We start from the raw sequence: 138,023 nt of genomic DNA on the forward strand, positions 1-138,023 counted from the left end.
CTTCCTGGTCCTATATCATCCCTACAGTGTGATTTTTACATATTTTTGTTGTCGAATGTGTAGTGTGTGTAATATGTGCTGCTTTCACTAACCACCCTTTTTTTTCCCCCCTGCTTTAGAGAAAATTCATTAGACGAATGTGGCAAACATTCATTCAGCTGTTAAAAAATCTGGCTGTATTCTAATTACCACAGTGATTTCCTATAATCACCAGCTCCATCTAGTGGCCATATTACGGTATTTTTCCTGAAATACCTTCATCAGTAAAAAATAGTGCAATAAAGAATTATAGCCACTAGATGGCGCCAATGATCATATGAGATAAAATATTGCCAAAACTTGTCACAGCTGGGCGAACGTTGGTCACACTCATTCAACTAGTTTTGTATTTTTAAATAGACCACAAAATGTACTCAGCCAGTGAAAGGAGATTACTCTGTGACAGACCTAACCAGGACAGAGGCGCAAGCCTCTTACCCAATGACTATGGGCCTGGCATTTAAGGGAACACTACTCTTTGGAAGGTGTATGCCTGGGAGATCCATGGAGTGGTCTTGTTTCTGATTCAAATTTATGTCTCCCCAAAACACACAGACTCTGGGAACTGGAGATTCCATACCCATATTTTGAGCCTCTATTCCTCAAACCAGCAATGACTGTGGATGGTAATGTATTCTACTGAAACCACTGGGGCCTCCTGCTATAACGTGTTTATGTTCACCTGTTGCCGACCGCCCACCACCTATTTTCTGCGGCAGTGCGGCCCTCCTACGCAAACCGACGTAGACCTATGGCGGCACGCTCCCGACCACACTCGGCAGCGGGGACCCCGATGCATGTGGCAGGCGGCTCCGATTGCTGCCTGACACCCGCGATCGCTCCCCACTGATAGAGAACGGTCAGCTGTTGTAAACACATCTGACTGTTCTTCTCCATGGAATGATCACAGAGCCCATGTGATCCTTCTATGTAGGATCACAGGTCTCTATGGTCCTTTAACAACCCCCCCAGTTAGAATCACTCCCCTAGGCTCACATTTAACCCCTTGATCACCCACAGTGTTAACCCCTTCCCTGTCAGTGTCATTATTACAGGAACAGTGCATATTTTTAGCACTGATTACTGTAGTAATGTCACTGGTACCCCCAAAATTGTAAAAAAATGTCAGTCAGGGGTCCAATCTGTCTGCCGCAATGTCGCAGTCCCACTAAAAATCGCAGATCACCGGTATTACTAGTAAAAAAAAAAAAAAAAACAATAAAAATGGCATAAATCTTTCCCGTAGTTTGTAGTCGCGATAACCTTTGCGCAAACCAATCAAAATATGCTTATTGCGATTTTTTTTTTACCAAAATATTTGTAGCAGAAAACAAATTGGCCTAAAATGTTAAAAAATTTTGATTTTATTGAAAATGTTATATAGCAGAATGTGAAAAATATTGTTTTTTTTTTTCAGAATTGTCGCTCTTTTTTTGTTTATAACGCAAAAAATAAAAATCGCACAGGTGATCAAATATCACCAAAAGAAAGCTCTATTTGTGGGAAAAAAAGGACATCAATTGTATTTAGGTACAGCGTCGCATGACCGTGCACTTGTCCGTTAAAGTAATGCAGTGCCGAATTGCAAAAAATGGCCTGGTCATTAAGGGGGAAAATCTTCAGGTCCAGAAGTGGTTAAGTAGATCTCTCCCATTGTTCTATTGTCTCTGTCTGTCTGCTAGTATTGTTCCCTCCACCTAGAGGGGGAGTGGCATAGTTTATGTTGGCTGTTCCTTAGTTATGTTAATATTCTTGTTTACAGTTTGTATTGTTAGGGTAATATGATCAGGAGGGGATGTCCTCCTGTACAGTATAAAGTATGTGTCGGAGTATCAATAAAAAGTCATTCCTTTGGATTTTTACCCCACATCTTGTCTGTGTACAATGTTTGGGGTAAAAGGGGCTGGTATTAGCTCTCAGTCTGCTTGGAACAGTTTGGAGGGCAGGAAGCACCTAGTCGGGGTGCCAGGCGGTTCCGTCACAGACATTTTTATTTTTCGACTGCTATCAATGGCCAAAACGGTAAAACACTTCATCCATGTCTTTGGTAATCTCTGATCTCCTTATGAAGTGTTTCTTACATCATGAAGATCAGCCATGGAGTATGTGACAGTACTAACCGTCACTATGAGTGAAAGACAGATAAGTAATGGTTTGGATTGCTTCAATATTTGTCAGCAAAATCTTCATATAGAAATATGAAGATTTAATACCGCCTTACACAGTGTATTCCATGCTTGGCTGTGAGAGAGACACAAAGACTGTCATTCGCAGACTTCCCTATTGTTTGTGTATTGGGAGGGAATGTGTATTGTGTTAAAGTTTACCTGTCTGTTCCATTGTTAAATGTTAATGACCTCATATTGTTATGTCCAGATGGCTAGATAATTTGTTTAGTTCCTGTATACACTTTCATCTGCATATGCTACTGTAATCAGCCAGAGGGGAGGGATTGTGTACACTGTATGGGAGTGTAAAACTCTGTTCCTATTGGATTGTGAATGTCACGTCCAGTCATCAACAAGGTCCACCAGGGCGGTAACCTTGTGGGTGAAAACTGTATATAAGTCTGTTTCTTGTTCAATAAAGTGGTTCTAGAGTTACTTCACCCTCAATCTAGAGTCCTGTCTCTTATTGGGGGAATATGCTAGAAGGGATTGCTATGGTCTTCCATACTCCCTTAGATAACCACTAAGCTCTTGTAAGAGCTTGTGTAAGAGCTTGTTCTGCTGCACTCTCTGGGGAAAGAGAGGTTCACCAACGGGAACCTGGAGCCTTGTAGTAGGTCCAGGGTGGGTAGGAGACAGCGAAACCCTAACTAAGCTGCAGCGGTTCGTGGGGTCTGAAGTGGTTATGGTGTCTGGTGGAGTGCTTGGAACCCTCGGGAAGCACTAGGAGCATCTGTCAACGGAGGTACCCGGTCGGGGTGCTGGTTGATCCGTTACAGAGTATATCTGAGGTGTATATCAGGGTGTGCTTCTTCCCCACATGAGAGCTATGATGTCCACCAACAATCATATAGAAGACATTTCCCGCACTCAAGGCACTAATACACCTCGAGGGTTGTGTGGGATCCCTGATGTACAGGAAAACAGGACTTCAGTGAGGAACAATTCCCTCACTCAGGACAAGAAAGCAGCTTCTCTGTTGTGTGAGATCTCTGATGTTGGTAAAGATTGGACTTATCTGAAAAACACTTCCCACACTCAGGACAGGAATACGGCTTCTCCACCGTGTGAGATCTCTGATGTTTGCAAAGATGAGAGTGCTGTGAAAAACATTTTCCGCACTCAGGACAGGAATATGGCTTTTCCCCCGTGTGAGTTCTCTGATGCTTGGAAAGATCAGGCTTCTGTGAAAAACATTTCCCACACTCAGGACAGGAATATGGCTTCTCCCCCGTGTGAGATCTCTGATGTCTGGAAAGATCAGACTTTTGTAAAAAACATTTCCCACACCCAGGACAGGAATACGGCTTCTCGCCAGTGTGAGACCTCTGATGTGTAACAAGGTATGATTTTCTTTCAAAACATTTACCACACTCTGAACAGGAAAATGGCTTCTCCCCCGTGTGAGATCTCTGATGTCTAACAAGGCTTGATTTTTGTACAAAACATTTCCCACACTCTAAACAGGAAAATGGCTTCAGCCCTGTGTGCTGTTGCTGATGTATATCAAGATGGGACTTCTGTGAAAAGCATTTCCCACACTCAGGGCAGTTATATGGCTTCTCCCCTGTGTGACATCTCTGATGAATAACACAATTTCTTTTTGTTGGAAAACATTTCCCACACTCAGGACAGGAAAAAGTATTTTCATCCATGTGAGACTTCTGATGTCTGGCAAGACTGGACATCTGTGAAAAACATTTTCCACACTCAGAACAAGGAAGTCGCTCCAGCCCCGTGTGCGATTTCTGATGTTTGTAAAGAATGGACTTGGCTGAAAAACATTTTCCACACTCAGAACAGGAATATGGCTTCTCCCCCGTGTGAGATCTCTGATGCGTGATAAAATGGGACTTTCGTATAAAACACTTCCCACACTCATTACAGGAATACGGCTTCTCCCCTGTGTGTAATCTCCGATGTGGGTAAAGATTGGACTTGTCTGCAAAACATTTCCCACACTCAGGACAGGAATATGGCTTCTCACCTGTGCAAGATCTTTTGTGCACATTAAGATTGCATTTAAATTGGAAACACTTCCCGCACTCAGTACAGGAAAACCTCTTATCTGTTGGAAGGACGGCACCTTCCCTCACAGTCTGAAGTTCCTCAGGATAAGAGGAATACGATGGTCCATCGACACTGTGTGGTGCCGGATGGACATTTGAGGCAGCCGGGTTTTCTCCTGGACTATACTGTGTGATGTCCTCATCTTCTACTTTACAATCCTCTGAGGTTTTCCTCATCTCCCGTCCATGTTCTAAAATAGAAATAAAAATATTATTAATAGACATGAGCAGATTGGTTCCCCTAAACCAGGACTCCGCCCAAATCAGGCAGCTTTGTCTCTGAGGATCTTACAATTCCCCCCTCAAGGTAACTAGTAAATGGGTCCTCTGATCTCCTACCAGTTCATTTCTTTATTCATGGACCTTAGTCAGAGAGTGAGGAAACAACGAGAACCGTCTTTTATAGGAGTGACAGTGATGACGGGATTATAGGATGAGTGTCCTCACCCCTTCTATCACTCATTGCCATCTTCCCAACACAAGAAGTCCTGCACTTCCTTATTTAGTCCATGATTTAGTCATGAATAACAACGGGGCTGAGCCCCACCAGAGGTCAGAGAGTGAGGATGGGGGGAGAACGACCAAGATGAAAACTGGACTGATCCTGAAGACCACCATCATTGGGTTATTGACTCCTCCCTCATTATCACTATCTGTTTAAGGTTCCAAAGTTGGAGGATGTTATCACATTATTATCAACATGTAAAAGTCTGTCCTCCAATCAAATCATCAGATATAAAATGTCCAGCTGGTAGAAAATGGGTGCAAAAGAAGTAAGGCCCATGTAATATACAACTTATATAGGATACAAAAGTTAGGACTATACAGTATCAGAATGATGTAATGTACAACATAGAATATATTGCAGGGGTCAGGAGTATGTAATGTACAACATAGAGTATATAGTGCAGAGGTCAGGATTATGTAATGTACAACATAGAGTATATAGTGCAGGGGTCAGGAGTATGTAATGTACAACATAGAGTATATAGTGCAGGGGTCAGGAGTATGTAATGAACAACATAGAGTATATAGTGCAGGGTCGGGAGTATGTAATGTACAATATAGAGTATATAGTGCAGGGGTCAGGAGTATGTAATTTACAATAGAGAGAGAGAGCAGGAAAGAGGGTGGGAGAGAGTGAAAGTCTCAGGCAGATCATGTGTATATGTACAGTGAGGTCCCCTCAGCTCTGTGGTGTGTACAGAAGAATTCTGTACTGCACCCCCCTCCTATACACTCAGAAAATGGCCTGCTCTGCTCCCCCACACACCTGTCTATGGGTGGGGCTCCCACACCTGGCCAATAAAAGGTAAACTGTGCCCCCCAACTAATTGTAGGTGGTTCCCTTCTCTTAGTCACGGCAGGATGGGCTCAGTCTGCATTCCCACCTCCTCCAGGGGCTGAGGAAGCAGTGACACACAGGCAGGCTGGAGCAGTGGGAAGGGGAGCGGCTGACACATGAAATTCTGTGCAGAGCCAAGACCTGGTGCACCATTTCCCCGCCTCACACACCAATCACCGGGTGACCGCAACGAGGAGGGCTGACAGTAGCAGAAGTCAAGCAGTGCGTCCTATGGATGTGCTGAAAGTGGAGAAGAGTCAGCCGGTTCTGATTGGTCAGCTCCATCCAACTGACGGTGCTGACCAATTAAAATGCCTTGTCACAGGACACCGAGAATTATGGATAGGAGCTGCGGGGATTTCAAATCTCTGCAAGTCTGCATCACAGAGCGCGTCCCGATGCCTGACAGCAGATGGCTGAAATCCTAGGCGCCCGGACTCTAGCCGCTTTCTCTAGCCGGTTTCTAGTCGCCAATGCGACCTGGCGCCTGGGAATTGTGGAGCCCTGATGTAATGTACAATATAAATTATACAGTGTAAGGGTCAGGACTCAGAATATTGGTATTCAGTAATCAGTGGAAGCTTAAGCCCCGGTTCACACTTATGCGAGTGCGGGAAGGCTGCGAATCCGCAGCCTGTTCCCGCATCGCACACGCACCCCCAGCAGTTCACACTGCCATATGCGATACGCTGGGAGTGTCAATGTAATCTTAACGACACCCCCAATTTGATCGCATATCGCAGTGCGATCGTGCAGTTCGCACAGGATCGGATCGCACAAGTGTGAACCGCTGTGCGATCCGATCCTGATGCGGCTTCCAAAAAGGGTCCCTGTGCGTGTTTTGTACGGCTGCGGTGCGAATTTAGCCATACAAACTGTATGGCTAAACTCGCACCGCACAGCCGATCGCATGTAATGTCGGAGCAGTGCGCTCCGACATTACATGCGAACCCCGCACACGCACAAGTGTGAACCGGGGCTAAATGTTACTTGAGACAAGTTGCAGAGGTCCCACACCGCTGCCTCCCATCTCCTGAGACTGCACTCAGTGACTTGGGTCTGAGACCATACAGACATATGCCTCAACCCGGCACAGACAGCAAACATTAGAGCAAGTAAATCTGGGAAATCTGCTGTCAGATTTTGCTAGACCTAGGCACTCTGAACCAATCAGTGAGCTGTATGGGTGGATGAATATATTTAGTGGTAATGACCCACCTGTGCTGATCTCTGTAGGAGTGTCCTCCTCTATAAATGTCCCCATTATTCCATCCTCCTCCATAGACTGCTGATCATCCCTCACATATCTCTCTTCTTCTTCTGCCTCACCCTCAACTTTTAGATCTATCAGATCTTCACCCTAAAGAAAATTATAGTAAAATCATCTGTAAAATATGAGCTCACATAAAAAAAAAAAATCCACATATCATCTCCACAAGTCCATGTTCTAGATACTCCCACCAACCTTGTAACAGTGAGGGATGGTGTGATCTTCTGGTATAGAATCCTGAGAATACAGAGGACGGGGACCTCTCTCTGGTGGGTTCCCGGTATTAGGTGGCTCCATCATGTCCTTGTGTCCTTCTGAAAACTCCTCCATCACTCCATACTTCTCATCCTCCTCTTTATACTCTTCTTTGACAATATTATCATTCCCGAGGTTTCCACTCTAAATATAAAATAAAACATTCATTGTAACAAACATGCTGTGTATAAATTATAACTACTAATAATAGTCAATTAGCTACCTGAGTACACTGCCGGGGTATAAGATTAATACTTCTAAGATAGAGGCTCTTTCTATCAACATTCCTCCCACAACTCGGGCACCTTACAATCCGCTTACTCGTATCACTAGTGTACCTGTTCCCTAAAATCCCTCGTTATTCATGGGACACCTTCTCCTCACTATACTAAGCTAACCACCCTTCTTTATTTCAAGATATACATTTATCTATGAAACAATGGGATGCTTACTGTATAATATCTCCTGGCTAGGCACGGTAAATGTTCTCAAACTGTGGTTCCTCCCCAAACTGCTGTACCTATTTGAGACTCTCCTGGCCCAAGTCCCTCTTTCTCGGCTGAAATTGCTCCAAAGTACCTTTGTTAAGTTTATATGGCACTATAAATCCCATCGCTTAGCACAATCCACTTTGCTTTGGCTGAGATCAGGGGCCGGTCTGAGAGCACCTGACCTGTTAACCACTTCCCATCCGGGCCAATTCTGGCATTTCTCTCCTACATGTAAAAATGATCATTTATTTGCTAAAAAAAATTACTCAGACCCCCCAACCATTAAAAATATATATATATTTTCAGCATAGACCATGGAGAATTTTTCAAACACAATTTTTTTTGGAAAAAATACACTTTAACCTCCTTAGCGGTATTCCCGAGTGTGGCTCTGAGTTAATTTTCATTATCAAAAGTGGTAAACCTGAGCCACACTCAGGATTACTCCAGAATCACACTCACCTTCCCTGCAATCCCCCACAGTCCTCCAGCCTTCCTCCTGCTGTCCTCTCGCTCTGTGCTCGGCCGATGCCGGTGTAACGTGAGAATTACCTACCCCGTGAGAATTACCTACCCTCGTCACTTCCGGGCAGAAACAGCTGAGCAGCGCAGCAGTGCGCATGCTCAGAGCCCCGGATACCTAATGGAAGAACAGAGGAGCTTACTAGTGCGCATGCGCACTAGTATGAAACGATCACGGTGTACCGTGAAATAAACCTACCGACGCGGCGGTTACATAAAACAGCTGTGCAGAAATACGAGTCATCTCCGCTCCTGTGCCTGTCACTTCCCTGCTCTCGGCAAGTAAATATGAAAGCGGCTCTCGGCTCCGTGATTTATGTATTCATACAGCCGCCGCCGCTTTTATATTTACTATCCGAGATGAGGGAAGTGACAGGCACAGGAGCGGAGATGACTCGTATTTCAGCACAGTTGTTTTAATGTAACCGCTGCGTTACATACAGTGCCGAGCACCGGAAGTGACGAGGGGTAGGTTTTTCTCACGGGTAGGTAATTTTCACGGAACACCGGCACCTGTCTCCCGGTTCCCTTCCCTGTGAGCGTTGCGACGCAGGGGGGTGGAAGCAGCAGCAATTAAAAAAATGTAAATACACCAAATGAGATGATAGAAAGCTGTGATCCTAACGGATTACACTGTATCATCCCATTCCACCACAGGATTTCACCTGGTGACTTTTCCAGTGCCCTGCCTGTGCTTTTCCAGTTCTTTGTGCCTGGAAAATACAGAACGACCATGGTGTCCAAAAAGCGCAGGTACGTGAAACATGTAGTCACGGCAACGAGGAGAAGCTTGTGTTCCACGCTGGTTCCTGCTGTGGGCGTGGCTGACTGACAGTGGTGTGACGCTGTTCCCCGAAGTGACGCGGACTCCGGCGGCTGTGTGACACGGCCGACACACGCCGGCCATCTGGCTCTGCTCCTCTTCTCCATCGGGGTCTCCCATCTGCTCCCCAAGAGCTCTTTTCCAATGGGGCTATCCAACTCCATCTGACCCTCCCGGGATCCCTACAACGTGTTCATCTGATGCCCAAGATTAGACAACCAAGCATTGTTCCCTCATTTTATCTGTTAATATGAATAAATTCTTATTGTTTACCCCCACTGACTGTGTTTCAATCTTGGGGTGATTGTCCACTTATACCACCTCTATGCGCCACCCCTCCTTTTAGTTTCAGGGCAAATTTATGCTGCTGTCAATATACACTTTGGATAGTGCAAGATACAGGGATACACAAAAGACCACGTTAGGTGCCCCCAGTGGTCACTAGAAGGAGAATACGCTGCAGGAATGTGAAAACTACAGCCAGGTCTATTAAGTGTTAAAGTCTATTAACCAACAGTTTATTAACCACAATGTGGTGGAAAAGAACAGTCAAGTTAATGAAAAAGCCAACAATACCACTGCAAAAGGTCACTGGGCATTAATGGAAGGGACATCTAGCACTGCGGTGAGGGCTGATAGAGGGGCGCCAATCCAAAAGCCCTGGGAAGTGCGATACTGCCACTCGGGGAACCAGACTGAGCACAATAGCGTGCTCTGGTGACGTCTCTGTCAGCCAGGGGGCAGGAGCAGGAAGAACAAGAGGAATCCTCAGAGTCCCAGAATGGAACACAAGCTTGTAAAGTTGCCGTGATGACGTGTTTTGCGCGAATGCGCTTTATAAAGTTATGGGGATAAAGGCAACTGGAGTATTTAAGCTGTATGTGTCCCAATAGAGGGGCGATGAGTGGGCGGAGCTATGCAGATCTGGATGCCATTTAACCCATCAATGCTTATGGCTGCCATTGAGTCAGTTGCCACCAAATACAAACTCTACAGTATAATCACAAATGTACAAAATATTTTCATATCAATTAGAAAAAGAAAATAATAAAAAAGGGGAATATTTGCCTGTATACTATTATGCATATTCTAAGAACTAACTACTCTAATAATAAATAATAAAATATTACTATTAATGTTAATATGTCTGCCAGCGACAACAATTATGACACACAAAGTGGTAAAAAGAAGTTAATGGGATATGAGGATTAATATTAGACAATATTATGGATCTCTAAGTCCTCATTCAAGCCATATGGTGATAAGGAACTAAACTTATAAATCCAAAAGGTCTCCCTCCTACATAAGAGAGAACCATCCATTATCAGTAGGTGAACCTTTGTGGATGGTCTCAATTGCCATGACCTCCAGATAAGCCATGTGCTTGTGATGTGTCTGGAGAAAGTGGCGGGGAACAGGGACCTTTTGCAGTGGTATGGTTGACTTTTTAATTAACTTGACTATTCTTATCCACCACATTGTGGTCAATAAACTGTTGTGAGACTTTTCCTCTTAATAGACCTGGCTGTTGTTTTCACAGTCCTGCAGATAATTCTCCTTATGGTTGCATCATTTTGTCATGTCTCCCTCCCACCTGTCCCCCCATCCATCCTCCCATTGTGGAGACACTAAATTAGGAAGTGTTAGGACTGCAGGTAAAACAGGGTGCCGTGTAGTGGCCCTGCAGCCTACACATGCGTTTGCAAATGAGTGTCAACTAAACCCCTGTTCTTTATATTATGAGACCGGTCTACTTGGTTGGTGACAGACTGGAGGGTGAGTACATCGGACTGGGGGCTGGCTGACTTCCATGCACCTCTTTTAATCCTTCATTTTTTTCTGATATAGGGATAGAGACGCTGGGCGCTATCTGCTGGGGTCTCACTTAAAGTCCCACCTAGCCTACTGTGTTTATCTATATACCCTCTTCCTTGGTGTAATAGCTTTATACCCTCTTCATTACCTGTTTTGTGAAATACAACGGATGTAACTTCTTTATTTTTGGGAAATGCAATAATAATAAAATTAAAAAAAGAATTCCCAGCACCGCTCACCTCTCCTGTCAGCAGCTCCACCATCTTCTTGGTGACTTCTAGAATCTTCTGCATGTTGTGTCTCTCAGGTTTTAGGGAGTCACATGGAGGCACTGTGATGGTCATATGATCACCTGACTTCACAAGAGGAAATCTCTGTATTGAGGAACCAATAGGAACATCATGTTAGAATCCCAGAATCCCCCTCACCTCTACGATTAGGTCTTTGTTTTATTAATAGAGATAAGAGTGATGTCATGTGACCTCCCAGAATCCACCTCAACTCTCCGGTGAGGTCTGTGCTTTATTAATAGAGATAAGAGTGATGTCATATGACCTCCCAGAATCCTCCTCACCTCTCCGGTCAGGTCTGTGTTTTATTAATAGAGATAAGAGTGATGTCATGTGACCTCCCAGAATCCTCCTCACCTCTCCGGACAGCAGGTAGATGATCTCCAGGGTAAGGTTTAGTATCTTCTCAGTCATGTGACTCCGGTCTTCCTCCATCCTCATTTGATCTATACAGGTCTCCTTGTAGACGGATAACTTTGGGAAATGAAAGTAAGAATTATTTGGATGGTATTGGTCACACAATAATAGGATGTGGATGTGAGGGGGGTAATAGGAGGGTTGCTGTACAATCAAGAACTACTACCCCCATGGGAACACATTTAATATTTATTATTATTATAATACAGGATTTATAAAGCACCAACAATTTTCACAGCATTTTACAACATGAGGGCGGGCAGCACAATTACAATACAATTCAATACAGGAGGAATCGGAGGTCCCTGCTCCTTAGAGCTTACAATCTAGGAAGGAGGGTTACGTGATACAAAAGGTAACACCTGTAGGGGATGGGCTGATGGAGAAAATAAATGTACAGTTCTTATGTGGAGACAGGATAGGCCTCTCTGAAGAGGAGGATTTTCAGGGATCATCTAAAAGCAAACAGAGTAGGAGATAGTCAGACAGATTTGGGTAGGGAGTTCCATAGAATCGGAGAGGCTATGGAGAAATCCTAGAGGAGAGTATGGGAGGAGGTGACAAGGGAGCTAGAAAGCAGGAGGCCATGGGAGCAACGATGAGAACGATTTTATTGGTATTTTGAGACCAGGTTAGTGATGTAGCTGGGGGGCAGAGTTGTGGATGGCTTTGTAAGTTACTGTTAGTATTTAGAATTTTGTTTGTTGGGTAAGTGGCAGCCAATGGAGGGATTGGCAGAGAAGAGTAGCAGACACGGAGTGGTTTGTAAGATGGATAAGCCTGGCGGAGGCATTCATGATGGCCTGAAGGGGGGATAGCCTATGTAAGGGTAAGAAAATGAGGAGGGAGTTGCAGTAGTCGAGGCGAGAGATAACCAGGAAGTGAATTAGGCGCTTTGTGGAGTCATTGGTTAGAAAGGGATGTATTTTGGAGATGTTGCGGAGGTTGAGGCGGCACGATTTGGACAGTGATTTGATGTGTGGCCGAAAGGAGAGTTCGGAGTCCAGGATTACACCTAGCACCTTGGCATGGGGGATGGGCTGATGGTTGAGCAGTTGATTATAACAGAGAAGTCAGGGGAAGAGGCACGTGGGGGAGGAAATATCATGAGCTCGGTTTTAGATAGATTGAGTTTGAGGTAGTGGTGTGACATCCAGGCTGATATGTCTGTTAGTACATTAGTGATACGTTAGGAGACTGATGGAGTGAGCTGAGGGGTAGAGAGATAGATTTGGGTGTCGTCAGCATAGAAATGGTATTAGAAGCCATGGGAATCTATTAGCTGACCCAGGGAGGAGGTGTAGACTGAGAATAGGAGAGGTCCAAGAACAGAACTTTGGGGAACCCTGACAGAGAAATGAAGAGGAGAGAAGGAAGTAGAATTTTAAGTGACACTGAAGGTGCGATGGAATAGGTAGGATGAGAACCAGCAAAGAGTACAGTCATGGAGACCAAAGGAGTGAAGTTTTTTAAAGGAGGAGGGGATGGTCCACCATATCAAAAGCAGCAGAGAGGTCCAGGAGTAGGAGTACAGAATAGTGTCCATTGGTTTCAGCTATTCTCCGTTAAGAAGAACAGTTTTTGTGGAGTGTTGAGAGTGAAATCCAGTCAGAAGGGGATGAAGAAGTTTGTTCTCAGTCAGATTGTCACTCAGTTGGTTGTAGACAAGACGTTTAAAAAGAGTTTGGAGGAAAAGGAGAGTAAGGAGATGGGGCTTAGGTTGTTAAGATTGGTGGGGTCCAATGAGGGCTTTTTAAATATGGGGTGACTAATGCATGTTTTAGAGAGTTGGGGAAGATGCCAGAAAAGAGGGAGAGATTTAAGATGTGGGTTGGAGAGTGTAGAATGGAGCCAGAGGGTGAGCGTAGCATTTGCGAGGGAGCAGGGTTCAGGGGGATGGGTGGCTAGGTGGGCATTAGAAAGTTTAGCAACCTCGTCAATAATTGCAGGGTTTAATGAGGGAAGTAATGATTGTACCTGTGGACACGGGGTGTTAAGTGGAGGATGTATCTGTGCACTGGAGATTTCCTCACTATTTGAATCAATCTTTTTTCACTTGTAAGTGAATGCTGATTTCCTGGGCAATGAGTGAAGGCAGTGGAGGACAGTGCAGACAGAAAGATCTTCCCCATCATCAGATTTATTGAAACCCTGGACTCCTTGTGCAGACAGATTTTCCCCCATCCCTGGATTCCTCGTGCAAACGTCACCACTGACACCTTGAGCAGCCTCTGCACTGCTGGGGTGAAAACACAAGACACATGAGGGGTTGGGCTGCATCACAGGAGGTGGGCAAAGGGACAGGAAGGGGGCAGCGTCACAGGAGGGGGGCAATGTCACAGGAGGGGGTAAAGGGACAGATGGGGGGAAGCCTCAAAGGAGGAGGGCAGAGGTTCAGGTGGGGAGCAATATCACAGGAAAAGGGCAGTGGGACAGGAGGGGGGCCGGGAGACAGGTGGGGGTAGAGTCACAGGAGGTGGGCAGAAGCGTCACAGGAGGTGGATAGAGGGACAGGTGGGGAGCAGCGTCACAGGAGGTGGATAGAGGGACAGGTGGGGAGCAGCGTCACAGGAGGTGGGCAAAGGGACAGGAGGTGGGCAGAGGGACAGAACAGAGGAGAACCTCTCCAGCATCAGGTCATCAGGCAGCGGTGGGTGGTGGGGCTCGTGCAATCCCAGTTAGATAGATGAGCGTGGGGGGGATAAGAGGTGCTCATAGGCCAGGGGTGCGGTGGTCAGGAGGTGGAGCGTTTCAGGCAGTTGTCTAACTCTGACAGCTTTTGCGGTCCTCCTGTCTATCTTCTCTCAGCGAGAAAGCTGAGCCACCTGTGCCGCTTAAATGAATGAGCCCTGTGTCCTCTGCTTGCCTCCAATGCCAGCTCCCCCTCCTCCTCCATACTGCCTCCAGTCCTGTCTGACTCCCGCTCCTTCCAAGCGGCAGGGCGGGCACTCTGAATGCATCTTCTTCCAGCAATCCACCTGGGGGCTGGGTTCCCCACTGCTCAAGGAGCATTCTATTCCTATCTTCTCTCTGGGACCAGCCTCCTCGCTGATCGCTGTGCCGTTGGTCGGGTGTGCAGGGGATCCTGTACAAGCGACGGTGCATGTTACCGCTCCACTGCCCCATCTTGGCACCCTAAGGCATGGGTGCAGTGTGTTTCAAATGAAGAGCTGCCTCTGCCGCCCCTCTCAAGTTCTGCCTGTGTCCAATGGACCCAGTGGGACCCATGGTACAACCGGCGCTGTAGAGAGCGCATATTAAAGAGTGGAAGGAGAGGTGAATAGAGAGACAGGATCACCTGCAGCCTGTTTGGTGCTTTTCAGTGCAGTTTGTTATGTATGTTCACTTTGTGCAAACGCTGAAGTGCAGAGCTTGAAGTGCAAATCACTTGTATAAAGAATCACTAAAGGAAAGAACCCCAGCAACGTTCCCCCCAGCAACATGCTGTCCCCATAAGGGTGCTCTAGTTTTTATACTGTTAAGGGTGGGGGTGGTTGTTAATAATTATTTGTGAGTTAATATAAGGATTGGTAGCTAACAAAGCAAACCTTTCACATCTAAGTCAGACTAGCAAGAGAGTTGTACGGATAAGAACAGCACAAAACTTAGGTAAGACAATACAAAGCAAAAAAAAAAAAAAAGAAAACATCATAAAGATGCAGACAGGGCAACAGATGGTAAAGGTGACATAACAAAATACACACAGACACAGTGAAAGCAAAGTAAATTTTTAGCTATGGGTGGATGTGACTCAGCTGGGACATACCTGTGGAGGGACAGAGAAGAAATCTTCAGAGGAGACATTCAGATGAGGCAGAGCTTTGAAGTGCATATCACTTGTATAAAGAATTACTTATGCCCCATACACACGTGCAGATTATCTGCAGACTTTTGTCTGCAGACTTACCTTTTCTATGTAGTGCAAGGGCCTGCCGGATTGCATACAAATTGAAAGTGTTTAGGTTTGACCTCATATTATATGGTTTTGGTAAGTCTGCAGACAAAAGTCTGCAGATAATCTGCACGTGTGTATGGCCCATTAGAGAAAGAACCCCAGCAACGTTCTCCCCAGCAAAGATAAGATTGGTTAGCAGGAGGATGCTGCTGGTGAAGCAGACAGCTGTCCGCGATAGGGGATGAGTCTGTTCTCTTCCCTCCAATGGCAGTCCAGCGTGGGTAGGAGGAGGACAGCAGGGGGAGATGTTTGTTCTCTTCATTGCTAAGTATTCTGTACTATTCAAGAATTTTTAAAGAGTGGCAATGGGTTCCTGGGGTTCTGATTCCAGCATGGGCACTGCCAGAGTCTGTGTCATGGGAAGGTATTGGACTGTCACTTTTTAACCTCCCTGGCGGTCTGATTATGTCACGATTTCTGTGCTAAAAGCGGTACATTGTTTTGCATGGAAATCTGTTTTACATTTTAAAACTCACCTTCCCCTGCGATCCCCCGCCGACCTCCCGCTGTGTGCTCGGCCGATGCCGGCACCTGTCTTCCGATTCCCTTCCCTGAGAGTGTTGCGACGCAGGGGGGTGGAACTGGCAGCAATTTCAAAAATGCAAGTACACTAATGGCACTTTTCCACTGCAAATACCGACTCGGCTCCACTCGGCACTGCTTGGCCCAGCTTGGCTCAGTTTGCTTTTCCACTGCGTGGTACGAGTCGGCACGTTTCAGCACTGTATAGGCTCTACTCGGCTTGGTTTGCTTTTCCACTAAAGTAGTAAGTGGGTGGGATTACAACGATTCTCTGACCAATCAGTGGCTAGTAGTGACAAACAATCAAGGCTGCAATCAAGGATTGTGGGATATGGTATCGGTAGGGCCCGCTTGGAACCTCAACCGAGGTGGTACTGTTTAAGCGAGCCGTACCATGTAGTGGAAAAGCGCCGCTGTACCAAACCGTACCGAACCATTCTAACACGTACCATGCGGTACCATCCAGTGGAAAGGCACCAAACCGAGCCAAACCGATCCGTTCCATGCAGTGGAAAAGCGCCATAAATGAGATGATAGAAAGCTGTGATCCTAACGGATTACACTGTATCATCCCATTTCCCCACAGGATTTCACCTGGTGACTTTTCCAGTGCCCTGCCTGTGTTTTTCCAGTGCTTTGTGCCTGGAAAATAGAGAACGATGATTGCGTCCAAAATGCATTCTTTTTGCGCAAAAGCGCTTTTAGACGAACTGGAAAACAGCGACAGCGAAACGGAGTTACTTGAAGAACTGAGCGATAGCGCTTTGTGGGAAAATTGGTCATCAGGTACGGAAAATGAGGACAGCGATGATTCTGATGTCTCTTTCTGGCACATCGCTTGTGGAATTTGGGAAGTTTATCAAATGATTCTTCAGAATTTCCAACAGAGCGATGTGCCAGAAAGAGACCAGAAAGAGCCTCTTTGTCGTCACTTTCCGTACCTGATGACAAATTTTCCCACCAATCGCTATCGCTCAGTTCTTCAAGTAACTCAGTTTCGCTGTTTTCCAGTTCGTCTAAAAGCGCTTTTGCGCAAAAAGAACGCGTTTTGTACGCCATGGTCGTTGTCTATTTTCCAGGCACAAAGAACTGGAAAAGCACAGGCAGGGCACTGGAAAAGTCACCAAGTGAGATCCTGTGGTGAAATGGGATGATACAGTGTAATCCGTTAGGATCACAGCTTTCTTATCATCTCATTTGGTGTATTTACATTTTTTTAAATTGTCGCCGGTTCCACCCCCCTGCGTCGCAGGGATGGGAACCAGAAGACAGGTGACGGTGTTCCGTGAAAAAACCCTACCCATGAAAATTCCCTACCCTCGTCACTTCCTGTGCGGGTACATCATTCATCAGCTGAGCCTCTTCCCAGTGCGCATGCTCACAGCTGCGGAGGGTAGGAGATTTTCACGGGGTAGTGTTTTTTTACGTTACACTGCGTCATTCATCAGCTGTTGCCGCGCATCCCACTGTGCATGCCCAGCCACTAAATGAAATGATCTCGGCTCCAACCCATGAGACTTCCCTATTCTCGGCTCCAGGAAAATGTTAAAGGGGCGGTGGGTCTATGAAAATATCAATCACGGGTACAGTGTTTTTTGGCCTAACAGTCACTTTCACTGAGACTTCCCTGATCTTGACTCCAGGGAAACGTTAAAGTGGCGGCAGCTCTATGAAAACAAAAATCACGGCTAACAGCTGATGAATGACGAAGTGTAACATTAAAAAACACTACCCCATGAAAATTCCCTACCCTCCGCAACTGTGAGCATGCGCACTGGGAAGCGGCTCAGCTGATGAATGACGTACTCGCACCGGAAGTGACGAGGGTAGGGAATTTTCACGGGGTAGGGTTTTTTAACGTTACACCGGCATCTGCTGAGCACAGAGCGGGAGGACGGCGGGGGGGTCGCAGGGGAAGGGGAGTTTTAAAATGTAAAATAACAGATTTCCATGCAAAACAATGTACCGGCCGCTTTTAGCAAAGAAATCCTGACATAATCAGACCGCCAGGAAGGTTAAACGATACTCCTCAAACAGACTGGAGGTTGGAAAAGTAAGTGCAGGTGGGGTGGGACGACCATCAGAATCCAAAAGCCCCCTCTTACCTCAGAGCCATGCAGCCTGACTACCCCCTCAGAGGTCCCCACAGCCCTTCAGCCCCACTAACCTCTCAGAGTTATTCAGTTCTATTGCTTCCCAAAAGACCCCCAAAGTCCTTCAGTTACACTTCCTCTGAGTCCGTCAGATGCAGTACACCCTCAGAGGATCCCAGAGTCCTTTAGTCCCGCTACCTCCTCAGAGACCCCTCAGCTCCTCTACCTCCCTCAGAGCCCTCAGTATTTTCCTTCCTCTGACACCATAGATGTCAGAATGTTTTCTTCCTCCTGACCAGCAATGTAAGGGGCTCTATGCTCCATACTCCTGACCCCTGCACTCCATCATTGTGTTGGCTGCATATTGGAATGATTGCCGATTGGCTTCCTGTTTAGTGTAATAATTGCCCTTTTGTAGGTCAGGATGGTCATTGTCTTGTCTATTTATTGTCAGTGCTGTTTGTTTAGAGGACCAAATTACTAGAATTTATCTCCAAAACGAAGAGAATGTTCTGGCCCCGTAAGTGGGGAAATGTTCTGCCTCTGAAGGGGTTAATTTAGGTTTCCACACTATATATGTGTGTATAATCATCTGCTGGAGATAAAAGACATCACAGTGACTATGGAGGAAGAGGACGGACATGACGGGGGGGTTACTGGGTGTAAATAGAAAATAAGATCTTATTACCTCCTCTGCTGCCACTTCCAGTAATGTTTCCTTGCAACGTCATACTACGTAGAACTTCCTGTCTCCATTTCAGATCACTTCCTGTCTGTACTTGACATCACTTCCTGTCTGTATTCCATAGAGACTTCCTATCTGAGTATAAGTGAGATCACCACCTTGTGGAGTTCAGAGGAACTGCAGCCCTGAGAAACATCTCATAGTTTACAGGGTGTGACAGGATGAGACGCTGTCACTGTAAAATCGGTAAGTTAAAGGACACAGAGTGTGCACATTGGCTCCATGCAGGACTACAAAGTGTAGCTGTGGAGTGGAGAAGACTGCTTTTGCAGCTTTCTCCAGGTTTTGATATACCTGAATGGGGCTCTGTAGTTGGGAGATTCCACAGTGTCTTGGGTGGGATGGAATCTCCAACCCTGTGTCCGGGGTTTTGTGGAGGACCAGCAGGGTGTGTGCTCAGGTGCACACAGCTCTTATAATGAAGGTTTAGGAAGACATCAGTCCTCCCAGTTGGGAACGGCTTCATCCAACAGACAGGAGGTCTGTTTATGGGGAGTCAGGAGGACTCCAATATTCTCTGGGAGTCAGTGGCTGCAGGTGGCAGCTAGAGCACATGTGAGTGTCTGCAAGAGACAGGTGACGGCCAGAGGACTAAGGCCAGAGTGAAGCTGCCAGCTTTGTGGAGCTCGTGGTCTGGGGACCAGCGAAAAGAGCAGAGGTACTGCTACTGAAAAACTGAGTAAAAGCGAGACAGCCAGGTGGGCTAGCATTTTCAGCTTGTTATATATTGACTGGAGAAGAATCCCTGCGTGGGAAACCTATGTTATGGACTTTACTTATGCTGTTTTAATAAAAATGGGCTTCCATGCCCTAAAACCACAGTCCTGACTACAGTGAATCACTGAAAAAACGCATCTGCCACTGAGCTAATGGTTCCCCATGTTACAAAGGCAAAGTTAAAAACAATACCTAGGAAAACAGAGAACTCCTGAAATTGATCTCTTTGGTAAAGAAAATACAAAAACATATCATAAAGCATAAAAATATATATCAATCCACTCACTCCACTGCAGGAGTGCAGTGCATTATGGGGCGTTCATCGGCGACCGAACCTCCCGCAATGCTCCCCGTTTGTTCACTGAGCACACAAACAGCTGATGTTCGAGTCAAAATTAAGTTTGGCTCAAAAACACAGCCCATCCCTATTCACTACCCTGGGTTAGGTCCGGCATTTGGGGGCTGTTCTCCATCCTCTTCCGCATTATGATCCAACCGCTGCCACCAGTTTGTGACGGAGGTGCAGGTGGGACAGAACACAAGCAGAGAGCAGGAGTACACCCAAGATTTTTTTTTGAAAGATTGAGACTGGCAGAGAGAGGCAAGGGTCACAGCTCAAAACAAACTGGCACAGCAAAGGTTAAGTAAACAACACAGGGCAGTAGTCCAGGCACACAGTAAGGGTAGACAGTGATTGGATACAACACAGGGCATGGCAAGCGTTAGGTTCTCAGTGCAGGGAATGGCAAGGCGTTCATCCCTCAGAGCAGGGCACGGTAAGGGTTAAGTCCCCAGCACATAGCTGGGCACACAGCAAGGATAGCAGAACTCTGGTACAAGAAGGGTTAAATCTATAGCACAGGATGGGCACACAGCAAGAATGGAAGAACTCTGCCACACTGAGGGTTAGGTCCCTAGCATAGGCTGGGCACACAGCAAGAATGGCAGAACTCTGCCATATTAAGGGTTAGGTTCATAATATAGGCTGTGAACACAGCACAAATGGCATAACTCTGCCACACTAAGGATTAGGTCCATAGCACAGACTGGGCACACAGCAAGAATGGTAGAACTCTGCCACTTTAAGGGTTAGGTCCATAGCACAGGCTAGGCACACATAAAGAATGGTAAACCCTGCCACACTAAGGGTTATGTCCATAGCACAGGCTGGGCCAGGCCCGGATTGGCTAATCGGAAGCACCGGGACTTTTCCCGGTGGGCTGGTCGGTGCAAGGGCCGTTCCACTGGGTTGCCTTAGATTTAAAAATGGAGCCGCCCGGCGCCAACATGTCACCGTGCATGCACCGCCGCCACTCGGGAAAGGCCGTACACGTTCGGCTATTCCCGGGAATAGCCAAGCTTTCCCGAGCGGCGGCGCATGCGCAATGACGTGTTGGCGCCGGGCGGCGCCATGTTTAAATCTAAGGCAGCCCAGTGGAACAGCCCTCGCACCGACCATGGCGCCTCAGGAACAGGTCAGTGAGACTCCTCCACAGCTGCACTACCTGCCATTATGCGGGGCTGCAGGCATACTACAAGAGATGCAGTGCTGCGGGCATGGTACAGCTGCATCTCCTGTAGCATGCCCGCAGCCCCGCATTCTCCTGTACCATGCCCGCAGCCCCGCATTCTCCTGTACCATGTCCGCAGCCCTGCATTCTCCTGTACCATGCCCGCAGCACCGCATTCTCTTGTACCATGCCCACAGCCCTGCATTCTCCTGTACCGTGCCCGCAGCCCCGCATTCTCCTGTACCGTGCCCGCAGCCCCGCATTCTCTTGTACCATGCCCACAGCCCTGCATTCTCCTGTACCATGCCCGCAGCCCCGCATTCTCCTGTACCATGTCCGCAGCCCCGCATTCTCCTGTACCATGTCCTCAGCTCTGCATTCTCCTGTACCATGCCCGCAGCCCTGCATTCTCCTGTATCATGCCCGCAGCCCTGCATTCTCCTGTACCATGTCCGCAGCCCTGCATTCTCCTGTACCATGCCCACAGCCCTGCATTCTCCTGTACCTTGCCCGCAGCCCTGCATTCTCCTGTGCCATGCCCACAGCCCTGCATTCTCCTGTACCATGCCTGCAGCCCTGCATTCTCCTGTACCATGCCCGCAGCCATTGCAAACTTATATGCTGAGGTTTTAATTACATTATTTTAATATAGTCAGTCGTGAACTAAAGTGGGCCGGTCTAAGGCATGAAACTCCAGGGCTGAAAATGAGTCCCACTGCGGCCCTGGGATGGGCACACAGCAAGAATGGCGGAACTCTACCACACTAAGGGTAAGGTCCATAGCACAGACTGGGCACACACGAAGAAAGGCAGGACTCTGCCACACTAAGGCTTAGGTCCATAGCACAGGCTGGGCACACAAGAAGAATGGCAGAGCTCTGCCCTAGTAAGGGTTAGGTCCATAGCACAGGCTGGGAACACAAGAATGGCAGAACTCTGCCACAATAAGGGTTAGGTCCATAGCACAGGCTGGGCACACAGCAAGAATGGCAGAACTCTGGCACTGTGGGAGTAAAGTGACTCACCAGACAGCAGTGGAGAGCTTGGGGTGGAGAAAGCAAGGGGCCAGTAGCAAAGGCTGGCCAGGCAGGGGTCTTCCGTGGTTCTGGTAAGGGGGGCTGTGTCCACAGCACAGAACCTCTCACAGCATGGCAGCAGAATGAGGGAGAGAGCAAGCAGGAAGACTGAGGGTGCCTGGGGCCCACTCTGGTATTTATCTCTGGTGACATTGTACCATCTCCTGGCAACACAAGGCCTAGGGTCCGGTTGCCTTAGGAACCAGCGCCGCCCCCTCTGCTTTGACCACGCACAGTGAGTGTGGCCTTTGTCTTCAGTGGGGCTGTACCATGCCCACCGAGACAGGGGAGGGGGGCACGCGGCGGGGTGAGGAATGTAGCTTGCATGTGGTGAATCCACATGCAGGCTCAGTGGGGAAGGAGACTGCTTCGAGGAGGTGGTGAAGCCCTCAGTAGGAAGCAGCTACCTGATGCCTACACACAGACCACGTAACCTTAGTGCTGGGCGCCAGTGAGCTGCCTCCTACTGAGGGCTTCACCACCAGGGAATGCAATGGTGGAAGGCTTGAAAATGTGGGGAATGGTGGGCAGGTGGGGAGTTTGGGGGAGCCAGGTGGGAGACCTTGACACCTGAGAAAACTGAAAGTCAGTTTTTCCACATTTTAACAGATCACTCCAGAATCCCTCACCCTGTATGTGTGAGAATCCTGTGAATTTTTCCTTCTCTAGAATACTCGCTGGAGCTATCTAACGTGCCTATGGTGGTCTGAATAGCAATACCAGGGACCAAGAAGGATATGTGGTGACTATGGTTTATTACAACATGCCCTGGATGACCCCATGAGATCCAAGGGTCATCATTATGTGCTGAGAGGCCATCTGCATGAGAGTCCTGCACAGTGGCGTGTGTGATTGATGGCGAGAATTAGTGGCACATACGGCTAATTTTATAGTAATTTGGGTTATTGCAATTAACATTTATGTAAGCATAATTCTATACTCACCATTTTAATTGCCTAAAATACTACCCTATGAAATTTGGTTCTCTGTTTCTTATAATCTTTCTAAGGACACAGCAAAATCCGACTTACATATTTGGATGAGGGAGGGATACAACTGGAGGCCAATGTTCTGTATGACATCATGCTTGATATGACCCGTTCATTCATACCAGTCTGATCATTTGCCGACAGTCCGATTTATATTTGAGTTTATTTCATGGAGGTGTTGAGTGATTGGAAGAGATATTTGCACCAGGACAATGGATGATCTGGAGTGCACTATTATAAGGACACTCAGACTACTTGTTGGTGGATATATGGCAGCTAAAGGCGATTATTATTAGATAATTTATCATTGGAGGATCATAGTGCTGGGAATATATATTTTTGTTTAATGGCTCGTACACACGCAACAAATTTCCGCCGACCACTCGTCCGTCTTTTGTCCAGAGTGGTGTCTGTTGGTTGGAATGTGCTCTAGACTGTACGTGAATTTTCCCGCACGACAGAATTCTACTTCAGAAGTGATGTCATGTGTTGGATTGCTTTCTATGTGTTCTTTCACCTCTGAGCATGCCTAGTCTTGCTCATAAGATTTTTCCCCATCAAAATGTGTACTGACTGCACGAAAATCGGACGTTGTTTTGACGGAGGACAAAAATTTTATAGCCTGCACACCAGGATTTTTTCGGCCGAAAAGACGGAGTCGGTTGTCGAGAGCACCATACTAACAAGCCGAAAATCGGCAGATCGGTCGTCGGATGAAAATTCCCAGCCGAATTTCCACTCGTGTGTACTGTCCTTTAGGTTTCTTGTCCATGGGTATAAGTTGATCCATTGAGCACTGAATATATAAATTCACAATGGCCGGATTAATGCTTGTAACATTTTTCCCCAAAAAAAGACCTTTAACCACTTCTGGACCGGAAGATTTTCCCCCTTAATGACCAGGCTATATTTTGCGATTCATGACTGCGTTATTTTAACGGACAATTGCGCGGTTGTGCGATGCTGTACCCAAATAAATTTGATGTCCTATTTTTCCCAAAAACAGAGCTTTCTTTTGGTGGTATTTGATTACCAGTGCAACTTTTATTTTTTGCACTATAAACAAAAAAAGAGCGACAATTCTGAAAAGAAAACGAATATTTTTCACATTCTGCTATATGACATTCTCAAAAAAAAAAAATTAAAAATAAAATTTTTTTTTTAACATTTTAGGCCAATTTGTTTTCTGCTACATATTTTTGGTAAAAAAAAAAAGAAATCGCAATAAGCGTATTTTGATTGGTTTCCCGCAAAAGTTGTCGCGTCTACTAACTACGGGACAGATTTATGTCATTTTTATTGTTTTATTTATTTTTTACTAGTAATGGCGGCGAGCTGCGATTTTTTGCAGGACTGCGACATTGCAGTGGACAGGTCGGACCCCTAACTGACATTTTTGACACTTTTGGGGGGGACCAGTGACATTACTACAATAATCAGTGCTAAAAATATGCACTGTTACTGTAATAACGACACTGGCAGGGAAGGGGGTTAACAGTGTGGGTGATCAAGGGGTTAAATGTGTACCTAGGGGCGTGTTCCTAACTGTGGGGAGGGGGCGAGGCTTGTGGAATCACCATAGAGACATGTGATCCTATATAGATGGATCACAGGCACTCTGATCATTCCAGGGAGAAGAACGGTCAGCTGTGAACAGCTGACCGTTCTTTTCTCTCAGCGGGGAACGATCGCGGGTGTCAGGCGGCAATTGGAGCCACCTGCCTGCTGCATTGGCTTCTCCGCTGACAAGCGGGGGCGGGAGCGCGCCGGAGGCGGCACGCGCTCGCCCCCCTAACTGCAGGTCCGCGACCGATGTAGCCCTACGTCAGTTTGCCTGGGAGAGCCACCCTGCCGCAGTAAATATGCGGTAAGCGGTCGGCAACCGGCTATTCGATAATTTATCATTAGAGGATCATAGTGCTGGGAATATATATTTCTGTTTTATCTTACTTTTACATGGGTATAAGTTGATCCAGCTGCTGGGGGTTATTTGTGTAAATAATATTTTAGGAGAATTGATCGCTGAATATATAAATTCACAATTGCCGGATTAATGCTTGTAATATTTGTCCAAAAAAAAAAAAATAAAAATAGACCTTTAAATGGTTACAAAGACTTACACCACAAAATGTACTCAGCCAATGAAAGGTAAGGACTCCATTTTTATTTTTCTACTGCCATCAATGGCCAACACGGTACAACACTTCATCCATGTCTTTGGTGATCTCTGATCTCCTTATGAAGTGTTTCTTACATGATGAAGATCAGCCATGGAGTATATCTGAGGTGTGCTTCTTCCCCACATGTCCAGCAACATTCATATAGAAGACATTTCCCACACTCAAGGCACTCATACACCTCGAGGGTTGTGTGGGATCCCTGATGTACAGGAAGACAGGACTTCAGTGAGGAACAATTCCCTCACTCAGGACAAGTATATGGCTTCTCCCCCGTGTGAGATCTCTGATGCCTGTAAGGACTGCACTTTTGTGTAAAACATTTCCCTCATTCAGGACAGGAATGCGGCTTCTCCCCGGTGTGAGATCTCTGATGTCTGTAAAGATTGGACTTCACTGAAAAACATTTCCCACACTCAGGACAAGAATACGGCTTGTCTCTCGTATGAGATCTCTGATGTCTTAAAAGATCGGACTTCAATGAAAAACATTTCCCGCACTCGAGACAGGAATAAGGCCTCTCCCCTGTGTGAGATCTCTTATGTATGTATAGATGAGACTTCTGTGAAAAGCTTTTCCCACACTCAGGACAGGTATATGGCTTCTCCCCCGTGTGAGATCTCTGATGTCTGTAAAGACTGGACTTCTGTGAAAAACTTTTCCCACACTCAAGACAGCAATATGGCTTTTCTCCCGTGTGCAATCTCTGATGTGTGTAAAGACAGAATTTCTCTGAAAAACATTTGCCGCACTCAGGACAGCAATACAGCTTCTCCCCCATGTGAGATCTCTGATGTTTGTAAAACTGGGACTTGTCTGAAAAACATTTTCCACACTCACGACAGGAATACGGTTTTTCCCCCGTGTGCAATCTCTGATGTATGTAAAGATTGGCCTTCCGTGCAAAACATTTCCCACACTCTGGACAGGAATACAGCTTCTCCCCCGTGTGAGATTTCTGATGTTGGTAAAGAATTGATTTCTGTGAAAAACATTTCCCGCACTCAGGACAGGAATACGGCTTCTCTCCTGTGTGAGATCTTTTATGATCATTAAGTTTGTATTTAAAACGGAAACACTTTCCGCACTCAGGACAGGAAAACCTCTTATCTGTTGGAAAGACGTCACCGTCCCTCACAGTCTGAGGTTCCTCAGGATAAGAGGAATACGATGCTCCATCTACACTGTGTGGTGCCGGATGCATATTTGATGTAGCCGGGTTTTCTCCTGGACTATACTGTGTGATGTCCTCATCTTCTAGTTTACAGTCTGGAGACAAAGTGAGACAATCCTCTGAAGTTTTCCTCATCTCCCATCCATCTACTAAAATAGAAATAAAAAGATTATTACTGGACATGAGCAGATTGGTTCCCCTAAACCAAGACTCCGCCCACATCAGGCAGCTTTGTCTCTGCGGATCTTACAATTAAACTCTCAAGGTAACTAGTAAATGGGTCCTCTGCTCTCCTACCAGTTCATTTATTTATTCATGGACCTTAGTCAGAGAGTGAGGAAACAACGAGAAATGTCTTTTATAGGAGTGGTCCTCGGGCCCCACTAACAGGCCAGATTTTAAGTATTACCTTGGGGAGATGCAGACTAGAATACTGCAATCACTGAGCAGCAAATGAGATGACCTGTGATGTAATTTAGTTATCTTGCAAACCCTAGTTAGTGGGCCCCGAGGACCGGAGTTGAGGACCACTGTTTTATGGGAGTGACAGTGATGAGGGGATTATAGGATGAGTGTCCCCACCCCCTCTATCACTCATTACCATCTTCCCAACACAAGAAGTCCTGCACTTCCTTATGTAGTCCATGATTTAGTCATGAATAACAGCGGGGCTGAGCCCCACCAGAGGTCAGAGAGTGAGGATGGGGGGAGAACAACCAAGATGAAGACTGGACTGATCCTGAAGACCTCAATCATTGGGTTATTGACTCCTCCCTCATTATCACTTTCTGTTTGTGGTTACAAAATAACCCCTTCAATACCGGGCACTTTCACCTCCTTCCTGCCCAGGCCATTTTCAGCTTTTCAACTCTGTCACACTTTGAATGACAATTGTGCGGTCACTGCATCCATATAAACTTTTCACACAAATAGAGTTTTCTTTTGGTGGTATATAATCACCACTGGGGTTTTTTGCTAAACAAACAAAAAAACAAAAAAAAAAGAACATTTTGGAAAAAAAAAAAAAAAAAAGGTGTTTCTTAGTTTCTGTAAGAGCTGCGCAATTTATCATTAACCGCTTGCGACCACACACCGCCTATTTACTGCGGCAGTGTGGCTCCCCCAGGCAAACTGACGTAGACCTACGTCAGTCGTGAGCAGGGAGCTAGGGGGCGAGCGCGCACCGCTGGTGGCGCGCTCCCGCCCCCAGTCGACAGCGGGGAAGTCGATGCATGGGGCAGGTGGCTCCGATTGCCGTCTGACACCCGCGATCGTTCCCCGCTCAGAGAGAAGGACGGTCGGCTGTTGTTAACACATCTGACCGTTCTTCTCCCTGGGATGATCACAGAACCCCTGTGATCCTTCTATATAGGATCCCAGGTCTCTATGGTAATTTCACAAGCCACGCCCCCCACAGTTAGAATCACTCCCCCAGGCTCACATTTAACCCCTTGATCACCCACCCCTTCCCTGCCAGTGTCATCATTACAGTAACAGTGCATATTTTAAGCACTGATTACTGTAGTAATGTCACTGGTCCCCCCAAAAGTGTAAAAAATGTCACTTAGGGGTCCGATCTGTCCGCCGCAATGTCACAATCCCGCAAAAACAAAAAAATCGCAGATCGCCGCCATTACTAGTAAGACAAAAAAAACAATAAAAAGTGACATAAATCTTTCCCATAGTTTGTAGATGTGATAACTTTTGCGCAAACCAATCAAAATAGGCTTATTGCGGTTTTTGTTTTTACCAAAAATATATAGCAGAAAACAAATTGGCCTAAAATGTTACAAAAATGTTAGATTTTTACTTTTTGTTTGATAATGTTATATAGCAATTCTCAGTTAAAGTAACACAGTGCTAGAATCGCAAAATATGGCCTGGTCATTAAGGGCAAAAATCCTTCCAGGCCTACCTTAAAAAAAAAAGGTATATGTCTCTGAAAGGGGCAATATACCAGTTGGGAAATAGGAAAGAGAAGGAAGCTATTGGGCGCTGCCAAAGTAATGGAGTATAAATAAATAAATGTAAGGAAATTGATAAAAGGTGTAAATATCAGGGGAGTGATGTGAATAATATGATGCTAAAACGGAAGAATAAAAACGTGTCCTATAAGAAAATGTACAATAAATACATAGGTAAACAAATACACAATATCCCCCACAAACGATCGATAAAGTGCAAACGTGATAGGGTGCGAGTAATATAAAGTGACTGAGTGCTAAAAATTCCTCAAATGAGGTAGAAAACCAGTGACTAGGTGCTAAAGAACATAGCAAATGGGAGAAATGAAGTGACGGTGCTCCTAAACGGAGAAAAGGGAGTGAAGACGTTCCCAAAAATGCCAAAAAAAAGGGAGATAGTAGATTTGACAAATCACATAAAGTGATAAAGTGAGATAAATAAAAAAATAATAATATAAGTGAAATTTGTCCACAAAAGTGAACAAAAAGTGAATTATTATATTATTATTTTTTGATTTATCTCACTTTATCACTTTATGTGATTTGTCAAATCTACTATCTCCCTTTTTTTTGGCATTTTTGGGAACGTCTTCACTCCCTTTTCTCCGTTTAGGAGCACCGTCACTTCATTTCTCCCATTTGCTATGTTCTTTAGCACCTAGTCACTGGTTCTCTACCTCATTTGAGGAATTTTTAGCACTCAGTCACTTTATATTACTCGCACCCTATCACGTTTGCACTTTATCGATCGTTTTTGGGGGATATTGTGTATTTGTTTACCTATGTATTTATTGTACATTTTCTTATAGGACACGTTTTTATTCTTCAGTTTTAGCATCATATTATCACATCACTCCCCTGAGAGATATTTACACCTTTTATCAATTTCCTTACATTTATTTATTTATACTCCATTACTTTGGCAGTGCCCAGTACCTTCCTTCTCTTTCCAACAAACAATATATGATGCAGGGGTCAGGAGTATGTAATGTACAACAGAGTATATAGTGCAGGGGTCAGGAGTATGGAATGTACAACATAATAATTATAGTGCAGGGGTCAGGACTATGTAATGTACAACATAGAGTATATAATGCAGGGGTCAGGAGCATGTAATATACAACATAGAGTATATAGTGCAGGGGTCAGGAGTATGCAATGTACAACATAATATTTATAGTGCAGGGGTCAGGAGTATGTAATGTACAACATAGAATATATAATGCAGGGGTCAGGAGCATGTAATGTACAACATAGCCTATATAGTGCAGGGGTCAGGAGCATGTAATGTACAACATAGAGTATATAGTGCAGGGGTCAGGAGCATGTAATGTACAACATAGAGTATATAGTGCAGGGGTCAGGAGTATGCAATGTACAACATAATATTTATAGTGCAGGGGTCAGGACTATGTAATGTACAACATAGAATATATAATGCAGGGGTCAGGAGCATGTAATGTACAACATAGCCTATATAGTGCAGAGGTCAGGAGTATCTAATGTACAACATAGAGTATATAGTGCAGGGGTCAGGAGTATCTAATGTACAACATAGAGTATATAGTGCAGGGGTCAGGAGTATATAATATATAACACTGAGTATATAGTGCAGAAGTCAGGAGTATGTAATGTACAACATAGAGTATATAGTGCAGGGGTCAGGACTATGTGATGTACAACATATTGTATAGGATACAAAAAATAAAACTATATAGTATCAGAATGATGTAATGTACCATATAGAGCAGTGCCGGGATAAGGTTATCTGGTGCTAAGGGAAAAAATGGCAAAAAGTGCCCCCCTACACCCCCCTAGTTTATTATGAAAGAATCAGTGTATTTTCAAAACCAGTTAGAGATAATCACCCCCAGCATTGGTGTCAGTAGCAGCAATAATAACCCCAGCATCAGTGCCAGAGAGGAAAGAGCACTCCGACAACTGCTGGTAAAGCCTGAGTGGTGATGTCACCTATCGTCTTCCCAGACATTGCCAGAGCTCCCTCCTCTTCCTTGTATACACTGCTGGCTCACACAGGGGAGATCACATGTCCGCACTGGAGCAGCTAGAAAATAAGTTAGTCAGCATAGGTATTGGAAGGGAGGAGGGGGGGGGGGGCAGTTTTAGGGTTAGTTAGGTTTATGTTGAAATTCTAATTTAATCTCTCTGCAATGATCAGGGTGGCAATGCTATTTAGATATCCCTCCCCATTGATGGCCAGTGGCCAATGTCCCTCCCTATTGGTGGCCAGTGGCCACTGTCCCTCCCCATTGGTGGTCAGTGGCCACTGTCCCTCCCCATTGGTGGTCAGTGGCATTTAGATATCCATCCCCATTGGTGGTCAGTGGCATTTAGATATCCCTCCCCATTGGTGGTCAGCGGCATTTAGATATCGCTCCTCAATGGTGGTCAGCCGCATTTAGCTTTCCCTCCCCGTTGGTGGTCAGTGGCATTTAGATATCCCTCCCCATTGGAGGTCAGCAGCATTTATATATCCCTCCCAATTGGTGGTCAGTGGCATTTAGATATCCATCCCCATTGGTGGTCAGTGGCATTTAGATATCCCTCCCCATTGGTGGTCAGTGGCATTTAGATATCCCTCCCCATTGGTGGTCAGTGGCATTTAGATATTCCTCCCCATTGGTGGTCAGTGGCCACTGTCCCTCCCCATTGGTGGTCAGTGGCATTTAGATATCCATCCCCATTGGTGGTCAGTGGCATTTAGATATCCCTCCCCATTGGTGGTCAGCGGCATTTAGATATCGCTCCTCAATGGTGGTCAGCCGCATTTAGCTTTCCCTCCCCATTGGTGGTCAGTGGCATTTAGATATCCCTCCCCATTGGTGGTCAGTGGCATTTAGATATTCCTCCCCATTGGTGGTCAGTGGCATTTAGATATCCCTCCCCATTGGTGGTCAGCGGTATTTAGATATCCCTCCCCATTGGTGGTCAGTGGCATTTAGATATTCCTCCCTATTGGTGGTCAGTGGCATTTAGATATTCCTCCCCATTGGTGGTCAGTGGCATTTAGATATCACTCCCCATTGGTGGTCAGCGGTATTTAGATATCCCTCCCCATTGGTAGTCAGCGGTATTTAGATATCCCTCCCATTGCTGGGCAGTGGCATTTAGATATCCCTATCCCTCCCCATTGGTGGTCAACGGCATTTAGGTATCCCTCCCCATTGGTGGTAGGCGGCATTTAGATATTCCTCCCCATTGGTGGTCAACAGCATTTAGATATCTCTCTCCATTGGTGGTCAACGGCATTTAGAAATTCCTCCCCATTGGTGGTCAGTGACAGTGGTAATTATCCCCTTTGTGCGGCGACAATAAGGGGTTAACACTGGCCACTAATGCAGCACAAAGGGTTAATGGTCATAGCCACTGATTACTAATACATCAGTGACCGGTGGCAGTACATTAACCATTTGTGGCACATCTCAATGATGTCATATCACAGGTGGGGCTAGAAATCATGTGTTGGGTGGAGCTCAGTCCATCTGATAGAGTATGTATGTACAGTATCTCACAAAAGTAAGTACACCCCTCGAATTTTTGAAAATATTTTATTCTATCTTTTCATGTGACAACACTGAAGAAATGACACTTTGCTACAATGTAAAGTAGTGAGTGTACAGCTTGTATAACAGTGTAAATTTGCTGTCCCCTCAAAATAACTCAACACACAGCCATTAATGTCTAAACCGCTGGCAGCAAAAGTGAGTACACCCCTAAGTGACAATGTCCAAATTGGGCCCAAAGTGTCAATATTTTTGGTGGCCACCATTATTTTCCAGCACTGACTTAACCCTCTTGGGCATGGAGCTCACCAGAGCTTCACAGGTTGCCACTGGAGTCCTCTTCCACTCCTCCATGATGACATCACAGAGCTGGTGGATGTTAGAGACCTTGCACTCCTCCACCTTTCGTTTGAGGATGCCCCACAGATGCTCAATAGGGTTTAGGTCTGGAGACATGCTTGGCCAGTCCATCACCTTTACTCTCAGCTTCTTTAGCAATGCAGTGGTCATCTTGGAGGTGTGTTTGGGGTCGTTATCATGTTGGAATACTGCCCTGCGGCCCAGTGTCCGAAGGGAGGGGATCATGCTCTGCTTCAGTATGTCACAGTACATGTTGGCATTCATGGTTCCCTCAATGAACTGTAGCTCCCCAGTGCCGGCAGCCCCAGACCATAACACTCCCACCACCATGATTGACTGTAGGCATGAACACACACTTGTCTTTGTACTCCTCACCTGGTTGCTGCCACACACGCTTGACACCATCTGAACCAAATACGTTTATCTTGGTCTCATCAGACCACAGGAGATGGTTCCAGTAATCCATGTCCTTAGTCTGCTTGTCTTCAGCAAACTGTTTGTGGGCTTTCTTGTGTAACATCTTTAGAAGAAGCTTCCTTCTGGGACGACAGCCATGCAGACCAATTTGATGCAGTGTGCGGCGTATGGTCTGAGCACTGACAGGCTGACCCCCCACCCCTTCAACCTCTGCAGCAATGCTGGCAGCACTCGTACGTCTATTTCCCAAAGACAACCTCTGGATAGGATGCTGAGCACGTGCACTCAACTTCTTTGGTCGACCATGGTGAGGCCTGTTCTGAAGGGAACCTGTCCTGTTTTTTTTTTTATTTTTTTTATTTATTTTTTTAATGTCTTTATTGAGAGCAAAGTACCAGTTTACAGCGGTGCCACAATAGAGGCACAGAAATGTCAAATAGTAAGGCATAACAAATCATAAACCAGGAATATGCCATTATGATAACCAAATGATTGCAAAAACGGAATCGAATATTTAGGTATTGTGCAAGAATAATTACGCTTATTAGCATGGTGGGTGCACTCGGCAAGGTAGGGACATAACGTGAGTAGGAAATAGCTAACACTAACTAACACAGTACAGCCAAGAGCATCCAACTGAGCATCCTTAGAAGGACGTAACCTGATATACTAGGAAATATGCAGACTGAGCAGCCTCAACAAAAGAGGTGACTTCTGGATCAGAATAGCAGAAGAGAGAGCAAAGACGAGGGGAAGGAAAAAGGGAGGGAGAGACAGGAAGGAACAAAAGTAGGTAGGGGCAGTCAGAAAGAGAGCCAGTAAGGAACAGTGATGACCGGGGCAGAGCCACCCAGGCAGCCCGCTGGATGGGCAGAGCACAACTTGCGGCAGATCAAGCGAACCTCTTGCTGGTATGCATCGGTGCCGGTAAAGTGCACCCGTGGCATCCACCGGTCCCATGTCTACTCCTCCGTTTTTTTCAGTTGGCAGTCAACTCATCCATACGATGGATTTAGTTAATTTTAGAGAACCAAAGCTCGGGCGTACGAGGTTGAGTCTGTCTCCGAACCTGACCTGTTTAACCGCTGTATGGTCTTGGCCACCGTGCTGCAGCTCAGTTTCAGGATCTTGGCAATCTTCTTATAGCCTACGCCATCTTTATGTAGAGCAACAATTCTTTTTTTTTCAGATCCTCAGGGAGTTCTTTGCCATGAGGTGCCATGATGAACTTCCAGTGACCAGTATGAGAGAGTGAGAGCGATGACACCAAATTTAACACACCTGCTCCCCATTCATGCCTGAGACCTTGTAACACTAACGAGTCACATGACACTTGGGAGGGAGAATGGCTAATTGGGCCCAATTTGGACATTATCACTTAGGGGTGTACTCACTTTTGTTGCCAGCGGTTTAGACATTAATGGCTGTGTGTTGAGTTATTTTGAGGGGACAGCAAATTTACACTGTTATACAAGCTGTACACTCACTACTTTACATTGTAGCAAAGTGTCATTTCTTCAGTGTTGTCACATGAAAAGATAGAATAAAATATTTACAAAAATGTGAGGGGTGTACTCACTTTCGTGAGATACTGTATGTCTTCCAGTAGTGTCGGCCGGGTGCAGGAGGAGCGCAGGGATCGCTCCATCACTTGGCTCCCTGATGTGCCGGGCCTGGTCTGGGCCGCAGCCGTGATCACTAATAACCAACGATCGTCCTCCCTCAGGCTGACTTTTACAAGCACTGCAGTATTTGAACACTGCACTCCAACTGCGCCCCTCTCACGGGAATTGTTGTGCCCGGGGCACCTGCACCCCCCCCCCCCATTTGCCCCATCCCAGCCCTGACAGAGCAATATTGTGATGGTCTGGACTCAGAATATTGGTATTCAGTAATTAGTGGAAGCTTAAATGTTTCCGTGAGACAAGTTGCAGAGGTCCCACCCCGCTGCCTCCCATCTCCTGAGACTGAACTCAGTGACTTGGGTCTAAGACTATACAGACATATCCCTCCACCCGACACAGCCAGCAGACAACAGAACAAGTAACCCCGGGAGAATTGTTCTGTCAGAGATCTTACCAGACTCATGTATGGGGCAGAAGACTCAATGGTGCAAACCAACATTTTGCTGCCAGCTGAACCCCAGAATCTCCATAAATCCAGTCTAGATACATAAATTGTGTCTGCAGCACAGAGAAGGAAAATTATCCGAGAGAAATACAGGAATACAGGACAGCTCAGGAAAGTGACCAGGGTATTACAGGCTGATATCACCCAGTCCTTGCCCTACTCTGGACCAATCAGTGAGCAGTATGGGTAGAGGAATGTATTTAGTGTTAATGACCCACCTGTGCTGATCTTTGTAGGAGTGTCCTCCTCTATAAATGTCCCCGTTATTCCATCCTCCTCCATAGACTGCTGATCATCCCTCACATATCTCTCTTCCGCTTTACCCTCAACTTTTATATCTATCAGATCTTCACCCTAAAGAAAATGAGAGAAAAATCATCTGTAAAATATAAGCTCACATAAAAAAATCCACATATCATCAAGTCCATGTTCTACATACTCCATCCCACCAACCTTGTAACAGTGAGGGATGGTGTGATCTTCCTGTGTGGAATCCCGGGAATACAGAGGACGGGGACATCTCTCTGGTGGGTTCCTGGTATTAGGTGGCTCCATCATATCCTTGCGTCCTTCTGAAAACCCCTCCATCACTCCATACTTCTCATCCTCCTCTTTATACTCTTCTTCTGATTTAACCTCAAATTCTATATCGATTGGATCTCCACTCTAAATCAATAAAATATCATCTGTAAAATATAAGCCTTAATATTGTCTCCATGAGTCTGTGTTTTATAAGATCCGTCCCACCAACCTTGTAACAGTGAGGGATGGTGTGACCTTCCTTTGTGGAATCCCGGGAATACAGAGGACGGGGACATCTCTCTGGTGGGTTCCTGGTATTAGGTGGCTCCATCATAGCCTTTTGTCCTTTTGAAAACTCCTCCATCACTCCGTACTCCTCATCCTCCTCTTTATACTCTTCTTTAACATCAATATTATAATCCCCGAGGATTCCACTCTAAAAGATATAATAAAACATTCATTGTAACAGACATGCGGTGTATAAATTATAACTACCAATAATTGTCAATCATCTACCTGATGATGGTGGGGGATGGTGTGATCTTCCTGTGTGGAATCTCGGGGATACAGAGGACGGGGACATCTCTCTGGTGGGTTCCCATTTCTGGATCCATCTGTAGGAAACACACACACTGACTGAATACATTGTTTCTATGTGTTTATCAGATGATGGGGGATCTAGGTGGACCCTCCGTACTGCTCTCTCTATTACTCCTAGACTCCCTCCAGAGGTGGTTCTGGCCAGCTCAGTAGTTTGCTTTAAAAGATGGCCTGGATTCTTAGGTGTACATAATATAAATGGGTACTAATATTTATAGGTAAAGGTGATCCAGGGAATATCCGATTGCCTCTCGGGGGATCAGGAAGGAATTTCTTCGCCTGATGGAGCAAATTGGTAAAAAGCTTTGCTGGGGTTTTTTGCCTTCCTCTGGATCAACTGTGAGTATAAGATTGTATATATGGGATTGTATGATTTTTTTTCTCTTTTGTTGGTTGAACTAGATGGGTTTGTGTCTTTTTTCAACCTGAATAACTAAGTAACAATAAAGTCTTCTCTTACCCGGTGATGTGAGGGGCGGCTGATTGTCCATCATGGTGTCCTTGTAGAGATCCTTGTGTCCTTCTAAATACTCCCACTCCTCCATGGAGAAATAGACTGTGATATCCTATTGTCATATGATCTCCAGACTTCACAGAAACTCCAGATCTGAACACAAATATTAAAATCAAATGATATTCCCAGAATCCTCCTCACCTCACCATTCAGGCATTCATTTGATCAAAGCCCCACTTCAGACTGAGGTATAATTTACTCACACAGGACCCCCCACACTATGCAGGGTAAAACTTTGTTGCAGGAATTCTGATGTCATTACATACAACGCAGGACCGACAGACCCACTTTGCAAGTGAGGGTGCCAAGGGTCCACCCACATCCTAAGAGCATCAGAAAAAAAAAAAACAGATTGAGGGACATTGGGAGGAGGAGCTGTGAGGTCAGTGTGATGTCATAGAACCAGGGCTTTTTTTCAGCTAGAACTTGGTGGAACTCAGTTCCACCACCTCTGGCTCAGGCCCTCTGCTTCCTGCTCACCACTATCACTTATAAACACAGAAGTCCGGCTTCTGTGTTTACAAGTGACAGTTTGTCTCCCAACGGCTCCCACAGATCTGATCTCCTGAGTGGTACCCACTGAGTGCATGATTGGGACAATGGAGATGCAGCTGCTCGGGGTGCAGTAGAGATGCCAACTGGATGATTTCCCCACAAGGGAGAGAAGAGGAACTAACTACAGTGTGTGGGAAGGTACTAGAGCCGTCTGGGTGCTTCAGCTTAATACAGCAACAAAATTAAGACATGTGGAAGATGGTGGAGCTTTTAAGGAGATGGGAAAAAGATGGGGGCAGTGGAGGGGGAAGTGGGTTGCATGTAGAGGTCAGAGCTGAAGAGGTTTGAAAGTGAGATGTGGATGGGGGATGCAGAGGTAAGCAGCTGTGGAAACCGGCTGTGTGTGTAGCGCACCCCTGAACTCTGCACTCTGTATGCAGTGCACCGCTGAACTCTGCACTATGTATGCATGTATGTAGCGCACCCCTGAACTCTGCACTATGTATGTATGTAGCCCACCCCTGAACTCTGCACTCTGTATGCAGTGCAAAGCTGAACTCTGCACTATGTATGTATGTAGCGCACCCCTGAACTCTGCACTATGTATGTATGTAGTGCACCCCTGAACTCTGCACTATGTATGTATGTAACCCACCCCTGAACTCTGCACTCTGTATGCAGTGCAACGCTGAACTCTGCACTATGTATGTATGTAGTGCACCCCTGAACTCTGCACTATGTATGTATGTAGTGCACCCCTGAACTCTGCATTATGTATGTATGTAACCCACCCCTGAACTCTGCACTCTGTATGCAGTGCAACACTGAACTCTGCACTATGTATGTATGTAGCGCACCCCTGAACTCTGCACTATGTATGTATGCAGTGCACCGCTGAACTCTGCACTATGTATGCATGTATGTAGCCCACCCCTGAACTCTGCACTATGTATGCATGTATGTAGCGCACCCCTGAACTCTGCACTATGTATGCAGTGCACTCCTGAACTCTGCACTATGTATGTATGTAGCGCACCCCTGAACTATGTATGTATGTATGTAACGCACCCCTGAACTCTGCACTATGTATGTATGTATGTAGCGCACCCCTAAGCTCCGTGTGTAACCCCTCCCAAACCCTGCACTCCTGGTATTTAATGCCCCTTTAAGACCATTCCACTGTTAATTAAATTTGACCACACCTACTATTTGATACTGTTCGGAGTTGACAAAGTTTGGGGGGGGGGGGGTCGTGGTTGAGTTCCTGTACCTATTTTGCTGAGAGCGCATCCAAAAAGCCTTGCATAGAACATATAGACTCTGGATTAGGGGACAGTGGTATGAGGTTCTGTGAGGTCAGTGTGATGTCATAGGACATAAAGACTCCGGGGGTAGAGGGACATTTGAGTGAGGAGATTTGAGGGATTCTCTATATGAGGCTTTAATGCAAATCAAATCATTGTTCCTGGGCGCGTCCTACCTTTCCTAAGCTGAAGAGTGAACTTTGACCTTTACCATACAGAAATCTGTCAGGAATGTGTGAAAGTAAGCTCTCATGTGAGCAGGTGATGGGCGGAGGAACGGAGTGTAAATACCAGATCATTTTCTCCAGAGCTCCTAATGGTGGGGATGGATTTTGCTGCCAACAGTTTCCACCCCCCCAGGATCACTACAGGTGTGGAGAAAAGCTGTGTAAGAGGATATGGAGGAGAGATGAGGAGGAGATCCAGGAATCAGGATAAAGGTCAGGACAAGCAACAGACGAGCGCATCCAAGAGATGAAGCCGGGGTCACTACACAGAAAATCAATCCAAGGAAACAACAGGCAGGACGAGGAATAGGAAGAAGGAGCTCAGAGACAAATGAGAATATTGCTCAGCCAATGGGAGATGATCTCAGCATGACTTACATAATGAAGGAGATGTGGGGGAGGGGAGGAAGTCACTTAAGGTGACCAGACATGGAAATTCAGCTGGTTCAGCAGGGATCGGTCACATTTCCATCCATGTGTGGTCACTGACGGATAAAAGTCACTCGATCAGCGGCTGCAGCCAATAGCTTCATCACTGATCTGTGTATTCTGAGAGCGGAGGAGCGCCCCCCATTGTCAGAATACAGTAGTGCACCAATGTGTGGATGGGGGAATCAGTTCAGTTTCTTTCACTCATCCCGCTGGCTGAACGATAAAACGGAACCATGTATGGCCAGCTTTGGAAGAAAGATATATTATTCATCAACTAATCTCCATGAAGGGGTTAATCTAGGTTTCCACACTATATATGTGTGTATCATCATCTGCTGGAGATTCACAGTGACTATGGAGGAAGAGGACGGACATGACGGAGGGGGTTACTGGGTGTAAATAGAAAATAAAATCTTATTACCTCCTCTGCTGCCACTTCCAACAATGTCTCCTCTCTACTTCCTCCCGACTCACCTCTCACCCGGAACTTCCTGTGTGCCTGACATCACTTCCTGTCTGTACCTAACATCTTTTCCTGTCTGTATTCCATAGAGACTTCCTGTCTGGGTAGAAGTGAGATCACCACCTTGTGGAGCTCAGAGGAACTGCAGCCCTGAGAAACATCTGGTAGTGTAAACCCGATGTAACGTTAAAAAACCATACCCCGTGAAGAAACCATACCCTCGTCACTTCCTGTGAGAAACAGCTGAGCAGCGAAGGAGTGCGCATGCTCAGAGAGCCGGAAACATCATGGAAGAGCAGAGAAGATGACAAGTGCGCATGCTCAGAAGGTATGAAATAATTACGGTAGTGAAAGTAATGTTAAACTTGCGGCGGTTACATAAAACAGCGCGGCTGCACTATGAGGCATCTCCGCTCCTATCCTTGTAACTTTCCTGATGTGGGCTAATAAATATGAAAGCGGCGGCGGGTGTATGAGATGTAAATGTCGGCCCCGTGATCCGCTTTTATATTTATTACCCCAGATCAGGGAAGTGACAGGGAGAGGAGCGGAGATCACTCATAGTGCAGAGGAGCTGTTTTAATGTAACGGCGGCAAGTATAACGTTAAACACACTGCCGTGAGAAATCCATACCCTCCGGAAGTGACGAGGGTATGGTTTTCTCACGGGTATGGTTTTTTTCACGGAACACCCGGTGTAACGTGAGAATTACCTACCCCGTGAGAAAAACCTACTCTTGTCACTTCCGGGCAGGAACAGCTGAGCAGCGCAGCAGTGCGCATGCTCACTGCCCCGGATACCTAATGGAAAAGCTGAGGACCTGACTAGTGCGCATGCTCACTGCCCCGGATACCTAATGGAAAAGCTGAGGACCTGACTAGTGCGCATGCGCACTAGTAGGAAATTATCACGGTGTGCGTGAAAAAAACCTACCCACGCCACGCTTACATTAAAACAGCTGTGCTACAATATAAGTCATCTCCGCTCCTGTCCCTATCACTGCCCTGATCTTGGCTAGTAAATATAAAAGCGGGTCTCGGCTCCGTGATTTATTTTCTCATACACCCGCCGCCGCTTTTATATTTACTAGCCGAGATGAGGGAAGTGACAGGGATAGGAGTGGAGATGACTCGTATTGCAGCACAGCTGTTTTAATGTAAACGCCGCATTACATACAGTGCCGTGCAACCGGAAGTGACGAGGGTAGGTTTTTCTCACGGGTAGGTAATTCTCATGGAACACCGGTGTAACGTTAGAAAACCATACCCCGTGAGAAATCCATACCCACGTCACTTCCTTTCAGGAACAGCTGAGCAGCGTAGCAGTGCGCATGCTCACAGCCCCGGATACGTCATTGAACAGCTGAGGAGCTTACAAGTGCGCATGCACGGAGTGTATGGATTTTTCACGGTAGTGTGTGTAACGTTACACTTGCGGCGGGTACATTAAAACAGCTGGGCTGCAACATGAGTCATCTCCGCTCCTATCCCTGTCACTTCCCTGATCTCGGCTAGTAAATGTAAAAGCGGCGGGTGTATGAAATCTAAATGACGGAGATCTCGGCTCCGTGATCTGCTTTTATATTTATTAGCCGAGATCAGGGAAGTGACAGGGATAGGAGCGGAGATGACTCATGTTGCAGCCCAGCTGTTTTAATGTAACCGTTGCAAGTGTAACGTTACACACACTACCGTGATAACTCCATACCCTCCGAGCATGCGCACTTATCAGGCCCTCAGCTGTTCAATGACTTAGGTGCTGACATAGGTGCACCGGAAGTGATGAGGGTATGGATTTTTTACGGGTATGTTTTTTTCACGGAACACCGGTGTAACGCTAGAAAACCATACCTAATGAAAATTCCATACCCACGTCACTTCCTGGCAGAAACGTAATGGAACAGCTGAGCAGCGTAGCAGTGCGCATGCTCACAGCTCAGGATACGTCATTGAACAGCTGGAGGAGCTTAGCATTGCGCATGCTTGGAGGGTAGGGAATTGTCACGGTATTGTGTTCTAACCCTCCGCCGCTTTTACAGTTAGTAGCCAAGATCAGGGAAGTGTCAGGGTTAGGAGCGGAGATGATTCATGTTGCAGCCGCGATGTTATAATGTAACCGCCGCAACAGCTGAGGCGGTGTAACGTTAGAACACACTACAGTGACAATTCCCTACCCTCCAGGCATGCGCACTAGAAAGCTCCTAAGCTGTTCCATGACGTAGGTGCGACGTTGGTGCACCGGAAGTGACGAGGGTAGGGAATTTTCACGGGTATGGTTTTTTCACGGAACACCGGCCTTGTGCTGTGTGTGTATGTCCTGTATATCCTTCCCCTTTCTCTCCTCCCTGAGTGTGTATGAAGAGGCAGAGCTCCTGCTGGAACAGCGGTCTGAGGAGGAAGCCGAGTCTAGGGGGAAGCCATTGTTGCCTGTGTTCATTATGACAAGTTTTTATGTTCTTCAATTTGTTTCATTTGAACTGTTGATGATTGTCACCTTGTTTTTGAAAACTTAATAAAAATGATTGCAAATGAAAGCGCAGCATACTTGCAGGAGTGAGCGAGGAGGATCTGGTGAGTGGGGAAGCACTACTAAGGGGGCGCCCTCACCATCACGGGTGTAAGAGGTGGAAGAGGGCGTGGCTACACTACAGCTGGCACAGTTTGGAGCACGGAGCATTTTCACACCTTATCAACATTTCATTCATCGTTCTGTGTGTCTTCCCGACAATCGGTGGGTGCCGAAAGACATCCATTGGCAGGCACCCGCTGATCAGCTTCTGTGACAAATCACAGAAAAAAGGGCAAGCGTCCCCTTCCTGGAAGTGCAGAATCCTATATATGCAGTTTATATGTGATTCTGCACAGTGCGGCCACCCTGTAGCAATAAATCTGTTATAGGATGATTGGCAAGCGGATAATAAGAAAATAACATTCCTCTTTGCTTATATGCTAATGTTATGTTCTTTATATAACAGGCTAGCTTGCTAGAATGACTTTGCAAATTAACAAAAAAAGAAAAACTTTGTTTTTGGGATTCTTTAAATGTCTTGTTGTGGAAAATAGGGACAGTTGGTTTCCTTGTGAGGTCCTTGCGGGTCTGGAGGTCGGTCAAGGAATAAGAAGTTCCAAAATACCAGGAATGAATGTCTCTTGTAATGAATAATATGTTGCCTGTGCACATCGTTCAGTGAATTAATAAATACTGTGTGCAACATGTTTATGTTTAGGAGGAATTGGAACCCAAAGTGGATCTTTGCCCTTTTTACCCCAGCTTACCTGCTGGTCCATTGTGCTCACTCACCCAAAGGATCCAGCATGGGATCATCTTGTATTCTCCCACCTCTCTGTCCCACGCCGCCATGATGATTGTGATATCATCAAGAGGCCTGCAGGCTCTCCCAATGCCGATGATGCGGCACTAGGCATACCTCCCTCCTTTCTGAATGATGCGCCTATTTTTGTGTGGGGGTCTATTGTTGTTGGGGGGGAGGAGGATCAATTATTGTGTGAAAGGTATATTGTGGCGTGGAGGGGGGCAATTGTTGAGGGAGGGGGTCTATTGTTGGTGGCTGCTGGGGGGGGGGAGGGTCTATTGATGCTGACTGCTGGGGGGGCGGTCTATTGATGCTGGCTGCAGGGAAATTTGTTGTTGTTGCTGGGGTCTATTATTGCAGGGGTGGATCAATTGTTGCTGGGCTTGAACTATTGTCGCTAGGGTGGTATTTTGTAATGGGCGGGCCATTGTTGCTGGGAAGGGTATAATGTTGTGTGAGGGGTCTAATGTTGCTGGGGGGATCTATTGTTTCTGTGGTGGGCCTAGTGTTGCTGGGAGGATCTATTGTTGCTGGGAGGATCTATTGTTTCTGGGGTGGGTGTAGTGTTGCTGGGGGTATATATTATTGCTGGGGGATCTATTGTTGCTGGAGGTATCTATTATTGCTGGGGGATCTATTTTTGTTGGGTGACCTTTTGTTACTGGGGGTGGATCTATTGTTGCTGGGGATATCCTCTATTGCGGGGGGTGTGTATTGTTGCTGGGGGTATCTATTAATGCTTGGGCATCCATTATTGCTGGGGAGATCTATTGTTACTGGAGGGTCCGTTGTTGTGGGGGTGGGGTCTATTGTTGTTGGCTGCAGTGGATCTATGTTAGTGCCAAAAAGGGTAACCTCTACCTGTCCCAGATCCTAAAACAAAATATACAGAAAACATTTATTTTTTTGGAAGAACAATCTCACAACTGGTGGACGTTAGTGGCAGATTACACAAGATTATGGTCTCATGTAATGTGCCAGTAAAGTCCACCAGTTGCGAGACTAGTTCTAATAATAATAAATAATCACCAGGGTTAGGGGTTAGCTAACTCCCAACCCTAACCAAATAAATAATATAAAAAATTATAATATTATTAATAATAATAATAATAATAATAAAAATATAAACCAGGGTTAGGGATTAATTTATTTATTTTAGGGAAGTTTATTTATTTTTATTTTTTTAATATGTATTTATTTATTTTTTATTTACATATATATTCATTTTTTTTTTATTATTATTTTTTAGTTTTAGTTATTGCATTTGAGCACAATATCTACAATCACACCAATCTACCCAAATCGACCTACATAAGAAGCTCCAAAATGTTTTTGATCTTCAGGCCTTTGGCTTTCAGGGGACTTGGAGTAGGGATGTGAACCAGCTCCATAGAGATGCATTGAATTTCTCTCCTCCAGCTTTTTGGAGCTTCGAGCTACAAAACACTCAGGTGTGAATGGGGCTTAATCACCATTATGTAACTTATGCTTTGTTAAAATTCCCACCACCTAACAAAGTATAACATCATGTAAATCTTGTAAGCCGGCTGTGTTCAATATCCATGATTAACGTGGCCCTGTCATCAGAGATTTGTGTTTAGGATAAATCCATGCTGAGTAATGTCATTGTAACGCTTCCAGGTATTTATTACCTCTCAGAGATCACAGTGTAGTATCCTCCTCGGTGTGAAAAACAATACAAACACCAAATACAACTTGTGAGCATTCTCACAGGGTGACATAAAGCTACCTGCCCTGTAGAGGGCGCAGTGGTCAAGTAGTTAAGAGTTGGTCTCGTGAACCAAAGATCATGGGTTGTGCCTGATTCTGTAATCCCAACCTAATGTACTGAGTGCTATAAACATTTGTGATAATAGACGATTAGTGAACCACATTAACATGGAAGGAAATGCTGCTGTGCTTTAGCAGGGGTCATGTTCAAGAGGCAGCCTGTGATTGAAGGGGTGTGTGCCCGAGGCAGGCTGTGATTGGAGGGGTGTGTGCCCCAGGCAGGCGGTGATGGGGGGTGTGTGCCCGAGGCAGGCGGTGATTGGAGGGGTGTGTGCCAGAGGCAGGCTGTGATTGAGAGAGGGTGTGTACCCCAGGTAGACCGTGATTGGGAGGAGGTGTGTGCCAGAGGCAGACTGTGATTTAGGGGGGGGGGGGTGTGCCCAAGCAGGATGTGATTGGGAGGAGGTGTGTGTCAGAGGCAGACTGTGATTTAGAGGGGGGGGGGGGTGTCCAAGTAGGATTTGATTGGGAGGAGGTGTGTGCCAGAGGCAGACTGTGATTTAGAGGGGGGGGGGGTGTGCCCAAGCAGGATGTGATTGGGAGGAGGTGTGTGCCAGAGGGAGACTGTGTTTTAGAGGGGGGGGGGTGTGTCCAAGCAGGATGTGATTGGGAGGAGGTGTGTGTCAGAGACAGACTGTGATTTAGAGGGGGGGGGGGTGTGCCCAAGCAGGATGTGATTGGGAGGAGGTGTGCGGGGCCGGCGCTACCTGTAAGGTGACCTAGGGCGCAACTTAGCAGGGGTGCCGGCATCCTGGACCGCCCACCGGTGCTCCTCATGCTGTGCCACCTGAGCTCCAGCGTCGCCGAAATCCCCATAGGAAACCATTGAAAAAATGCTTTCCTATGGGGAGGTCTAAAGTGCATGCGCAGCCATTGCCGCGCACGCGAATTAGGTCTCCCCCGCCGACATCAGCCAGCGGGGGAGACCTAATGTGCGACAAAGGAGAGTAGGAGAGCCTGACTCAGCGCCGAGGTAAATCACTGAAGGTTTTTTAACCTTCAGCTACTTGGGATGGGGGTGGAAGGGAGAGGGGCACTGCAGGGTTCTGCTGTGCCAGGATAACTAATACGTTTTCCAGGGGGCATCAATTTTTATTTTGCCTAGGGCGGCAAAAATCCTTCCACCGGCCCTGGAGGTGGAGGAGTGTGCCCAAAGTAGATTGTGATTGGGAGGGGTGTGTGCATGTGAAAGGATGTGATTGAGATATGGTGTGCCCAAGGCAGGCTGTGATTATGAGAAGGGGTGTGTTCCAAGGGCAGGCTCTGAATGGGGGGGGGTGCCCGAGGTAAGGTGTGATAATTAGGGGGTGTACAGTATATCAAAGGCAGGCATTGAATGGAAGGGGGTATTTGATTGGGAGGGGGTGTGTGCTTGAGGCAAGGTGTGATTATTAGGGGTTCGTACCAAAGGCAGTCTGTGATTGGGAGGGGGTGTATGCCCAAGGCAGGCTTTGATTGGGAGGGGGCTTGTGCCTGAGACAAGGTGTGATTATGAGGGAGTGTATACCAAAGGCAGGCACTGAATGGAAGGGGGTGTGTGATTAGGAGGGGGTGTATGCTTGAGGCAAGGTGTGATGTTGAGGGGTGTGTACCAAAGGCTGTCTGTGATTGGGAGGGGGGGTATACCCAAGGCAGGCCCTGATTGGGAGGGGGTTTGTGCCCGAGACAAGGTGTGATTGGGAGGAGATATATCCCAGAAGAAGACTTTGATTGGAAGGGGTGTGTGCCTGAGGCAGGCTGTGATTGAGAGAGGGTGTGTGCCCAAGGTTGGCTGTGTTAGGGAGGGGTGTGTGCTCGACGTAAACTGTGATTGGGAAGGGGTGTATGCCTGAGGTAGGCTCTGATTGGGAGGGGGTTTGTGTCTGAGGCAAGGTTTGATTGGGAGGGGATGTGTATCTAAGGCAGGCCCCGAGGTAGACTGTGAATGTGATTGGGAGGGGGTGTGTGCCCGAGGTAGACTGTGACTGTGATTGGGAGGGGATGTGTGCCCGAGGTAGACTGTGATTGGGAGGGGGTGTGTGCCCGAGGTAGACTGTGACTGTGATTCGGAGGGGGTGTGTGCCCGAGGTAGACTGTGACTGTGATTGGGAGGGGGTGTGTGCCAGAGGTAGACTGTGATTGAGAGAGGGTGTGTGCCCGAGGCAAGGTGTGATTAGAAGGGGGGGGTGCCCAAAGGAAACTGTGATTGGGAGAATGTGTGTGCCAAAGACAGGCTGTGATTGGTCAGTGGACAGGGTGGCTGAATAAACTACCAAATATAGGCATGCTGTGTGTCTGCACAGTGTCCTGTACATCTGAATGGCAGCCAAAGGATGAAAACTGACCACATTACCACAGATCAGCTAATTTGCTTTGTGTGGTCAGTCTACAGCTAGAAAGAAAGGTGACTGGCAGGATCAAACAGGTATCATAAAAATAATTTATAAAATACACATTCTGTATGTAAGCACACACAAAAATATTGTAACATGCACTTTTAGAGGACGGGTTTCAGCCTTCTGCAGTCTTTTCCAAAAACCTCTGATCTTCTGATCCCACTCAGCCTTGTCTATACCTTTATAGGTATGCCTAGAGTCAGGCCACTCTTACAGCACTCCCAGGAACCTCAGTCTGGTTCTCTCTGCCCTACAAAATGATACTTTGAACACATGAAGGAAATCCCCTTGAATGCGGAATTTATACAGCCCTGGCAGGCTTTAATGTCAAAATTCCAGACTGTTCGTTAATGTTTAACTCCCCCCCACACACACCCTTGATAGTGATATTGCATATTTCATATTCCTTATTAAGGTTGGCTTCACAAATATCAGAAAAAGCCTCTAATATCCTGGTTATTCTGGTTACCTTGAATGGACAAACCAGTTCCTCTCCAGGAATTTGCCATCTTGTTTAGATGGTCATTTTACTCTGAAGGTGGGCTTTACAATTTCCTAAATACAAGACCTATCTACCTTAGCTAGAACTTGTAGGGTTAGTCTCACCCAGAACAGTCACGAGGCAAGTGTCTGGTCCTGATTACCTGTGCCATGTTGCGTAACAGTGAATGGGACTCCATGGTGAGAAACAGCATCTTTAGTTAGGTATTCTTGTTATATCTTCTTTATCTTTATCTGTATCTCTCATTACTTTTAACCACTTCTGGACTGGAAGGATTTTCTCCCTTAATGACCAGGCCATTTTTTTGCGATTCTGCACTGCATTATTTTAACGGACAATTGCGCGGTCGTGCAACGCTGTAGGCAGTCTGTGATTGGGAGGGGGTGTATGCCCAAAGCAGGCTTTGATTGGGAGGGGGTTTGTGCCTGAGACAAGGTGTGATTATGAGGGAGTGTATACCAAAGGCAGGCACTGAATGGGAGGGGGTGTGTGATTGGGAGGGGGTGTGTGCTTGAGGCAAGGTGTGATGTTGAGAGGTGTGTACCAAAGGCAGTCTGTGATTGGGAGGGGGGTATACCCAAGGCAGGCCCTGATTGGGAGGGGGTTTGTGCCTGAGACAAGGTGTGATTGGGAGGAGATATATCCCAGAAGAAGACTTTGATTGGAAGGGATGTGTGCCTGAGGCAGGCTGTGATTGAGAGAGGGTGTGTGCCCAAGGTAGGCTGTGTTAGGGAGGGGTGTGTGCTCGACGTAAACTGTGATTGGGAAGGGGTGTATGCCTGAGGTAGGCTCTGATTGGGAGGGGGTTTGTGTCTGAGGCAAGGTGTGATTGGGAGGGGATGTGTATCTAAGGCAGGCCCCGAGGTAGACTGTGAATGTGATTGGGAGGGGGTGTGTGCCCAAGGTAGACTGTGACTGTGATTGGGAGGGGATGTGTGCCCGATGTAGACTGTGATTGGGAGGGGGTGTGTGCCCGAGGTAGACTGTGACTGTGATTCGGAGGGGGTGTGTGCCCGAGGTAGACTGTGACTGTGATTGGGAGGGGGTGTGTGCCAGAGGTAGACTGTGATTGAGAGAGGGTGTGTGCCCGAGGCAAGGTGTGATTAGAAGGGGGGGGGGGTGCCCAAAGGAAACTGTGATTGGGAGAATGTGTGTGCCAAAGACAGGCTGTGATTGGTCAGTGGACAGGGTGGCTGAATAAACTACCAAATACAGGCATGCTGTGTGTCTGCACAGTGTCCTGTACATCTGAATGGCAGCCAAAGGATGAAAACTTACCACATTACCACAGATCAGCTAATTTGCTTTGTGTGGTCAGTCTACAGCTAGAAAGAAAGGTGACTGGCAGGATCAAACAGGTATCATAAAAATAATTTATAAAATACACATTCTGTATGTAAGCACACACAAAAATATTGTAACATGCACTTTTAGAGGATGGGTTTCAGCCTTCTGCAGTCTTTTCCAAAAACCTCTGATCTTCTGATCCCACTCAGCCTTGTCTATACCTTTATAGGTATACCTAGAGTCAGGCCACTCTTACAGCACTCCCAGGAACCTCAGTCTGGTTCTCTCTGCCCTACAAAATGATACTTTGAACACATGAAGGAAATCCCCTTGAATGTGGAATTTATACAGCCCTGGCAGGCTTTAATGTCAAAATTCCAGACTGTTCGTTAATGTTTAACTCCCCCCCACACACACCCTTGATAGTGATATTGCATATTTCATATTCCTTATTAAGGTTGGCTTCACAATTATCAGAAAAAGCCTCTAATATCCTGGTTATTCTGGTTACCTTGAATGGACAAACCAGTTCCTCTCCAGGAATTTGCCATCTTGTTTAGATGGTCATTTTACTCTGAAGGTGGGCTTTACAATTTCCTAAATACAAGACCTATCTACCTTAGCTAGAACTTGTAGGGTTAGTCTCACCCAGAACAGTCACGAGGCAAGTGTCTGGTCCTGATTACCTGTGCCATGTTGCGTAACAGTGAATGGGACTCCATGGTGAGAAACAGCATCTTTAGTTAGGTATTCTTGTTATATCTTCTTTATCTTTATCTGTATCTCTCATTACTTTTAACCACTTCTGGACTGGAAGGATTTTCTCCCTTAATGACCAGGCCATTTTTTTGCGATTCTGCACTGCATTATTTTAACGGACAATTGCGCGGTCGTGCAACGCTGTACCTAAATAAAATTGATGTCCTTTTTTCCCCCAATAAAACTTTCTTTTGGTGGTATTTGATCACCTCTGCGATTTTTATTTTTTGCGCTACAAACAAAAACAGAGCGACACTTCTGAAAAAAAAAAAAAACATTTATTTTTTCACATTCTGCTATATAACATTCCCAATAAAAAAAAAAAAAATCAAATTTTTTCATAATTTTAGGCCAATTTGTAAAAAAAAAAATTCCCAATAAGTGTATTTTGATTGGTTTGCGCAAAAGTTATCACGTCTACAAACTAGGGGGAAGATTTATGTAATTTCCCTTTATTTATTTATATTTTTACTAGTTATGGCGGCGATCTGCGATTTTTAACAGGACTGCAACATTGCGGCGGACAGATCGGACTCCTAACTGACATTTTTTACACTTTTGGGGGACCAGTGACATTACTACAGTAATCAGTGCTATACATATGCATTGTTACTGTGCTAATGACACTGGCAGGGAAGGGGTTAACCCCAGGGGCGATCAAAGGGTTAAATGTGAACCTAGGGGGTGTTTTCTAACTGTGACGGGGATGGGCTTGTGAAATCAACACAGAGACCTGTGATCCTAAATAGGAGGATCACAGGTGCTCTGTATTGATTCCTGAGAGAACAACGATCTGCTGGGTTTACAACAGCAGACCAGCAGTCTCTCTTCACGGGGAGCGATCGTGGGTGCCCGGCAGCAATCAAGGCCGCCGGCCCCGTGGTTCGGCTTCCCCGCTGGCGAGTGGGCATGCATGCCCCCCCCCCCCAGGATCGCTCCTGCAAACCGCCGTACAGGTCGACCCGCCGTACAGGTCGACCTGCCACCGTATAACTGCTGCAGCTGGTCGGCAAGTGGTTAATAAATGTTATACTTTTTAGGTATTTGTATGATTTCTCTTTGCACATATTGAACACAAACCCAAAAATGTGACAAAACACCGCTTAACCTAGTTAACTCAACTAAAAAAATTCACCTTACTTTCCTTATCTGTGTAGCACCCTCCCAGGTAGGTGCTAGGCAAAGCATATGTGTGACCCTGTTCTGCTTATCAGGAAGGTCTGTACAGTGGTCTCCCCACTGTATCCAATGAGGGATCTTGTTGGACAGTGGAGGAAACCTAGCCAATAGCACACCAGGGTTTATGACTGTCCCAGTGGGTGGGCATTGCTGCAATGCATCCTGGGATTGGGAATAAATACGGAGGGGGCATGTGACAGGGTGTCTTTTGGTGGGAGCAAAGTCCCAGGAGGAGGTGAACGGCTGTCTCTCCTCCTGCTGAAGTGAGGAAGGTGGTCCAGGCAGTCGGCCTAGGGACCAGGGGTTGAGCTGAGCTGCAGAAGCATCCAGTGTGCTAACCAAGTGGAGCTGCAGGGCAGAATACTTCTGGAAAAACAGTATCGTGAGTACTCAAGAATATGCACAGGGGTCTGCCTAAGAGAGGGGACCACTCCAGAGGGGTCAAGGGGATCCAGAAGTCAGCTGGCCCAGAGTGATACAGTAAAGGGGGTGCCAAGTTGTCAAGCCCTGAAGATTAGGGGGTAAAGGGGGCGCCAGGAAGGGCCCTGAAGTTGCTCAGCAGTGCAGTCTACTATAAAGGACAGCTACCTCGGGAAAGGAGTGCCTTAGGAAGCTAAAAGGACTCTTTCACAGTCAAGGGAAAAGTAAAGTAAGGGGCCTAGCCGTGACCAGCTCAAACAGCGTTAACCAGCGTCAGTCAGCGTTAACCAGCATCAGTCAGCGTTAACCAGCGTCGATCAGCATTTTCTATATCGTCCCTGCCTATTGTGCATAGTTCAGTTTAATTGGAGTATCCCACTCATCCCTTCTCCTATCTAAGTTCCTAATAAAACCTAAAAACCAAAGAAACTGGACTGGTCCTTGTCTAAGGTAAAAACACTTGGAAACATGTCAGAATGTTGTACTGTTGCTAATGGTAACCCAGGGGGAACCCACACTCAGCAGCTCCCATGGGAGTGGTGCTACATCTGATAAGAACTTTGTGTTGCCTAAACATTTAAATAATTAATTGCAACACTGAAACAGCGGCGTCTAAAAATACACTGTTTTATTGTCACATTGTTGCAGTACAGTATCCATCTTCTTCCAAAATATTGGCCCCCATTGATTGAGGCAGCAGGCACTCCTACCAGCAGTTCTCCATCACACCATTTCTTATCCAGGACTCATACCATGACTCTGCACAACAGAAGACCCGACATATACTGGTTGAACCTGCTGTGCCAGTAAAGTATTACTGGACGTCTTCCAAAACAAACTTCTCCAGCCCCGTGGGAAATCCATGATGTGCAGCCAGAACATTGTGCCAAACTAACAGACTTCCCTTCATTTCCCAATCTAACAAGAGTAACGGGTGAATGAATGCCAGACAACCATAAAGCTAATCTTGTATCGGCATTATTTTTGAAAAAGAAGACAGTAGACAGAGCAAAATTCCTCAGACAATGGAGTATGCTCTATCTATACTCACATTTATTTTTTTTTATTTTTTTTGGTGAGCCAAAGATTTCCCCCCTTAACCACTTTGCCACCGGAGGATTTTGCTGTCCTACGTCTGGGCCACTTTTTGCGATTTGGCACTGTGCAAATTTAACTGACAATTGCGCGGTCATGCAACGTCGTACCCAAACAAAATTTCCGTCCTTTTTTTCCCACAAACAGAGCTTTCTTTTGGCGGTATTTGATCATCTCTGCGCTTTTTATTTTTTGCGATATTAATAAAAAAATGAGACAATTTTTAAAAAATAACAATATTTTTCTACTTTGACATTTAAAAAATATCCAATATATTCAATTTTTGTCATATATTTAGGCCAAAATGTATTTAGCTACATGTCTTTGACAAAAAAATTCTCAATGAGCGTATTTTTAACCGCTTTAAGACCGGAAGATTTTACCCCATTCCTGACCAGGCCATATTTTGCGATTCGGCACTGCGTTATTTTAACGGACAATTGCGCTGTCGTGCGATACTATACCCAAATTAAATGCATGTCCTTTTTTCCCCCACAAATAGAGCTTTCTTTTGGTGGTATTTGATCACCTGTGCGATTTTTTTTTTTTTTAATTTTTTTGCGCTATAAACGAAAAAAAGAGCGACAATTCTGAAAAAAATAAACAATATTTTTCACATTCTGCTATATAACATTAAAAAAAAAAAAAAAATTTGAAAATCTAAATTTTTTAACATTTTAGGCCAATTTGTTTTCTGCTACATATTTTTGTTAAAAAAAGAAAAATCGCAATAAGCGTATTTTGATTGGTTTGTGCAAAAGTTATCGCATCTACAAACTACGGGAAAGATTTATGTCATTTTTATTGTTTTTTTTTTTTATACTAGTGATGGCGATCTGCGATTTTTAGTGGGACTGCAACATTACGGCGGACAGATCGGACCCCTAACTGACATTTTGGACACTTTTGGGGGTACCAGTGACATTACTACAGTAATCAGGACTAAAAATGTGCACTGTTACTGTACTGCTGACACTGGCAGGGAAGGGGTTAACACAGCAAGTGATCAAGGGGTTAAATGTGTACCTAGGGGCGTGTTTCTAACTGTATGGGGGGCGTGGCTTGTGAAATTACCATAGAGACCTGTGATCCTATATAGAAGGCGCTCTGTGATCATTCCAGAGAGAAGAACGGTCAGCTGTGTTTACAACGGCTGACCGTTCTTCTCTCTCAGCGGGGAGCGATTGTGGGTGTCAGGCGGCAATCGGAGCCGCCTGCCCCGTACATCGGAGTCCCCGCTGACAAGTGGGGGTGGGAGCGCCCCGGGGGCGGCTCGTGCTCGCCCCCTAGCTGCAGGTGCGCGACCAACGTATACCTACACCGGTTTGCGCAGGAGGGCCACCCTGCCGCAGTATAACTGCAGCGGGCAATCCGGAAGCGGTTAAAGAAGTGTGGAGAAAGAAAATGCTGACCCCCCAACAGTACTGTTTTACCTGGTAAAGTATAATTTAGTAAGCATGCCTACTGTTATACCTACAGCTGGCAGGGATTCCTTCTGCGACCTTCCCTCTACCTCCAATCAGTGACTCTAAGCCCCACCCCTGCGGAGCCAAGTACAATGTATAGGCAGACTTATAGTGGTTGTAAAGGCTCAAGTGTTTGTTACCCCAGCATTTTTATATTGCTAAAATTAGCCCACTGTACCATATATTTGTATGAAAAAGTATCCTGTTCTCTTTGTATTCCTTCATTTGCATGAAATTCCTGCCAGTCCCTCTGCTTTCCTATTAGAAACTGACCACACAAAGCAGGAGAACACACCCTGGTCAGTTCTCTAGTGCTGGGTGGAAGGTGGGAGCTGCCGGTGTTCTACCAAAAACTCCAACTGGTCAAAATCTCCAACTACGTCCCTTCCAGTGACCCTACAGCAGGAATAATTGGAGATTTTGATGAGTTGCTGTTTTCACAGATCACCGACAGCCTGTACACCACTAGTTGCCTCTTTTCACAGAACACCGGATAACAAGGGACAAAGTCGTCGCTGCCTTAGAGGTGGCCATGTTGTTGGTTAGCAGCGGGCGTTACGACGTCCAGTCATGATAGTGTGTACCGTAGTTTATACGCTGCTGGTGGTCTGTAAAATACAGCAACTCATCGAAATCTCCAAATATTCCTGTTGCGGAGTCACCGAAAGTGACGAGATTGGAGATTTTGGGGAGTTGGAGTTTTCCGCAGAACACCGGAGCTCATTATAGCAAGCTGGTGATTGGTTGCTAGGACTGCCTAGTAACCAATCACTGAGCAGCTCCCATTCCTGCCCTCCATCCAGCTCCCGCCTCCTGCTCTTTGCTCTGCAGTTAACAGGAGAGCGGCAGAGGTTGGGGGGAGACAGAGCCGTGCTCATGATCCACTTGTTGGCCCCCCTGTGGTCGACCAGTCTTTCACGATTGATGGCTTGCCGACCCCGGTATAAAATTTGTGGAAATGGTACAGCTTGGGAATGCCTAGGCTGGATGGATGCTTATATTTTGATGTTATTATTTTAATAGATAGCAATGTCTATGTATATGTAAGGTACTTGCAAAGTAAGCCAGTTATATTATTGGTATATGGCAATTGGTGACAGCAGAAATGTGGGAACAGTCATGATAGGTTTTGCTACATGTCATAATTTCCCCTGGTGTATAAATGTTTTATATTGAATCTAGGACCTAGACCCTGAAAAAGAGGGCATGTCCCTTGAAACACATCAGATATAGTCTGCTAGGACCATGTGAGTTCCATCTTCTGGATGACCATCGTGGTTTTACAGTTTGCACAATGCTTTCATTCCTTGGCTTTTGGGCTTATGTTTGTAGCTCTGTCCCCATAGGGCTTGCTGTGTGATGACTTGTTGGGCCTCCACTGATTACCTGCAGACAGTCACTTAGAGACAATTCACACGTCCCTCCTTACTCCCAATAGCTCGTTACTCAATAAACAGTCCAGGGGTGTTGGTTTTTTGTATTTATTGTGGAACTTGGATGGGAAAAGGGAATAGCGGGATACTCTAACTGGAACTATATACAGTTGATAAGGACAAGTCTCACTTGACCTCACCAGGTTGCTTGTTGAAGCAGTCACACTGCTTTGACCATACTTCCCCGTGTATAGAAAGGGTTAAGTCTCCTTGCTCTTTCTCCAGCAATAGACTTGGTGAACTACATTATCTTCAGGATACTCTCTAGCATCCCCTCTACTGACACCTGTCCATTGACTCCTCTAACTACAGGGATGTCCCTCCTCAGGTCAGGCCCCTTGACACAGATCTGTACTCACTGTATGCAGATTCAGGTCCTTCCAGTGTCTCCCCTTCCAGTCAGCTTTACAGGACCTCTGGGCTCAGCTCCTCTCTAGCTCTTTAGGCCCTCAGGTCGACCACCTGAGGCCTTATGGCAGCATCTACAGAGGAGGAGGAGGCAGCCGTCCCCTCCCTCCTGGACTCCGCTCTCCAGCAGAAAGAGCCCGAGCACATATGCTCTTGGCATTTATACAGTACCCCAGCATGCACCAAGGCACTTTTCTCTGCCTATCACCAGGGCTGTACTAAATACCTGTGCAGTCATTTGTCAGGTTTCCTCCCACTGTCCAATATGCCTCCCTATTGGACCAATGTGAAACACTTCAGACAAACTGAGCTGCACCTGAGCACCATGAGCAGACCTCACTAGAAGATCCTGCCCTCTGGTAGGCAGAGAACAATAAAGATTTATCTGCAATCCTTCTGGTAAGCAAAAAGGATCCAGAACTATAATCTCTCTCTCCAGCCCCTACCTGGGAGGGTGCTACATACTCCATAAATGATGTACTAGGCCAGTGATGGTGAACCTTGGCACCCCAGATGTTTTGGAACTACATTTCCCATGATGCTCAACAACACTGCAGAGTGCATAAGCATCATGGGAAATGTATTTCCAAAAAATCTGGGACGCCAAGGTTCTCCATCACTGCACTAGGCCTTTGCACCCTTTGTTAGTACATTTGGTTTTTAAGATTCCCCGATGTCGGGGGGGGGGGGGCAGCAGTGGTGGATCATTCCTGTTCTGATATCTGATTGATGGACTTTGATTTACCACCTGGTCGGCTTCTTAAGTATCCCTGAGCGCTACGGGTGTATAAGTGTTGTCTTTATTATATAGTGTATAACATTGGGTCCATATTATCACCCAAAGTGCACCCTTGGGCAGGGTGTGCCATCTTTTTCTTTTAAATGTTGGAGGGAATTCCCAGTTTAGCTATGGAAAAAGTCCCACTATGACATTTATGAGACATTGAATAATCAGCATAGAATGTGATGTACATCAAATCCTCACACCCAACCGATGTAGAAAAGGAAGATTTTCCCCTTATTGTGGGACTTTTAAGGCACTCACATAAATTACAAAAATAGTATTGAAAAAAGTAAATTTTATTAAATAAATATCAACATTTGTGAAAATATTATTAAAATATCCAAACAGTTCATTACATGATATACATAATACATGTGGTTGGGAGGAATAGTGCCCCATTGTTGGTGTCAGTGGAAGGAATTATGCCCCATCATTGGTGTCAGTGAAAGGAAGAGATCCCCATTGTTAGTGTGATTGGCAGTAATTTTAACCAATTGTTGGTGTCAGTGTAAGGAATTATATCCCATTGTTGGTGTCAGTGGGAGGAATAGTGCCCCATTGTTGGTGTCAGTGGAAGGAAATATGCCCCATGGTTGGTGTCAGTGGAAGGAATAGTGCCCCATCATTGGTGTCAGTGGAAGGAATAGTGCCCCATCATTGGTGTCAGTGGGAGGAATTATGCCCCATTGTTGGGTGTCAGTGGAATAAACAGTGCCCCATTGTTGGTTTCAGTGAAAGGAAGAGTGCCCCATCATTGGTGTCAGTGGAAGGAATTATGCCCCATCGTTGGTGTCAGTGGATAGAATTATGCCCCATTGTTGGTGTCAGTGGAATAAACAGTGCTCCATTGTTTGTGTCAGTGAATGGAAGAGGTCCCCATTGTTGGTGTCAGTGGAAGGAAATATGCCTCATTGTTGGGGTCAGTGAAAGGAAATATGCCCCATTGTTGGTGTCAGTGGAAAGAATTATGCCCCATCATTGATGTCAGTGGAAGGAATAGTTTCCCATCATTGGTGTCAGGGGGAGGAATAGTGCCCTATCATTGGTGTCAGTGGGAGGAATAGTGTCCCATCATTGGTGTCAGTGGGAGGAATAGTGTCCCATCATTGGTGTCAGTGGGAGGAATAGTGTCCCATCATTGGTGTCAGGGGGAGGAATAGTGCCCTATCATTGGTATCAGTTGGAGGAATAGTGCCCTATCATTGGTATCAGTGGTAGGAATAGTGTCCCATCATTGGTGTCAGTGGGAGGAATAGTGCCTCATCATTGGTGTCAGTGGGAGGAATAGTTTCCCATCATTGGTGTCAGTGGAAGGAATAGTGCCCCATCATTGGTGTCAGTGGGAGGAATATTGCCCTATCATTGGTGTCAGTGGGAGGAATAGTGCCCCATCCTTGGTGTCAGGGGGAGGAATAGTTTCCCATCGTTGGTGTCAGTGGAAGGAATAATGCCTCAAATGCCAGATAAAGGCAAGGAAAGGGCCGCAGTTTGGAGATCACTTCCATAAGATTACAGAGGGACTAAGAAAAGCCCCCAACTTTTCAATTTATGGAATTATACAATTTACAGCCCAGTACCGTACAAAGCTCTGCCTTTTAGTTTCACTTTAAGGCACCTGAACACATGTGACAAATCACCAGTTAAACCAGTATACCAGCTTCTGCTGTATAATGGTGTTTCCCAATGCTGGAAATTTCGGTCACATGAGGTCCCATCCCCCATTCCTACGTTCCCATATTCTTACATAACATTATATCAGCAGAGTGAGCTCCCCTCCTCCTGAACCCCAATAATCACCAGTCCCACGATGACCCCCCTATTTCTGTTACTGGTGGTGCTGAGAGTCAGCTGGTCCACAGGTGAGAATTACAATGTAAAATCCCATTAACTGCAATCTATATATATATAGTGTGTATGGACTGCCAGAGAAGAACTACAAGTTCCAGCATTATACCTCTTTCCATTCTTTGTTTATTGTATTTTAGTAAAATAATTTACAGCAGGCCCTACAGGTCTGGTATGAGATTTAACCACTTAAGCCTCAGAAGATTTTACCCCCTTCCTGACCAGGGCCTATTTTGCGATTCGGCACTGCATGAATTTAACGGACAATTGCGCGGTCGTGCGCTGCTGTACCCAAACGAATTTGGCGTCCTTTTTTCCCACAAACAGAGCTTTCTTTTGGTGGTATTTGATCACCTGTGCGATCTTTTGATCATGCGCTATAAACAAAAAAAGAGCGACAATTTTGCAAAAATAACAATATTTTTCACATTTTTTTTATATGAAATTCCCCCCCCCAAAAAATGTAAAAATCAAAAACATTTTCGGCCAATTTGTTTTCTGCTACATATTTTTTAACCAAAAAGCGTATTTTGGTTTGCGCAAAAGTTATTGCGTTTACTAACAAAGGGAAAGATTTATGTCATTTTTATTGTTTTTTTAATAGTAATGGCGGCGATCTGCGATTTTTTTTTTGCGGTACTGCGACATTGCGGTGGACAGATCGGACCCTTGACTGACATTTTTGACACTTTTGGGGGTACCAGTGACATTACTACAGTAATCAGTGCTATACATATGCACTGTTACTGTAAAAATGACACTGGCAGGGAAGGGGTTAACTTTATTTGAGAAGGAGGGGTTAAGTTTGTCCCTAGGGGCGTGCTTCTAACTGTGATTGGATGTGGCTAGTGATGTAACAGCAGAGATCTACGGTGTAACCGACGATCGCGAGTGACCGGCGGACGTGGGGTCCGCGGCTCACACGCGCGGGGGGGCCGTGAGCGAGCAGGAGCGGAAGCGCGCCTACGGCGGTGCGCGCTCGCTCCTTAGAGCCTCACAGGCTAGTGACGTACCCATACGTCACTTTGCCTGTGAGGGGCTGACCGCCGCCATATATAGTTGTGCGGCGGTCGGCAAGTGGTTAATGGGGCCAAACACAAAAAAAAAGGCGTGAGGTTCTCCTCAAATTCCACACCAGATCCTTTTTTGAGCATGCACCCCAGTGACCCAAAAAAAAGGGGGATGGGGTGCCGATCTTGAGCTTGTAGCCCCCTTCTGAACCATAGCAGGCCACATGCATTCAACATGGGGGGTAAGAGAGACCTTGCCAGAGGTTAATCCCCTGGAAAAACACCTTGTCCCCATGTTAATAAGGACAAGGGCCTTTTCTGCACAACTCTGGCTCAGTGGTTGTGGGGATCTACGGGTGGGGGGGGCTTATCAGAATCTGAAAGCCACCTTTAAAACCGCTTGCTGACCACCCTATAGCAGTTTTTCTGCTATAGGGTGGTAGCTACGTGCCAGATCATGTATATAAGTGATTCTGCACTCCCGCACAAACACTGGCTAGGCACACTGTCAACCCTTTTGTGATGCCTTTTGGAGATTTTTCCATCTTTCCTTGGCTTCTTTATGCACATTAATACAAATTTATACCTGGGGTGCCCAAACTTCCGATCACCACTGTATGCCCCCCCCCCCCAAATTCACCACCACACTGTGATCCCCCCCCCCCAGACCTGATCATTCACTACTACCCCCCCTCCAATATGTGATCCCCTCAGATCTGATCATTCACTGTCACCTATCCCCCCCCCTTCCCTGCCAATTCACTGCCACCCTATTCCCAACCTCCACTGATACTACCTGACTTTATATTGGAGTATCCATAACATCCTGTTCTATCAGTTCCTTTCAATGCAACCCCATCTGTCATACTGCAAATACCACTTATAGGTCTCCCTAGACGTTTAACCCCTTCCCAGCCCGTGTCATTAGTAGAGACATTGGGGTCTATTAGACACTACCAGTGACAACACTGAAGAAATGACACTTTGCTACAATGTAAAGTAGTGAGTGTACAGCTTGTATAACAGTGTAAATTTACTGTCCCCTCAAAATAACTCAACACACAGCCATTAATGTCTAAACCTCTGGCAACAAAAGTGAGTACACCCCTAAGTGACAATGTCCAAATTGGGCCCAAAGTGTCAATATTTTGTGTGGCCGCCATTATTTTCCAGCACTCCCTTAACCCTCTCGGGCATGGAGTTCACCAGAGCTTCACAGGTTGTCACTGGAGTCCTCTTCCCCTCCTCCATGATGACATCACAGAGCTGGTGGATGTTAGAGGCCTTGCGCTCCTTCACCTTCCATTTGAGGATCCCCACAGATGCTCAATAGGGTTTAGGTCTGGAGACATGCTTGGCCAGTCCATCACCTTTACCCTCAGCTTCTTTAACAAGGCAGTGGTTGTCTTGGAGGTGTGTTTGGGGTCATTATGTAGAAATACTGCCCTGCCCCCCAGTCTCTGAAGGGAGGGGATCATGCTCTGCTTCAGTATGTCACAGTACATGTTGGCATTCATGGTTCCCTCAATGAACTGTAGCTCCCCAGTGCCAGCAGCACTCATGCAGCCCCAGACCATGACACTCCCACCACCATGCTTGACTGTAGGAAGACACACTTGTCTTTGTACTCCTCACCTGGTTGCCCCCACACACGCCTGACACCATCTGAACCAAATAAGTTTATCTTGGTCTCATCAGACCACAGGAGATGGTTCCAGTAATCCATGTCCTTAGTCTGCTTGTCTTCAGCAAACTGTTTCAAATTCACCACCACTGTATCATACCCCCCCCCCCCCCCCCACACACACACATGGCAGGGACAGGGGACACAGGCTGTGTGATGGGGGACACAGGATGCATGATGGATGGGACCAGGGACAGAGGATGAGTGAAGGGGGGCACAGGCTACATGATGGCAGGGGACACAGGCTGCATGATGGCGGGGGACACAGGCTGCATGATGACAGGGGACACAGGCTGCATGATGACAGGGACACAGGCTGCATGATGGCGGGGGACACAGACTGCATGATGACAGGGACACAGGCTGCATGATGGCGGGGACACAGGCTGCATGATGGCGGGGACACAGGCTGCATGATGGTGGGGGACACAGGCTGCATGATGGCGGGGGACACAGGCTGCATGATGGCGGGGGACACAGGCTGCATGATGGCGGGGGACACAGGCTGCACGATGACAGGGGACACAGGCTGCATGATGACAGGGGACACAGGCTGCATGATGACGGGGGACACAGGCTGCATGATGACGGGGGACACAGGCTGCATGATGGCAGGGGACACAGGCTGCATGATGGCGGGGGACACAGGCTGCATGATGGCAGGGGACACAGGCTGCACGATGACAGGGGACACAGGCTGCATGATGGCAAGGACACAGGCTGCATGATGGCGGGGACACAGGCTGCATGATGGCAGGGACACAGGCTGTACGATGACAGGGGACACAGGCTGCACGATGACAGGGGATACAGGCTGCAGGATGACAGGGGACACAGGCTGCATGATGGCGGGGACACAGGCTGCATGATGGCGGGGACACAGGCTGCATGATGGCGGGGACACAGGCTGCAAGATGGCAGGGACACAGGCTGTACGATGACAGGGGACACAGGCTGCATGATGGCTGGGACACAGGCTGCACGATGACAAGGGACACAGGCTGCACGATGACAGGGGACACAGGCTGCACGCTGACAGGGGACACAGGCTGCACGCTGACAGGGGACACAGGCTGCATGATGGCGGGGACACAGGCTGCATGATGACAGGGGACACAGGCTGCATGATGACAGGGACACAGGCTGCATGATGGCGGGGGACACAGACTGCATGATGACAGGGACACAGACTGCATGATGGCGGGGACACAGGCTGCATGATGGCAAGGACACAGGCTGCATGATGGCGGGGACACAGGCTGCATGATGGCAGGGACACAGGCTGTACGATGACAGGGGACACAGGCTGCACGATGACAGGGGATACAGGCTGCACGATGACAGGGGATACAGGCTGCACGATGACAGGGGACACAGGCTGCATGATGACAGGGGACACAGGCTGCATGATGACGGGGGACACAGGCTGCATGATGACGGGGGACACAGGCTGCATGATGGCGGGGGACACAGGCTGCATGATGGCGGGGGACACAGGCTGCATGATGGCAGGGGACACAGGCTGCACGATGACAGGGGACACAGGCTGCATGATGGCAAGGACACAGGCTGCATGATGGCGGGGACACAGGCTGCATGATGGCAGGGACACAGGCTGTACGATGACAGGGGACACAGGCTGCACGATGACAGGGGATACAGGCTGCAGGATGACAGGGGACACAGGCTGCATGATGGCGGGGACACAGGCTGCATGATGGCGGGGACACAGGCTGCAAGATGGCAGGGACACAGGCTGTACGATGACAGGGGACACAGGCTGCATGATGGCTGGGACACAGGCTGCACGATGACAAGGGACACAGGCTGCACGATGACAGGGGACACAGGCTGCACGCTGACAGGGGACACAGGCTGCACGCTGACAGGGGACACAGGCTGCACGCTGACAGGGGACACAGGCTGCATGATGGCGGGGACACAGGCTGCATAATGGCAGGGACACAGGCTGCATGATGACAGGGGACACAGGCTGCATGACAGGGGTGATACAGGCTGCATGAGGGGGACACACACCCCTTGCATGCCGAATGGTCAGTGCTTATCCCTGGGGATTTCACAGCAGCTGTAGCATGAAAATGTGGGATCTGTCAGTGGGAGGCAGAATGAGCCCTTTGCGCTCCCTGGCATCACGTTCACGCGGGCGGAGGCGGAGCCAGTCACGCTAGGGTGAGGTGAGTAGTCGTGGTGAGGTGAAAATAGTGCAATTATACTTAAGGTGCCCAGATAGATATAAGGGGCTTCTTTGTGATTTGTGCTGTTAAATAGTCCGTAACTTCAGTATGTTTATTTATCAGATACAGTGCTTGTCTCAGCAATCAGTTCAAAGTTGTGCAATTTTTCCGTGATTTTGCCACGACTTTGTTGCCGCGATTTTCACGTGATTTTGATGCGAGTTTGACTGGGCTTTAATGTCTTTGGCCTTAACCACTTGCCAACTGCCCAACGACTTTTTACGTCGGCAGTCAGCCCCTCACAGGCAAAGCGACGTAGTACTACGTCGCTAGCCTTTGAGGGTCTAGGGAGCGAGCGTGCGCCGCTGGAGGCGAGCTCCCCCCCCCCCCGCTCGCTCACAGACCCCCCCCCGCGTGTGCCCGGCGGACCCGATGTCTGCCGGGCACTCGCGATTGTCCGTTACAGAGGGAGAAAGGCAGGCGGCTAATGTAAGCACAGCTGCCTGTCATTCTCCCCTGTGTAAGAATGGAGATCATACGGTTCTACTATGTAGGACCGTTGATCACTCTTCTTACACCTCAAGCCACATCCAATCACAGTTAGAAGCACGCCCCTAGGGACACACATAACCCCTCCCTCTCAAAAAAAGTTAACCCCTTCACTGCCAGTATCATTTTTACAGTAACAGTGCATATTTATAGCACTGATTACTGCAGTAATGTCACTGGTAACCCCAAAAGTGTCAAAAATGTCAGTCAAGGGTCCGATCTGTCCACCGCAATGTCGCAGTACCGCAAAAAATCGCAGATCGCCGCCATTACTAGTAAAAAAAAAAACAATAAAAATGACAAAAATCTTTCCCTTAGTTAGTAAACGCAATAACTTTTGCTCAAACCAATCAAAATACGCTTTTTTGAGATTTGTTTTACCAAACATAGGTAGCAGAAAACAAATTGGCCTAAAATGTTAAAAAATTTAGATTTTTACATTTTTTTTTTTTGGGAATTTCATATAAAAAAATGTGAAAAATATTGTTATTTTTGCAAAATTGACGCTCTTTTTTTGTTTATAGCGCATGATCAAAAAATCGCACAGCTGATCAAATATCACCAAAAGAAAGCTCTGTTTGTGGGGGAAAAAAAAGGATGTAAAATTAGTTTAGGTACAGCGTCCCACGACCGCGCAATTGTCCGTTAAAGTCACGCAGTGCCGAATCGCAATATAGGCCCTGGTCAGGAAGGGGGTAAAATCTTCCGGGGCTTAAGTGGTTAAAACACTTCAAAATTGTGCCAAAGTAGTGCAGGGACTACTTTGAAGTCGGTGCGACTTCAAGTCGCACAGATGTGAATGGGGCTCATTGGAAATAATGGAGAACGACTTGTCATGTGATTTTGCAGTCCCCAAATCGCATGACAAGTCGCACAAGTGTGAAAGGGGCCTTAGTGTCAGTGTGAATTTGCTATTCCTCCTCCTCTGTGTGCAAGGGCCACTCCCCAGACGGATTCGGGCCTGCAAGGACCCCCTGTGTTTTGAGTACAGATGTCCTGATTGCTGAGAGGGAGACAAGCACTGCATCTGATAAATAAACATACTGAAGTTACGGACTATTTAACAGCACAAATCACAAAGAAGCTCCTTATATCTCTCTTACGTCCAGGCCACTTTTTGCGATTCAGCACTGTGCAACTTTAACTGACAATTGCGCGGTCATGCAACGCCGTACCCAAACGAAATTTATGTCCTTTTTTCCCCACAAACAGAGCTTTCTTTTGGTGGTATTTGATCACCTGTGCGATTTTTTACTTTTTGCGCTATAAACAAAAAAAAGAGCGACAATTTTGAAAAAATAACAATATTTTTCACATTTTTTTATATGAAATTCCCCCCCAAAAAAATGTAAAAATCAAAATTTTTTAACATTTTTGGCCAATTTGTTTTCTGCTACATATGTTTGGTAAAAAAAAAAATCACAATAAGCGTATTTTGATTTGTTTGCGCAAAAGTTATTGCAGCTACTAACTACGGGAAAGATTTCTGTCATTTTTATTGTTTTTTTTTTTTTACTAGTAATGGCGGCGATCTGCGATTTTTTGCGGGACTGCGACATTGCGGCGGACAAATCGGACCCTTGACTGACATTTTATACACTTTTGGGGGGACCAGTGACATTACTACAGTAATCAGTGCTATAAATATGCACTGTCACTGTAATAATGACACTGGCAGGGAAGAGGTTAACTTTTATTGGTGATCAAGTGGTTAAATGTAAGCCTTAATGCTTACTGACGTGTGTGGGAGGAGGGGGTTGTGTGACACAGACACAGATCACAGGTTGAGCTATGCTGAACCCTGCAATCTGTCCCTGCCTGTCACATAGGAGATCCGCCAGCTTTGTTTACACAAGTGGGCGGATCTCCACACTCGATTCCCCGACGATTGGGGAGGAGCGGCAGTGATCACCGCCGCTCCTCCCCTGGCCCAACTCCCGCTGTGACTGAATACAGCGAGCGCCGCCCACGAGGGGAGGAGTCCAGCGACGTAGGTCTACATCGCTGGACGATAACGAGCCACTTTGCTGCAGTACCAGCTCAGTGAGCGGTCAGCAAATGGTTAAGTTTAATTGCACTATTTTCCACTTTTTTTTATGAGTAAATGTAATTGCACTTTTTTTGATTAATACAAATTTTATGTATGAATATTGGATACATGTTTTGAATAGAGTACTGTATATGAATTACACTTAGGAAATGCACTTTGCTCTTTATCTGTATGTTAGCAATAAGAAATGTAACCCTGAGAATTGCGTCTATATTTACATTTCTAGTATTACCGGGTGTCATATGGGTTGTAAAGACATTGGCTGCCCTTCTACTCAGTGTTTACGAGGAGAACCTAGGGGTACCTGGCCAATCACAGCCCCAGCCCATCCTATACCATGATGGTACATATTGTCAGCAGCTGGCCATCCTATCCCATACAGTATGTATTATCAGGAGCTGGCCAACCACAGGTGTCCCATCATTATGAAGGCAGGGCCGTCTTTTCCACTGGGCATACCCGGCGGTTGCCCGGGGGCCCCACTTGCCAAGGGGCCCCACATGGATCAATGGATTGGTGGCATGTTGTCCCACTCCCTGGTGGTCTAGGGCCCCCCCGTTCCGTTGTCCGGTGTCCGCCGGTCCGCCCGGGCCCCCCCCTCTTATTGCTTCCTCCCCTCGAGTCCGGCGGCGGCCGTGGTTGGCTAGAGTCTGCACTGCACACACTGGTTGCTAAGGCCAGCCCGATTGGCATCTAGCATCCAGTGACGTGAGCAGCAGAGCAGACCCAGGATGCACAGCGCCGCAGCGGAGGACTCGGAGGAGGATCCTCCTGGCTCCTCCTCGTCGGCTCTTCCTCCTCACTCCTCTCCTCCGGCTCCGTCCGTCTCGAGTCGCTGTCGACCCTAGAAGAAGACTGGCTCCGCCTCCGCCTCCACCCACCTCCTCCCATGCCATGTGCAGTGCAGCCGTGTAAGGTAAGGTAAGGCTGCCACAGCCTGCCAGTTTTTTTAACTCTCTCTCATTCTCAAATCTCATGGCATGATGTCATGTGATGATGATGGCAATGTAGTATGATGGGATCTAATCGAGGTGACAGTGACAGACAACTACTACCTGTCCTGGCTGGAGGATATACTACCTACTATATATTGGTCCCTGGCCTATATGTATATAGTAAGGTATATATTATCCTCCAGGTAAGTAGTTGTACTCTCTTGTAGTATATAGTGTTCCCTGTAATGTGTATATAGTCTATATACATATTACAGGGAACACTATATACTACAAGAGAGTACAACTACTACCTGGAGAGGATATATACCCTACTATATACATATTACAGGGACCAATATATATTACAAGACAAGAGACAACTACCTGGAGTATATTATATACCTTACTAACTATATACATATTACAGGGAACACTATATACTACAAGAGTCTCTTGTAGTATATAGTGTTCCCTGTAGCATGTATATAGTAAGGTATATATCCTCCAGGTAGTTGTACTCTCTTGTAGTATATAGTGTTCCCTGTAATATGTATATAGTAAGGTATATATCCTCCAGGTAGTTGTACTCTCTTGTAGTATATAGTGTTCCCTGTAGCATGTATATAGTAAGGTATATATCCTCCAGGTAGTTGTACTCTCTTGTAGTATATAGTGTTCCCTGTAATATGTATATAGTAAGGTATATACTCCAGGTAGTTGTCTCTTGTAGTATATATTGGTCCCTGTAATATGTATATAGTAAGGTATATACTCCAGGTAGTTGTCTCTTGTAGTATATATTGGTCCCTGTAATATGTATATAGTAAGGTATATACTCCAGGTAGTTGTCTCTTGTAGTATATATTGGTCCCTGTAGCATGTATATAGTAAGGTATATACTCCAGGTAGTTGTACTCTCTTGTAGTATATAGTGTTCCCTGTAATATGTATATAGTAGGGTATATCCTCCAGGTAGTTGTACTCTCTTGTAGTATATAGTGTTCCCTGTAATATGTATATAGTAAGGTATATACTCCAGGTAGTTGTCTCTTGTAGTATATATTGGTCCCTGTAATATGTATATAGTAAGGTATATACTCCAGGTAGTTGTACTCTCTTGTAGTATATAGTGTTCCCTGTAATGTGTATATAGTCTATCGCTATCGCTGCTCCACAGGGGGCCCCAGTGCACTGCATTGCCCAGGGGCCTATAAGGCTCTTAAGATGGCACTGTATGAAGGGACAGCTGTGGTTGGCCAGCTCCTGATAATGGATGAATGGAAGGAGGGATGGATGGATGGATGAATGGATGGATAGAGGGATTAATGGATGGATGGAAGTAGAGGTGACTGAATAGAAAGATGGACAGATTTATGGATGGATGAATGGAAGGAGGGATGGATGGGTGAAAGGAGGGATAGAAGGAGGGATGGATGGGTGGAAGGAGGGATGGATGGAAGGAGGGATGGATGGGTGGAAGGAGGGATGGATGGATGGAAGGAGGGATGGATGGATGGAAGGAGGGATGGATGGGTGGAAGGAGGGATGGATGGATGAAAGGAGGGATGGATGGATGGATGGAAGGAGGGATGGATGGATGGAAGGAGGGATGGATGGAAGGAGGGATGGATGGATGGAAGGAGGGATGGATGGATGGAAGGAGGGATGGATGGGTGGAAGGAGGGATGGATGGATGGAAGGAGGGATGGATGGGTGGAAGGAGGGATGGATGGATGGAAGGAGGGATGGATGGGTGGAAGGAGGGATGGATGGGTGGAAGGAGGGATGGATGGATGGAAGGAGGGATGGATGGGTGGAAGGGGGGATGGATGGATGGAAGGGGGGATGGATATATGGAAGGAGGGATGGATGGATGGAAGGAGGGATGGATGGATGGAAGGAGGGATGGAAGGAGGGATGGATGGGTGGAAGGAGGGATGGATGGATGGAAGGAGGGATGGATGGGTGGAAGGAGGGATGGATGGATGGAAGGAGGGATGGATGGAAGGAGGGATGGATGGATGGAAGGAGGGATGGATGGGTGGAAGGAGGGATGGATGGAAGGAGGGATGGATGGGTGGAAGGAGGGATGGATGGATGGAAGGAGGGATGGATGGATGGAAGGAGGGATGGATGGGTGGAAGGAGGGATGGATGGAAGGAGGGATGGATGGATGGAAGGAGGGATGGATGGGTGGAAGGAGGGATGGATGGGTGGAAGGAGGGATGGAAGGAGGGATGGAAGGAGGGATGGATGGGTGGAAGGAGGGATGGATGGGTGGAAGGAGGGATGGATGGATGGATGGATGGATGGATGGAAGGAGGGATGGATGGATGGATGGAAGGAGGGATGGATGGGTGGAAGGAGGGATGGATGGATGGATGGAAGGAGGGATGGATGGGTGGAAGGAGGGATGGATGGGTGGAAGGAGGGATGGATGGATGGAAGGAGGGATGGATGGGTGGAAGGAGGGATGGATGGATGGAAGGAGGGATGGATGGGTGGAAGGAGGGATGGATGGGTGGAAGGAGGGATGGATGGATGGAAGGAGGGATGGATGGAAGGAGGGATGGATGGATGGAAGGAGGGATGGATGGATGGGTGGAAGGAGGGATGGATGGATGGGTGGAAGGAGGGATGGATGGGTGGAAGGAGGGATGGATGGATGGGTGGAAGGAGGGATGGATGGGTGGAAGGAGGGATGGATGGGTGGAAGGAGGGATGGATGCATGGCGGTACACCACCAGAAGTGAGGTGAGTTTAGCAATCAGACAGATCACCGGTGTCCCCTCTGTGTATCCATGTTGTATCATTGTTAAGGCCCGTACACACGTACCGATCGTCGGCATACAAATGTCGGTGGACGAAGGATCTGCCGATTGTACGCGTGTTAGTATGGTGCCTCCGACAGATGTCTGCGCACAATCCGCGGACAAAAGTCTTTCTTGCAAACATGAAAATATTTGTATGCCGACACCAGAACGGACGATTGTTCGCCTGTCAGTACACAATTCGGCCGACAGACCGCAGATTTGCAAGACTGGGCATGCTCAGAAAATAGAAAACACAGGGAAAGTTAACCATTACATGACATCACTTCTGCAGTCGGCGGACAAAATTCTTGTGCTGTCCTTGTGCTGTCTTTGCACTTTTCAGCAGACACCGACATCCCGGGGAGAAAAGAGGAACATTTGTATGCCGACCATCGGTACGTGTGTACGGGGCTTTACTTTCTCTTAGCTGAGCATGTGACTGCAGTCATCAGATCATTGTGTGATTGGCTCTCCAGTAACAGCTGATATTACCATAGCAATGATGATAACAGGAAATGATCTGAGGCTCTCCCCTCCTCCTCCTTATCTCTCGTGCCTACTATAGACACATTTGTAATATTTCATCAGAAGCTGCGGGCTGTCCTCCCATTCCTCCTCCTGCATTCCTCCGGTCTATGCAATCCCTGAGGTTACATCAGCAGTATTTGTGGATGTCCCTGCAGAGTCCCCCCAATCCCTGCACAATGAAGACCCCCCTGATCCTCCTGATATCCCTGACCGCCCTCTACACAGCTACAGGTGAGAGGGGGCACTGCCTGTTCTGCTGGGACAATTCTCTCTGTGTTAGGAAGCAATCATTTTTATTTTAGGGAACAATTATCTGTATATTGGGGGGTTTCTGTGTTGAGGGACAATGATGGCTATATTACAGAACAATGTCAGCCTTGTGGGAAGTTATTGGCTGACGAAAGAGCCAGAAATAAAAATATTTATGTTTACATTTCTCTGCTGGGGGGGGAAAGGGATGGAGATATTTGCAGCTGACTGTTGTGTTTAGTAAATACAGGGAAATGCAGTGTTACAATGTATCAGATTGTCGCACAACTTTAGGAAGTCAGAGAATGTTTGCAGATTTGTAGCTCAGCTGTGCTGCTGTAGAAATTAAAATCTTATCCAAGCATGCTTAGACTGGTCATGCTGGGCCTTGTAGTTCTTCAGCAGCAGAGCCAGTGTATATTGCATAGTGTGACTTTGCATCACGTGGTTTTTTAAATGCCTTAGCAGCCAGGTCATAAGATTAAAGGGTGTGTGCGGCTTTGTCATTGGAATTCCCCCACATTCCATGGCCACATCTCAGCATGCTTTCCTGTTTATGTTTATATTTTTATACAATAAGATACTAATATTTCATACAATGTAATCAGACAAGTATGATCCGGGTGGATTTGAAGTGACACTTTGTACATAAAGTATCATAGAGCTCCCTGTGCCTCAATAGTGTCCATCCTTCTGCACAATGTATATTGCACAATACTGGGAGTTTCCACCTTTATGGTCACATGAGCCTCCCTCCCTTCCTTCCTTCCTTCCTTCCTTCCTCCCTTCCTTCCTCCCTCCCTTCCTTCCTTCCTTCCTTCCTTCCTTCCTTCCTTCCTTCCTCCTCAATCCTCCACCCTCCACCCTCCACCTTACATTCTTACATATTACATCAGTTAATGCAGCCGAGCGCAGTCAGCTCTTCTCCTGCACCCCAATAACTCCAACACTGACCAGTACCAGGATGAGCCCCCCCATTATCCTCTTCACATTGGTGCTGACAGCTAGTTGGACCATAGGTAAGAATTTAAATGTAAAATCCCATTAACTGCAATCTATATATTGTGTGAGTGCATGGGCTGCCATAGAGGAACTGCAAGTCCCAGCATTATATATATCTCTTTCCATTATTGTTTACTTTATTTTAGTATAATTTTTGGGTGGAGGTTCACCAATCCCTCTCCAGGGTGTAAACTTGGGGCAATTGGCTTTGCATTGGCGCAGTGTGCAGGGGTCGGTTATTTTTGTTTTTGTTTTTAGGAATCTGACCCACTTATGTCGGCTTTCTGTTTCTCTATTGAGTCAGAGAGATGGGTGTGGGAAAGTGTAGTCATTTCACTATGTAATTAGTCAGCTGTTATGGCGTCATTGCAGGTCATGGACCGTCTATGCAGAGTCTGGACCCTATACGTAGAGTAGTGGGGCCTCTGCTGTATAAGTTGGGGACATAGTGAAATGGGGTCCCTGGTACTTTCAGGAGAGACTTTCAAATACAGTAAAGAGGAAAAAAGGGAATGGGGAGAAATACAATTATTGAAATGTTCAAATGCATTATTGATTCTGAATAGGGTTTGGCAGGGCAGTATTTCCAGAAGATCAAGAACACGGGGACATGACCTTGCACTAGCAGGAGGAAAGTTCAAAACTAATCTTAGAAAGTATTATTTTACAGAAAGAGTAGTTGATGCTCGGAATAGACTTCCAGCAGAGGTAGTGAGTCAGTCAGGTTTTGGTTGTGGATAGTGAGGAGGGCTCTATGGAGACTGGGGGTTCTGTAACATGCGGGGGTCCTAGTTAACAGAGGATGGTATAGCACAAAGGAGTTGTAAATAGTATAGAATAGGGGTCTCCAAACTTTCTAAAGAAAGAACCTGTCCTTCAGACTTTAGGGGGGGGGGGGGGCAAGCAGACTGTGCCCAGTGCGAGCAAACCATGCCAGATCTTTGATATTAGGGCGAGAAATAGTTGGTGTCAATGGGAGGAGTAGTACCCCATAGTTGGTGTCAGTGGGAGGAGTAACGCCCCATTGTTGGTGTCAGTGGAAGGTGTAGTTCCCCATGGTTGGTGTCAGTGGGAGGAGTAGTGTCCCCATGGTTGGTGTCAGTGGGAGGAGTAGTGTCCCCATGGTTGGTGTCAGTGAGAGGAGTAAGTAGTGTCCCCATGGTTGGTGTCAGTGAGAGGAGTAGTGCCCTATGGTTGGTGTCAGTGGGAGGAGTAGTGCCCTATGGTTGGTGTCAGTGGCAGGAGTAGTGTCCCCATCAGAGGCGGCTCTAGGCTTTGTGAGGCCTAAGGCAAAACTTGGACATGAGGCCCCACTCACGCCCATAAAGGGAAAAATAATTCAAGCGACAAAAATTAACTGTATAAATTGCACATATTAAGAGCCTTAACCGTTGTACTATGAATTCACAGTTTCTAGAATTTTCTCTAACCAATTCTTCTTTAATCAAAGATCATTAAACATCGGGTATGTGTGTGTGTGTGTGTGTGTGTGTGTGTGTGTATATATATATATATAATATATATATATATATACATACATGCAGACATATACTGTATATATATGTCTGCTCTTACATCACAGTCCCCAGCATTTCCATATAGGTCATGATTCCCTGAGTCCCTCCTAACATCAGAGTTCAGTGTCCCCCTCCCCCCTCACATAAGAGTTCTCCTTTAAATCAGGGAACTCTGAAGACTCTGATGTAAGAGGAGTTCTGGGAACCCTGATTTAGGGGGAATTTTGGGGACTCTGGTGTAAAAGGGAACTCTGTGGTCACCAAAGCTCCCCCTTGTATCAGAGTTTCCAGAGTCCCCCTTACACTTTCCTTCCTCAGTCCGCCACAGTCTAGGGCACGACAAGTCCCACTGCAGAAGGCTGCCATAAATTCACTAATAAAGGGCACTGTAAATTCCAGTATAGTGCACTGCCATTCCTCCCTGAGGAATGGAAGCCTGCTATGCTTGGACTTGTACTGCTCTCTGTAGGGGACTGAGGAACTACTGTCTGCTATGCTAAGACTTGTAGTGCCCTCTGTGGGGACTAAGGCATGGCAGCCTGCTATTCTGGAACTTGTAGTGCCCTCTTTGAGGAACTGAGGATTCCTCAGTCCTCCACATTCTAGGGCAATATCAGTCCCAGCATAGTGGGCTGTCATTCCTCAGTCCCTCACAGCTGGGGGGAAAAACAACACAGAGTTAAACATCTAAAGGACCACTCCAGCCAAAACTACCAATAATGTACAGAGTCCATATGCTATATAATGTCACAGCCCTGCTACCCCTCACCTTCCACCTCGGGTGCTGTCATTGTGTAGGGCAAAGGGCTCCAGCTCCACCATGTTTGGCTCTGATGTCAGATATGCAGGACTGGCTCCTTCTCCTCCAGCCACACAGGGTTCCTCTCCTTCTCCTCCTCCAGCCACCCAGGGTCTCTCTCCTTCTCCTCCAGCCACCCAGGGTCCCTCTCCTTCTCCTCCCCCAGCCACCCAGGGTCCCTCTCCTTCTCCTCCCCCAGCCACCCAGGGGCCCTCTCCTTCTCCCTCAGCCACCCAGAGGCCCTCTCCTTCTCCCCCAGCCACCCAGGGGCCCTCTCCTTCTCCCCCAGCCACCCAGGGGCCCTCTCCTTCTCCCCCAGCCACCCAGGGGCCCTCTCCTTCTCCCCCAGCCACCCAGGGGCCTTCTCCCCCAGCCACCCAGGGGCCTTCTCCCCCAGCCACCCAGGGGCCTTCTCCCCCAGCCACCCAGGGGCCTTCTCCCCCAGCCACCCAGGGGCCCTCTCCCTCAGCCACCCAGGGGCCCTCTCCCTCAGCCACCCAGGGGCCCTCTCCCTCAGCCACCCAGGGGCCCTCTCCCTCAGCCACCCAGGGGCCCTCTCCCTCAGCCACCCATGGGCCCATTCCTTCTCCCTCAACCACCCAGGGGCCCTTTCCTACTCCCCCAGCCACCCAGGGGCCCTTTCCTACTCCCCCAGCCACCCAGGGGCCCTCACCTTTTCCCCCAGCCACCAGGGGGCCCTCTCCTTCTCCCCCAGCCACCCAGGGGCCCTCTCCCCCAGCCACCCAGGGGCTCTATCCTTCTCCCTCAACCACCCTGGGGCCCTTTCCTACTCCCCCAGCCACCCAGGGGCCCTCTCCTTCTCCCCCAGCCACCCAGGGGCCCTCACCTTCTCCCTCAGCCACCCAGGGGCCATCTCCTTTTCCCCCAGCCACCAGGGGGCCCTCTCCCCCAGCCACCCAGGGGCCCTCTCCCCCAGCCACCCAGGGGCCTTCTCCCCCAGCCACCCAGGGGCTCTATCCTTCTCCCCCAGCCACCCAGGGGCCCTCTCCTTCTCCCTCAGCCACCAAGGGGCCCTCTCCTTCTCCCTCAGCCACCCAGGGACTATCTCCTTCTCCCCCAGACATCCGGGGGCCACCTCCTTTTCCCCTAGCCACCCAGGGACCCTCTCCTCTCCAATCCCCAGGCAGAGAAAGCGGGGTAAGTGTCAGCGGACAACAGACACCTGGCAGCTGCAATGAAGGACTGCTGCAACTTTTATATCCGAGGATTTAAAGCAATCTTTTACTTAGGAGATTTCCCTGACTGCGCCCTTCTAAATGTTGTCGCTCCACCACTGGCCGCGAGGCCCCTGTAGGTGCGAGGCCTTAGGCGACAGCCTAATTTGCCTAATTAGAGAGCCGCCTATGGTCCCCATGGTTGGTGTCAGTGGCAGGAGTAGTGCCCCTTTGTTGGTGTCAGTGGGAGGAGTAGTGTCCCCATTGTTGGTGTCAGTGGGAGGAGTAGTGCCCCATTGTTGGTGTCAGTGGGAGGAGTAGTGCCCCATTGTTGGTGTCAGTGGGAGGAGTAGTGCCCCATTGTTGGTGTCAATGGGAGGAGTAGTGCCCCATTGTTGGTGTCAATGGGAGGAGTAGTGCCCCATTGTTGGTGTCAATGGGAGGAGTAGTGCCCCATTGTTGGTGTCAATGGGAGGAGTAGTGCCCCATTGTTGGTGTCAATGGAAGGAATAGTGCCCCATTGTTGGTGTCAATGGGAGGAGTAGTGCCCCATTGTTGGTGTCAATGGGAGGAGTAGTGCCCCATTGTTGGTGTCAATGGGAGGAGTAGTGCCCCATTGTTGGTGTCAGTGGGAGGAGTAGTGCCCCATTGTTGGTGTCAGTGGGAGGAATAATGTCTCGAGGGTCAGATAAAGGCAAGCAAATGGCCGCCGTTTGGGGTCCATGGTATAAAGGGATGTATGGAGGCTGGGAAAGTTTGAGTATATGAAAGTATGAAGGGGTCCTATATAATAGGGAATAGTTTTTGGAGCACAGAAAGGTTGAAGATATTTCTTAGGGGTCTATGGACCTATGAGGGGGGGAACGTTTGATGCAGTATACTGGATGTAGGGTTTCTGGATAACAGATGTTTTTTTGGCCGGTCATAGACAGAGCGGTTTTCTTTCTTACAACCACCGTTGGAAGGAAAGAAAATCACTTGATTCCCCCATCAACACTGTCTCCCACTGAGCCATTTTGTTCTCCCAGTTGGGGGACGTGAGAAGCCTTCTCCACCAGGAGAACACTACGATTATTGCTAGTGGCTATAATAGCCATTAGCAATAATTGCATGGAAAATCTGACAGGCTGGTTGTACCCAAGTTGATCGATGAACTTGGGTACATTCAAACTGCCCATGCAAACACATGAGTCAAATGTCTGCCGGTTCCTGCTGAACCAGCTGAGATTCGTCTATGGCTGGCTTTAGAGTACAGAAGGGTTGTAGATAGTATGAAAGTCTGTATGAAGTCCGTATAAAAGGCTGTATGAAGTCCGTATTGAAGTGGGGGATGTTCTGTAGAACAAAGGGATCCTAGTTAATAGAGTTTCTCAGAGCACAGAAGGGTTGTAGGTAGTGAGGAGGCTGTATAGAGCCTGGGAGGGGGGTCAGTAGAATGCAGGGGTTCTAGATAATAGAGAATGGTCAAATCCCCCAGTCATTAGGGCAGTGCTGTGGGTTAGAGGCCCGCTAAAACATGACCTAAATAAAATCTGCCCTATCACGGCTAGAGACTAAATAGAATTTTGCCCTGACTAAAATCTGCCCCATCATTTGGCACAACTGTGGGTTAGAGGGCAGCTGCAATGTGGCCTGACTAGAATATGCCCTATTATTATGGCACCGTTGTTGGCTAGAGACCAGCTGGAATACGGCCTGACTAAAATCTGCCCTATCACTGGGGCACCACTGTGGGCTAGAAGCCACCTGGAATGTGGCCTGACTAAAATCTGTCCCATTACTGGTGAACTATTGTGGGCCAGACAGGCCACCTGGAATGAGGCCTGACTAAAATCTGCCCCATCACTGGGGCACCACTGTGAGCCAGAGGCCATTTGGAATGTGGCCTGACTAAAATCCATTACTGGGGCACCACTGTGGGCTAGAAGCCACCTGGAATGTGGCCTGACTAAAATCTGCCCCATCACTGGGGAAACACTGTGGGCTAGAGGTCAGCTGGATCATGGCCTGACTAAAATCTGCCCTATTATTGGGGCACTGCTGCTGTAGGCAAGAAGCACCCGGAAAGTGGCTTTGTAAAATTTGTGTGACCAAGTAGATGGAAAGGGGGGGGGGGGGTTAGTCTCCTATATGTGATGGGTATAAGGCTGGGGGATTCTTGAGAGCCATAAAGGACCGTTTTTCTATAAGACCCAGAGGCCAGGGATTGTATAGAACCCCAAGGAGGATCTGTTGTAGAGTCCTGGCCCCCACATCCTAACCATCTTTCCTCTAGCAACCCAGCAGTTGAAACGCGTTCAGTTTATCACAAGATCAAATGTTGATTGGTAGGCAGTGCAAGCGTCCCGACTCTTGGTGAAAAATATGCACAAGTAATATAGAAACAGGTTTTGGACCCATCTTGGCTTTAGCAATGAAAGTCCTGGTTAGTTTGTGTCCAGATGTTCCTTTTGTGTGAGGCCTTCTTGGGTGCCATTTAGTCCCCTTTAAAAAAAATTTTGCCACTTACCTTCATAGCTCCACCAATGGCACCCAGTTAACCCCAAATAAAGCATTAATAATCCAGAGTACAAGCAAAACATTTCTGTGGTAGCAGTTGGAGCTGGGGTGGTCGTAGTCAAACAGATGTTCCATTATGGTGTGTTATGGGTAAAAGTCTGGTAAGATTTCGAGGGCTACAAAGGAGGCAGATGCCGAAACCCCCCATAAATCCATTAGAATAATTTTCCTACGAGAGTCACAGGCTGAGAACTGTATGGGGCCCCTTGGAGGACCTGTTGTAGAATCTCCAATAGGTGATGCTGCTGGTAATCCATGGGGTAGATTTGGTGGTAATCCATGGGGTAGATTTGGTGGTAATCGATGGGGTAGGTTTGGTGGTAATCGATGGGGTAGGTTTGGTGGTAATCGATGGGGTAGGTTTGGTGGTAATCGATGGGGTAGGTTTGGTGGTAATCGATGGGGTAGGTTTGGTGGTAATCGATGGGGTAGGTTTGGTGGTAATCGATGGGGTAGGTTTGGTGGTAATCGATGGGGTAGGTTTGGTGGTAATCGATGGGGTAGGTTTGGTGGTAATCGATGGGGTAGGTTTGGTGGTAATCCATGGGGCAGGTTTGGTGGTAATCCATGGGGCAGGTTTGGTGGTAGGTTTAGTGGTAATCCATGGGGTAGGTTTGGTGGTAATCCATGGGGTAGGTTTGGTGCTCCGTTGTGAAGAAGAAATTTAGATTTTCTGTAGTTAGGTTACGTCTCTTCGTTTCTCAGAATGTTCAGGGACTTCCCAGTCTCTCTGAACTTTACAGAGTAACACGTCCGTCCTTGTTTGTTCAGGAAGTCGCCAACACCCAACCCAGTATGATCTCATCATATAACTGAGCCGTGTAACCGGATCTTCATTTCAAGAAACCTTGTCTGTCAGGGAGAAAGTTTTTAGCAAAATATGTAAAAAAATAGAGCCTGTATGTAGTCATGCTTCCTCCACAACGCGTTATTATACTTTTTTTTATATTAGAAATTCGTTTTTAAAATGTGAATTATTATTATTTTTTTTATTTTTTTTTTTTTAGTACTCTGGGGTCAGTTAACCAAAATTACATTTCAGTTATAGGCGGAGTCTGGTGTCCAATAATTTTTTTTTTTTAATTATATAAACTGTTATTGATTTTCAAATTATACTTATTACATACTATGTTCTGTAATTCAAAATTCCAATTTCAAACAGAAATGTATTCTGTCTCCTAGGTGTCCAATAAATTTTGATGTAGATGTAAATCCTGCCTGAATTATGTAATTTTGCTAAAGCACTGTGTATAGTAAACAATATTTTACTTGTAGAACCCTCCTGGGTAGGTGCTAGGAACAAGCATGTTGTGGCCCTGTCTGCTTCAGTGCTGTATTTTGGCCTAGGCCAACAAGGCCCAGGCCTAGGGCGGCACTTTGCAGGGGGGCAGCAAAAAAGCCGCCCCCCCTCCACCTGAGACTCTATTGGCCACTGCTTGCTAGAGCCGTCTCTCTCTCTCTCTCTCTCTTTCTCTTTTTTTTCTCTTTTTTTTCTCTTTTTTTTTTCTCTTTTTTTTCTCTTTTTTTTTTCTCTTTTTTTTTTCTCTTTTTTTTTTCTCTTTTTTTTTCTCTTTTTTTTTTCTCTTTTTTTTTTCTCTTTTTTTTTTCTCTTTTTTTTTTCTCTTTTTTTTTTTCTCTTTTTTTTTTCTCTTTTTTTTTTCTCTTTTTTTTTCTCTTTTTTTTTTCTCTTTTTTTTTTCTCTTTTTTTTCTCTTCTTTTTTTTCTCTTCTTTTTTTTTCTCTTTTTTTTCTCTTCTTTTTTTTTTCTCTTTTTTTTTCTCTTTCTCTTTTTCTCTTTTTTTTTCTCTTTCTCTTTTTCTCTCTTTTTTCTCTTTCTCTTTTTCTCTTTTTTTTCTCTTTCTCTTTTTCTCTCTTTTTCTCTCTCTCTCCCCACTGCTTGCTAGAGCTGCCTCTCCTATTCCCCCCTCTCTCTCACCCCCCTCTCGCTCTCTCTCCTCCTCTCTCGCTCTCTCATTCCCCCCCCCCCTTGCGCTATCTCTCTCACTCACACCCCCTCTCTCTCTCATCCCTCTCTCTCTCTCATCCCTCTCTCTCTCTCTCATCCCTCTCTCTCTCTCATCCCCCTCTCTCTCTCATCCCCCTCTCTCTCTCACCCCCTCTCTCTCTCTTCCCCCTCTCTCTCTCATCCCCCTCTCTCTCTCATCCCCCTCTCTCTCCCCTCTCGTGAGATCTCAGGGGTTAATGCTGGGACTTGTAGTCCTTCAATTTTGGAGGGAGCCACATCTGTTAAAAAAGGAGTGGGAGGGGGGGCGCCCAATTTTAGTCTTGCCTAGGGCAGCACAAAAGCAAAATACACCACTGGTCTGCTTATCAGGAGGGCTTGATCAGTTAGCTTATCTGTCACGCACGTGTTTGCAGGTGTAGCCTGTTGAGTCTGGGAAGTCTCCCCACTGTATACAACGAGTGACCTTGTTGGACAGTGGAAGAAACCTGGCAAATAGCACACCAGGGTTTATGACTGTCCCAGTGGGCGGGGATTGCAACAATGCACCCTGGGATTTGGAATAAAGCCTGAGGGGGCACGTGACAGAGTGTCTTTTGGCGGGAGCATTAGTCCCAGGAGGAGGTGATGGCTGTTACTCTTCTCCTGTTGAAGTGAGGAGGGTGGTCCAGGCAGTCGGCCTAGGGACCGGAGGTTGAGCTGGTTTGCAGAGAGGATCCAGAGTGTGCTGACCGAGTGGAGCTGCTGGGCAGAGGTCTTCAGGAAAAACGGTATTGCGAGTACTCGAGATCTGCCCAGGGGTCTGCCTAAGAGAGAGGGGACCACTCCAGAAGGTCAAAGGGATCCAGGAGTCAGTCAAGGGGGTGCCAAGTATAGAGCCCTGAAGATAGGGAAGCAAAGGGGGTGCCAGGGTGGGCCCTGAAGTGTTCAGCAGTACAGTACATGTTAGAAGTCAGCTACTTTAGGAAGGAGTACCTCAGGGAGCTCAAAGGACTTTTAGCAGTCATAGGCAAAGTCAGCATTAACCGACATCCGGCCAGCGCTAACCAGCGCCAAGCAGCAATTTTGTAGAGTCCCTGCCTAATTGTGCATAGTACAGTTATTGGAGTATCCCACTCATCCCTTCTCCCATCCAAGTTCTCAAATAAACCTTAAAAACCAAAGAAACTGCACTGGTCCTTGTCTTGGGTGCTCACACTTGGAGAAGTATGCTTGAAGGTACTGTTGTTGCTAGTGGTAACCCAGGGGGACCCACACTCAGCAGCTCCCTTGGGAGTAGTGCTACATACTGTTGTAAAACAGTAATGAAAAAACGAATTGAAAAGGATTAAGAGAGGTGCATGGAAGTCAGCCAGCCCCCAGTCTTATGTACTCACCCTCCAGTCTGCCACCAACCAAGTAGACCTGTCTCATGATATAAATAAAAACAGGGGTTTAGTTGACACGCATTTGCAAACGCATGTGTAAGCTGCAGGGCCACTACACAGCACCCTGTTTTATCTGCAGTCCTAACACTTTTAAATTTGAGTGTCTCCACTCTGGGAGCACATGGCTGCTAATGGATGGATAGGAGGCAGGTGGGAGGGAGCAGCCCAAACCTCCCCCAACCCACCTCCATCCATGACTGGTCTGGTATCTCAAAACTCTAATAGCAATGTTCTTAAGATGGTACAAACTGAAAACCACCAGCTGAGAAGCATACACCTCCAATCCCTTGGTGGATGCAGTGTAAAACAATGATTGGGACTTTATATGAGGCAATTTGCCTGTATAGCACAGTGCCTCCATCCCTAATTTCATAAAATAGTTGGAACTTTACATGAGACAAACAGGTCATGCTATAATCTCCATCCCTGTATATGAAAAAACTGGGGTCAAAAACAGTAAAACGGTAATGAAAGAAATAGTCCATAAAATATCAACCACAATCACATTAGTAGCGCTAAACCGTATATATCTCCATACGGGTAGTGGTCAAACCACCCTAAACTAGGGCCGGCTTTAGAGTACAGAAGGCTTAGAACAGTTGATGTAAATTTTCTTTAACATTGATGTACAGTTCAACCTTTTCAAAGCAACTTCCCCTGAATAACTTTACTAGGTTTCCCAGACATACCTCAGCAAAGTGGTAGTCCATGATTGGTGTTTCACCTAAAGCTTGGCAGATCTCCTGGCAGTTCCTCTCAGTGCCCCATGATGGTCACAGCATCTTCTTGCGTGGGGATAACAAGCCTCGAACCCGGCTTTCCTCCTTTAGTAATAAGGTGGATAGGCAAGGTCCAAAAAGCTTGGGAACAGAGGTGCAGAGTATTAACCCCTTCCGCAGCCTGGGTCAGCCACTACCTGACTATAGGCAACCTGTTAGCAAGCTTAGTGGCAGGATCACCAGGGATTACTTTAATGAAAGCTACAAATGTAAATGATTGAAAATCTGGGATGTCTAATCCTGCTAATAAAACTTATGCTGGGGCTCTGGCTGGGATGAGGGGGTCACATCAGGCGAGCGGGGGAGAGGGAGATCTGCTGCAGGTCTGCCATCTGCACCCCTGTCTTTCAGGCGGAGGAATGTAGTGCTGCTTAGGTGGGAAGGTGGGGGTGCCCCCCTATCAGGAGGTTGGTTGTGGACAAGATTTTGGTGATGGGTTTCAAGGCGGATGACATCTTTGCTCTGATTAGTCCGGTAGGCTCCTATGAGTATGATCTCTCCTTTGTTCGCCCCCTGTCGCTCGATGTTTTTTGGGAGAAGTATGAGCATGTGTATAGGGGTCTGCCGAAGTGGGAGGAACTCGTCCCAAAACTTGTCTCACGCCAACCTCTGCATACCTGCCAACTGTCCCGTTTTTCCCGGGACAATCCCGGCAAATAGGAGCCTGTCCCGGGTAATTTACACTGTCCCTGTTAATCAGGGACAATGTAAAGCATTTTTTTTTTTATATTTTGTGCCACACAGTGTCGCTCTCACCCCATCTAGGTGTTGTAGTTCTGGCAGCAGGTTGTCTCTCTCTCTGTGCCCGCTCACTCTTCCCGTCTGTCGCAAATTTAACGTGTCACCGGAGGCAGGGTGTCAGCATGGTGTACTTTACAAAATCCGCCAGCAGGGGGAGGCAGAGCACCTTCCGACAAGCTGGAGGCCTCACACTCCATTAATTACTACTATTAATAATGTTTTTTTTATAGATATAATTTTTACACCTGTTAATTGATACATATATATAGTTTTCTAGCTCTAGATAAATGTGTGTACATATCCGTGTATGTGTATGTGTGTGCATATATATATATTGCTCAAAAAAATGAAAACAGACCTCAATCCTCAATGGGAAAAATATCATGCTGGATATCTATACTGGTATGGACTTGGTATGTGTTAGGATCTATACTGGTATGGACTGGGTAATATGTTAGGATCTATACTGGTATGGACTATACTGGTATGGATTCTGTAATGTGTTAGGATGGTATGGACTGGGTAATGTGTTAGGATCTATACTGGTATGGACTGGGTAATGTGTTAGGATCTATACTGGTATGGACTGGGTAATGTGTTAGGATCTATACTGGTATGGACTGGGTAATGTGTCAGGATCTACAGTATACTGGTATGGACTGGGTAATGTGTTAGGATCTATACTGGTATGGACTGGGTAATGTGTTAGGATCTATACTGGTATGGACTGGGTAATGTGTTAGGATCTATACTGGTATGGACTGGGTAATGTGTTAGGATCTATACTGGTATGGACTGGGTAATGTGTTAGGATCTATACTGGTATGGACTGGGTAATGTGTTAGGATCTATACTGGTATGGACTGGGTAATGTGTTAGGATCTATACTGGTATGGACTGGGTAATGTGTTAGGATCTATACTGGTATGGACTGGGTAATGTGTTAGGATCTATACTGGTATGGACTGGGTAATGTGTTAGGATCTACAGTATACTGGTATGGACTGGGTAATGTGTTAGGATCTATACTGGTATGGACTGGGTAATGTGTTAGGATCTATACTGGTATGGACTGGGTAATGTGTCAGGATCTACAGTATACTGGTATGGACTGGGTAATGTGTTAGGATCTATACTGGTATGGACTGGGTAATGTGTTAGGATCTATACTGGTATGGACTGGGTAATGTGTTAGGATCTATACTGGTATGGACTGGGTAATGTGTTAGGATCTACAGTATACTGGTATGGACTGGGTAATGTGTTAGGATCTATACTGGTATGGACTGGGTAATGTGTTAGGATCTATACTGGTATGGACTGGGTAATGTGTTAGGATCTATACTGGTATGGACTGGGTAATATGTCAGGAAGGAAAGGATGTCACATTGTTTTATGTAAATGAAAATTATCCCCCTACAGAGGGCTGAATTCAAAGACAGGTGAATAAAGTTCAAGGTGTAAATAAGTACAATAAAACCTAATTATAGCAGATAGTATAATCATACTTATTTACACCTTGCACTTTATTTATATTTCCATATTACATTTTGTCTATGGTCACACCTGAGCACATTTCACACTTTAGAATTGCAGGGAATTGTGATGAGAATTTTAAACTTTAGGCAGAAGTAGTGCAGCTGAATGGGAGAATTTTTCCAACTCTGCTACTTTGGCCTCAAGTTTTCAATTCCCTTTTCAATTTCCTGTAATTCTCTCTTTATGAAATAGACCCTATAATCTGATAAGTAGGCGGAGATTAATTATGCGGAGTGGGCGGAGCTTCAGGTAAGTGGGTGTGGTAAGTAATTGATAGCTGCGCTGCAAAGTGTCCCTGGAATTTTTTTTCAAATGTTGGCAACTATGCCTCTGGTGAAGAATGTCACCATCCGGGTGAGGAATGAATCCATTCCCTCTGCTGACTTGTCTGTCTGGCTAAGGAGATTTGGGGAGCTTCTGACCCCTCTGAAGAAGATTGTGGATGAGAGGGGCATATGGACAGGTGGGTGGTCAGTGCAGATGAGGTAGCATGTGTGTGGGAATGTGGTCCAGCATCTTCCCTCCTCAGCCTTCATTGGGAATGATAGGATTGTTGTGTTTTACCCTGGCCAGCCCAAGCTCTATAATAAGTGCAGTTCTTGGGGTCATTTTGCCTCCTCAATGTCCAGAGATGAAGTGCTCTCTGTGTCAGGGCCTGGGGAATCTGGCAAAGGATTGCAATAAGATCAAATGCAAGTTGTTTAATAATGCTAGTGTTGCACATATGCTGAAAGTATGGTCAATAATTCCAATGTGCGAAGGGATCGGATCGGGTGAAACCAGAATTTATTTTTATTGAAAACGTTTCTTTAATGATAAGGACATGAGGTATGACTTTTTATTCTGAGGGACACAGCAACTGCTATTCTGTTCCCCCAGGAACAAAAGGTCTAACTTTTAGTTCCTCCCATGCCTTGCTTGCAGTTGAACTTTGTGCTGCCATCTACTGGTGGTTTAATAGAAATGCCATGAAACAGAAATGTGTTTTTTTTTTTTTTATTTTTTTTTTATGGGGTACCTGACATCCCTTACACTAGCATGTGAAGGAATGTTTTAATGATTGGGTTCACATATGTTTTTAAAAGCACTGAAAGTCATTTGGCTGCCCTGGCTGTAGCTGACTGGACTGGTGGCCTGCTATCTTGTCACAGCTTCTGGAGGGTTCAGACTGAATTAGGTTTGGCCCATACCTTAGCTCATCTGTAGTCAGAATTCATTGACCGGTATATGTGACCTGCAGGGGACATCCTTCTGACCTGCATATCGCCTCCTTCAGAGACTTGTATGAAAATGCACAACCTATATGACAGTGGTTCTTAACCTTGTTGGAGGTACTGAACCCCACCAGCTTCATATGCGCATTCACCGAACCCTTCTTAATTGGAAAAATAAAATATGATTTTATGAGTCTAGTCTCGGGAGGGGCACTGCCAGAAAATAAGGTGTTGTTTACAGAACTGAATTAAACGTATCATACAAAGTAAAATGTACAGAGGTCAGTAGGCTGTAGGGCAGCGTACAGAGGTCAGTAGGCTGTAGGGCAGCGTACAGAGGTCAGTAGGCTGTAGGGCAGCGTACAGAGGTCAGTAGGCTGTAGGGCAGCGTACAGAGGTCAGTAGGCTGTAGGGCAGCGTACAGAGGTCAGTAGGCTGTAGGGCAGCGTACAGAGGTCAGTAGGCTGTAGGGCAGCGTACAGAGGTCAGTAGGCTGTAGGGTAGTGTGCAGTAGTGAGTAGTTTGTAGGGTAGTGTACAGTGTTCAGTAGTTTGTAGGGTAGTGTACAGTGCTCAGTAGTTTGTAGGGCAGTGTAGCGAGGTCAGTAGCATGTAGGGCAGTGTATAGGGGTCATTCGTTTTTAGGGCAGTGTAGAAAGGTCAGTAGGATTTAGGGCAGTGTACAGAGGCCAGTAGCATGTAGGGCAGTGTATACGGGTCAGTTGATTGTAGGGAAGGATAGAGTGGTCAGTAGGCTGTAGGACGGTGTACAGACAATAGGGCAGAGGACAGGAGTTGACAGGACAGAGGATAGGACAGTGTACAGGGATCAGTAAAGCCACACACCAGGGGGCTGGGAGGGCACACACCAGGGGGTTATGAGGGCACACACCAGGGGGTTGGAAGGGCATACACTGGGGGGAGGGTCAGGAGGACACACACTGTGGGGGAGGGTAGTGAGGGCACACACCAGTGGAGAGTCAGGAGGCCACACACTGGGTGTCAGGAGGGCACACATCAGTGGTTGGGAGGGCAGACACTGGGGGAGCCAGGAGGGCACACACTGGGGTGGGGGGTTGGGAGAGCATACCATGGGGTGTCAGGAGGGCACACACTGGGGGGAGGTGTTGGGAGGGCATACCATGGGGTATCAGGAGGGCACACACTGGGGGGGTTGGAAGGGAATACCATGGGGTATCAGGAGGGCACACACCAGGGGGCATTCACAATGCTTATTGAGCTAAATGAAAAGGACATGCATTTCCATTTGTCAGCTAACAGCACCTCTATGCTAAGCTGCAGTAACTCAGCAGTAATTTAAGCATTACAAAGTGTGTAATAAGAAATGTAAAGATGAAATCAGGGCGGCTAAAATAGAACACGAGAGACATATAGCGGAGGAGAGTAAAAAGAGCCCCAAGAAGTTTAAGTATATAAACAGTAAGAAAGCGAGGCCAGAACACATTGGCCCCATAAAAGATGACAAAGGAAATATGGCCACTGAGGACAGAGAAAAGGCGGAAGTGTTAAATAATTTCTTCTCTTCAGTCTTCACAAAAGAATCGGGGGGCTACACAAACCTAGCTTGTAAGGCCGAGCTAAACAACACACCTCAGGAAATACCGCCATGGCTAACAGAAGATAGACTTAAAACTAAACTAGAGAAACTTAACATAAATAAATCACCGGGACCGGATGGCTTGCACCCGAGGGTTCTGAAAGAGCTCAGCCAGGTGATTGCCAGACCATTATTCTTGATCTTTAAGGATAGTTTACAGACGGGTATGGTGCCAGCTGATTGGAAAAAAGCCAACGTGGTACCAATATTTAAAAAGGGGCCGAGATGTATCCCGGGTAACTATAGGCCGGTCAGCCTAACATCTGTAGTCTGCAAGATTTTGGAGGGGTTGTTAAGGGACCACATATAAGACTTTAGTAATGAAAACTGTATTATTAGTAGTAATCAGCATGGATTCATGAAAAATCGTTCTTGCCAAACCAATCTATTAACCTTCTATGATGAAGTGAGCTGCCACCTAGATAAAGGAAAGCCTGTGGATGTGGTGTATCTGGACTTTGCAAAGGCATTTGACACCGTTCCCCACAAATGCTTACTGTACAAACTAAGGAAGGTAGGTATGGACCATAGGGTGAGTACCTGGATAGAGAACTGGCTCCAGGGGAGAGTCCAGAGGGTGGTGATTAATGGGGAGTACTCGGATTGGGCGGGTGTGGAAAGTGGGGTCCCCTAGGGTTCTGTCCTGGGACCAATCCTGTTTAATTTATTCATAAATGATCTAGAGGAGGGGATATCTAGTACAATCTCCGTATTTGCAGATGATACTAAACTAAGCATGCCAATATCTTCTATGCAGGATGTGGAAACCTTACAAGCGGACCTGAACAAAATAACGGGGTGGGCAACTACATGGCAGATGAGGTTTAATGTTGAAAAATGTAAAGTAATGCACTTGGGGGCCAGAAACCAGAAAGCAAGCTACTCACTAGGGGGGGAACCTCTGGGTGAGTCTAGGATGGAAAAGGACTTGGGGGTACTGGTAGACAACAGGCTTGGCAGTGGCATGCAATGCCAAGCCGCTGCAAGCAAAGCCAACAGAATACTGGGATGTATAAAAAAGGGGATTCACTCCAGAAATAGAGAGATTATTCTCCCACTCTACAAGACTCTGGTCCGGCCACATGTGGAGTATGCTGTCCAGTTCTGGGCACCGGTCCTCAGGAAGGATGTGCTGGAATTGGAAAGAGTCCAGAGAAGGGCAACAAAAATAATTAGGGGAATGGAGGACATCAGCTATGAGGAAAGACTACAAGCACTGAACTTATTCTCTCTGGAGAAGAGACGATTAAGGGGGGATATGATATCAATGTACAAATACTGTACTGGCGACCCTAGCATAAGGAACAAACTATTCAGAGCAAGGGAATACAATAAGACACGTGGCCACTCACTAAAACTAGAGGAAAGGTGGTTTAACCTTAAAATGCGTAAGGGGTTCTTCACTATAAGAGCGGTAAGGATGTGGAATTCTCTTCCACAAGCAGTCGTATCAGCTGGGAGCATTGATAGTTTCAAAAAGCTATTAGATGGGCACCTTGGAGATCACAACATACAGGGGTATACAATGTACGATTAAAAGCAAACACACACACATCATAGGTTGAACTGGATGGACTGATGTCTTTTTTCAACCTCACTAACTATGTAACTATGTAGCAGACTTAGCATAGAGGTGCTTGCAAACTAATCCACCATGTACAGCTAGCTGAGCCTACCTCCAGGAACATTAACTCAGCTCCCTCTGCTCAGCTGCTCACCCTTCCCTCTTCCAGGCGGGCGCGATCTCCGTGGTCAGGTACATCCCCCATCCCGCCCACTCAAGCAGCAAGCAGCCTGCAGGAGATAGGCTGGAAACCTGCTGGGGGAGGTACAGGGGGCAGAGCGTCAAGTGTCTATGTGTAATGGCTGTGAGTCGTCCCGACCGCAGCTCTGATTTCCAGGGGGGGTTGGCCTCACAATCAGTAATATTTTCTCGGGGGGAGCAATTGCCCTGTTGCCCCCCCGCCGAACCCCTGAGACTGACTCACCGAACCCCTGGGGTTCGATCGAACCCAGGTTAAGAACCACTGCTATATGACATGAACAAAAGTCCCTCAACCCAGGTCCTTTTATCTGTTTTGTTTCCACAGGAGTTGAAGGTATGGAGACTCACCATCTACACGCAGCAATCGGCTCATCTGTGTTCTTCCCTGGGGAGAATCTTGATAAATACACATTTTATGACTTTAAAAAAACAGAGTCAAACCCCATAGTGACATGTCTTGATGGCTGCAATGTACGGAATCCGTACAACAAACGTGGCCACTTCTTCCAAAACAATGGAACATTTCTACTGAATGAGCTAAGAGTGGAGGACAGCGGGATCTATCAGTATGAAATGAATTTCACGGTCAAGGGAAGGATCCATCTCCAGGTGATCGGTGAGTGTTGTGAATGGGTGGCAGTCATGACACATAAAGGACATTGGCAAGGCAGGCTATCTTGGACGGGCACCAACAATAGGGGAATCCGCTGTGTTCCTGTATCCTAGTACCTGGGAATCTGGGGAATTAACATTAACTACCTGCCCTGTTGAGGCCGTATGGCTTATTGAAGGATACAACTATAATGATCCTCAACATTAACCATACTTTCAAAGAATAATATCCCCACGTGGACTATAGGCACCGTGACTTTGGGGAGGGTATTGTATTACTCTAGCAGGTGAACCGTTATCCTGATACTTATACCTTCCAGCCTGGCGGAGGTTGTTAGGTTTCTTGGTGGTTCCAGTTTGTGGATACAATTTCTATATGATATAGCTGCCCCTGCCATATATGGTCCTGACGCCTTTCCAGGGATATCGTTTTACCCTGCCTTTGACCTCGTTGGATTGGTAAAAAAAATGTTGGTCTTTTTGGTCTCTTTGGCCCTGAGGAAGCCTTAGTGCGAAACGCATCGGCTTACAGAGGACTGCTAGACTGCGCCTTAACTGAGACCACGGTTACCAACGTGGTGCTTATGTATCAACGCTCCTACATGGAGTATTTCTCTACAAATGCTTTTATTATGTACAGTATATGTAAAAGTTTTTATCATTATCAATAAGCATGTCTTTTTTATGAAAAATCGTGCTTTAATTGTAATCATCCCTTCCACATTGGCCTCTATAAAGTCCCGCTTTCTCTCTACCTTGATTTGTTTGCTATGTATTGGGATGGCTAATTATGGTATTTTTTTGTCTGGACATTGGCAAGGGACACACATCTAGGCCAAAGCACTCCAAACCAAGGCCGGTAATGTAGGAATGTGCTCTGTTTTTGGTAGCCTTGATTTTAACAAAGGACAACTCGATCTTCTAGTCTACCCCCAGTCTCCACACCATCACAAGGCTTTTTCCCCTTCACATCCCTCCCATATATGTCCCCCAGTGTGTTATTTTTTTAAATGCTTACCTTTTTCTAAAGACTTCAGGCCAGTCATGGGTCCTCTCCTCCACTTAATCTCTTGTCCGGGATGGGCGGTACTTATTGATGCAGGGGTGGAGTCAGAACCATAACCCCCAATTTTCTGAGATGGGAATGAGGGACACCTATTAGCAAAGTATGTAGGCATAGGACACACCCCCTGCCACGCCCCCTTAAAGGAAACTTAATGAAAAAAAAATGATTAGTTAAACCAACATTCTCCTACCTACCTACATACCCGCAACATTCTCCTACCTACCTATATACCCGCAACATTCTCCTACCTACATACCCGCAGCATTTTCCTACCTACCTACCTACATACCCGCAACATTCTCCTACCTACCTACATACATACATACCCGCAACATTCTCCTACCTACCTACCCGCAACATTCTCCTACCTACCTACATACATACATACCCGCAACATTCTCCTACCTACCTACATACCCGCAACATTCTCCTACCTACCTACATACCCGCAACATTCTCCTACCTACATACCCGCAACATTCTCCTACCTACCTACATACATACCCGCAACATTCTCCTACCTACTTGCATACATACCGGCAGCATTCTCCTACCTACCTACATACATACCCGCAGCATTCCCCTACTTACCTACATACCCGCAGCATTCTCCTACGTACTTACATACCCGCAGCATTCTCCTACCTACAGACACGCAACATTCTCCCACCTACCTACCTACCTACATACATACCCGCAACATTCTGTAGTTTGGCTGCAGTGTTTTTTACATTTTTCTTTTTGGGTTTAGATACATCCTAAATATGTAAGAATAATGACAGTGAATGTTCAGGGAATGTTCCAGGCAGTGAATGTTCAGGGAATGTTCCAGGCAGGGAGTGTTCAGCCAATGTTCCAGGCAGGGAGTGTTCAGCCAATGTTCCAGGCAGGGAGTGTTCAGCCAATGTTCCAGGCAGGGAATGTTCTTAGAACGGATTTGTGTTTTTGTTCTCTGCAGCTCCGGTCGTGGAACCGGTTTTGGTAATAGAGGAAAAGAGAGAAGAATATCTGGTGGTCTTCACATGCCGAGCCCGGGGTGACGGTCCTTTCAACTTCACACTTCTCAGGAATAATGAAGCGTTACAAATTGCTAACACCACCGACCATTCTATCTCTTGGTCTATGAATGGATTGGATCCAGCAACGTACGGGAGATTCTTCTGTGATGTGACAAATCCAGTGAGCTCCAAGACGTCTCCATCTATGGAACGTCCACCTCCGGGTAAGTTATCCTTACACTGTGAGACTAAAATTGATTGTTTAATTTAACGCAGGCTGTAAAGCTGAAGTGTAATGTACGCATATTGTGCTGGAAGGCGCCTGTCAACGTCACAGTTCCCTGTATCAAATCTTATTTAAAGAGCATTATATGAAAAGAAAGCATCCCTGATATCCATTTAGATATGCAGGCTCCTCCCTGCTGGCCACCAGATGCTGAAAAATTTTACCTGTGCCATCTGCTGATCAGGTGGTTGAGCATGCACATCTAGAGGGATCCCATGGAGAGAATATTTCTGAGAGGTGGGCAAAAATAGTATGGATCAGGAGGAAAGGAGATTGATGACGACAGAAGTTAAGCTCTAGATTGACTGAAGACAGACTCTAGATTGCTGCAGCTTTCAGAGTAATTTATTTCAACATAGGAGAGTGCCTGCTACAAGTGTGGGGGGAGGGGAGTAAAGCTTGAGTTCAGTTAATTAGGCATATCCCATAGGTTTGTAGGAAGAATTACTCTGCAGGTAGATGGGGAGATGAGGAGTATCCTACAGGTAGATAGGAGGAATCTGCCGGTCTGTTGGTAAATAATTATCCTGCGCGTACAGTATGTAGGTAGATTAGAGGTTTCCTGCACTTATGTAGGTAGATAAGAAGCTTACTGCACGTATGTAGGTAGATTAGAAGTTTCCTGCACGTGTGTAGGTAGGTTAGAAGTTTCCTGCACGTGTGTAGGTAGGTTAGAAGTTTCCTGCACGTGTGTAGGTAGGTTAGAAGTTTCCTGCACGTTTGTAGGTAGGTTAGAGGTTTCCAGCATGTATGTAGGTAGATAAGAAGCTTACTGCACATACAGTGGCGTCGTTATGGTAGTGCGGGCCACACCCGGATGTCACCCGCAGTTTGAGACAAAGTGCTGCACAACATGAGTCGGCACAGCAGAAAACACTCATCCCTTATAGGCACCTGCCTACAAGTATCCAGCAGGTTTGTAGGTGGATAAGGAGTGTAACGGATCAACTGGCACCCCCACTGAGTACCTCCGTTGACGGATGCTCCTAGTGCTTCCTGAGGGCTCCAAGCACTCCACCAGACACCATAATCACTTCAGACCCCACAAACCGCCACAGCTTGGTTGGGGTCTCGCTGTCTCCTACCCACCCTGGACCTACGACAAGGCTCCAGTTTCCAGCGGGTGAACCTCTCATTCCCCAGAGAGTGAAGCAGGAACAGGAACAAGCTCTTACAAGAGCTTAGTGATTATTCAAGGGAGTATGAAGAGCATAGCAATCCCTTGTAGCAGATTCCCCCAATAAGAGACCGGACTCTAGATTGAGGGTGAAGTAGAACAGAAGGTTTAATGGTACAGCTGCTCTTTTATACAGTTTTCCCCCACAAGGTTACCGCCTAGGTGGACCTTGTGGGGAACAGGACATGGAATTCACAATCCAATAAAAACATTGTTTTACACTCAGTCACTCCCATACAGTGTACACAATCCCTCCCCTCTGCCTGAATCGTTATCCTATGCAGATGAAATTGTATACAGAAACCGAATTAGGCTGAACTAAATTTCCAGCCATCTGGACAGAACAATGTGAGGTCATTAACATTTAACAATGAAACAGACAGATTTAACACAATCCACATCACACCTCAATAGATAGACAATAGGACAAGACTGCCAATGACAGTCTGTCCGTCTCCTACATTGAAGTACATGGAATACACATCTACGTATTGCTATGATTATTTAGGTGTCACAGACTTCCTGGCAACAGACTACAGGTCTCATAGTGTAAAGTGGGATTAAATCTTCATATTTCTTGAGAGATATTGTTGATAAATATTACTCTCCCATTACTCATGAAGTTATCCAAACCATTTTCTCAGTGTCCCTTAAGTATCTGTCTTTCACTCCCAGTGATGGTGAGTACCGCCACAAGGCGTATCCAGCAGGTATGTAGGTGGATAAGGAGTATCCAGCAGGTATGCAGTTTAGAGAATGCTGCAAGAGTGTAGCTAGATAGGCAGTATCCTGAAGGGATGTAGGAAGTTGGAAGGGCACTGCAGGTATGTAGGTAGGTGGGAGAAAGTCGCAGGTATGCAGCCACCATATCAAAGGACTGGTAAGCTCCAATACATTACATTTTTGTTCTTGGGGTTTCATAGACTTCAAATATAACTTTTTATAACCAAGGTTCAGCTAATGTTCCAGGCCGGGAATGTTCCTAGAACTTGCTGTTAATGATTTGTGTTCTTGTTCTCTGCAGCTCCGGTGAGGGAACCGGTCTTGTTGAAACAGGAGGTGATGGAAAACGGTAGCCAGTGTCTTGTCAACTTCACATGCCGAGCCGAGGGCGATGGTCCATTCAACTTCACGCTTCTCAGGAATGATAATGAGATAATACAAAATGTCATCAGCCTAGACAACTCCATCTCCTGGTCTATGGATGGCTTGCATCCAAAAACATTCGGTGTATTCTCCTTAATTGTGGCAAATGCGGTCAGCTCTCAGACATCTCCAGCTATTATACTGCTACCTCCAGGTACATTATTCCTATACTGTAAGATTGAAACTGGCTGCTTACTTTAGCACAGGCCCTAAAGCTGAAGTCTAGTTTACCCCTATAATACCTTCCTTCGTTTCCACTTCTCCCCCTTCATCAACATGCAGTTACAATTCTTCTCTCAAATCATTTTGTTTTTTTTTTTAGAAATACTTCTTTTGAGACTCTGAGGTAATCAGTAGGTCCATCTGATGCTCTTTGATCTGAGTTTGGTGGTGTAACGGAACCGCCGACCCACACTGTACTTGTGGTCTTCTGTCAGTATACGACTTCCTTGCAGTCATGATTCCAGCCGCCCTACATACAAAGCTAGCCTGACAACTTGGCTTGTATGTGTCTTGGAACCTTCTCCTTTATTGAACAGTTACACACTCAATTTATACACACATGAGCACATCCCCCTCCTGATCAAATTACTACACACAGGTCAGGGGTTGCTTGATTACATTATCCTATGCAGATGAAATTGTATACAGAAACCAAATTAACCTGAACTAATTATCTGGCCATCTGCACATAACAATGTGAGGTCATTAACATTTAACAATGGGACATGCAGACTTAACACAATCCACATTCCATCTCAATAGATAGACAATAGGACAAGACTGCCAATGACAGTCTGTTCGTCTATTACATTGAAACACAAGTAATGAGTAATTAGTATCAACACAGGAGAGGACATGCTACAATAGGCCAAGGCTCAAATTTAAACACAGGTGTGTATTATACAGTATAGCAGGGAGAAGAGCACTTTGTATTTATTTTTGATTATTTTTACTGATGTTTTGTATGTTTTTACAATACATAAAATTGTTGTTTTACAAATAAACATTTGAGTCAGGGTGTATCCATAGTAGGACAGTAAATAAGCAGGTGGTCCCCCTTCTTCCGCTAACCTGATATCTTCTAAAGCTGGTCCCTCAGCATGACCCCTTCCATCCACTCTTTGCTCCTTACCTGCCCCAAAATGCTGTTGGGTGCCCCCATCTGGGATGTGGTAGAGCTGAAAAAAGCACTTTTCTTCCCATGTTGATGAGGAACAAGGCTTCTTCCCCACAACCGTAGCTTGGTGGTTGTGGAGATCTGTAGGCGGGGAGTCGGAATCTGAAAAAAATAAGGGGACTAGTGCCCCATCATTGGTGTCAGTGAAAGGAAGAGTGCTTCATCATTGGTGTCAGTGGGGGAAATCATGCCCAATTATTGGTTTTGGCAGAAGAAATAGCACCCATCACTGGTGTCAGTGGAAGGAATAGAAGGAATAGTGCCTCATCATTGGTGTCTGTGGGAGGAATAGTGCCCCATCATTGGTGTCCGTGGGAGGAATAGTGCCCTATCATTGGTATCAGTGGGAGGAATAGTGCACCATCATTGGTATCAGTGGGAGGGATAGTGCCCCATCAAAAACAGAAACTATGTACAACTTGAGGAAAATTAAGTCCTTTCTTAAGAGCTAGAGCTGAAGCCCCTGCTTATAGCAAACTGTGGCCTTGGCTTGCATGGTGGCAGTTAAAAGCAGATTTCTAGAGCAAAGTCCCTTCACAAGGAATTAGATAAACAAAGCTACTCAAGACATCAGCCGATGTCCCCGTTATTAAACACACAGCTGACACTCTAGCACAAAAGGGATGTCAGCAGCCCAATAAGTTCTCTCAGCAGTCTGTACTCCCATAATGTCCAGGGAAATCTGGTTGCTTCCTTCCAACTTCCAAATTACACCTTTCTCCAGTGATAGATCTTCAGCAGACAGCTCCTCAGTCAGCTCTTAGCTTCAGGATCCAGGCCTTTAGGTCACTCACCAGAGGCCTCACAAACCGCAAGCACATGCCAGCACTGCCCTGGAGGGAAACAAGCCCTCTAGTCTGGACCGATCCTCTCCAGGAAAAGTCACAGGGCTCAGTGTCCCACATAATAAATATATATACAGTCTCCCAGCAGCCTTCAGGGTCCTGCTCCCTGGGATTGGTCAGGACTGTATATTCATGCTGCCATCTAGCTTCACACCTATCATGCAGAAAGTTCTACTGATTTCTGGAAAGCAGAAGGAGCTATCAGACTAGCAGCATCTGAGAACACTGAACAGTCCTAACTAATGAATTGTACCCCCACTGGATACAGTGAGGCAAGGTAATTTTACCTAACAAAACACACACAGCTCCACTGAACATGGTGAGCCAACCCTAAGGCCCCATTCACACCAAAGCATTTTGTAACTTGAAGCTCGAAGCTACAACACGCTGGAGGAGAAAAAAAAATCAATGCTTCTCTATGGAGATGGTTCACAACTCTACTCCAAGTCGCCCGAAGCTCAAAGTTCTGGGCTTTTTTGCAGCTCGAATTGGGCAGATTTGGGCATTTTTGGCGCGTTTTTATTGCCACAGAAGTACATGGAAACGTGAGATTTGCACATTTTTATGTGCCTTTGGGCCTTTTGTTGCGTGACTTGGCTCGTTTTTCTGACCCAGGAAGTGGATGAATAGCAAATGAAGAAACAGATGGTCTTTTATCTATTGGCTAATAAAAAAACGCCCAAGAGCAAAAACGCTGCACAGAAGGCGCATAAACACGCATGAAAACGTGCCAAAATCGCTCATAAAAATGCCCAAAGACGCAACACTAAGGTGTGAATGCACCCTAAATCTAACTGATCCTAGCACCTATCTAGGAGGGTGCTACAGACACGTTATTCTGCTTTAAAAAAAAGTTGTAGTTTTGACTTGTTTCAGTTTGTTCCTTCCCATATGTAAGAAAAATGTATTTCCAATATATTAAGGGAAAAAAATATTTTGAAATATATTGAATATGGCCAAAATTGTAGCATTTCAAATATATTTCCAATATATTTGGGAAAAATAAAAAATGTTTTTTTAAAATATATTTTTAATATAATTTTCTTCCATGTGGGTTGGAGTGTTAAGCCTCACTGAGTCATTGCATTGTGTTCTTCTGTAGTAACCCTGAAGGAGAAGATAATGAGGATGATTGTGATCGCTTTCCTGTGTCACTGGGTCTCTGCCGTGGTCATCCTATGTAATAAATATATTTGCAAGAAGTTGAGAAAAGAGAAGCCGGAAAAGGAGGACAATAACAATGAAGGTGAAACTCTACAGAGCGATGCTCACCAACCTCATGGTCCAGAAAACCAAGATACCTCTAACCGCATCGACAACTCTCATTTCATCTGCCCACTTTCTGGGTGTTGGTGCCAAAACCTCACCCGTTCTACAGGTTGGTTCAACACAAGCCTTGCCTATAAATCTGTGAGGACCACCCACCTAGATCCAGAGTTGTATAAAGTACTCGAAACCCATACTTGAGTAAAAGTACAAGTGCTAGATCAAAAAGTGACTTGAGTAGAAGTGGAAGTGCTCGATCAAAAAGTGACTTGAGTAGAAGTACTAAAGTATTCAACATTTTTTGTACTTAAGTATTGCAAGTAGTTTTTTTAAAAATTTTGCTACTCAAGTACTGAAAGTAAAAGTACCAGTAGTTTTGAAAAAAAAAAATTGCTACTCAAGTACTGAAAGTAAAAGTACAAGTACTGAAAGTAAAAGTACAAGTACAAGTTATGTATTTATTAAAGAAAGAAGTCAAAAGTTTGAACCTCATATTGTTTTTTATTATTTCAAATGCAGCTTTTATTTATACATACAGTAGCATTTATTTTCGTATGCGCTGATAATACACATGTTTTGAGCTTCATGAAACCTGCCATCTACTGTTCTGGCAGTGGTAATTTTTATAATAGTAACGAGTAACTATGCAGCACAAAAAAAAAATATCGGAGTAGAAGTATTGAAATCATCGAAAAAAATGTAGTGAAGTAAAAGTGGAAGTAGGAGAAAAAAATTCTACTCTAGGAAAGTACAGATACCGCCTTTCCGTACTTAAGTACAGTAGTGAAGTAGTTCTACTTAGTTACTATACATCTCTGCCTAGATCCGATGTTGCATTTCTCTAAAATTCATTCTTGCTTTCTCTTTCTTTTAGTGAACAAGGATCGGATTCTCAGCCTGGTCAGCAGAACCTTCACTATTGTGGACAACCTCCTCGGGTTCTTAAAGGAGTTCTCTGTGCTGCTTATCTGTGTGGATGGTAAGGAACATCCGTCTGTCAGAGGCTTCCAATGACTCCAGTGAGAATCAGAACTTTTATTTTATCAGGAAAAAGCTCTCTCTCATATGCAGGGCTGCTGTTAGAAATCGCGGGGCCCCGTACAGACTACCTGGCAGGGCCCCCCCCCAAGAAAATATTAAAGATATATTTAGCTAAAATTACAACAAAATCACTATTATCAGACACAAATATAACATAACTCGCATAATTCCTGCTAAATCTAAAAAAAAAAACATGTTAAATAAAAAAGAAGATGAGATGAGAAAAATCTACAGGCTGGGCAGTTGGAGCTCAGTGATTAGAGAGACAGAGAGAGAGAAACAAAGTTACAATTTACAAATAAACTCCTGAGCAGAGAGAACATTAGAGCCAGGGCTGGGAGGGGGAACCACACAAGGGAGGGGGATTAGTGAGGGACGACTGTCTCTTTCTCAGCAGATAAAAGCTGATAGCAGGGAGAGGGACAGATCAGATTCAGGTGCTGGAGGAAGATTCCTGTATTTGTTGTCCATCACTAATCCCCCTTTTCTGTGTGGGCCCCCCCTGTGTACTCGGGGCCCCCTACAAGAGGGCTGGTGGTCCCCCCCTATCAGCGGCCCTGCTCATATGAGTCAATGCAAGACTCTTGTCTTATAAAGAGACCGTGGAGATACAGGTTTATCCTGCAATATTGTGCTTTTATATTGTTATATTTTATATATTTTATATCCAATCTATAGTTTTAGAAAAAAAGAAACACAAAAACGAATTTCATTCCACACAAACCCCATATAGTATTTTTATATATAATATAATAATACTGTGTGGAGTAGATGGATACTGTGAAATGTGGTGAAAAATTATGACACTTTAAATGGGCGGAGCTATAAATGCCTGAACAGCTCATGTGTTTAGAGTTGACCATCGACCTTCGAAATAATGCTCTCAGTTTGGCTGCTGAAGCGATACATTGTATGTGTGGTACAATCATTTACTGAGAGAGATCAACCACTGACGAAGCCCATCTTTTTCTTAACCACTTCTGTTCTGGAAGGTTTACCCCCCCTTCATGACCAGGCCATTTTTTGCGATATTGCCTCATTTTAACCGACAATTGCGCCGTCGTACGACGCTCTACCCAAATAAAATCAATGTCCTTTTTTTCCCCACAAATAGAGCTTTCTTTTGGTGGTATTTGTTCACCTCTGCGGTTTTATTTATTGCGCTACATACAAAAAAGACCGACAATTTTGAAAAAAATAAATATATATATACACACACACACACACATACATACATACATACATACATACATACATACATACATACATACATACATACATACATACATACACAGTATCACACAAAAGTAAGTACACCCCTCACATTTCTGTAAATATTTTATTCTATCTTTTCATGTGACAACACTGAAGAAATGACACTTTGCTACAATGTAAAGTAGTGAGTGTACAGCTTGTATAACAGTGTAAATTTACTGTCGTCACAAAAATATGTGATTGATAAACAGCTGCGCAAATATCATCATGTGACTTGTAAAATTGCACAATTCACTATTTCGTTCTCCAGGGTCTTGGAAGAGAGCAGGGTGTTATCAAATGTTTGCTTTCTCTATATTTTACAGTTAAATAGTTTGCATGGACAAAGTATCTGTTAAAGCTAAACTCCTGAAAACAGCCTTGTATTGGGGCTGCACTTGCACTGCAAGGGTTAGCTGATCTAGGTGGACCGGGTACAGGTCCCACAGGTATTCAGGCTGCACTATGCTACTAGACCGGTCCCTGCAGCCTATTCTCCCCCTGCACTCTCCTGCTGTAAATTGTAAATGCTCTTTAGTAGCAGCCCTTCTTTCTAGTACTTTCTGGGTAGCGAAGGGGGGATTTGGGGCTTGGGGGGAATTTGGTATGGAGCAAGGGGGCCTTTACTGGGAGGATAGAGGTTGGGAGGAATTTGGGGGATGTAATTTTTGTTGTAAACTGGCCTCTGCGCTACGCACTCCTAAATCCTGCATCCTGTATTACTCTCCTTTACTCTGCTCCCTATGTGTATTGCACTCCTGAACCCTGCACCCTGTGTGTTCCGCACTTCTGAACCCTGCACCCTGTGTGTTCTGCACTCCTGAACCCTGCCCCCTGTGCGTATTGCGCTCCTGAACCCTGCACCCTGTGCGTATTGCACTTCAGAACCCTGCATCCTGTGCGTATTGCACTTCAGAACCCTGCATCCTGTGCGTATTGCACTTCAGAACCCTGCTCCCTGTGCGTATTGCACTTCAGAACCCTGCTCCCTGTGCGTATTGCACTTCAGAACCCTGCTCCCTGTGCGTATTGCACTTCAGAACCCTGCTCCCTGTGCGTATTGCACTTCAGAACCCTGCTCCCTGTGCGTATTGCACTTCAGAACCCTGCTCCCTGTGCGTATTGCACTCCTGTACCCTGCTCCCTTTGCGTATTGCACTCCTGAACCCTGCACCCTTTGCGTATCGCACTTCTGAACCCTGAAACCTGTGCGTATCGCACTTCTGAACCTTTACCTTTCACCCTGTGTGCAAGGCACTCCTGAACCCTGCACCCCTGTGTGCAAGGCACTCCTGAACCCTGCACCCCTGTGTGCAAGGCACTCCTGAACCCTGCACCCCTGTGTGCAATGCACTCCTGAACCCTGCACCCCTGTGTGCAAGGCACTGCGGAATCCTGCACCCTGTGTATATTGCAATCCTGAACCCTTCACTGTGTGCGCTTTGCTGTACATTTCATACTCGTGACCACTACACCCTCTATCCTGAGCTGTATATGGCATACTCCTTACCACTGTACTCTCAATGCTGTATTTTACATTACATACTTCTGAAGTGTTTATTATCTTAACAGTTGCTGGTTGCTAAGTAGTCACTGACTATTCTGGGATGTTCTTTAATATTATTTCTGGTAAGTTGGCCTCCTGTCCATTTAGGCGGGATGTAATTTTTGTTGTAAACTGGCCTGTGTGCTACGCACTCCTGAACCCTGCACCCTGTATTGCACACTTCTGAACCCCACACCTTGTATTACACACTCCTGAACCCTGCACCCTGTGTGTATCGCGCTCCTGAACCCTGCACCCTGTGTGTATCGCACTTCCGAACCCTGCATCCTGTGCATATCGCACTTCAAACTCAAGAACCCTGCACTATGTTTGTATCGCACTCCCGAACCCTGCACCATGTTTGTATTGCACTTTAAAACCCTGTGCCCTGTGTGTAACACACTCCCAAACCCTGCACCCTGTGTAATGCACTCCTGAGCCCTGCACCATGTGTGTACCACACTCCTTAACCCTGCACATTGTATGTTTCCACACTCCTTAACCCTGCACCCTGTGTGTACAACACTCCTTAACCTTGCTCCCAGTGTGTAATGCACTCCTGATCTCTGTACCCTGTGTGTAACGCACTCTTAAACCCTTTATCCTATGTGTAATGCACTCCTGAACCCTACATCCTATGTGTAACGCACTCCTGAGCCCTGCACCCTGTGTGGAATGCACTCCCAAACTATGCACCCTGTGTGTAACGCACTCCTGTACCTTGCACCCTGTGTGTGTTGCATTCCCGAACCCTGCACCCTGTGTGTATTGCATTCCCGAACCCTGCATCCTGTGTGTAATGCACTCCTGAGCCCTGTACCCTGCACCCTAAATGTAACGCACTCCTGACCCCTGTACCCTGTGTGTAACCTGCTCCTGAACCCTACACTCTGTATCCTGAGCTGTATATGGCATACTCCTGACCACTGTGCTCTTAATGCTAGATATGCATTACATACTTCTGAAGTGTTTGTCTTAAGTTACTGGTTGCTAAGTAGTCACTTACTATTCTGGGAAGTTCTTCTTTAATAATATTTCCAGTAAGTTAGTCTCCTGTGCAAGACAACTCCTTCCTGCCAATATTGTGCCCCTATATACCCCATTTCCTGGCATTGGTTGTAGCCTTCCTTCATCCTACCAGGATAAGCATTTTTATTTCTATCTGTCTTACTGCTCTAGAGTTCCCATCACTGCCTGTCTGGTAAAACCTAGTCGAGGAAAGGAAGAGAGGAGAAACCTCTCTAATAGAGCCTCAGACAGCAGTGAAAACCCAACAGGGGCTCTAATCCTTCCCCATCCTATCTAAAACAAAACCAAAAAAGTTTTGCCTGGACCTACACTTTTTTGAAGACCTTTGTTGGAAGTCAAATCCATGAAAAAGGATTAGGCCAGTTACAGTTTTATTTATCTAATTGTCTATGAATGCATTCATTTTCTACCTATTTTATGTTATTATAGTTAATTCTATATAATAGTCATTCTGCCCCGGTGGCTGTCCTCTTGCTGAACAGCTCGTGACGCTGGGAGCCATCCCTGCCCTTGCCACAATATTCTCACCTGATTATCTAGCCCAAGACCTACCTTTGGCTATCTACACCATGCTAATGGACCTTGCGGTGTGACTCTGTGTGGGGACTGTGCCCCCTCAGTTCCCATTGGGGACGTTTCTCTGGGAGATCCTCAGTCTCATTGACAACCAATAGAAATGCGCCTGCTCCTGATGAAGTGAAACTATATTCACGAAACGCGTCGAGCTATGGTGGCCATTCCAAACTTTTTCTGTCATATTCAACATGCATCCTAATATCAATATTTATGGATACCCTAGAACTTCTGGTTTATCCCGTTATTTTTCTTTAACAATTTTATGGTTTTAGCATGTTATATATACTGTGTTTATGTCCCCTTTTTACCTGTCATGTATTTATTATACTTAATGTTATCTGCCATGTACATGTTAATAAACACATAATGATCAACCCTATGCTTCTATATGCTTACCAGCAGATGTATATGTGATATTGTTATCATTATGTCCACACTGGTTACACCTCATGCAAAGTCCCACAATTCTTGAACACGATGTGTTCCCATATTTTTTCATATAACTAGGGATGGAGACTCAATGGCACGAGTTTCATTTAAAGTCCCATTTTCCCTTTCTTTCCATTATTTTCACATCCCTTTCCCTCCCCTTTTTTTCCTTTTGTCCTTCTTACTACTTAATAGTCATTCTCTTTATATTGTTGTGTGTTTCAGGACAGATTATCCCGGTGTGGTGGTGCGTTGTGCCAGGATGTTTTCTGCTCTGTAGAGTAATCTACTGGATATTCTTCTTCGTAAACAGATCTAGAGAAACAAGTGAGTATTGTGCAGCATTTTCCTTTTGTGTTCTGTAAGATTATGACTTAAAGGAGCAATAATCCATACAGAGGAATTTGCATGTTTTGTTGTGACCCGAAATTATTGATCATTTGATGCTCAGGCCGGTAAATGTAGCAGTGTCAGTATACGTTGGTTAACCACTTTAGCCCCGGAGGATTTGGCTGCTCAAAGACCAGGGCCTATTTTGCGATTCGGCACTGCGTGATTTTAACGGACAATTGCACGGTCGTGCGACGCTGTACCTAAATTAAATTGACGTCCTTTTTTTCCCACAAACAGAGCTTTCTTTTGATGGTATTTGATCACCTGTGCGATTTTTTTCTTTTTGCGCTATAAGCAAAAAGAGCGTAAATTTTGCAAAAATAACAATATTTTTCACATTTTTTTTATATGAAATTCTCCCAAAAAAACCTGTAAAAATCAAAATTTTTTAACCTTTTTGGCCAATTTGTTTTCTGCTACATATGTTTAGTGAAAAAAAATGCAATAAGCGTATTTTGATTGGTTTGCGCAGAAGTTATTGCGTTTACTAACTACGGGAAAGATTTATGTCATTTTTATTGTTTTTTTTTTAACTAGTAATGGCGGCGATCTGCAATTTTTTTTTTTTTTTCTTGCGGTGGACAGACATTTGACTGACATTTTTGACACTTTTGGGGGTACCAGTGACATTACTACAGTAATCAGTGCTATACATATGCACTGTTACTGTAAAAATGACACTGGCAGGGAAGAGATTAACTTTATTAGAGATGCAGGGGTTAAATGTGTCCCTAGGGGCGTGCTTCTAACTCTAAAGGGGCGTGGCTTGTGATGTAACCACAGAGACATACGATCCTACATAGCAGGATCGTATGATCTCTGCAGTTACACCAGGGGGAATGACAAACGGCTTTGTTTACATCAGCCGCCTGCCTTTCACCCTCTCCAGCGGGAGATCGCGAGTGACCGACGGACATCGGAGCCGCCGGTCACTCGCGCGTGGATGGCAGTGAACGAGCGGGGGCGGGCGAGTGACGTACCGATACGTCACTTTGCCCAGAGGGGGCTGACCGCCGCAGTAGTACAAAGGCAAATTTTCACTGATCTTGGAATTTACCTTGTATCCTACAAAGTAACAATATTTAAACGTAAAAAAAAAATAAATAAACAAAAAAAAAAAGTCTACCTTTTTTATAAAGCATGTTGAAATTTTTTATGTAAATCAACTTTTCTTAACCTTTTTAGTATAAGGAAACCTTGAAATGTTCCTTAAATTGGTGGTCAGTGGGAAGAATGTCCCTTACATTGGCGGCCAGTGGGAAGAATGTCCCTTACATTGGCGGTCAGTGGGAAGAATGTCCCTTACATTGGCGGTCAGTGGGAAGAATGTCTCCTTACATTGGTGGTCAGTGGGAAGAATGTTCCTTACATTGGTGGTCAGTGGGAAGAATGTTCCTTACATTGGTGGTCAGTGGGAAGAATGTTCCTTACATTGGTGGTCAGTGGGAAGAATGTTCCTTACATTGGTGGTCAGTGGGAAGAATGTCCCTTACATTGGTGGTCAGTGGGAAGAATGCTCATTACATTGGTAATCAGTGGGAAGAATATCCCTTACATTGGTGGTCAGTGGGAAGAATATCCCTTACATTGGTGGTCAGTGGGAAGAATGTTCCTTACATTGGTGGACAGTGGAAAGAATGTTCCTTACATTGGTGGTCAGTGGGAAGAATGTTCCTTACATTGGTGGACAGTGGAAAGAATGTCCCTTACATTGGTGGTCAGTGGGAAGAATGTTCCTTACATTGGTGGACAGTGGAAAGAATGGCTAATTTCCTAAATTTTTTATGGAAGAACATGTACGGTTTCTGTTTGGTACACTATTTTAAATAAATAAAAAAAGTCCCTGGTTTGTTATTATGGGCTAACAGATGTACAAAAATTCTTTTTTTTATACTGTAATCAGCAGATCGCGGGTGCAAGGCCAGAATCCTGCAGACTCTCAGTAGGCTGTTTGCTCGTACTTTTAACAGGCAGGAAATTACTGAATGGCAAGAAGGATCAATTGCCTACAACTAAATAGAATATCTATGCAAAAGATTTTGTATTAAACTCACCTCTCCAGTGGTCCATGTCTTCTATTTTTGTAGTAGCCTCTGTCAGACTCTTCAGCATTCAACACTTCCTGGAGTGTCAGATTCTTGTATCTCCTTCCATGCCAAGGTTCCATCCTCCATCCCCTACTTCACAACTGTGTGCCAGGGGTGTAACTACAGGGGTTGCAATTGTAACTGGGCTCCATGTTCCAGGAGGCATGTGCGGCTCCTGTGTACACCTGGATAGGAGGGGCGGTGGGGGCAGCATGTAGAGAAATCACTGTCCTCCTTTTTCCTCCTGTAGCTGCAGGAGGAAAATGGAGGAGATTGGTTCCTCTGTATGCTGCCCCCGCCACTCCTCCTATCCAGTTCACTTGTGTTCTGCTGTCTCTGTGCCCCTGTGTGCTCCCCTGGTCCCCCCCCCCCCCTCTACTGTGCTGCCCCCTCCCCACTGTGCTCCCTTCCCTCTCCTGCCCAGCTGCTGCAGGGGATGTGTCACAATAGAGAACCAGGAAGGGGTCGTTAAATATGTAATTTACCAGCTCCTTCCTTTTCTGAATGGACAGAGTCATAGTCAGTCACATTGTAAAAAAATAAAATAAAATGATAAAAAATAATACAATTAAAATACCAAAAAATAAAAACTACTGACACCAGTGGGTGAACTTCCAGGATCGCAAAGGTCACACTTGCGACCGGGCCCTGGCATTCCACCACCCTGGGGAGGCCCCAAGATGGCAGGAAGGGGGCCCACTGCATAACTTGTGAAAGGGTCCCGCTGCGGGAGTAACGGGCCCCAGGATCAGTGGGAAGAGCCCCAGGCTTGAAGGGGAGGGGGTCCAGGGGGCCCTTCTTGGTTTCTTGCACTGGGGCCCTGAAGGTTCTAGTTACGCCTCTGCTGTGTGCTGAAGAGATGTAGGGGGTTGGAGGATAAAATCCAGAAGGGACACAAGGATCCAACAATCCCGAGAGTGATACTAAATAGTCTGAAGAGACAAGAACTAACTGCTCAAGGTTGTGTAATTGCCTGATGACTCACACCGGTGCATGCCCTGGCTCGCCCCTGTGAAAACTTGATAAAGGAATTGGCAGCACTCCAGGTTGAGTCAAAATCCAGGTTTATTGACTGGACATCCAAATATGACAATCGTGACAAGGTACCTGGAGTGCTGCCAATTCCTTTTCCTTTATACTAAATAGTCCAATGGACACTGCAATGCTTCAGTAGAGAGAAGAGAGGAAACACACTGGAATAATAAGTATAATTCATCATCTTTTACTGGAACCTGCTATTTAGACTTTTTTTTTTTTTTGGATGACAGCAGCATCGGATTAATTGTCTGCTGCTCCCCTTTTAGCCCTGACCATAACAATGGTCCAAGTGATGTAGAAAACAACCATTCATTCCCTATTAATAATATCTTTGTCCTTGTTTTTTTGATCATTTTTCAGGTGTAAGATTATCTTCTGCTGTAGACAATGCCATGATCTTCTCCAATATGATTGTCATTCCGGCATTCTGCATTGCTATTTTGGTGATCATCTTCATACGCTGTGAGTAGAAAAGGATTCTGGTGTATCATACCTTTTTATTGAGCTTTATCTCTGTTGGGGTTGATGATGCGGGAAAGAAATTGGCTGCAGTTCCCTGGCGGTCCAAAAGATTTATTGAAACCTGTATAAAACTGCCACCGGGACCACGACCCAGACCATGGAAAGGTTGACGTGTTTCACGCTGACAATGTGGTGTGAACTGACACAATAGAGAACAAGGCTTGTTGCCTTGTCAATTCGTTTACTACTGCATTGACCATTGCAGCCTAACACGTGGTGTGCAGATTTGTATTTTGTTTTTTGCTGTCCTAGGAAAGACTGAAATCTGCCCCCCACCTTCTAAATTTGTCCCCTCCTCCCTTCTCTGATTGCTATGTGGGGTCTCTGCTTGTTATGCTGGGTCTTTGGTGGACTGTGGGGTAGTAACCCCCCCCAAACCCGCTAGCCTGCCACAGTGCTACCCTCAACTCAACTGGAGAGAGAGGGGGGGGGGGAATGGAGAGAGAGAGAGAGGGGGGTTTGAGAGAGAAAGGGGGGTGGAGAGAGGAGGGGCTGGAAAGAGAAAGATGGGGGCTGGAGAGATTGGGTAGATAGAGAGGGGGTGGAGAGCGGGAGGGAGGGGGTGGAGAGCGGGAGGGAGGGGGTGGAGAGCGGGAGGGAGGGGGTGGAGAGAGGGAGGGAGGTAGGAGAGAGAGAGGTAGGGGGGTAAAGAGAGAGGGAGGGGGTAAGAGAGTGAGGGGATCTCTGCCCCTCCATCTGCAGTTCTCAGAGCAGGGCTGGCGTCAGCGGGGGATCTCCGCCTCTCCCTCTGCAGTTCTTGGAGCGGGGCTGGCGTCAGCGGGTGATCTCTGCCCCTCCATCTGCAGTGCTCGGAGCGGGGCTGGCGTCAGCGGGTGATCTCTGCCCCTCCATCTGCAGTGCTCGGAGCAGGGCTGGTGTCAGCGGGGGATCTCCGCCTCTCCCTCAGCAGTGCTCAGAGCGGGCTGACATCAGCGGGTGATCTCTGCCCCTCCATCTGCAGTTCTCGGAGCAGGGCTGGTGTCAGCGGGGGATCTCTGCCTCTCCCTCTGCAGTGCTCGGAGCAGGGCTGGCGTCAGCGGGGGATCTCCGCCTCTCCCTCTGCAGTGCTCGGTGCGGGGCTGACGTCAGCGGGGGAACTTAGCCCCTCCATCTGCAGTGCTCGGAGCAGGGCTGGTGTCAGCGGGGGATCTTAGCCCCTCCCTCTGTAGTGCTCGGAGCGGGGCTAACGTCAGTGGGTGATCTTGGCCCCTCCCTCTGCAGTGCTCTGTGCGGGGCTGACGTCAGCGAGGAATCTTAGCCCCCCCGCAGTGCTCGGAGCAGGCTGATGTCAGCAGGGGATCTCAGCCCCTCCCTCTGCAGTGCTTGGAGCGGGGCTCATCTCTGCCCCTTTCTCTGCAGTATTCGAAGCGGGGAAGAAGAGCTCCAGTGGATCACGTGAACGCCTAGCGGCGCTGTAAATAAGGAATTTTCCACACTAAAATTAGAAAAGGAGACACACTGCACATTATCAAATCTTTTTACAAAACAGAATATATATTTTTACAACAACTTTAACTAGGGCTTATTTTTGGGATTAAAGGAGTCCTAATGATGACCCCTGAGCTGAGAGGGGGGAGAGAAGACTGGGGACACAGGACCTTTTTTAAAAACATTTTATTGTTTTTTATTTCAGGTTTTTTATAAAGGGGTAAATGACACGGCACAAGCACTGTGCTGTTTCTCATGCTTTAAAGGGTCAGGATATTTTGAATAAATGTAGATTATTGTACATGCCGTAAATAAATGAGGCCTCCCCTGAAAATAAGCCCTAGTGTGTTTTTTTTGTAGCCAAAATTTATAGAATTTTCGGGGAAACACATTAATCTATCAATTAATAAAATGTCTTTGAAATATAATGTACACATTTATTGGGAATTGAAGAACCTGGGAGTGATCTGGATGTCTGAAGAGCGATGTCATAAATTTGTAATTGTCGCATCATTTGAAATATAACAGATGTGTTATCTCAGTGTCACATGTATTTTACAGACCGCCCTCCCTGTGGAATGACGGACATATCCCTGGTTGTTATACCTGCTGTCTGTGCGCTGATTTTCATCTGCTACTTATGTAAGTGAATGTTTATCAGTGAATAAATATGGAATTAAAGATAATCTTTGATGGGCAAAACAAGCTCTAACAGCAGACTTATCTACATGCAAATATAAATACAGAGCATCAACAAATTATGTAGTTTGTCACATATAATGTACATAGACATTAGTTCCCGCCCATGAGGAACTTACAATCTAAGTTCCCAATCCCTTGGATGAAGGAAAGAAAACCTAATCATCTATGGGCTGCCCAAGTCCCAGTATAGGTGAAGCATGTTAGTGTGAGGATCCTGCATGCAATGTCTGTGTATGTGCTGAAAAATTAAAGCGTATTATAAAATTTATTAAAGCGTAAAATAAAGTTCCATTCAATTTTATTATCCAGACAATGTGCGATTTCAAACGCTAAATAATCAATCGACACAACTTCCATTCTGATCAGTTTTGATCAAAATGAGTCTATCAGCCATGTAGGAAAATTGATTGTTTTGCGTAGATCTTCAGAGATGGGATTCTTTGTTCATGAATAGGGATGATCGAACGGTTCGGGTCGACCATCGGCCGAATTCTGAACTTTTTGCGGTAAAAGTTCGGAAATTCGGCCACCAGAACCGCCCAAAATGCAATGGGACATGAACTAAAAGCCCGTGATTGGCCCAGAAACATCAGTAAAAGCAGATTGGAGTGACTAGGGGGTCCAGAGGCCAATCAGGAGTGAATACGCCCCCCAGTATATAACACAGCCCCGCCAAATCTCTAGCACTGTAATACAGAGGCTGTGGAATAGAGTGGAAGCATTTGTGTTACTCCTGCTGCTCCAGTGTCATTTTGTAATTATTAGTGTGAGGAAAGGGATATGCAGTGTAGTTAGGGTACTATATACCACTATAGTTGGATTCAATAATCTAGTTTCTGTAGGGAAAGTTTTGGTGTCAGGGTGACCGTAGTGTAGTTTAGGGTGAACTGACTCTGCCATGTCAGGGTGACCGAACTCTTCCATGTCAGGGTGACCGTAATGTGTGTGTGTGTGTGTGTGTATATGTATATATCTATGTGTGTGTGTGTGTGTGTGTGTATATATATATATATATATATATATATATATATGGAATAAAAAAACACCATTTTGAAGCCCTAAAACTCAATAAATGCCCCTAAAAAGTGCCTAGGGCTCTGGGTCATGCCCCAGGGACTATTTTTCAACATTAAAATTATTGAAAAAAAAAGAGATTTCTTTGGATTCAGTGTCTGGGGGGGGGGGGTCTAAAAAGTGTACCTGTGAAGTTTCAGCTCTCTAGCATGTCCAGAACCAGAAACAAAAGATCATTTTTCTTAGAATTTCAGTAGCGCAGGGATGGGGTTCCGCTCCTTTCACACCTGGGCATTTTTGTTTCAGGCGTTTATTGGGCGTTTTTTCGCTTTCAATAATTGGCTCTCTATTAAAAAACGACAATTTTTAAGAACTTTTTTTTTGCGTGATAAATAGTCCCTGTGGCATGATCCAGAACCCTAGGCACATTTTAGGGGCATTTATTGGGTTTTAGGGCTTCAAAATGGTGTTTTTTGATTCCAGAGGTTCGGGTCCCATTGATTTCGGGAAGTTCAGGTGTTCTGGTCGAACCAAACTTTTCAAAAGTTCAATCATCCCTATTCATGAATACGATTTGTATTTCGATTGATCATGTTATGAGATTACATTATATAAATAGAGAAAACTTTTGATCATAACTTATGATCAAATCTTAAGCATCGATCGTCCACTTCCCTGTGTGTGGCATATTGATCATATAGATCAATTATTCCTATATGGAGAGGTCAGCCCAAAAAAATTATTATTGTTGGAAGCCTGTATGGGCCATCATAAGCTGGCATGAAGCAAGTAAAATAATTTTTAACCCGTTGTTTCTGCCTGTAGGTATAAAACCCAAAGTCAAGGCTACAAGAAAATTGTACATCCAAAAGAAAGATCAGCCAGAATCTCAACATCTAGTAAATGTACCGAACGATGATATAGGACCACGAGAAATCAATGCCGATCTAGGACGACCAGAGAACAATGGTGACCTAAGACGACCAGAGGACAACAGGAACCCAAATTGTCAAGGACCTGTTCCTCCTGGTATCATAGGAAATCCAAATGTTGATCAAGAAACTCCAATGCAAAGTGCAGCCTTCAATGAGGGAGACCCAGAAGGCCAAGTGATTCCTAAGCTCAAGGATGGTCAACCAAAAGTGTCTGAAAAGGTCCCATATAACACTCACGTGGGAGCAAGACAATGCTCACTGACTATTGAGATGGAGGTGGTGGTTGACAAGGGTCCAGTATCGAATGGTTAATGAAGATTGAGTGAGGTTTTTTTTTCAGGTCAAGTGGAAGAATTACGAACCTTTCCCGGGAAATATATCTACTCTGTAGCCGTGCAGAGACACCAGGACGAGATGAACCTGGTGAGGAAAAGTAGAAACAGGAAAAGGAAATACTGTATGTACAATGAATTGATGTATTTGTTGCATCATTCTGGTTTATGTATGAACCCGTACCTATGTACAGATACAGCAGCTATTATGGTTATGGAACGCACAATGCAATTCCAACTTTTTCTTGCATTTACAGTAATGGTACAGCATGTTTCGGCACTGCCATCTGGTTGGTAATTATGACAGGTTTAAGGTCCAATCTCATAAAAAAAAACTGTATATGGTGAATACATGTGATATTCAATTTAGTTTTTTTTTTTATGTAGCACTACTCCCAAGGGAGCTGCTGAGAGTGGGTCCCCCTGGGTTACCGCTAGCAACAGTAGTACCTTTTAAACCTGTTTCCCAAGTGTGAATACCTCAGACAAGAACCAGTCCAGTTTCTTTGGGTTTTTAGGGTTTATTTGAGAACTTGGATAGGAGAAGGGATCAGTGGGATCAGGGCCGCCTTTATTCTTGATTGGACCCTGGGCAAAAATTTTCTTGGGCCCTCTTGAATCCACTTATCAACTATTTGGGGGCTCAAGGGGCAGCTGCTTTGGGCCCCACAACAATGACTAGACCCGGGGCAGCTGCCCCTTTTGCCCTGTGTTAAAGACAGCCCTGAGTGGGATACTCCAACAACTGAACTATGCACAAATAGGCAGGGACTGTATAGAGAATACTGCTTGATGCTGGTTAATGCTTACTGACGCTGATTAACGCTGTCTGACGCTGGTTACGGCTAGGCCACTTACTATGACATCACCTCTGACTGTGGAACAGTCCTTTGAGACCCCTGAGGTACTCCTTCCTAGGGTAGCTGACTTGTAGTGCAATCTGTATTGCTGAACACTTCAGGGCCCTTCCTGGCGCCCCCCTTTAATCCCCAAACTTCAGGGCTTTAATACTTGGCACCCCCTTTACTGTACTCTCCTGGTTAGCTGGCTCCTGGATCCCCCTTGACCTCTCTGGAGTGGTCCCCTCTCCTAGGCGGACCCCTGGGCAGATCTTAAGTACTCACGACACTGTTTTTCCCAGAATATCTCTACCGAGCAGCTCCACTTGGTCAGCACACCATGGATCCTCTGCAACCCAGCCCAACCTCTGGCCCCTAGGCCGACTGAAATAAGAAGAGATGACCGCACTTCGATGTAAATCAAACTGGAGTATGTTTATTCCACATCAAAAAATAGGCAAAGCTTTAAAACATCACAATGTGAGTGCAGGACAAAAGAGGTAGACGCGTTTCACGACTAGAGATGTCGCTTACTCATTACCAAGGGCCTATTTTTTGATGTGGAATAAACATACTCCAGTTTGATTTACATTGGAGTGCGGTCATCTCTTCTGGTTTCATACGGCTTTGGATTACGGATCCGACCAGCACCTGATACCTATCCCACCTGGAGCGGTCTCCCCAGTCTGGACTCAATTTATCTCCCCTAGGCCGACTGCCTGGACCACCTTCCTCACTCCAGCAGGAAGAGAGATAGCCGTCCACCTCCACCTGAGACTGATGCTCCCGCCAAAAGACACTCCCTTCCTATTTATGTGCAATCCCAGAATGCATTGCAAGAATGCCTTCCCACTGGAACTGACATAAAACAGAGTGTGCCACTGGCTAGGTTTCCTCCACTGTCCAATGAGCTCCCTCATTGGCCGCAGTGGAGACACTCCCTCAGACCCAGTGAATCACACCTGGAAATGTGACAGGCTAAACTAACAGATCAGACCCTCCTGATAAGCAGAACAGGGCCATAACTATGCTTCACCTAGCACCTACTAGGAGGGTGCTACATTTATTTTACTTGTATTTATGTTTTTCTCAATATTTATATGCTGTCCAATAAAAGTGATATTTTGATAGTATAAAGGGGAAAACTATCTCCTGGATTTCACAGGAACTACAAGAAAGAGTACACTGCTAGAAGTCAAGAAAATGGGAACATGACCTCAAACTAGCAGGAGGAATGTTCAAAATTAACCATAAATTATTATTGTACTGAAAGAGTACTTGATACATAGAACAGACTTCCGTTATGGGTATTGAGTATTGAGTCAGACAGTATGGGGTCCATTTATTAAAAAAAAAAAAATGGCATAGTCATTCATCCTGTGAATTTGCATGTCCATTTATTCTGTGCACAAGAAACGAGTTACATTTATTCTTTAATTCGCTTTAGCGTTCTCTAAAATTGTTACATTGTATCTCTTGTTACAAAGACCTGTGGATTTCTCGTGCCCAAAAGACAAATTGGGTACGTTTATTTTCTAATTCCCTCTAGCGTTCTCTAGAATCGTTACAAAGACCTATTTATTTCTTAAGCCCAAAAAACAAATTGGTTACATTTTTATTTTCTATTTCCCACTAGCATTCTCTAGAATCATTACATAGTATCTCTTGTTACAAAGACCTATGTAATTCTTGTGCCCAAAAAACAAATTGGATACGTATATTTTTCTAATTCCCTCTAGCGTTCTCTAGAATTGTTTCATTGTATCTCTTGTTACAAAGACCTGTGTATTTCTTGTGCCCAAAAAACAAATTGGGTACACTTATTTTCTAATTCCCGCTAGCGTTCTCTAGAGTCGTTACAAAGACCTATTTATTTCTTAAGCCCAAAAAACAAATTGAATACATTTTATGTTCTTTATCCCTCTAACGTTCTCTAGAAACATTACATAGTATCTCTTCTTACAAAGACCTATGTATTTCTTGTGCCCAAAAACAAACTAGATACATTTATTTTCTAATTCCCTCTAGCGTTCTTTAGAGTCATTACATAGTATCTCTTGTTACAAAGACCTATGTAATTCTTGTGCCCAAAAACAAACTAGATACATTTATTTTCTAATTCCCTCTAGCGTTCTTTAGAGTCATTACATAGTATCTCTTGTTACAAAGACCTATGTAATTCTTGTGCCCAAAAAACAAATTGAATACATTTTATTTTCTGTTTCCCTCTAGCGTTCTCTAGAATCAATACATCTTCTCTCTTGTTACAAAGACCGCTGTATTTTTAAGCCCAAAAAACAAATTGGTTACATTTATTTTCTAGTTCCCTCTAGCGTTCTCTAGAATCGTTACATAGTATCTCTTGTTACAAAGACCTGTTTATTTCTTGTGCCCAAAAACAAACTAGATACATTTATTTTCTAATTCCCTCTAGCGTTCTCTAGACTCATTTACATAGTATCTCTTGTTACAAAGACCTATGTAATTCCCTTGCCCAATAAACAAATTGAATACATTTTATTTTCTGTTTCCCTCTAGCATTCTCTAGAAACCTTACATAGTATCTCTTGTTAAAAAAAACCTGTGTATTTCTTGTGCCCAAAAAACAAATTGGATACGTATATTTTTCTAATTCCTTCTAGTGATCTTTAGAGTTGTTACATATTCTCTCTTGTTACAAAGACCTATGTATTTCTTGTGCCCAAAAAACAAATTGGATACATATATTTTCTTATTCCCTCTAGCGTTTTCTAGAATCATTACATAGTATCTCTTGTTACAAAGACCTATGTATTTCTATTGCTTCTCTAATCTAGTGGTCACAATGCCCATAATAACACAACATTTATTCTGGAGTTTTGGAGAGAAAATAACCTAAAGAACATTCATTTGTGCCCGGTTGGCACAGAATAATTGTACAAGTGGGTTCCCTGGATGAATGGCTATGCATATTCATTTGCTATTGTCATACAACTGGGTGGGCTCAGGGCACAGTGCTCCACCCCCTGAGCCCACCCTTTTTTGAAGACTATTATAGCCTCTGGCTCTATTCACATGCTTCAAAACAAAAAAAAAAAAAAAACCCCCACTGGAATCCATGCGTCCGGCGCCCTGCATGTAGATTAGGGGGCTGAACGCATGGATGGGGGAGCTGCGCCCTTGTGCCCCCAATGGACGGGCCGCCACTGGCATACGGTTAATGTGTATATTGTGATGTCAGGAACTTTTATGCAACGTACAAAAGGTTCCACTTTAAGGACGTTGTGATAGGGGGGATATGATTAATGATCTCTGTATCCTTTATCCCTGACATATAGAGGGAGATTTACTAAAACTAGTGCACACAGGATCGTGTGCAGCGTTGCATGGTAGCCAATTGGCTTTCAGGATTTAGCCCCTGTTCACATTGGGGCAATTTGACTATGGCACTGTCTGAATCGGCGCGACTTTGCCGCGCCGCGCCAATTCCCAAAAGTACTTCCTGCACTAATTTTGGCGACTTTGGGGGCGATTTTTCAATAGACTTCTGTGCAGGAACCCATGGTGTGGAGGACGGTCTATGGGGACAGCTTTACCCCCGATGGGTGCATACTTAGATGAGCCTCTTTTAACCGGTTCCCGACCGGCCGCCGCCTTTTTACTGCGGCAATGTGGTTCTGCTGCGCAAATCGACGTAGGTCTAGGTTGGTCGCGAGCAGGCAGCTAGGGGGTGAGCGCGTGCCGCTGACGGAATTCTTCTGCCCCCACTTGGCAGCGGGGAAGCTGATGCAGTGGGCAGGCGGCTCTGATTGTCACCTGACACCCGCGATCGATCCCTGCCGAGAGAGAAGAACGGTCGGATGTTGTAAACACATCTGACCATTCTTCTCCCTGGAATGATCACAGAGCTCCTTCTATATAGGATCACATGTCTCTATGGTCATTTCACAAGCCACGCCCCCCACCGTTAGAAACACTCCCCTAGGCTCACATTTAACCCCTTGATCAGCCACAATGTTAACTCCTTCCCTGCCAGTGTCATTATTACAGTAACAGTGCATATTTTTAGCACTGATTACTGTAGTAATGTCACTGGTCCCCCCCAAAGTGTCAAAAATGTCAGGTGTCTGATCTGTCCGGCGAAATGTCGCAGTCCCGCTAAAAATCGTAGATCACCGCCATTACTAGTAAAAAAACAAAAAAAAACAAAAATGACATAAATCTTTCCCGTAGTCAGTAGACGTGAAAACTTTTGCGCAAACCAATCAACATACGCTTATTGTGATTTTTTTTTTTTTTTTTTTTACCCAAAAATATGTAGCAGAGAACAAATGGACCTAAAATGTTAAATTTAGATTTTTACATTTTTTTTTTTTTTGAGAATGTTATATAGCAGAATGTGAAAAATATTGTTCTTTTTTCAGAATTGCCGCTATTTTTAGTTTATAGTGCAAAAAATAAAAATCGCACAGGTGATCAAATACCACCCAAAAAATCTCTATTTGTGGGAAAAAAAGGACATCAATTTTATTTAAGTACAGCATCGTGCGACCGCGCAATTGTCCGTTAAAGTAACGCAGTGCCGAATGGCAAAATATGGCCTGGTCATTAAGGGGGCAAATCCTTCTGGCCCAGAAGTGGTTAATCATCAACCATGTGAGTTGAACCTTCATGAAATGTAACCAAATTGCTACACTTAGAAGTGCCCCCTCTTCTCTTTTATACTCTGTTGTGACGTGACGCTACTTGTATATCAAGACATCGCTTGTTTATTTTAAAATTTGTAAAAAAATTTGCTTGTCTTGCAAAACGCTCTCAAACCACGTTACTCTCAATCCAAGGTATTACTGTATCAATATAATAAACCAAGAGCCAATTAGATCAGATTATGGCAATGCCGGCATGCTGGGAATCCATAATAATCCGGGTAATCTGTACACTATGTGAGGGTCATACAATTCCTTCTTCCTGTTTCCTACGTGAGCTTGAGGAGTGCATTTGGGTTGAATTCTCCAATGAAGTGAGGAATATACTGTATGTTGAAGACAGGGATCCCCGTTCTCTGTAAGATATTTTATTTACTAGACTAGATATTTATTTATGTCACTTATTTAAATGAGAATTCCAGTCGGGTTATAAACCATCAAAACTCTTTTATATCAAAATGTGGAATGTGAGCAGCAGAATTTTCCCCACAGTAGAACTTCAGCGGAAGATTTGGTTTTCGTTTTGGATGGAGAATGGAACGCTTAGAATTAGAACCTCCGTTATGGTAAAGAAAAATAATCATGTTATGCCAAATAATGATTAGTGATTAGATGACATTAGTGCTTATATGCCAATGTCAGGTTCTTCACTTGCTAGAATGACTTTGCAGATAAATGTTGGGATTCTTGGAGTGTCTTATTGTGGAACATAGAGACAGTAAAGCCGGCCAAACACTCAACGAAGCTTAGCCGGTATTCTGCCAAACTCCCTACTGACCAAAATCTCCAACCGCGTCGCTTCCGGTGACTCTCCAGCAGCAGTGATTGCAGATTTTGACGACTTGCCTGTTTTCGCAGAACACCAGCAGCGTATACACTACAGTACAGGACAGGGTGGCTGTTTTCGTAGAACATCGGCAGCGTAGACACCACGGTACTGGACAAGGTGGCTGTTTTCGTAGAACACCGGCAGGGTATACACTACGGTACTGGACAAGGTGGCTGTTTTCGACCGGCAGCATATACACTACAGTACTGGACAAGGTGGCTGTTTTTTGTAGAACACCGGCAGCGTATACACCACGGCGGTACTGGACAAGGTGGCTGTTTTCGTAGAACACCAGCAGCGTAGACACCACAGTACTGGACAAGGTGGCTGTTTTCGTAGAACACCAGCAGCGTAGACACCACAGTACTGGACAAGGTGGCTGTTTTCGTAGAACACCGGCAGCATATACACCACGATACTGGACAAGGTGGCTGTTTTCACAGAACACCGGGTAAGGAGGAAAAAAGCTGTTGCTAACCTTGGAGACGGCCATGTTGTTGGTTATTAACAGGCGGACTAACAATGTCCACTCATGAAATCTTGTACCATAGTGTATACACTGCCAGTGTTCTGCGAAAACAGGCAAGTCGTCAAAATCTGCATTCGTTGCTGCTGGAGAGTCACCAGAAGTGACGTGGTTGGAGATTTCAGAGAGTTGGAAGTTTTCGGTAAGAACACCAGTTCCTGATGAACCCTCCAAAATTCGCTCAATGGGTGGTCCTGTTGGCCGCTTCCCACCTGACATCACTAGCTGGAAAACTCTTAACGATCCGGGTGGGAAATTGATGCAGCTGAGTGGATGTTGGGGTATTTTGACTTCTGATGAGGACAGCTATCAAAATACAGTTGCCGAAGCAGGAGACCTGTCTATCTGCGCTATATAGTGTGGATGGGAGAATCTGTTCGATTTTTTTTTTTTTTTTTAAATCATCACACAAGCTGAACAAATTAGATTCTAATAGTGTATGACCGGCTGTTGTCTCAGTTTTACAATGAGTTATTTTGAAGGCCTGGAGGTTGGTTGGGCTGATAAGAAGTTCCAAGATAACAGAAATGAATGTCTCTTGAGAAATTAATGTCTCTTGTAATTATTAGATGTATTTCAAAGTCCCAAGTGAATGATTTGTTATATAAAATGTTCGAGAGGTCCTACATGGCAGCTGGCCAGGATTGGAGACTAAAGGCCTCTTGTTTATCTAGAACTTCCATGTCTGAGGATCTCTACACCTATAAAGATTCTAGTCCACCTTTTGCTAAAATTCAGTAAATGCATCCACAATAATACAATTAAAAAAAGCCTGCAGAGCAATGCAACCATGATCAGGGCATTGTGAGTGCAGTGTATAGGCTCCTGCTTTATTTACCCCCCAGCCCCAGGTCTGTATGGAGGTAAGAACATTAGATTGTAAGCTCTTCTGAGCAGGGCCCTCTTAATCCTCTTGTATTATTTTATTGTATTGTAACTGTATTGTCTCCCTCTAACATTGTAAAGTGCTGCGTAAACTGATGGCGCTATAGAAATCCTGAATAATGATAATAATGAACCTTCTGTTATGAGGCTGGAGGAAGGAAATAAAGGACTGCAAGGCACTCATGCCACCATGATCTTTTTGTCCCTCTGCAGTGACAAATCCGACTTGTAGTCTTCCCATTCGCAGAAGCAGCAGCATATCACAGACAGACTTGTGTTTTTGCTGCAAGTGCAGATCTTTGCTGTCCTAAACAGTTAAAAAAAAATACTTTGGTCTTCATCTGGAGTTCTCCTTTAAATCTATACCAAGGTGACATTTTTAATGTGACCTGTAAAAAAAACATCCTAACAATCGCTGAGAAGAATGAGGATATGTGTTGTGAGCTGTAGCATTCTTAGATGTAGATACTGTGCTGGGTGAGGACTTGTGATGTCAGGTTTGTATGGAAGAAGAGGTTCTGTGTGCGTCCAGGAGAGGTCTGCCCACCCGCTGTACATACCCCTCATCTCCTGGAAGGGTGTGTGTCCCAAAGTTCCGTTCAGTTGTTAAACATTATATATATATATATATATATATATATATATATGTGTGTATGTATGTATGTGTAGGTCAAGAGCAGCACAGAGTGTTTTAGGAGTTTGTATCGTCCACCAGGGGGCGTCCTATCCATCTATGATTGTGGAAATGCATAGGTGGTAGTCTCAGGGTTTTGTTATAAGTGTGTCATGACACCACCCTGGCCTATGTGGGCGCCATTCTCCTGATCGGATACATCTATACCCAATCATGTGTAGGTATCTGATGGATCCGGACACCCTGTGATTACAATGTATCTTTCTGTCTTTTTTTAATACATAATATATTCCCCTTATTTTAAATGTATCTTTATGTGAAATGTAATGTTCTTAGATATTGTATCCGGATTCAATGATGATAATAACTGTATTGATTTTGATCACATTTAGGTTTAATAACCTAAAATGACACAATATTCTTCTTTGTTACTAACAAATGAAGTGCAGTCTGTAGCACAGATGTAACTAATGCAACATTTAAATCTTGTATAAAATCTGTTACAATAAACTTTAGAATTCTGTCAAGTAGATTTAATGAATCTCATCCACAGCTATACAACTCTCCCTCTCTCCCTCTATCTATCTATTCTATTCTATTCTATTCTATCTAATCTCTGTACTGGTATGGACTGGGTAATGTGTTAGGAAGGAAATTATGCCACATTGCTTAATGAAAATTATCACCCTACAGAGGGCTGAATTCAAAGACACCCCAAAAATCAAAGTGAAAAAATGATGCAGCAGGCGAGTCCATTTTGGTGAAATGTCATTGCAGCCACTCAGAATGGTCCTCAGTAGTTTGTATGGCCCCCCCACATGCTTGTATGCATGCCTGACAACGTCGGGGCATGCTCCTAATGAGATGACAGATGGTGTCCTGGGGTATTTCCTCCAAGATCCTGACCAGGGCATCACTGAGCTCCTGAACAGACTGAGGTGCAACCTGGTGGCATCGGATAGATCAAACCATAATCTCCCAGAGGTGCTCTATTGGATTTAGGTCAGGCAAGCGTGGGGGCCATTAAATGGTATCAATTCCTTCATCCTCCAGGAACTGGCTGCATACTCTCACCACATGAGGCCGGGCATTGTCATACACCAGGAGGAACCCAGGACCCACTGCATCAGCGTAGTGTCGGACCATGGGTCTAAGGATTTAAATCCGAAACCTAATGTCAGTCAGGGTGTCATTGTCCAGCCTGTAGAGGTCTGTGCGTCCCTCCATGGATTTGCCTCCCCAGACCATCACTGACCACCACCAAACTGGTCATGCTGAACGATGTTAAAGGCAGCATAAAATTCTCTACTGTTTCTCCAGACCCTTTCATGTCTGTCACATGTGCTCAGGGTGAACCTGCTCTCATCTGTGAAAAGCACAGGGTGCCAGTGATGGACCTGCCAATTCTGGTGTTCAATGGCAAATGCCAATCAAGCTCCACAGTTCCGGGCAGTGAGCACAGGGCCCACTAGAGGAGGTCGGGCCCTCAGGCCACCCACATGAAGTCTGTTTCTGATTGGTCAGAGACATTCACACCAGGGACCTGCTGGAGGTCATTTTGTAGGGTTCTGGCAGTGCTCATCCTGTTCCTCCTTGCACAAAGGGGTGTACTCACTTTTGTTGCCAGTGGTTTAGACATTAATGGCTGTGTGTAAAAAAAAAAATAGTGTAGCGCTAACGTCTTGTAATGGCTAAATCAATTGGGTCCACATTAAATATGAAAATAAATCCAGAAAAATAATGAAAGAAAGTCCACAAAGAGCGTGTTCAATTCCCAACAAGGAACTTAAATCTCATCAATATCCGAGACCCCGTGCAGGAAAACCGCCACCAAGGAGGGTTAATTAGCCTCTTACCAGAGATCAATGATTCTTATCACAGGGATCACAAACAGCCATGGATAGATAATGACAATCTGTCACATAGAGACTTCACTACTCCCCACTCTTCAATGTTTCCAACGTTCCTCTCAGGGTTAACCGACCATGTGAAAGAAAGTGCCTCCACATAGTGTAATATATTCACACAAATGTTTATTTAAGTTGTACAGACAAATTCCTATTCACATGAAGTCAAGTAATGCAGAGCACATCGGATACAGTCAGTATGCTGCTGTGGATGGGTTTCCAACAAGAAAGATGGCCGCCGTGTCCCCCGTCCGTAGCGGCGTGACGTACTGCAAGCTCCTCCTACGTGTTTCGTCACACGTTGAAACATTGAAGAGTGGGGAGTAGTGAAGTCTCTATGTGACAGATTGTCATTATCAATGGATCTGGATAAACAGTCAGACAATTCTGGATAATGGATCTGGATAAACAGTCAGACAATTTAGCATAGCCATAACCCCCTCATGGAGACATCACGGCCTATTACATGTGTTCTGCTTCAAGCACCGATTGGCACACCTCCTTTAGACCTTTATGGTCAGATTGGTCACCTGCTGAACAAGCAACCTCCACAGACCGCTCGACTCTCCAGACTCTGGGGTTTAATCCCACATAGGTTTACTTACATGTCAAAGTGCAAAGCGATAATAATCTGTACACATTGGGGGTTATTTACCAAAACTGGAGAGTGCAAAATTTGGGGCAGCCCTGCATAGAAACCAATCAGCTTCCAGTTTTTATTGGCAAAGCGTATCTGAGCAAGCTGAAGTTAGAAGCTGATTGGTTACAATGCACAGCTGCACCAGATTCTCTAATGGCACTTTTCCACTGCAAGTACCGGCTCGGCTCTACTCGGCCCTGCTTGGCCCGGTTTGCTTTTCCACTGCAGTACCGCATGGTATAGTGTCGGAACGGTTCGGTACGGTACGGTATAGGTTTGCTTTTCCACTGTGTATAGTACTGATAAGTTGTGGGCAGGATTACTCTGTAGTTGCACCGCCTCTACTGCCGTGACATCATCTTAAGGAGACACAGCAAGGAGACACAGCAATGGAGCCTATGGAGGGAATGGTGTTCCTGATTCTCGGCATGTGGATTCTTTTCACCACTCGGCGAAGACTCTTTTTACAAAGGAGGCTGATGGCAGCAAAGCTAAATACTGCAGAAAAAAACAAGAGAGTATGGGAACTCCTACAACAAAGTAAAGATGATGATGACAGGTTTGCTCAGCGGCGCACAAGGGTAAGCTTTAGCACTGTTTTTGGCACTTTTCCACTGCAAGTGCCGTGTTATGTGTGTGTGTGTGGTATGTGTGTGTGTGTGTTATGTGTGTGTGGTATGTGTGTTATGTGTGTGTGTGTGGTATGTGTGTGTGTGTGGTATGTGTGTGGTATGTGTGTGTGTGTTGTGTGTGTGTGGTATGTGTGTGTGTGGTATGTGTGTGTGTGGTATGTGTGTGTGTGTGTGTGTGGTATGTGTGTGTGTGGTATGTGTGTGTGTGGTATGTGTGTGTGTGTGTGTGTGTGTGTGTGTGTGTGTGTGTGTGGTATGTGTGTGTGGTATGTGTGTGTGTGGTATGTGTGTGTGTGTGTGGTATGTGTGTGTGTGTGGTATGTGTGTGTGTTATATGTGTGTGTGATATCATTTGTTAAAATGAGTATTCTGTGTATTTCAGATCCTTATGCTGCAAAGTCGCCGCCACAGACCTTCTGTTTGGACTGTAAACCGAGCTTCTGATTGGTGGGATGTCATTGTTCCCAATTTTACAAACACTCAGTGGCTGGAGAACTTTCGAATGTCAGAAGAAACATTTGCCTACTTGTGCAACAAAGTGCGTCCAGTGATGGAAAGACATGACACAAACTTTCGTGTTTGTGTTCCTTTAAAGAAGAGAGTAGCCATTGCACTGTGGAAGCTCGCAACTGGCTCTGAGTACAGAAGTGTTGGACATCTGTTTGGTGTAAGCATAACAACTGTTTGTCGATGTGTCCATGATTTCTGTGCAGCAGCAGAGATTTTGTTGGTACCAGAACAAATTCGTTTTCCAGATCAGGAGAAGTTTAAAGAAATAGCTGCCTACAATGAGAACAGGTGGGGGCTTCCACAGTGCATTGGTGCTATTGATGGATCTCACATACCCATCATAGCACCACAGGACTATCACTGTGACTATTTCAACCGTAAAGGCTGGCACTCCATCATCCTTCAAGGTGTTGTTGATGGAAAGGGACTCTTCTGGAATGTTTTTACTGGGCTGCCTGGAAGCATGCATGATGCTCGGGTTTTGAGACTGTCCACACTGTGGGATCTGTTAATTCGTGGAACACACAAACCAACTAACACTAGAAACATTGGTGGTGTGAATGTTGGCTACTACATCCTAGGAGATTCTGCCTATCCCTTGCAGCAGTGGCTCATAAAACCATTCAGTGACACTGGACGGCTGACAACAGAACAGCAGGTGTACAACATGAAAATCTCCAGAGCACGTGTAGTGGTAGAAAATGCATTTGGTAGATTAAAAGGAAGATGGCGTTGCCTTATGAAAAGAAATGACTGTGCAGTTGACCTTGTGAAATCTATGGTCCAGACTTGTTGTGCACTACATAACCTTTGTGAGAGTCATGGAGAAGCCTATGAGAGTTCATGGGATTCACCTTCTGTACCAGAGCCTGTAGTGGCACTGGCACAGGCTGTAGAGGAAGAGGGCAGGGATGTACGTGAGGCTCTGATGCGTTACTTGAATAGTTGACTCCTGTCAAGCTATAGCAAAAATAGTTCCAAGTATAATGTCTAGCTTCCCTTTTTTTTTTTCTTTTAACGTGCTTTAATTATTCAAGGGGTTGTGGTATGGTGATTTGACCGATCATCAGCACGGAAGGTGAGAAGGCTTTATCATCACCACCGAGCATCGCTGCTGACCACAGCACTTGCTACTGTATACCTGCTATGTCAAGTTGGTAAGCTGAAGGAATGTGTACAGTAGCAGGTGGTGTGGTCAGCAACGATGCTCGGTGCTGATGATAGCCTTCTCACCTTCCGTGCTGATGATCGGTCAAATCACCATACCACAATAAAAAGTTTGTTTTAAAAGGAAAAAAAAATGAGACATCAATGGGCAGAAATATTTACATGCAAATATTATATGTATACATCTATTTTTTATTTTTTTTTGGTCACCTCCTGCCACGTGTATAATGTTTTGCTTTCCTTTTTTTTTTTTATAGTAAATATGCTTTCAGTAGCAATTGTTACAGTACATTCAAATACAATATTAAATTAATCTAAAAGCAATGAACTACACATGTTTGTCCACTGTTTTGGATTTTTATTGTACAAAACCAGGTACAAAAATGTAAAAATATAAAACATTAAAACGCTAAAAGGTGTAGCAAACTGTTTTTTTTTGTATTTTTTTGCAATATGTACTGCATGGGTTATGGCTGAGAATTCTGGTCTCGCCGGCCACTCAGCGCCTGTGCAAGCATACCCATGACATTGAGGAAGGCTTGGTTGAATGCAGCCGTTTGGGAATTTTCCTGCATCCTTAAGGCCGCTTCCTGTTCCCTTGCTAGCCGGGCCTCCTCAATTGCCATTTGTACATGGCGCTCCCTCTGTGCCCGGTTAAGCTCCTGCTGCTCAATATCAGCCACCTGCATGTCTTTTAAAATAGCAGCATGCTCCTGGCTCCGTTTCCTCTTGCCTGGACAAAAAAGAAGAAAAATTAAAGTGTTGTTTTGGAAAAAAAATCAATAGATGTATGTGTGTGTGTGTGAACATATATATATTATACCTGAGACAACACGCTCTGATGCTGCGCTGTTGACGGAGGTTGAAGGTGTTGGTGTCCGTGCTGGTGTTGGTGGTCGTACTGGTGGCGACACTGCTGCACCCACTTGTGAAGATGAGTCCTCATTCCATGGTGAAAGCGCAGAAGAATCAATAGTTAACAAATCTGAAAGAAAAAACAAAATCATAAATACACATTTTATATATATATATATATATATATATATATATATATATATATATATATATATATATATATATATATATATATATATATATATATATATATATATACACACACACACACAGGAAAAGCAAGCTTTAAAACAGACGGTCAACTGTGATCACTTACCATCTTCTGTGTTCTCCAACAACACCGCAGATGAGTCCAGGGCACCCTCCCTTCCATTGCTTGCCGGTCTACTACCGTAAATAGCGTCCATTTGTTCAAACCATTTCCATTTTTTCCGGTTTGAACCACTCCGGCTGTTGTGGTCCTTTACAGTTCTATAATCACTTTTTAATTTTTTTAATTTGTCCCTGCACTGCTTAGAGGTGCGGTGGTAGCCGTGTGTGGCCAGCAGCTGAGAAAGTTCAAGAAAGATTTTTTCATTCCTGGTCGCCCCATCCAGCTCTCGTTGTATCCGCTCCTCAGCTAACAATGAAAGGAATGTCTGCACCTCCTCCATTGACCAATTTTCAGACATCCTTTGGGCTCACTTCTGGTCTGGCAGCGAATCTGTTGGCAATCTGGGGATTAGACACAAGCCATGGCAGCAGTGAAAATTGTTATAAATACAGTGTGACAGTACAGTGTGACAGTGGAGTACAGTGTGACAGTACAGTGAGACAGTGGAATACAGTGTGACAGTGGAGTACAGTGTGACAGTGGAGTACAGTGTGACAGTACAGTGAGACAGTGGAATACAGTGTGACAGTGGAGTACAGTGTGACAGTACAGTGTGACAGTGGAATACAGTGAGACAGTGGAGTACAGTGTGACAGTGGAGTACAGTGTGACAGTACAGTGAGACAGTGGAGTACAGTGTGACAGTACAGTGTGACAGTACAGTGAGACAGTGGAGTACAGTGTGACAGTGGAGTACAGTGTGACAGTACAGTGAGACAGTGGAATACAGTGTGACAGTGGAGTACAGTGTGACAGTACAGTGTGACAGTGGAATACAGTGTGACAGTGGAGTACAGTGTGACAGTACAGTGTGACAGTGGAGTACAGTGTGACAGTACAGTGAGACAGTGGAGTACAGTGTGACAGTACAGTGAGACAGTGGAATACAGTGTGACAGTACAGTGAGACAGTGGAGTACAGTGTGACAGTACAGTGAGACAGTGGAATACAGTGTGACAGTACAGTGTGACAGTGGAGTACAGTGTGACAGTACAGTGAGACAGTGGAATACAGTGTGACAGTGGAGTACAGTGTGACAGTACAGTGTGACAGTACAGTGTGACAGTGGAATACAGTGTGACAGTACAGTGAGACAGTGGAATACAGTGTGACAGTACAGTGTGACAGTACAGTGAGACAGTGGAGTACAGTGTGACAGTACAGTGAGACAGTGGAGTACAGTGTGACAGTACAGTGAGACAGTGGAATACAGTGTGACAGTACAGTGAGACAGTGGAATACAGTGTGACAGTACAGTGTGACAGTGGAGTACAGTGTGACAGTACAGTGAGACAGTGGAATACAGTGTGACAGTGGAGTACAGTGTGACAGTACAGTGAGACAGTGGAATACAGTGTGACAGTACAGTGTGACAGTGGAGTACAGTGTGACAGTACAGTGAGACAGTGGAATACAGTGTGACAGTGGAGTACAGTGTGACAGTACAGTGAGACAGTGGAATACAGTGTGACAGTACAGTGGAATACAGTGTGACAGTGGAGTACAGTGTGACAGTACAGTGTGACAGTGGAGTACAGTGTGACAGTGGAGTACAGTGTGACAGTACAGTGTGACAGTGGAGTACAGTGTGACAGTGGAGTACAGTGTGACAGTACAGTGTGACAGTGGAATACAGTGTGACAGTACAGTGTGACAGTGGAGTACAGTGTGACAGTACAGTGTGACAGTGGAGTACAGTGTGACAGTACAGTGTGACAGTGGAGTACAGTGTGACAGTACAGTGTGACAGTGGAGTACAGTGTGACAGTACAGTCTGACAGAACACAACCCTGAGATCTTTAACCTGTTCAGTGCAGTTCCAGCAGGGTTAAGGGAATTGCACAGGGGAATGGATGTCAAGACCCCATTGAACTAAAATGTTAATTTTATGGGTTACTAGTAGTGTTGAGCGAACACGGACTGTATTATTCGTGTTCGTACCGAATAATTGGATTTTTTGTACCCGAACACGGACACGGACACTTTACTGTATGTTCGGGTAAAAATCCGTGTTCGGTCGTTTTATTTCCGGGTTTTGCATGCTTTGGCGCTCTTTTCATGGCGGGCTTTCAACAGCCAATCAACAATCGTTTAACTGGTGTGCCTTAAGCCATCCCAGCCATGCCTGCAAATGTCTCAGTAGCTGTGATTGGCCGTCTGAAGCATGTGACCAAGTCTTTATAAGTTCGAGGCAGCCGCAGCGGCGTCATTATGCTGCTTAGATTCAGGGACAGAGCACACATCAACGTGCTGGCTGCTGATTAGGGAAAGATAGGCAGGAAAAAACCATTTGTGTCCGGATAGAATTGAGGGACAGGTCGGAGTGTTTAGGCAGGGCGAGTTGTAGGCATTTTAGGGATAGAGTCTGCTGAATTATATAGGGTCAGTGTCTTCTACAAACTACAATCGATATTGCTGTGTGGGGGGTGGGGTCTGCACTCAATCCTGATCTACGATCTCTTCTCAATCCTGTTAGGGACAGAGTCTGCTGAATTTTAGGGAAACTGTGTTCTACAAACTACAATCGATATTGCTGTGTGGTGTGGGATTGGAGATAGGCAGGTGTCAGTGATCCACATCCATTTTTCTGTGTGTGAGCTGCAGTGAACACAATCTTTTTGGGCTGCAGTGAACACAATCTTTTTGGGCTGCAGTGAACACAATCTTTTTGGGCTGCAGTGAACACAATCTTTTTGGGCTGCAGTGAACACAATCTTTTTGGGCTGAAGTGAACACAATCTTTTTGGGGTGCAGTGAACAAAATCTTTTTGGGGTGCAGTGAACACAATCCTTTTTGGTGTGCAGTGAACACAATCTTTGTGGGGTGCAGTGAACAAAATCCTTTGTGGGGTGCAGTGAACACAATCTTTTTGGGGTGCAGTGAACAAAATCCTTTTTGGGGTGCAGTGAACAAAATCCTTTTTGGGGTGCAGTGAACACAATCTTTTTGGGGTGCAGTGAACACAATCTTTGTGGGGTGCAGTGAACACAATCTTTTTGGGGTGGAGTGAACAACATCCTTTTTGGGGTGCAGTGAACAACATCCTTTTTGGGGTGCAGTGAACACAATTTTTTTGGGGTGCAGTGAACACAATCTTTGTGGGGTACAGTGAACAGAATCTTTGTGGGGTGCAGTGAACACAATCTTTGGGGGGTACAGTGAACACAATCTTTGTGAGGTGCAGTGAACACAATCTTTGTGAGGTGCAGTGAACACAATCTTTGTGGGGTGCAGTGAACTCAATCTTTGTGGGGTACAGTGAACACAATCTCATACTGAAGGTTTGAGGGTGCTGCCTGTTCCATACTCCTCCTACTCCTCATCTAGCCTTTTAGGGGTACAAACAATAGTAATTGGGGCCTAGTGTGGTTGTGTACGTGTGATATACATACACTTTTTTGGGATCATATTTTCTATTCCGCTATTTAATCAAAAACCTTTGGGGATCAGTTAAATTGGGGGATAGTCTGTGTTGGTACGTGTGAGAGAGATCCACCTTTCCAAGTTGTTGGGGTTCATCTCATACTTCTGAAGGTTTGAGGGTGCTGCCTGTTCCATACTCCCCCTACTCCTAGCCTTTTAGGGGTACAAACAATAGTAATTGGGGCCTAGTGTGGTTGTGTACGTGTGATATACATACACTTTTTTGGGATCATATTTCCTATTCCGCTATTCAATAAAAACCTTTGAGGATCAATTGAATTGCGGGATAGTCTGTGTCGGTACGTGTGAGAGAGATCCACCTTTCCAAGTTGTTGGGGTTCATCTCATACTTCTGAAGGTTTGAGGGTGCTGCCTGTTCCATACCCCCCCTACTCCTCATCTAGCCTTTTAGGGGTACAAACAATAGTAATTGGGGCCTAGTGTGGTTGTGTACGTGCGAGATACATACACTTTTTTTGATCATATTTCCTATTCCGCTATTCAATAAAAACCTTTGAGGATCAATTGAATTGCGGGATAGTCTGTGTCGGTACGTGTGAGAGAGATCCACCTTTCCAAGTTGTTGGGGTTCATCTCATACTTCTGAAGGTTTGAGGGTGCTGCCTGTTCCATACCCCCCCTACTCCTCATCTAGCCTTTTAGGGGTACAAACAATAGTAATTGGGGCCTAGTGTGGTTGTGTACGTGCGAGATACATACACTTTTTTTGATCATATTTCCTATTCCGCTATTCAATAAAAACCTTTGAGGATCAATTGAATTGCGGGATAGTCTGTGTCGGTACGTGTGAGAGAGATCCACCTTTCCAAGTTGTTGGGGTTCATCTCATACTTCTGAAGGTTTGAGGGTGCTGCCTGTTCCATACCCCCCCTACTCCTCATCTAGCCTTTTAGGGGTACAAACAATAGTAATTGGGGCCTAGTGTGGTTGTGTACGTGCGAGATACATACACTTTTTTTGATCATATTTCCTATTCCGCTATTCAATAAAAACCTTTGAGGATCAATTGAATTGCGGGATAGTCTGTGTCGGTACGTGTGAGAGAGATCCACCTTTCCAAGTTGTTGGGGTTCATCTCATACTTCTGAAGGTTTGAGGGTGCTGCCTGTTCCATACTCCCCCTACTCCTCATCTAGCCTTTTAGGGGTACAAACAATAGTAATTGGGGCCTAGTGTGGTTGTGTACGTGTGATATACATACACTTTTTTTGGATCATATTTTCTATTCCGCTATTCAATAAAAACCTTTCTAGGGCAAGATCTTAAATTACAGAAATATGAGGAGACCGTCAAATAAGGGCCGTGGCCTGGGTCGTGGTGCTGCTGGTAGAGCTCCTGTTGCAAGGAGAGGACATGGTCGATCTGTGCCAGCTACACGCACAAGTGAAACACCTTCCTCAAGTGTGAGTAGGCGACAGAACCTGCATCAGTATTTGGTAGGGCATCAAACGCCCCTAGAAGTGATGAGGCCAGAACAAGTTGAGGCGATAGTAGATTGGTTTGCTGCTGACAGTGCCTCCAGTTCCTTCACATTGTCTCCCACCCAGTCTACTGCAGAAAGGTCAGAGTTGGCACCTGCAGCCAATGTCCAACCGTCTTTCACCTCACCCCCTTGCAAATCAGGCCAGCAGTCTGAGCCCCAAGCCATACAGCAGTCTCTTATTCTTTTTGAGGACTCTGTCAGCAGGGTTTCCCAGGGCCATCCACCTAGCCCTGCCCCAGAAGTGGAAGAGATTGAGTGCAGCGATGCCCAACCACTTATTTCTCAAGATGAGTACATGCAAGGATCATCGCAGCACGTCTCCGATGATGACGAAACGCAGGTGCCAACTGCTGCGGCGTTCAGCATTGTGGAGACCGACAAGGAGGGCAGGGGTGAAGACTGGGTGGAAGATGATGTGGAGGACGATGAGGTCCTCGACCCCACATGGAATGAACGTCATGCAGGTGAACTGAGTAGTTTGGAGGAAGAGGCGGTGGTCGCACAGAGCCACCAGCACAGCAGAAGAGGGAGCAGGGTGCAGAAGCGGAGCGGCCGTGCCCTAGACACTACGCCCGCTACTGCCCAACGCAGCAAGGGAACGAGCGCACCAAAGTCAGCTCAAAGGAGTTCTCTAGCGTGGAAGTTCTTTAGAAAATGTGCTGATGACAGGACACGAGTGGTTTGCACCCTGTGCAATCAGAGCTTGAAGCGAGGCATGAACCTTCTCAACCTGAGCACAACCTGCATGATCAGGCATCTAAGTGCAAAGCACGAGCTGCAGTGGAGTACACACCTTCAAAACCAAGAAACGTCTCTGGCTCATCCTGCTTCCTCTTCTGCTGCAGTCTCGGCCGCTCCAGCCACATCTGTAGTGATACCGGCACCTGCCACCCCGCAAACAGACGATCTGTCAGCAACACCACCACCTGGGTCACCAACAACCATCTCCACAATGTCCCGTGGAAGCGTTCAGCTTTCCATCTCCCAAACACTTGAGAGGAAGAGGAAGTACCCCCCTACCCACCCGCGATCCCTGGCCCTGAATGCCAGCATTTCAAAATTATTGGCCTTTGAAATGCTGTCATTCCGTCTGGTGGAGACGCACAGTTTTAAAAACCTTATGTCGGTGGCTGTCCCACAGTACGTCGTGCCCAGCCGCCACTACTTTTCCAGGCAAGCCATCCCTTCCCTGCACAACCAAGTGGGGGAAAAAATCAGGTGTGCACTGCGCAACGCCATCTGTGCCAAGGTCCACCTAACTACGGATACGTGGACCAGTAAGCACGGTCAGGGGCGTTATATCTCCCTAACGGCACACTGGGTAAATGCAGTGGCGGATGGGCCTGAGGCGGATAGCAATTTGGCGCATGTCCTTCCACCACCGAGGATTGCAGGGCGCTTCAGTTTGCCTCCTGTTCCTAACTCCTCCTACTCCGCTTCCTCATCCTCTACCGCCTCCTCATCCGGACAGCGTAACACCTTCACCACCAACTTCAGCACGGCCAGGGGTAAACGACAGCAGGCAGTTTTACAACTTGCCTGTTTGGGGGACAAACCACACACCGCGCAGGAGTTGTGGAGGAGCATGGAACAGCAGACAAATGAGTGGTTGCTGCCAGCGAGCCTCAAGCCCGGCCTGGTGGTGTGCGATAACGGGCGAAATCTCATAGCAGCTCTGGGCCTAGCCGGTTTGACGCACATCCCTTGCCTGGCGCATGTGCTGAATTTGGTGGTGCAGAGGTTCCTTAAAAACTACCCCGATATGTCAGAGCTGCTGCAGAAAGTGCGGGCCGTTTGTGCGCACTTTCGGCGTTCTCACCCTGCTGCTGCTCGCCTGGCAGCGCTGCAGCGTAACTTCGGCCTTCCCGCTCACCGCCTCATATGTGACGTGCCCACAAGGTGGAACTCCACCTTGCACATGCTGGAAAGACTGTGCGAGCAGCAGCAGGCCATAGTGGAGTTTCAGCTGCAGCACGCACGCGTGAGTCGCTCTGCGGAACAGCACCACTTCACCACCAATAACTGGGCCTCCATGCGAGACCTGTGTGCCTTGTTGCGCTGTTTTGAGTACTCCACCAACATGGCCAGTGGCAATGACGCCGTTCTCAGCTTAACTATCCCACTTCTATGCCTCCTTGAAAAAACAATTCGGGCGATGATGGAAGAGGATGTGGCACAGGATGAGGAGGAGGAGGAGGATGAAGAGGTAACATTTCCAAGGCTTTCAGGGCAGTCATTCGCAAGGGGCTCCGAGGGTGGGTTCCTGCACACGCAAACGCCAGGGACGCAATTGTCCAGCAGGGGCACAGTTCTGGAGGATGAGGAGGAGGAGGAGCTGGAGGAGGAGATGGAACCATGTTCACAGCAGGGTGGCACCCAGGCCAGCTCATGGCCATCACTGGTGCGTGGCTGGGGGGATACAGAGGACACGGACCATACACCTCCCACAGAGGACAGCCTTTCGTTGCCTCTGGGCAGCCTGGCACACATGAGCGATTACATGCTGCAGTGTCTCCACAACGACCGCCGAGTTGCCCACATTCTAACTTGTGCTGATTACTGGGTGGCCACGCTGCTGGATCCCCGTTACAAGGACAACGTACCGTCCTTAATTCACTCACTGGAGCGCGATCGCAAGATGCGCGAGTACAAGCGCACGCTGGTAGACGCCATGCTGCTGGCATTCCCATCTGACAGCGGGGCCACAGTGGAAGCACAAGGCAGAGGAGGAGGAGGAGGAGGTCGCCAACGCAACCAGGGCACCGCCAGCACCTCAGAAGGCAGGGTTAGCATGGCCGAAATGTGGAAAAGCTTTGTCAGCACGCCACAACAAACAGCAGCACCAGCAGCTCAGATGGAACGTCTTAGCAGGAGGCAGCATTTTACCAACATGGTGGAGCAGTATGTGGGCACACGCCTACATGTAGTGAATGACGGGTCTGCCCCCTTCAACTTCTGGGTCTCCAAATTGGGCACATGGCCTGAGCTTGCCCTTTACGCCTTGGAGGTGCTGGCGTGCCCTGCAGCCAGTGTATTATCTGAACGGGTATTTAGCACGGCTGGGGGCGTTATAACAGACAAGCGCAGCCGCCTGTCCAGAGACAATGTGGACAAGCTCACGTTCATTAAAATGAACCAGGCATGGATCCCACGGGACTTTTCCGTACCTTATGCAGAATAGCAATGGATACCGACCTTACCCACCCATTGTTCCATTTTTGCTCTTTCTCACTCTTTTGGGGTGTACCCTCATTTAAAATTTGTGAAAAGAAGCAGTGTTGGCTACCTCGTCCTCCTCCTCAGGGCCAGATTAATGTAGGGGCTATTGGAGCTGCAGCTCCAGGCCCCTACCTTTTATATAGGCCCCGGGTTGGCCATATTCACTGTTACCGCTCTTCTGTCACTTGTAAACACAGAAGTCTGGCTTCTATGCTCGCTTCCCCAGGCAGCACCCTCAGAACCTCCCCACACAGCGTGAAGGCCGGACAAGGAGGGACAGTTGGCGATGCATGGATGTGTTTATGGGCTTCAGAGACAGCATCCCATGTTGAATTAGGCATGCATGGCTGCACCCTTCCTCCTCTGGGTGCATGGCAAGGCACGGCCCTAAGGCCCTTCAAAATCCTCAGCACCAAGCCCATGATGCTGTTAATCCGGCCCTGGTCCTCCTCCACCGCCGCTTCCACCTACACCGCCCATAGGTGTGCGCAGCCTATTGCATTAAGGTGTGCACCCCAAAGTTGAAATACACATGCATGTGTTTGCCAGCAGGGAGAGTAATGTATCGGGGCCATGTACCTGTAGGCAAGGAGAAATAGAGCAGAGCAGGTCCCAGGGAGATCTTTCCCATCTCCTCACTGGCAATGCTATGTGCCCTAGGTGATTAGGGTGTGCCCAGGCACACCCAGCACACCCTGTGCGCACGCCTATGTCACCGCCACATCCACCACCACCTCAACCTCCCTCCTACTCCATATGGGCCTCGTCCTTCAGAGATGAAGAAGAACATTGTTTTATTTTTCTGTTTTTTTTTGTTGTTTTAAGTTATTTCCCTATCCACATTTGTTTGCAGAGCACTTGCCATGCTCTTAATTACGTTTTGCTGCCATTTGCAGCACTCTAGCCCTTTCCTTTGGTGTTTTAGAGCCATTTTAGTGCCTTAAAGTTCGGGTCCCCATTGACTTCAATGGGGTTCGGTGTCCGGGAAAAGTTCGGTAAAAGTCCGGGACACGGACCCGGACTTTTTTTTAAAGTTCGGCCGAACCCGTCGAACACGGACATCTAGGTGTCCGCTCAACCCTAGTTACTAGTCAAAGGGGTTTAAAAAAAAAATAGCATGGGGGCAGAGCACTGGTACCAATGCAAAAATTACATTCAGCAAAGGAGCAATGACTGACACAAAAAAAGTGTTTAATTGGCCAATAAATTACATTTCTATGATGGCTTCATTAAAAAAAAAAAAAGGGGGTCTGCTATTTATTTTGGGGGACCTTTGCATGAGCCATTTCTAGGAGCCATTTCTTCTTTTTTAGCAGGCAGAGAAACATTTGTCAGCAATAGGGTATCTTTATTTTTATGTCACTTTTGCTGTAGCACATTTAATGAAGAATGCTGAGCCTGGAACATAACACAGCAGACAGGTCATTGGGGGGTTAACACATTTCTCACTACAATGCCATTTCAGGCTTTTGCTGTGTGCTGGAACACAGGAGGTGTTTTATTACCTGCTACTACTTTTTAAGGCCAGTGCCCCTGAGTGGTGGTACATGGTGCGCCCTCCCCACATAAAAGAACATGAACCTCTTCTGTATCTACTCACAATCCTATGGCCTCTCAACACACGCTTCTCCCTGCAGTGGTGTCGCATAAACAATGACAGTGATTTATTGACCAATCACTGCCTTGTAGTGAGGACCAATCAGGCTGCATGGGAGGGGTTGTGGATTTTAGTACCGGTACGGTACGCTTGGAACCACAATCGAGTAGGTACTGTTTTTCAGGGCCGTACCGTTCGGTTCCATGCAGTGGAAAAGCAAACCTATACCGTACCGTACCGAACCGTTCCGACCCTATACCATGCGGTACCGCAGTGGAAAAGCACAAAAGCGTGCCGAGCCGGTACGGTTCTATGCAGTGGAAAAGCGCCATAAGTGGTCCGGTTTTAGTAAATCTCCCCAATTGTGTCCAATATAAAGGCTGGAAACTTATACCTCCCAATTTTCTGAGATGAGAATGAGGGACACCTATTGGCAAAAGTATTTAGACATGGGACACACCCCCTGCCACGCCTACCTTAAAGGAGAATTCTACAAAAAAAAAATGATTGGTTAATGGCTCTCCAGCTGTTGAGGAACTACACTTCCCATGAGGCATTATAAATCTCTGACATTCACAGACATAACTAGGCATGATGGGAATTGTAGTGCCTGAACAATTGGAGGGCCATAGTTTGGACACCCCTGGGTTAAAACCCACAAGCGCTTTTTTTTATCACTACTATTCCTTTATATTGGCTTTTGAAATTTACAAATGCAGCAATTTATAAATTGGATGAAATGTTTAGCACTGGGAAACACTTTTTGATAGACAAAAATGCATTTTATATATAACTTTATAGATTAGACCAAAATAAAGAGACAAATGGAGGAAAGCGGGACAGAGGGACTTTCTTCCAAATCACGGACAGTCCCTCCAAATCAGGGACAATTGGGAGCTGTGGAAACTAACATGGAGAAGAGGGGAGGGAGGGTATCTATAGGCTAAACCAATTAACCTGGACAAGCAGGTAAACTGGATTGTACCTCTTCAGAATCCAATAACAAAATAATTGTAATTCTACTGGATGCCATTAGGTGTCAGTACAAAATACTTATACATTTCATAATCCAATGCAAGGTGATGGATACACAATAGGTGTCCCCGGACAAGCTGTCCTCCACAATTTCACCGCCCCCTGAAGGCAAAGTCTTAATGACATTGTGCAACATTTGGCTTTCGAGCCAAATGAAGACGACCACAGGAAAGAGCAGAACTCTTCAGAGACGGGAGACAATCTTGTTACTGTAGCCTTTTTAATAGAGTTGGCAGAGGATGTATGCCAGTTCTATTATATCACTCCTAAGGATGCTGTTTTTTATTCTTGAGAATAAATGCATAAATTGGGGCAGGCTGGTAGGGGCCCCAGTGCATTACTTTGATCAGGAGCCCATAAATGCTATAAAGACGGCCCTGTTGTCACTAGAACAGAAGGTGAGAACAAATCTTCTAATGGGGGGGGGGGGGGGGAGGGGGGTTTCCCCCTCATTTTGTCGAGATTTATTCTCACTTCCTGTCATGTCTCCAACAAATCGCAGATCGCCGCCATTACTAGTAAAAAGAAAAAAAAAAAAAAACAATAAAAATGACAAATCTTTCCTGTAGTTGGTAGACGCGATAACGTTTGTACAAACCAATCAAAATACACTTATTGCGATTTTTTTTTTTTTTTTAACAAAAATATGTAGCCGAAAACAAATTGGCCGTAAATTGTAAAAAATTTTGATTTTCACCTTTTTTTTTTTTTTTTTGGAATGTTATATAGCAGAATGTGATAAATATTGTTTTTTTTATTTTCAGAATTGTTGCTCTTTTTTTGTTTATAGCGCAAAAATAAAAATCGCACAGGTGATCAAATACCACCAAAAGAAAGCTCTATTTGTGGGGAGAGGTAGGCATAGGAAAACTCCCCACTGTCAAAAGGGAAAAGGAATTTTAAAGGAAATTTGGTTCTCCAACCCCGGCAGAATGTTCTCAGAGGAACCTAAGTCGACCCTGCCCCTCCGCTGGCGGACTAGAGCAGGATCGACTAGAAAGGCCAAAGATGAGAGATGAACAAATAAAAATAGTAACTTATAATGTAAGAGGATTAAATTCCCCTATAAAAAGATATAAGATCCTGGAAGAATTAAGAAGAGAAGCAGCAAATATAGTCTTCCGGCAGGAAACACATATCTCCCCCCCACTCAAACATAAAACTATATTCCAAATATTTCCCGAAATGGTATTATGGGGACACACCAATAGAACATGCGAGAGGGGTAGCAATAGGATTGGCAAGAAATACAGAATTCTCCCTAGAAGAAATCAAAACTGACCCGCTGGGCCGATATATCTTCCTTAAAGGACAAATAAGGGGGATGGATTTAACGTTAGTTAATATTTATAACCCAAACAAAAATCCGAGTGAATACCTAGGGAGGATTCTGTATGACCTAGAAATTTCCAAAAAAGGCTATCTGGTAATGGCGGGAGATATAAATTTCTGTATGGATCCAAGTCTTGATAGTTCCTCGAGTGTAAGGACATTGGGAGAGTAAAAAATTGCATCAGATTCAATTAGTAGATGCATGGAGGATTCAACATCCAAAAAAAAAGAGATTACACCTATTACTCCTCAGTTCACTCGATGTACTCAAGACTGGACTATTTCTTTATAGATCATCGTTTACTGGAGTATATGGAAGGTACAGAGATAGGTACGATCACTTTAT

General features: G+C 45.9%; 4 protein-coding genes across 7 annotated transcripts in view; 1 reads left to right on the plus strand and 3 right to left on the minus strand.

The window, feature by feature from the left end:
* Nucleotides 1-11,523, minus strand: part of LOC309563383 (uncharacterized protein) — a 797,887-nt gene extending 786,364 nt beyond the window's left edge. Inside the window, exons 1-2 of the mRNA XM_082267777.1 lie at nucleotides 11,445-11,523; nucleotides 11,037-11,171 (exon numbers count right to left, since the gene is read on the minus strand). Coding sequence (XP_082123903.1) covers nucleotides 11,037-11,171; nucleotides 11,445-11,522 — 213 coding nt within the window. The 5' untranslated portion in view covers nucleotide 11,523. The remainder of the gene's footprint in view (nucleotides 1-11,036; nucleotides 11,172-11,444) is intronic.
* Nucleotides 2,994-7,759, minus strand: LOC309568045 (uncharacterized protein; the record flags this gene model as incomplete). Its single annotated transcript, XM_082273625.1, has 2 exons — nucleotides 2,994-3,981; nucleotides 7,726-7,759. 2 exons carry the CDS (start codon nucleotides 7,757-7,759, stop codon nucleotides 3,158-3,160), a joined length of 858 nt encoding a protein of 285 aa, XP_082129751.1. The 3' UTR covers nucleotides 2,994-3,157.
* A 13,710-nt stretch (nucleotides 11,524-25,233) lies between the features above and the next one.
* Nucleotides 25,234-35,806, minus strand: LOC309563416 (uncharacterized protein). Of its 4 annotated transcripts, none has more exons than XM_082267812.1 (4): nucleotides 35,610-35,806; nucleotides 35,457-35,524; nucleotides 35,077-35,156; nucleotides 25,234-26,612 (listed from the first exon to the last, which is right to left on the minus strand). In XM_082267812.1, exons 1-4 carry the CDS (start codon nucleotides 35,742-35,744, stop codon nucleotides 25,618-25,620), a joined length of 1,278 nt encoding a protein of 425 aa, XP_082123938.1. In that variant the 5' UTR covers nucleotides 35,745-35,806; the 3' UTR covers nucleotides 25,234-25,617. The 4 variants fall into 4 exon arrangements, with proteins under 4 accessions (XP_082123938.1, XP_082123937.1, XP_082123936.1 ...); XM_082267811.1 differs by having other exon boundaries at nucleotides 35,077-35,167; nucleotides 35,450-35,524; XM_082267810.1 differs by having other exon boundaries at nucleotides 35,077-35,212; nucleotides 35,312-35,524.
* A 34,162-nt stretch (nucleotides 35,807-69,968) lies between these two features.
* On the plus strand, nucleotides 69,969-111,196 carry LOC309552783 (uncharacterized protein). Its single transcript, XM_082253697.1, has 9 exons — nucleotides 69,969-70,068; nucleotides 88,508-88,798; nucleotides 93,346-93,621; nucleotides 96,595-96,870; nucleotides 97,633-97,737; nucleotides 102,859-102,960; nucleotides 106,512-106,613; nucleotides 108,663-108,743; nucleotides 110,643-111,196. Exons 1-9 carry the CDS (start codon nucleotides 69,981-69,983, stop codon nucleotides 111,062-111,064), a joined length of 1,743 nt encoding a protein of 580 aa, XP_082109823.1. The 5' UTR covers nucleotides 69,969-69,980; the 3' UTR covers nucleotides 111,065-111,196.
* The last annotated feature ends 26,827 nt before the right edge of the window (nucleotides 111,197-138,023 follow it).

Source organism: Pelophylax lessonae (assembly GCF_965119305.1).
Source record: "Pelophylax lessonae genome assembly, chromosome: 1".
In the NCBI taxonomy this organism is placed as follows: domain Eukaryota; kingdom Metazoa; phylum Chordata; class Amphibia; order Anura; family Ranidae; genus Pelophylax; species Pelophylax lessonae.

Excerpts from the sequence above, each read along its gene's own strand:
- LOC309563416 (XM_082267810.1), bottom strand. The coding sequence starts at position 35,744 with ATGGAGGAGTTTTCAAAAGGACAAAAGGCTATGATGGAGCCACCTAAT. Across the intron at positions 35,213-35,311 it reads CCATCCCTCACTGTTACAAG|GGTGAAGATCTGATAGATAT; the intron begins GTTGGTGGGATG and ends CATTTTCTTTAG. Across the intron at positions 26,613-35,076 it reads TCCTACAAAGATCAGCACAG|TAGATGGATGGGAGATGAGG; the intron begins GTGGGTCATTAA and ends TTTCTATTTTAG.
- LOC309552783 (XM_082253697.1), top strand. The coding sequence starts at position 69,981 with ATGTCCCTGCAGAGTCCCCCCAATCCCTGCACAATGAAGACCCCCCTG. Across the intron at positions 70,069-88,507 it reads CGCCCTCTACACAGCTACAG|GAGTTGAAGGTATGGAGACT; the intron begins GTGAGAGGGGGC and ends TTGTTTCCACAG. Across the intron at positions 108,744-110,642 it reads GATTTTCATCTGCTACTTAT|GTATAAAACCCAAAGTCAAG; the intron begins GTAAGTGAATGT and ends TTCTGCCTGTAG.